Below are 137,086 nucleotides of genomic sequence, written 5' to 3'. Positions count from 1 at the left end.
ACTCAAAACCTGTAAGCCTCCAATGCTGATTATAATGCAGGTTTGATCTTCAGAGTGGGGCCTACAGGATGAAATTGAAATGGACATAAACTGTCTTTGATCTGCAGAACACAGAGAGAAGACAAGCTTCCATTTCTTTGTACCTCCTATTTTGTCTTCTTGTTCTTGCCCTTTTCTTACCCACCTGCTGCATGCCCCTTAGATGATTGGTGTTACAGGAAGGTAATTTTTCTGAGCAGTGAGTAAAATCTGGGAGTAGCATGGGCAGAAAAAGATAAGGGGTGTATAGAAAAAAAAACCCAAACATGTACAGAGCATTGGCTTTTAAATTGATGCTTGCAGACCTTCTGTGCCGTTACTACTTCACTTTCCCACTGATAAGGGTACTTTTCCTAATCTTTATTAACTGACATTGTAACCCACAAGTGCTTAATTGCTACGCACAAGTCTTAGTGCAATTCCTTGATTTCTGTCTGTAGTTTTGCTTTATATACTTGGATTTTTTTATGTGAGTAGCCTCTGTACAAGCAAATTTTGCCTCTGCTTAATAGTTCATGCCTTTCCAATACAAAAGACAGCAGATTTCTTTTTATAAGCAGAGCTCATAAATTTATAAGTCTGGGTGAAAATGTGAAAATACACAGGAATTACTGTTACTATACCAGACTCAGAAATTATCTGGTCTTCTTTCTGTATGCGAATAGTACCAGATACTCTTAGAGACAGCATAGACTCCACATATCTGCTTTCTTAGTGGATTTTACTCTGACTTCAAACACACAATTATTTCATTCTAAAGTATGGTGTTTGACACCCATTCTAATTTTTCATGTCAGTAAGCATAATCACTCATATTCTGCTGGTCCAGGAAACACACTGGTACTGCAGAGAGAGAAAACACCTGATTTGTACTAAAACCCTGTTTTATTTTCCTTTCTGTTTTTATTTGCTTTTGTTGTTAATTGGCTTCTGACTTCGACATTTACACAAAGATGTCTCAACTAAGCTGTTCACATTGATGCTTAGAATGCTGATATTCCTTTTGTGAGTCAGTTTAATTGGACAATCTGTGTAAAGTACAGAATTTTCCTCCAAAATACAGTACTCTGCATTTATGAACAGTTTCAGTTATGATTTTGAGCTTCTCTTGCCTACCTTGTTAGGACTAGGTGAGTGGGTAGAAAAATGGAAACTGAAACTGGATGTTCCTGTTTAGCTTGTTCTGAAGTGGATCAGAGCTCAGTTTGATCTTGATAGCTTTTGGTGATCTGAAAGCCAAGGTATTTCACTGCTCAATATTTATTTCTAGCTTATCTCAAATGTTGTATTATTTTATGTTTTATTAGATACATAAGAAATAGAAGACCAGATGTTATTGATGTTAAATTCCTTATCATACCTAGAATAATGTTTGGTTTAAAAAGTTTTCCATTTATCATCCAAAAGTGAGAAAACAGAAAGAAATTCTTAAGGAACATTTTATGGAAAAGGCATTCATGAACAGTATCATGGATCTTTGCAAAGTCAAGCTGTCAAGTTTGATATCTGAATTCAGTAATTAAAAGAAAGGCATTTAAAATATGTTTACAACTAATATCTCTTTCAGAGGTAGAGCTCTAATTCTTTTATTGAGATTGCCTCATAATTCCCTTATAAATAGTGCTTCTCAGCTGATTATATCTTTGTTCATTAATGTATTTGCTGACTTATAGTGATGCAAACTGAAAGTTTGCATAAATTTTCTGTCTCAGCTTATATATCTATTTAATACAACATGTCATGCCAATGTGGTCCAGTTATTTCCCAAAATGAAGCAATGGGAAAATATGGTTTTTTTTCAGTAAATTAAGAGAATATAACAAGCTTTTAAATCATTGTATTTATCACCATGGTTTGCAACAGAATGGAGTTTGGCAGAGACTAACTTATATGAAAGCTTTTGGAAAGTTGTGTCATCATCATTGTTTATGTCATGGTTCCTTCTTATTTCAGGTGATGGAGCTTAAATTCATAAAATTGTTCAAAAAGGGAATCATCTCTCTCTCTTATATTTGGTCATAAGGTATCAGACATTAGGTTTAAACCATAATAACTTCAGCAGACCCATCTTCCTGTTTTCCAGGAGCTATGATCACAAATACATTTCATGATGACATGTTCTTTGAACAACTATAATTTGTTTTTAACATTGGTAATGTAGAAAGAATGCTAATAGAACAAGGATTTTAATATCTGCAGATCTATTTGCTTAGTATCAGTAGTGAGGGTCCAGTTTTACACTCCACAGAACTCTTCTCCCTATTGGCATATTCCTGGAAACTTGTCTCCTATTATTACAGGAAGTTTCAAACTATTTAGTATTAAGTGCATGATCCCCAATAAAGTTCTATCCTTGGTAAACACAGTAGTCTTTAATCATTGTTTTGTATCAGTATAGTTCAGATCTTTTTTGAGAATTAAAGTAAAATTAGAATTTCTCCTCTGTATGCAATACTTTGCATTTAGTAACACTCAGCCTCAATTACCATTTTGCTACACACTCACCAGCTGAAGAAAGGTAGACAAAGAAGGAGCAGACTCATAACTTGAAATGGATTTCTAAAACAGAAGTCTTGTCTCCACCCATTATTTCACAAGTTGGCAATTATTATAGCAGCCCTTCTGATTAACCATGTCAAGACTCTGAACATTCTAGGAGCCTAATGGTCTGTTTTTATACACTAATAACAGGTCACATATGGTATTCATGTAGCATTAATGAGTAAGTTTTTCATTTGTTCCTTCACACTGACAAATTACTGGCTTTTCAGAAATAGATTTGTATGCCTTCTGTAACAGTTCTTGGCCTTAGGCTACCAGCAGTGCTGGAGATTCCATCATGTGTGATGTTCATGTCCCTCACAGCTGCCACAGCTCAGCAGCCTGCACCACACTCTAAAGCAACCATGCAGCATCTGTCTCCTCCCAGCTCAGACTGGCCAACCTCACAGGTCATGTTATCCACCTCTCTGCAACCTTTCTCCATGCAGACTGAGCAACCTGTTGTTGATCGAGCACTGTGCAGGCTCCAAGGCTTTTTCTGCAATGGGTTTTTTGTGCCAAAATGCAGCTTGAAATGGTGACTGAGCATAGTAACAGTTTTTGACTTTCAGAATTAACCTACTGAGCTGAATGCAAGCAGATAAAACTACCTTAGGAATTAAAGGAATGCATTAGGATGAGGCAAGACTGAGTGGAAGAGAAAGAAATGGCTTGACAAGAAATCAATGAAGAAGGGGTAAAAAAACTGGAGTGGCTTAACAAGATGATATTTAGGAAAGGAGTCTGAGGCACGTTGGGTTAGGAAGGCAGAGGAAGGAGGACCTGGAGACCAGTTGGACAAGGAGATTACAGGTTGGACAATGATTCTGGCATTGGGAGAGAATTAAATGATTAGACAAGAAAAGCTGAGTGGATATGGGTTGCAAAACAAGAGGGTGACATTTAGAACTACTGAGCAAAACAGAAAGGAGGGATTTAGAGCTAATTGCCTGGAGAAGAAAAAGGGTGAAAGAAGGCAACTTAATGAGGTGTGAGATGGAGTGGGCTGGAACATTCAAGTGGTACCTGAGCTACCAATTTTTGGTAGAGGAGGTGGGGGAAACATGGTGGAATTATTTGACAGGGAGTTCAAGTTCAGTTCTTAGAATCATAGAATTATTTAGGTTGGAAAAGACCTTTAGGATCAAGTCCAGTTTTATAAGTATAAAAAAGAAATGGTGGAAGTTCCTGTAGGTATATGGATATGTGTGCATGTGTATATCTATATCTGTATCTATATATCTATATCTATATCTATATCTATATCTATATCTATATCTATATCTATATCTATATCTATATCTATATCTATAAAATACAGAGATTCACAGATACACTTATTCCTTTTTCGGTACACAAAAAAAATTAATTTCATAGGAAAATATAAATAGTGAAGTTTTATCTCATTCTAGCAGAAGAAAGAAAAATATTACTCTTCAGCCTTAAGGGATAAAGTTGCATGACTCTAAACAACGTGAGAAAATTCTCTGTTCCTTCCTACAGGGAGCTACACCCTAAGCCACAGCTGAAAGCTCATCCTCTCTGCCTGCCAGCTAAGGCACAGTTTATAAGGTAGAGCAGGATTCTTCAATCCAGCTCGACAGGACTGAACTCAGACAGTCCATCTTAATGCAGAACATATAAATAGAAGATGCACAGGTTAAATATGAAGTAAAATAATCATCCAAATTACATCATTCCAATTCAAAACTCAGCTGCCAATTGCGCTGTTATCTGAAATGAGAGTGACTTTTTACCACAAGTAAAAACACGTTTCCTTGTTATTATCACAGCTTAGTTAATGTACTGAATGTTCACATGCCGGTTTATTTCACACCAACTTGGTGGGAATAGCACAGACAGGCTGCAGAAGTAACCAAATACTCTATGGACCAAACCTCTAGTAGTTGTGTATAACTAAGCAAAAAGAAATATAAACTCCATCCTCCTAATTATTTTGCTAAACTTAGTTGGGCCAAATATTTGACCTTCAGAAACACCTGTGCCCTAATTTTTAATATTATCATATATTTCCTTTTGTAATCTGAAATTGTAAATCATAGGGCTTGACTCACATTACCTGGGTAAATGAGAAGCAGAGCAATTGTGTTGTCTGGACTGTATTGTTGAAATACCTTCCAGCCCAAGAAACCCTGGGCAAAGGAGGGTGAATAAAATTGCTAAAAGTAGGCAAGTACATCAAGGCAAGTACTGAGTAGCTCTTACAGGCACATTTTGCAAAGTTTACTTCAGGTATCACTGCAATTGCTGTTTCACCAACAGGCTCGTCTTCTGTGCCATCTCACAGCTTAAAGAAATTGTTCCAGTTGCCGGGGGACCTTCAGATTTTAAGAAGCTTATGTCTCTGGTTTTTCCAAGGCCTTCTCAGTAAGAAAAATAAAGCATTTTTTCATAATGGAAATAAGGGTTATGTAGCACAACCATAGCTGGTGCTCTCTCTGTTCTGAGAAGAGAATATCTGTGAGGAAAAGATCACATGCCTGAATCATGTAGGATCTTAGGGAAAGCAGAACACTGACTCCTACACTGGGTGAAGGAGGGAAGCAAAGTAGTAATTGAAATCTCAGAAGAGAAAGTTAAAATGCACAACAAGAGTCTGGAGAAGGAGGAAAGAGAAAAAGAGGGAGGTCTACAAATGTAATTTAAAGTCATAATAGTTTTTCCTTGGAAGTTCTAGAGGTGGATATTGGAACCTCCCACACACAGTAGCAAGTCTTGGTCTGCAAGCTTATTTGATTAAATTGTAGTCACATAAGCAGTACCTCACTGGTTCAAAATAATTTAATTCATCTTCCAGTCTTTTTACACAATAATCCAAACTCACCTTAAGGCTCTCCAAAAATTCTAGATTTGTCACCTGCCTTTTGAACACAAAATGCAATTTCACAGGGAACATAGTGGCAATATTTTGAGGATATTTTCACTTGTGCTCTTTGAATTTGCTGCGTTTCAGTAAAATAACAAGTTGCAAGTAAGCTATTAGAAAAGTGAAGCAAATGTGAGAATGAGAGTTAAAGTGCACTAAAGTTTGCTTGAAAGCTACATAATTTTTATTCTTCAGAAATATGATGTTATAGTGTGTCTTGTAGAACTTCATTCCATTTCATTCCAATTTCTTGGAATCAACAATTTTTTCTGCATTATATGAATGATATCTTCTAATTTATTTTGTCAGTAGAGCACTGGTAACATTTGTGTCACATCATTAATGACGACATTGGATTCATCATTAAAAATCATTTTGTACCTGACCACTTTTACCCAGTTCTTCCCTGTACTATAATCCTTATAAAAAATATCAACTTTCCTAACTTAATTAATAAATTTCTGAGTAGCACCATGTGTTTTAATAATGTTCACTTCAGTCATATTGTATGACAACATTGTGTTTGTCTAGAAAATCAAATATAATCTTGCCTACTCTGATTATTCAACACTTTACTATTTGCCCTAAATTATTGCAGACAACAATCCAAAATCAGGGGCTTTTCAGACATGAGTAATTTCTGTCCTTTCCCTCCTTTTTACAGTGAGATACTATATTGCCTGTCCTCAAGTTACAAACCACCCTGACTTTTTTGGAAATACTTCCCACCAAACCAATCCCACAGTTTTATTCTAGTTTGTTTCAGAAATTTGGAATTTATATTTTCAGCCTATCTCAGTAGTTCTTCTTCAAATACCTATCTCCCAAATCTATATTTTATTTGTTTACATTATACTAGCTGTAGATTGAGGAGTATATTTGGATCAATTTTAGAATAGTAGGGAAAACTTCCTTCCCTTCAAACCATTTTCCCAAGAACAAAGTGAAACTTTGCTGGAGTAGCCAATGTGATGCTTGGCCACAGAAAGGGCCAGGGAACTGAAGCTCCAGGTGTTCTGGTGGAACAGTCATGGGCAGGGGACAGCGCTGGAAGAGCAGCTGGAGCCGTGCAAGTGCCAGGTGTGCCACAGGATGGTGCCACAGCGTCAGCTTTGGCTGGGTGCAGCGCTGTGAAAACCCCAGTGCTGAAGGAAATTGTGATACACACTTTATGGACAGCCATGTCTGCATTGGCTGTGCTCTGGACAGATAATTTAAATTCTACAGGTCGGGTATTTTCTTTATCTCTACACACCTGATCTTCATCCCCAAATCTCATGTACATATTCGGGGGGACTGTGCACTAAGCACAGGCTTTTCACTGGTGAAAGAGCAGAGCTCTCTTTGCCTTCCTGACTTCGGTTTTATGGCAGGTCTGTAAAACACATTGTGCAGAAATCATTTTAGTAGCCCAACTATTGAGCTAATAATTTACATATATATTTTCTTTTGGTTTACCAAAGGTGTATTAAATGAGCTTATTCCTTCTGTTGTCATAGTGGTTAAGCCACTCTAAGTCACTGTTGGTCTACTTTGGGTAGCATTTCAGTAGTTATGGGAGCAGTGGAAAAGCATATTTGTACAAGAGACCTGAGAAACAGATATTCCATTCCTTTCCTGTGGTGTGATAAGGTTCTTTAAATGAAGAAAAAATAAGTTCTCAAGAATGCCTATATAACTAAGTGGTTGATGTATCTGGAGAGTGGTGTGTGAGATAAAATCAAAGTGAATTAATATTGTCAGGTGCTTTTTGTTGTTTATCACAAAAATTTATCTTTTGAGCTTAAGAATAAAATTATATCATTAACTTCTCTCTAGTAGGAGCCCTGTATATGATTAAGACACCTCTGTCACTCAGGTGAAAATAGAATTGCTAATAACTCTCTTGCTTATCATCCTGGTTGTGGTATTGCACATTTTTACTTACTTTGTTCATATGATTTTCAAGCCTTAGAGGCCTTCTTGTCTTGCTGACTCTTTTTTCATTTCTGCAGTGGACACATGAATGATGAGCTATCACTGGTTTGTTCTGACTTTTATTGTAGTCTGTTGAAATTTATTCTGTCTAGGCAATATTGTGATAAGGTGCTGTCTTATCAAACTTCCTGGTATTTTATCAAGCTGTCAAAATGTTGTCAGTTAAAACACTGTTTTCAATTCTATTCCGGAATTACTGTTAATATTTCACTTCACTTCGATAAGAATCAGACAACACAAGTGAGGTTTTAAAGCTTATTGCAAAATACTTCATAAAATATGGTAGAAATAGAACAAGTGCATAACAATGGCAAACTGTGTTTTGAGTCCATACACTTAAGTATTTTTATTTTTTTAGTCTAATTGTCTAGCTACTCATTTGGAAAAACAGATAAGCTTGTTGTTTTACTATTGGTTTAGTAGTACTGATTTGAAACTGGAGACTCCTCTTGACATTCTGTGTGAATGGTAACTATGGAAATGAGAAATTATGACCCAGGATACTGGCTGACAACATTTTGTGACAAGAATTATTGTCTCAATAGCTTTGCCAAATGTCAGCTGCCTCGTGGAATGACCCTGCACACCTGATCATGGATTGTTACGGAAATTTCCCTATTTCACCACCAGTGAAAGCAAACCAGCAACATTCCCTTCTCCATGCAGAGCTTTCATTGTAAGGAAGCAATTAAAGATTTCACTCATAGCCACAACTTATTACAATATACAGTTCCTCATCTTTCTCATATCTGTTCTAAATCTTTAGGGAGGAATTATGTTTGATGACACTTCTAGACTCAAACTTCTATAGGCACAGTTACACCCAAGAAACTCATAAATCTTCATATGCAAATGAACCCATGAAACTGCTTATGGCCATGGGGCTGTGTGCTTAACCCACTTTCATCTGAAAGGAATCTCTGTGCCTCACTCCCTAGGTGCTGCATTAACTGACAGGAACGCAGGCAGTGGCCTCCAGGTGAAGACAATTAAGCTATCCTACCAGATCTGGAATGTGTTGGGAGCAATTCAGTGATTGGCTGTAAAGGAAGGAAGAAAGGAATGTGTCCTGCTTTTCCTTGTTAGGGCTTGCTGCCACCCTAGGGATAAGAGAACTGTTTATTTTCCTCCTGAAGGGGTTAAAAAAAAGAGTTACGTTTGCATGCGAAGCAGGTGATCTGAACAGCTTAGCCCACTTACTGTATCGTATATATTCAACAACATTCCTTTTAACAACTTCTTTCTCTTTTTTAAATTGTGTGGATGAAAAACAGGAACAATCTGATCTACCTTATCATGCCTATAAGCTTCTGTGTCCATGTTGGAGGCTACAGGAAATCACTTCTTTACCACTGAAATTACAAGGAAAAAGTAACTTAAAAAGAAATGCATTTATGTTATGCATTCCCAGTGCAGAGATATAGGTCCATAGTGGTCACAGATTCTCCCATATTTGGTAACACTGCTGCTGCACACTGAAAATTGAAAACAGAACTTCACAAAGAGGGAAAAAAAATCAGTGGAATTTTAACTACAGCCCTGTGCACTCTGGCTCCATGGTAAACCACAAAAAACCACACAAGTGTGCTCTAATGCATTTTGAACATGTCTTCCTGTGGTCATTTTGATGTTCAAGATCATATGGTGCTGCTATTTCCTTCTCTTTTCCAATTCATTTCGGTTGTTGCACAGTGGCATTGATGGAAAATCTGTTCCTGCAGCTTGTTCTGATAAAGCCTGTCTTCCCAGAACAGGTTCTGTGGCAGGAGCCAGATTCAGAACCCCGGACTGAATCTCAGTACAGTAGATTTGACTCTCAGATATCAAAACCAGCAAAGAAAATTTTAAAAATGAGTAATTCTTTGCAGTGTCTGTTTGTAAAGCTGGGAACACCCACTTCGACAGAATGTGTTTGCTAAAAATTCAGTTTCTGGAGAGAATTACAGGAGTTCATGGGAGAAGAATTCACTGAGAATTACTAGATACAGAAGTCATGCTTGGTTCAGGAAGTTTCTCAGTTCCAAAGGCTGGAAGCTCAGGAAAATATTCCTTTCCAGTGTTTCATATGTTTCTCAAGCATCCATTCATGGCTATTATGAAAAGCAAGACACTGATTCTGCTGGACTCTTGGTCTTACCCAGCCTGGTCATTCCTATTTTGAAGCCTTACCTACATAAATTCCATGTTCTCAGGTTTTTACTACTGAAAAATCCTTGCATGTGAGATCAAGTACCAGAGATTATTAAAAATCCCTTATAGTAGTGAGATTAATCTATAGCTTAATTTATTTCTTACATTAATGCCTTTACTTTTGAGTATGCTAGGTCCCACACCTTGGAGTCAGTAAGATTAGGACCTGATCTTTAATGTTTGTGTCTTTCACTGTTACATACTTGCTACACATGATAAATAATGTTATAAAAAAATAAATCCTATTCTACAATACCTTTAGATATATGAGTATAGAAGAAAAATGTGGGTATCTGTTATTAGTCTCCTTTTGCAGCACTAGCTGTGTATGCCTATATTCTGAGCATAGCAATACATCCACTTTGAAGACAAGATAGCTGTTTCTTGTACAGTATGTGTACATGTCACCATAAAAAGCAGTACATATTTCTCCCTTTTATTTCCTTTCCAACTTCTACTCATCAGAGAAAATTTTTCTCTATCTGATTTTGACCAATTTTGTTGAACTTCTGCATATCTCCTACCTTTGAAGTCCCTTAATATTATCTCTGAGGATTTTCTTTTAGCTTTCCAGCTTGTGCCCTGCAAGACCATTCTCTGACATTCCTTTTGATGTTTTAGTAGGTCACTGACATACAGCTTTTACCTGCCACCAGACTTCAAAGCCTGTAATATTTGGCAGCCAAGCCTGTCTTGGGCATTTTTCTACTGGTTGGGAGAAGTTACTGAAATTAGATGGCAAATGCTCCAGCAACACTGGAGTCACATTCCTATGCTGAAGATTGCCAGTGTGGCTTTGTTGATTATATGCTGCCTCATGGCTGCATCTGGCACTGGAGGCTCTCTGTCTGAAGAGGAGAGTCTCCAAAGCTGTTCCACACAACAGGGTCAGGGAGACGAGGAAGGAACCAGCCCAGGTTTCTGATCTGCCTTTGCTAAAGTCCTCAGGTTCTAGAAGAATGGAATTTTCATCTATCTCTGTAGGCTCTTACCTACTGGGACTGCTCTTCCAAGAGCAGCTTGTGTCAGTGTCTGCCAAGGCACAAGGACTGCACCTGCGGTCATCCTGCCTTGACACAAGGGCTCAGTCTCCTCACAGAGGCATCCCATCTTCAGTGGGACCCCATCTTTGTGAACCATGGGACAAGCAGGGGAACTCACAGGGCATCCCCACGTGTTCCTACCAAGACAATTTATTCAGGAGAAAGCTGAGGAGGGTCTCCAGTTGGAGTGCATTCTGCCATAGCTCAGGCAGTAGCAGCAGCCTTTCCACTCACTAGATTTGCAAACCTACCAACTTGGATTTCTCATTCTTGCTGTTATCAAACACAGTACCATGCTGCTAACATGCCAATGAACCAGTCATAACTTAAACACAAACAAATAGGGCTATTTATTTGTATTTGATACTGAAGTCTTTTAGTTACATATAGTTTGAATTTCTCATTAAAACTACAGATTTGTAAATGATATTTGCTAAAAAGAAACTCCTTTTGAATAGCTATCAGTAAATGTGAGCATTTATGGCTTTTCTCAGTATAAAATGTTAAAATACTGTGATTTTTAATACAGTGAATTGTATTCTGTATTTTTATGCTATATACATAATCAAAAGTAACAGCTATTCATACATTTTGTTAGCCTATACCTGTAAGTATCACATTGGATTATTTGACCAAGGCAAAATGACAGAAATATATCCATCCTATTACATTAATCCTTCTCTGATTAGTATCATATTTCAAAAGATATGCTGCTCTTTTAGATACAATGTTATTTTCTCAAGTTTATATATATACATATACATTAAATAATAATGGTCCTGATTTTATACATATTATTCAGTAGAGAGTTTCTTGAAGAGCAAAAAGCATTGCTTCCATTGCACAAGAAAATGTTATATAATACTAAATAACATGTTGTATGAAACAAGTCCAGAGTCTGTTCTCACATCTGTTATTCAAATATTATATTGCTATAGCATCTGCTGTCTTGCAGGTAATCAGATTCATCATTACTATTTAAAGCAAAAACAGGAAACATAACAAAACAGACAGAGCACTGTTGGTGTTGGATTAGGAATTTTTGGGACAAGACCAGTGAGAGACTGATGAGCTAAAGCACTTGGTGTCTCAGCCCATGGCCTACAGGTAATTCTGCATTAGGCACTACACTCCCTTTATTATTAAAAGGAATATTTAGGAGCCTCATTTTAGGACAGCTGAGCAACCTGTGCCCTGGGCAAAGAGCAGTTAAGGTCAGTAGGAAATTCCCTTCAGGAATTCAGGTGTTGCACCAAGGCTGAGAGCCACTCAGGAATTGTCCCTCAGGACCAGGCATCTACAATTGTTCCATCAGAAGCTGCATAGAGTTCACTATTTTTACTGAAGCTTTTATACAGGGATCAGCAAACTCAGAGATATGTCAGAGGCATTTAGTACCTTGTCTTTAAAGGGCCCATGCCTGTATCTTTTCTATAGTTCTATTTATTTATACGGATCTGGTCACATGGAAAAGTCTCACAACTGCATGGCAGACGTTTCTTTCCTCTGTAATTACATCACTTGAGTGGATATCCAATATTTTGAAAGAAAGGAAATACTGATGGGTGGAAGAGGTCAGCTAGAGTAGAAAGTCTTCTCCCAGAAACTCTGTCTGAAACTCATATTCATGATCAAGAAGCATTCATAATTGTTATTGATGGAGGCAACCGGATTTTTGTAGCTGAGAAATACCACCCACAATTAAGCAAATTGTTATACAGGACTAGGAGGAGAGCCCTCTCCTGATGCTAGTCTAGAGACATGCCACAGAATTCTCATGACAATATTGCCACAGGAGACTGATCTGCATTCACTGACACAGAAGACACTGGCAATAGCACTGTACTTTCAAAACCTATGAACACATTATAATCACTTTAGCAACTTCATTGAACAATATTATACCCTCTAGCATCTATACGCACACTGGTGTTCAATAAAGTGTAATGTCATTTTAAAGACCTCCCTTAATACAGGTGATTAAAATGACTGTATCACAAAGCAGACTGTAATACTTAATTTGGTAAGAAGATGTTTGAAAGAACTTGACCTAGATATTCAGGTTACAATGTCCAGGATGAAAACTACTGAATGAGCTCCTTGTACAAAAAAAACTTCCTCAGGTAATGTGACCGGCGTAGGAAATTCAGGAAAGCTTGAGATCCAGCCATTATAGCTGGATTATGTTTTTCTAGCCTTGTTAATATTATGGTCAGATGCTGCTTTTGTAGTTAGAAAGAAGAGTAATCACATAGCTCTATTTTAGCACAGAGCTTCATTATGAGCTTTAGTAAAGGGCAAAGTATGTCTTGCTCTGTGGTGACGAGAATAACCTTTATTTCCCAGTCCTTTCTACTCCTGAAGTACCAAATAGTGCCCATTAGTAATGCACAGGAGAATGCAGCTCATCACCTTTCCCTCACTGTATCCAAGCTCTCAGCTCTAGCTGCAGTTGAGATAAACTTGTAACAACACACAGGCACAACAGTTCAATTTCACCATGATTAGCTCAATTGTCCTTACCAGCCAATATTGGTCAGCTTTATGCTTTAACTACACTCATTAAACAGTGTTCACTTGTTCACAGCAAACATACATCATTCACAGCATCATTGTATCTCAAACATATATATTGTCATAAAAACTGAATTTGAAACAGTTTCTTCCTGAACAAGCTGCATAACAGCCAAGGTATCAGCAGTGCTGATCTTTAGCTGAATCTCGCTTTTATTTGTCTAGGCTCCAACATAAAAATATGATCTCTGGCAACAAAACTGCATATGGAAGCCAAGTACAGTCCGTAAGACTAGCACAGAAAAGCCTGAGCCACAATGAGAAAAACCATTCCAGCTTCCCCTTAAGCAGGTTGTGAGGTTACAGCTCCTACCCCATCACAAACTAGTACACTTGGGTTTGCCACCTTCGAGGCAGGCTGTACTCGCTCTCTTGGCAAAATGGTCTGAGTGAACTGCAAGACCTTTAACCATAGGGGTTCTTTTAACCTAGATCATTTTGTCAGGGCTGGATTTAAACAATCATCACACAACATCAGAGGCAGGAGAAGGAAGGAAGAGGCAAAAGTATAGATCTGGAAGTAGAAACCACTTAATCACATGTAGTGCATTTGATTGCTACTTGGGGACTTTATGTGCTCTCCCAACCTGAAATACTGTTCTCCCTGGCAGAGAACTATTGTTAGAGGAAAAATGGAATGTATGTTAAAAATAGTTCTGAAACTACTGAAGATTACGGAGTTTATTGCTACATTTGAATTGACTTAACTGTTGTGTTGATAATTAGTCAAATTTGGAGGAAAGAAAAGTTTCTAGCCACACTTTTTTTTCCCTTGATTTATCGAATTCTTTAAGTACTAAATACTGTCAACAACATAGAAATGAATTTTTGCTTTGAGGATGAGAGCAGCAATAGCCAGCACTTGCAGAAGGACATTGCGTGAGCAGCGAGACAGAAACCCAGCGACAGCAGGAGTCCCTTCAGGCCCCTGCCCGCCTGCTGTCCTGAGGGCTTCCAGAAACTGGATAACACTGTATCCTACAATCGACTTCCAGCCTTAATTCGCGTGGCAAAGCCCATAGAAGCTGCACCACAAGCCCCTGGTCCTGCAAGGCAAATCCAGCAGCGAGAGCGGCGCTTGCCGCCTCTCCCAGCTGGTGCTGCAGCCCCGGAGCGCAGCCGAGCAGGAGCCGCCCAGCTGGCAGCCTTGGGCAGGATACCACCTGCGAGGAGCTCCCAGCCAGCCAAACCTCCTGCTCCCCGCAGAAACAGCCTCTTTCCCTGCTAACCCTTAATTGTTGGGCTTTCTCTGCCTTAAATCCTGCTGGTACTGGTAGGGCAGGTGGGGCTAACAGAGCCGGGGCGGTAGCTCCAGGCCTCCTGGCTCCCACAGCAGCAGGTCGCTGTGCCGTAATTAATGTTGGTTAATAGTGTGTTTGGCAAGCTGCGAACATTCTGGAAGTCGTTCCCTTCCTGCAGTCTTTCCTTTCATTCCTCACCACCCACTGTTGTCCTTGGCAATTGCTAGTTAAGGTGGAAGTTTCTTAAGAAACTGCTTGTTAAAAATTTGGAAATAGGGTGCTGTATATGCCAGTGGCAATCCTTTTCCCTGCAGGATTAGCACATGGAGTTGTTCTGTGTCCAGTTGCATTTCTCTCATTGTGCTTCCGGCTTTGCATAATGTTTGAGGAACAGTTTAGGATGTTATGTAGCTCATCTAGAGCAGGGCAGGATGCCATATAAAAGAGGGAAGACCAGAGAACAAGTTTTAAATTAGGTCAGTTGATGGACCTGAAAAGAAAAAGTCAACAGTTTGGGGCATCAGTCTGATAATAACTGCTCTGCATTAAGCTAAAAAACAACTAGATCATCTGAAAGGCCAGATAATAATTGTGAAATAGAGGAGAGATTAGTGGAGAAGAGGACTATTGGCAAGGGCAGAGGTAATTGAGTGAATATCTCCCATAGAAAGAGACCTTGTTCATCACATTAAAAAGCATGGAGGGATTATCTTGGGGGTGAATTACAACGAGCCATTAAATAAAAATGTCATTATTTAGTACATGCTAAAGCTATGAATTTCATTTCTCTTGCTCAGCTTTGTGGTCTGCCTTGAAGACTAGTACTGAGAAGAGAGGGATGGCTGATCCCTGTGTGAGTGGCACATCTGCAGGAGATGGGGTGCTCCTGTTCTCTATCAGTTGGCTCTGCAGGTTCATACCAGTCCATAGTGGCTGCTGCAGTTTCACCCACACAGCTCCCCTAAGGGCATCTGCTGCACTGACTGAAATGTAGGGTGTTCTAGGAAGTGTGCATGAATCTTTTATCTTGATGGGTTCTCAGGTAGGTGGGTGGTATTTGTTAGCAAAAGGATCTTGTGAGAGAAAAAATAAATTCTTTTATAAACTGTCGGTAGATGCAGTAGGGCTGGGGGAACAATTTTTTAAAATTTTCTAAGACTTTAAACAAATAATTTTCATGTTTGCATTCCAGCTGTTCTTCAATAACAGTTCACTTAAAATATAGCAGTGGGCAGGTTTTATTTTACTAAAAATGTCACATTATTTCCTTAAACAGAAGCAGAGTTTTGAATGGTTTTCCGATATACAGATTGTGTTGGCCTTTTGCTGGAGCCTGTATATAAATTTTTGGCAAGAAATGGTTTATGGAAATACTTCTTGAGAGCAGAATGTTACTTGTTGGAATGCAAGCAGAAGGTAAAAACTTCTACCAAGTTATCTCTCTAAGTAATTAGTTAAAAATTATTTGAAGTGATGCTCAGCATGGGGCCAGAGTTGGGTTTCTTGCTGTTGCTTCACTTGCAGATGTGGCAGGTAACAACAGTAGCAAATATCCAGGTCTGTACTGAATGTTTATTGATTGCAGTTACCTATCTGCTCATAATTTATGTCTTCCAATTAGTCTATAAAATCTGTCACTTCTGCACATAGGTAGAATAGAGGCAGTATTTTGAAACTGATTTCTTAACAGAAGTTACTTTCCCTTCCCAATCCTAGTTATGTGAATGCTGCTATCTAGAAATGTTTCTTCTCTAAACAGTGATTGGAGGCTGCAATGTAGAGCAGCTTTCATCAGGCAGGCATTTCTTTGGATTTCAAAGACACTTCTGTGTGAGTAAAGTAAGGAACAAACCAGGATTTGGAGTTTGGGGTTTTTGTTGGTTTGTCTTTTTTTAATTGTAACAGAGATATGCTATAGCTTTTATTTCACTGTGTGCACATGCTCTATAAGGAAAAAAAACATGTTAAAAGAATCATAGAAATGGCTCTTACAGAGTTGGACATTTCCCTGGCTGCTTTCATGAAAATATAGCATTTTAAATGAAAACAAATTCAATTTTTGTGTCTCTTCTTGGAGACTACATTGTTGAGACACTGGCCTCTTATTACCCCAGTCTTCACTATTTGCCTAATAATTTGCCTAATAGTTCATTCACAGTAAACTAGGATAGTTGGATAAAGTGCAGAAAAAATGACTTTAAGCAACCTTTCACCTGCTCAACTTCTGTTCATGTCCTGAAGGCTGCATTAGTGGTGCTGTAGACTACACTTGGCTAAAGAGGGGCATTGCCCTGTGGACTAGTAAAGGGTGACCAACATACAGCAGCTGTCAGACCCTTAATCCTCTTCCCAGTTTATCTGCTGCAGCAAAAGTTGTGATGTACACCTGGTCTTTTATGCAAGACATATTTTCTTGAAGGTAGATCTATTATTTCCATTTCTCTTTCATGTAGTATTTTCCAAAGCAGTTTAGGAGGCAATCAGCACTCTACAGTCTGAGAGATGGTTGCAGCTGTTTTGTGCTAGATTTGATTCAGGGGAAGGGCAGACAATCTGTATTCAATTTGGCAGCCAAGCTGAAAATGGGGAGGGAAAAAAGCTCTGAACAATGAAGATGCAAAAGGACAATTGTTTGTTGTTTTACTTTGAGGAAAACCCACAACTTCACTTAACATTCCCATAATGCAGCATGTGGGCTCAAACCCTTTTTTCAAAAGATGTTTGAAGCTAGGCCTCCCACAATGTAGAACACTTTTATGTTTCAAATCAAAAGTAACTGAAAAAATATTTCAAAAGCATAAAAGCATAAAAACATAATCCTAGTATTTCTATTTCTTTGTCACTTTCAATTTCACATCTAGAACAGATTTTTTTTTTTTTTTTTTTTTTTTTTTTTTTTTTTTTTTGGTCAAACAATTCACCAATAAATTTGCTGAACTCTTGTATGGACCCAGGTTAGCTTATGTGGGAGCTGGCATGAGAGAGACAAGACTGTGGAGGTGTTGGAGCATATGAAGTGTATGTCTACTTCAGTAGAGTACATATGTACTTGGAACAGCTGAGTTTATTCTTCCTAGCATTTTCTAAAATGTGCCTGGGAATGGTGTAATTATGGCAAGATAAAGTCACTTCTATTTTCAAAAAGAGTGTCTGTAAAGAAGAGAGACTCTGCTGTAGCTATAGGCTTTTCTTTTGAACTAAGGTTTGGCTCACCAAATAGTATCCACTGCTTTGTATTCTATCTATTGATAAGTATAGGTGGAATTTCTTGATTATCTTTTTTATTGTTTTTGAACACTTATCTAATGGTTTCAATGACTTTTCCCACAATAAACCTTTCTTTTTTCTGATTATGTGATTGTTGATTGTACTATTTAACCCACATTCCCTACCATACTTCCTTGTTTTCACATTAAATTAGTTTACAATTGTTTACTCTGGCCTGATTTTGACACTTGCAGTATCGATTACCTGAATGATCAAAATCCTTTTGAAGATTAGAGTATTGTTTTCTTTTTTACTTTTTTTTCCCATGCTTAGAAGACTTGAAGAATTTATAACACTGGATTTCTAAGTTTACATCACATGTTATTTAGAATTTTTCAAGGTGAAGAGAAGTTTTTGAACAGTGCTTAACATTGACACGAGAGATAAGAAATGTCACAACTTGTTTTAGTTTAGTTGTTTAGTTTCAGGTTTTGTGAATTCCAAAAGAAATTTAATAAAATTCTTCCAGTTGAATAAATAATGGCGAATATGAAAAGGATGAAGGAAGGAGAAGATTGGTGCTCTAACACAAAATCCTGCATGGGAGTAGCTGGGGAAGGAGGCTGGAGCAAGGATGGGGAAACTGAAGATGTAAAGCCTGAAATTGCTAGGGTTAATGAACTGGGCTAGGAATTAGATGCTGGGGGCTTTGATACATTTTTGAAAGTAAGTCCTATTCCAGACCTTGGGCATTGGATCTAAGATTGCTGAATTTAAATGGCCTTCTAATAAAGAGAAATAAAGAGTGGGTTTGTATCCTTCTTCTAGAAGATGGAAAAACTGCTGCCATCAAGCGCTGTGAGATGATGTAACAGAAATCTGTACTCAGGTCTAAAGGTCATGGTGTTGCTGGGAACTGAGTTTCTGTATGATGATGCAAATTTCTGCTTTTCCAACTTCTCTTTCCTCTTAACCAGAAAAAGTGCATATATCTGCACATGCAACTAAATTCAGAAGATAAATTACGCCAAAATTTAGGCTTTCTGGGTAGCTGAATCCACAGCTATCCTGGGGATATAGTCTGAGCTTATATAGTAATTTTGTTACTGCTTTAAATTTCAATAAGTAGCCAACAGAGCTCATGCAGGAATAAAAGTGGGCTGAGTTTAGTAGAAAGTGTGTGTATGCACACGTTACTCTCAACAATACTGGAAGCTGTTCAATTAATGATAAACTGCATCCAGGAATACAAAGCGTGGGAGGTTGAGTATGAGAAATTTATTCTGTGCCTTGCCACGGTGTTTGTGTTTCTTGTTGGCCAAATCCCTTAAAAGCAAAGCCTGGTTGCTAAACACCACGTAGCCTGAAGTTGGACTTTTCCTCCCCTTGGAAGCGTGTTGCGCGTACAGCAGTGGCTGCTGCGCGGTTCCTTTCCCCGCGCTCGGCGGGCTCGCGGAGCGGCCGTGGCTCGGGTGGCTCGGGTGGCTCCGGTGCTGCCGCTCCCGCCGCTCGCCCCGCGCCCGCACCTGCCCCGCTCCGGGCACCGCTCCCGCGCACCCGCGGAGCTCGTGGGGGCGTGTCCCGCGCTAGCCCCGCCCCCGCAGCAACCGGCCAATGGCGGAGCGCGGGCGGGGCCGGGGGCGGTGGCGACCCCGGGGGCGGCGGCGGCGGCGAGCGGGGCTCGTTGAGGGGAGGGCGCTCCATGGGCAGCGGGGCGGCCGCGCGAGGGGCCCGCGGCGGCCCGGCTGCTGCCTGCGCTCGGCCGCCGCTCTCCGGTAAGCGCCGGCCGCGGGAACGCTGCGACGGGAGGAGGGCGGGCGTCGCCTGTCGCCGCCGGGCGGAGCAGTGGGCGAGCGTGGGGCAGGGCGCCGGTGAGCCGCCGGGGGGACCGGGGCGGCTGTAGGGGCCCGGTGCGAGTCTGGCCCCGGCGACCCCCAGCGCCCCGCCCGGCGGGTCCCCGGAGCGGTGCCGGGCGCCTCTCCGCGTGCTCACCTCCGCCCTGCCGCCCGGTACCTGCCGCGGCCGCGGGGAGTGCGCGCCCGCCGCGGGGCCGTGCGGGCCGGGGCGGCCGCGGGCGCCGGGAGTGCGCGGCGGGGGCAGGGCGGAGCGCCGACCCCCGCCCGGGGCACCGGCAGCGGCCCTGCCCTCGGCCCGCCAGCGACGTGGCCCCTTCTTTCCTTTCTTGCTTGCTTTTTTTTCCCTTTCTTCCCCTCCCTACCGGGGAGATTGTGCTGGGAGAGCAAATTTTTGAAATATCTGGCGCTTTAGTTTTTCATCTTTTTTCCGTCGGGACGGGTAATGGCTCGCTGTGAGCCAAAGGAGTCTGGAGGCGTTTATAACAAAGCTGGTGGATGCTTTTCGCTTTCAAAGCCCTAGTCTCCTGAAGAAATATGAAACACTTCTCAGTAATGAAAGGCATGTGTTTTGGGAGGGAAACGTTCCCCATCTGCCTTGTAACACAGGAGGAACAGACGTAAGGGCTAATATTTACGAGGAAAAGGTGCCTCTTGTGCTAAGCTGCTCGGTTTTCGTTTTCGCAAGTTTTCCCCGCTTAGAAACACTTTGTCATCACTTTTACAATTTTCAGAGTGGTGGCATTATTGTACTGCTTGTACCAAAAAAAGGCAACGTTTCTAAAGTAACACAGCTTTAAAAGCATGGACTTGCCACTGGAACAGGTCTAACACATCGTGCTACTTAAAAAGTTGACTCTGAAGCTGGCCAGACTTAAAAGAGGCATGTCTTTTAAATAATATGAAAATCTTTCTCGATATAAATAGATATCACACTTGTTAAGAGGAGAGAAGGTTATGTTTTGCCTCTAATTGCAAGGCAGAATTGCAAAGTAGCTTTGTAGCCATGAGAATTATATGTGGGAACAGAAGAAACTTGCTTAAACACTATGTTTAATGTAAACCTCACTTCAATCTACTTGAGGTGTTTGGAATTGCTTAATTATCTGCATTATTTGTATAGTGTGATGAGTGTTCTTATACATACTGACTTTAAGCAGTAAACAGAAATTAGAGCGGTTAATTTGTGTTAAATTCTGAAGTTTTCTTCCCTCTCCCCCTGCACACACTCCCTGGAAGGCTTGCACATTAATTACAAAAACAACTGCTTTGACCACGTTTCCTCTGATATTTTTAAACTGCAAACAGAAATAAAGCAGAAATAATGGAAAAATAATTGAGGTGCATTAGAGTAATGCCTATTGAAGTTCATAGTGGGTGTGTTCAAAGTGGTAAAGGTGCTACTGTTTCAGTTGGTTTAACCAAATATAAACATATGCAGGAGAACCCGTTTCAACCTGTATTTTTTAGTTTATAGCAACTTTTATTTTTAGGTAAAGTAATTGAATTTGAAGATTTGCTGCAAATGTGTCTGCAGCCCACATTAACTTTTTAGCTGTTGTGTTCCAATTTGGTTTTGGGGGTTTTTTCCCCCTGTGGTGTTTAGGCTGTAGCGTAAACACTGGGAATTTCTCCTGGTGTTGAGAGAACAACAGCAGGCGTTGTGGGAGCTGTTGGAAGTGTACCTGACTCTGCCACCTGCAGTTTGCTTTGACATGAATCGCTTAACCTAACATGGCAAAATTTTCAGTAGCTTTCTGGTTTATTTCTTTCCTAAAGGAAAGGAATGCAACTAATTTCTTAGTTTATACTCCTCCAAATTTGTGCATTTTTATGGTAGAACTTTCAGAGCAGAGCAACGTCATTCAAGATAACTGCAGTGAGACTTGCAGATAAACTTTGATACTAAAATAGTTTTTCATTTTCTTCAGTTTTCCATGTCTTTCTTTTGATTGCCTTTCATATTAATAGATAACAAGCTGAAAAGCCCACATAACTTGTTTGAGGATGTTTTCCTTTCTGAGATAAACTGTGATAGGCCATGGTTTCTTGCGTGGCACACTGCACGAAGAAAATTCATCCTATTTGATCAAAGCTGTGTATTATCTTAATAGACAGGATGCTGAATACAGCTTGGTGGTTCATGCTGGGGGGATGTTGATCATAGTCTGTATCACATCAAGTATTTTTGTGATTGTATTCAGTTAAAGTAACATTTAATGGTAATGAATAGGTCTTGGTAAATGTAGAGAATGCAATTTCTAAATATTCATGGAATAAACTTCTCATGAGGTAAGCATGCATCATGATTAGCTTTTGAAATAATTTTATACTCAGTTTAACATTTTAATGTAAAGCAGTATCATCTTGAAAGAAATTCTGGATCTTGTCAGTATAAAAGTATTGCTTCGCATATAATTCTATACTAATCAGCATTTTTCCTTCTCTTCCACCCCCTTTTTCCTCCCCAATTTCTAAGGGTTTCACCTTTGGCTTGCCCAATGGCCACCAAGTGACAGAGAGTGTTGACTGCGGGAGCTCTCCAAGCGCGGCGGCTGCTGGGATGTTGCGGCAGAACGGCGGGAGCAGCAAGCGTGGTTTGGGATTAGCCCGCCTGTCTACCTCCAACTTCTTCACCATCTCCACTGCAGGAAACTGGGCAATGGGGCGCAGCACCAAGAGCAGCTCTCTGAGCAGCATTAGCTCCAACTCTGACTGCTATGATAATCCTGTTGTGGATCCAGAATATATCATGCAACTGGTGAACGATGTCAGAAAATTTGCAGATGTGCTACTATATTTGAAGGAAGCCTTTCTTTCAGAAGGTGTGTCAGTTGTTCTTAATTCTTTGATTTTCTGAAACTCTTACCCAACTCCATTTGTGTGTTTTAACTAGTGTTTGCTGTGGTTGTTTCCCCCTGCCCTTTACCTTCACCATTTATCCTCCCTTCCTCTTCCCTCCCCACCCCCAGCATGGTGATTACAGGAAGCGATGGTTTTTAGTTTGGGTTCTGCATTTCCTCACCAGAACAGTGCAATCTGTTTCATAATCATAACAAGGGAAAATAAGCTCTTAGCAGGCTGTCTAGGCTGATGCTTAAATTTGTGAGACCATTCACTGATTGTTTTTTTAACCCCTTGAATGGTTAAAATGGTTTTTGTAATTCCAAACAATTCTATTACTATTTTGGTTATATTTTAGTTTCCTAGGCTGATTTGGTTTTTGAAAGCCTTCCACAGTAGTAGTTTGAGTTTTAAGGTAGAATATAACTGCAGTGTCTTCCTTTGCAAGAGAAGTATTTACTGTCTTCTGCCAGCAGGTGGAAACTGCCAATTTTCTTCCTTGCAGGAGGTGTGTGTGTGCACATTGTGTTCCTGTACCTTCCAGGGCAATAGCAGTAGTCCAGTTTTGGTCATCAGCAGGAAAGCTTTTATCTGAATTTTGCGAGATTATTATCTGAGCTGACAGCCAGAGCAGTTTTGTGTAAGATGTCCTGAGTGCTGAACATTTGCAGTCACCTCTGTGTTCAAGTGAGTGTGCATACAGCTGAAAAACTGCTGCTAAAATGTGTGTGAACAATTCTTAAAAGAGCAATAATTTGACACTAGTGATAACTTTTATGTCCTCATAGTTTTTGCTGAGCACACAAGATGGTCATAGTTATTTGTGAGGTTGGGTGTCTGGTGCCTACTGAGAATGAAATGGACATTCTGTAGGAAAGGTCTGTCAAAACACTGAAGTGTTCCCATTGCCATGCAGCAGTTGTTAATTGCTTGTTAGTTTAAAATTTTGAGCTCAAAGATCCAAAAAAACTAACATGGAAAACAGGAGTTGTCATCTTATTTTGTAATATGATATAGAATTAATTTGTGAAACTCTGTTGTCCATTTAAAGGATTTATAATTTTTAAAGGGAAGCTGTTTCCCTTCCATAGTTGGGAGTGTTCTTTTGACCTTCATCCCCATAATATAGTGAGCTCTGTAATGCTGGCCATGCTTACTGCTGGCTGGAGACAACCTCCTAGAAGCTGCATAGTTTGGTTTGCATTTTCTAATTTTGAAAACGTTCACAATTGTCTTTCCAGAAACTAACAAAAACTTAACAAGGTGGTTGAACAGACTTCTTGCACATAAAATTGTGGTTTGCAATGCTTTCAGCTTACCACCACCCTGAAATTAGTTACATCAATTATTTGAAGATGGAATCAGTTCAGGGATAGGAAATTAATTTCTTCCTTTTTGGAAGGGGTGCATCAATGAGTGTTTATGTTTGCTTGGTAAGCATGGCTAGAGACTCCTGTAGGTCTTTCAGCTTCTAACCACTACTCCCTCAGCTTCTGCATCAACTATTAGTTGTTGTGTTGCCTCTCTGGCAGATTTGTCTAAACTCCTGATGCACAGTAGCTTCAGGCTTGACCCTGTGGCTCCCAGTTGTCCTCCTTGTGCTGCTGGGTCCTGCAGTGGTTGGCAGCTGATTGCCAGGGGTGTGTGCCTTGAGTGTCATTCGTACTGACTGATGCTGGTGCTCCCTGTTTGTGATACCTGAGCTATCATAGAGCCCAGCAGTTAGTCACCTGTGCTTCACCTAACATTCATCTGATGAATCTTGGCTGACAAATCTAAGAGATTTTTGGGTTATAGCATGTGTTTGTGTCTAAATTAGAGCATAAATGCCTTGGGATTACAGACTTGAACTGTGTTTTGTTATGCTACCAACGCAAGTTGATTTGTTGCATGAAGAATATGTTGAAATTTCTTGAGGGGAGTATTTGGTGAATGAAATGTTCCACAGATTTCAAGGCTACGTCTCTTTGCGTTCCTTATGCTAACATGATTTCATTTCTTACAGTAGTCTCATTTATTCATGCTGAATAAATTTTTGATACCCATCAATAAAGGGAAACCTAAACCAACAACCAACCAACCAAAGCACCCCAAACCAGCAAACAAAACACTCTGAATGTAACTGTAGAGTTTAAAAGTTTGACAGCTGTTTGGACATGAGGGAGCTGCAGTTGTCTCTTGTGTTAAGTACCATATGTTCCATACCCTTCAGTTCTTGCTGTCCTTTAGGCCTTGTACTCACTGGATGTAACATTCTGTTATTAGTGATCCAGTCTGGGGATCACTACAAAATCAGATACTTTACCCTTGTCTTCATTAAAGGAGAGCCTCTGGGCATTTTTTCAACCTAGGTCAATGAATCCAGTGCTGTTTCACAAATTTTGTGTTTAATTCTGCTTGATGTCAGGCTGAAACTGTAGTGGTGGTTAGTGCAACTGATGCAGTTAGTGCATCAGTCTCTTGCTCCAGTCTTCAGCTAAACTTCCGGATGAGCGAGATTGTCCATGTGGCTAGCAATAGTAAGGACAGTTGTTGTCACTGTGTTTTTGTGTTTGAACGGGAAGGTTGTCTTCAGTTGTAGCATTTGGATTTTATGTAGTTAGACTACATTTTATGTAGTTAAACTCAAAATAAGTCTTATTTCTTTGCTGATAAGAAGAAAATGAAAACAATTCCCTAGCAATTCCTGCCTGGAAGGCCAGACCTGAGAGTTAGTATGTTGAGTTAGTATGCAGAAAATTCAGAATATTTCCTATCATTTGTGCTGTTCTTAGTGCTGTTCATTTGACTGTTCAGTTTTATGGGTGGCACTGTTTTCCTGATGTGCCCCAGGTTTACTTCTTTTTGTTCTAGTTTACATCCCAAGTTCAAACTGTTAAGACATAATGGCTTGAAAGCTGGTGAGTTTTCTCTGTGCTTTGAGTTCCAACAGTAACATTTCAGCTATTGGCTGAGAGTGTGAGAACTTGCACCCCTCTTTGCAAGGGTAGGACACACAGGGAAGTACAGTATAGAGGCTGGAGCCAATCAGTGATTTTCAAGATAAAAGTAACTTCCTATGGTAAAAGCAGTTTGAGGAACTGAGAAGTTGTTTGCTTCCCATGGAGACCTGCTGAGGGCTTAAAAACCTGACCACAGTATTGAAAATATTAAAGATTTTGAAGTGTGTGAGGTATATTTAAGGTAAATCCTGTAACTTGAAGAGGTTAGTTCTTGTCCCAAACATGCAGGACCTAACTCTTACAAACTTTTATTAGAGAATCTACCAGGTCAAAAAACCATTGCTTACTGCATTGATATGCAAAGTTGAGAGAGTCTATTTAATAGGTGTTTATGTATGAGGTTGGTGACTGCAGTCCAAGCTTTTACTGCATATAATAAATTTTACTGTTGCTTCAAGTAAATGATGTTACTGTGTGGTCTTTGCTCAGATGAGATTCATTTTCTCATGCAAAAGAATATTTAGGACACAGTAAAATATCCTCTAATTATGAACTGAAATTAAGTATTTAATCTTTAAACAGTACATAGCAGCTTTTGCTTATATTGCATTAGAGAGGGAGAAAGCATTCCTGTTTCCCTGCTCTGAAGGTACTTAGCTACTAGTTTTGTGACATCTGATACTTTTTTTTAGGAATATAATATATACCATAAGGTCTGCCCTTGAGACTGTGGGAAATGCTGTGTTTCATTATGAATAGCTCTAAGGGTAAAATTTGCATGGGGTTTAAAAGTGCAGGAATAATTACATTTTAATATGTAGTCGTCTTGATTGTACTTTAGAATATACTTTGGAATTTTTGCTTCTTTATCACAAACTTTGAAGTAATCATTAAAGTGTGATATTGTGTCCTTCATGTGGGTAATTCTGCATCCTTTTAATGAGCAAAAACTTTTGCTTCAATTTCATCCTATCTTCAACAAATGTAAATTGTAGTTCGTTCTAAAATATTAATATACTCTTTTTTCCCCAGGTATCTTAGAACCAGAGTAGCAAGATAAAGCTATTATCTTTCATTACAGGTTTCTCTGAGGTTCAGAATGTGTCTAATTTTTTAGAGTTTGATAGATATTTTTGTTTGAAGTTTGGTTTTTGTTTGTTTTTGTTGGGGTTTGTTGGGTTTTTTTTTTTGGCTTTGGTTTCTGTTTGGTGGTTTTGTTTTGTTGGTTTTGTTGTTTTTTTTAACTGAAGCAGAGGCGAAAGTGCTGCTGAAGCTGGATGGCCTGGTCAGGAATGTTTGCATTCTCTTTACAGTAGCACCAATACTTTCAAACCCATCAGGAATGCTACCTAACTTGAAACCTATCAGGTTGTTATTTTTGCAGGATAAGATATTCACCCCAGTGGGACAATTCTAAAGGTGTCTCAAGGTAAACAGTTTCCTCAAAATGAGGAACTTGTAATCTTTAGTGACTTCAAAACCTTCTTTTAGCACCACAGAAATTGGTGTTAATCACGTACTGCACTAAAAGCCAGAAGCCATTGACTGAATATAGTGCCTGAGGCTCAAAGGTGAATGATTTCTCTTCAGCCCTTCCTGGCTTGATAATGTATATTGTCCCTATTTTTAGTATGATTAAGGCACTGCGGCATTTTTAGCATTTCATTCATTTCCTTATTTTCTTATAGTCTAAAATGCTACTGTCCTTTTTTCTGAGGCAGTGTTCTTGAAAGTCAGTTTGTCCTGTTTTGCTAGGGAAATCTGAAGCTCATTAGTTACTGCAGTGAAGATTACAGATTGAATTTATGATAATTTTTAATACTAGTTGTAATTTTGCTGTTTGTTCTTTATTCCAATTTTGATGCTTCTCAGTGAAAGGTGCTGTCTTTGATACACCTTAAACTAGATGTATTTACCTGTCTAATGACACCTTCTACTATTAATGCTTGGTAAGTGGGCAAACTGCTCTAAACAAGGATCTGATAAAGTATTTACTTTTCTTTGCAGCAGTTTCTGGAAGCAACATTTGGGAGTGTTTTTAATATTTGTTTTGATTTGGGGGCAGTTGGACTGATCTCTTAGGCCTTTTGGTGGAAGATGGTGCTGGTTTTCTGATGGGTAGTATTTTGTTTGATAAAGAAAAAACTTTTATGAGAGATGGGAAAAGAAAATGCTGTCAGGGCTGCTAACTTTTGGGAACTGTGAAAACATAGTGATTATCAAATGTGTAAACAACCTGCTTGTGAATTATTAAATGACCTCTGAGAATTGGTAGAAAAAAGCAGAGGAATCCATGTAATGTGTAGCACATTGTTTCTTTTATTCCATGTAGCACAAAAAAGAAGGAAAACAAACTGTCTAGTAACTAATAAATAATATTACAGAATTAAAAATAGTTGAGGAAGTTGAGAAATAGTCCAAAGTGGAATTTTAAGTTATATCACTTGCAGAATCTATCAAAATGTGATATGCTTGCAGTATCTGAAAGAATAATTTTGTGATTTATTATTAAAATATATTTCTTTTGTACTTCGTAGCTCTATTCAAACTTGATCCACAAGGAACTAACAGCATGTTTCAAATGCATTTGCCTGTAATAAGATTGTTCATCCTCTTGCTGAACCAAATTAGATGTTACAAGGTGAATTCTGACAACTTGTGTTTGCTGCTTTGGATGTTATGGTTCCCATGGCAGAGTTAGCAGAAGTGTCTGAGCCTCAGTAGCAGGGAGGGCAGGACTAAACCAGGCTGGGGCAGCTGCAGGGAATAACCTGTGATGTTCTCCTGCAGAAATTGCCTTTATTTTCCTCTCTCCATCAGCAGCTTAATCGTTGATAGAGTTCTGTAACTGTTTAAAATACTCAAGATGCATCTAAACCTGCTGTTTTCTTGTTATAAAGCTTGTTATAAAGCTTGTTATGGGGTTTTGTTTTAAACATGCTGATAGTCTATTTCCACAGCAGTTTACAAAGAAACTTCTACATGAGCTGCTGTGATCTCTCTGTTCTCCTTGACACTGGTGGTAGTTCTGAGGTGACTGCATAGCAAGGAAGAAAGGAACTAGTTTTTAGCTGGATCAGTTCCATTAGCTGGCTGTAAGGTTGTACTGAGTGCCAGCAAAAAGGGAGAAGTTGGCTGGCAAAAGAACAAGGGGCCAGGGGTTAAAGTGGAACAAGAGTGTGAGGCTCCAGGCAGAGTTGGTGTGACCCTCCAGTCTGGCATCACAGCATACATTGCTAAAACCTGTATCAATTCTTTGTCTCCTTTATTGAATGCTAAGTTTGACAGGGGTTATTAAAGGTGGGGTGGTGGTGGGGAGAAGAGCAAGCAGAGGATGCCCTTTGTGGATGACAAATTAACCAGTCACCTTAGCAGTGAGCTTTTGGCACACTTGAATTTGACAGTCATCTTCTAAACTTGCCTTTCTGAAACCTGCTTCTTACATGCACAGTCATATCTGCTTCCAGTCTTTCTGACCTAGAAATTCCTTAGTACACCCTTTCACATACCTCCAGGTAGTAGTCACTGCTAAGTAGAAGTTCTATCTATCTGAAACTGAAATTGTCCTTTCACAAATCTGAAATAGTCTTTCAAGCTAAAAGATGTGAAGGATATACAAGGATAAGAGCAAAGTAAATAGTTCCTTAAATTTTCTTTAACAAGTAAAACTATTGCTAAGAACTGAAAGCTAATAGTAGTGACTTTTTAAAAGAGGTTTTCCTGGGTTATTTAATGGCAAAACTCAGAGGAAAAAAAAATTAGACAGGTTGCTTCTTTTAGTGTAGCTGTAGGACCACAGCAAGCCAGAGACCTCCTGGTCATTTTCCCATGCTTCCTTCACTTTCACATTGTCATTTTCTGGTCCTTGGACAGCAAACACTGAGATCCCTGGCCCTGAGTCATGTTCCTGTCCAGTTTCCTTAGAGTTGAGAAGCTAGGCAGAGAAATGTACAGCCTGGATGAAGGCAAACCCATAGCAGAGTAAAAAAAGGTATTTTACAGTCAGTTTATGGGAGGCAGGCATAGTTATGAACCATAGGTTTTCCCCAGGAACGTTAATCTGGGAGAGCAAACTTCCCACCTTCCTCTTCATTTCACTGCAGATCATCCCCCAGTCTGTTTTGCCCAAACCTCCTGTGTTCTGAGTCTACTGGCTGCAGGCTTTAGTCAGGGAGTCTTGGACTTTCAGACTCTGTGAGCAGAGCCAGAGGAGCTGGGTATTTTGTTTGGTTCTGCAAGTTTGCAATGATAGTGCACTGCTTAATTCATCTGCAGTCTTCTGTTTCCACTATTCTGAGCAAGAGGAAAAAACCAACCTCCTCTTGAAGTTGAGTTCAAGCAAATCTGTGTTCTTCTTAGTCAAAGTGTAAGCTGCCTGTTAAATGCTGGTTGCTAATGTTGGATAGGAAATGCTGTTTCTTCAGGTTCAGAGAAGACTGAAGTTAAATAATAACTTAGTGGACCAGGAGATAAGTTTGTGGCTGATAGTACTACCCCTCCCCCAGTTGCATACTCCACATTCCTTCAGAACAAATGTTCACTTGTTGCTATAGTGTCGAAGATCAGCAGTCAGGAGGGGGGGGTGTCTTGAAGGCTCGTGAGTGTTTAAAATGTAAAATCAACCCTTATGTGCAGTCAGATATTTTGGTTGACTTAAATAATTAGCATATCTTTCTTTAGGAAAACTCTCAGCTGTTTATAAGAGAGCACAGGCATTTTTCATTCTTATGTTGCTTTTGAAGTGCAAAAAAATGTAATACAAGGAAAAACTTCATTCTTAGTCCTTTTCACATTTCTAATGTACGAAAGCAGCTCAAAACACCCTTAGCTGGAGTATTAATTAGAATTAGCTTCCCTTTCCATCACAGCAACTAGACTAATGGAACTGAAATGACAAAAACAGCAAGAAGAAAGGTCACTAGTGAGGAAGAGGATGAATAGTAGAATTTTGATTTTTGAAAGTAAAGCTAGGCCTTTCAACAACAAAAATCCTTCTAATACAGTTTACAGCTTAAGGAGCAGGAACACTTGAACCAAAAAACAACTTGTATCTCTCAAAGAGCTCTGTCATAACATCTGAAAGATAAGAATTGACCCATATTCAGTCTAAGTCTTGTGTTCTAAACAGCAATTCCATGCACATGTAGGAGCTCTTGTGTGTTTCAAAACAAAACAAAAAACGCTTGCCATAAATGAGTTTCCCACTCTTGGCAAAATGTATTGTAGCATATCCACAAAAATATTCCGTTTTCTCATTTTGCTCATGCATCAATTTATCAAAATTGCAACATAAAAGAAGAACATCAATACAAACAATTTTTGTGTGCCTGACAGCATAGAGTTAACAGCTGTAATTGTCATCTTAATGATCTTGACTTCATGAAGGTTTCATGGACTAAACCATTCCTTTTCCACCAGTTTTGTTGGAAGTGTTTGTTCTTCCTATTTATGTGGCTAGGTCACAGAACTGAAGCTGACTTGTTGCTTAATTCTGAGCAAATGTTCATCCAATCTGACAGTTCTAGTGATGTGATTGTTCGAGCTAATGTCTTGCTAATGGATTAGAGTTAGAACAGCATGGCAGAGTAGGAGATTTGATACAGAGCTTGGACCTTGATTTTTGTACATAGCTGTTTCCCTTTCCTCAGGAAAATAGGGATTTTATGGGGACTTATTCCTTTGTCTGCCTAAAATGCCCCTTTTTATGGAAGACGGACATGACTCATGTAAGGCTGTAGAAAATACTTAAGTTGAGTTATACTTTCATCTTAATGGCATTTGTTACAGAGCAGTGTAAATGCAAAACCTAGGACTTGAGGAATTTTCTTTTGTTGAGGCTGAGGTTTAGCCGAACAAAGGATTTTTTCCTTTTCCCCATTTTTTTCTCCTTTATTGCTTGAATAATTTCTTGGACTAATTTTTAAAAGTATGTATGAATTCTTACTTGTCAATTACAGTTATTTTTAGTTGATAAACCAGTTTTAATCTTAAGTTTACAAAGCTTACCTCTTCAGTCTTGTTTTCTTTGTCATTACTGAGGTACTTCAGATATTCAAGCTATTTTAGTAATATAACATGTCCCCTTTTTCAAATATGCTGATTCTCTCTGCTGCGTGTAACTTTGGTTCAGGGGCTACAGCGGGGTGTTGCAGTAGTTCATGATGTCGGTACAAGTTCTGTTAGTGCATCTTATCTGTGAGACAGAATGATCCTGGGATTGTGGAGCTTGCTTCATATACCTGCTGAAGGGAAGGGGAGGTTCTTATTTGGGAAGGAATCAGGTGCTCTTCTAAATCTTATAATGTCTCAATCTCTCCCTGGTTTTAGAAGTCTGCAAGATGGGAAGGACCTAGTGAGGAAGTTTCAGCAACAATGTGTGAAAAAAATAATGGAAAATGTGAATTGCAGGGTTGTAGATCAGTAAGTTGAAGGAAGTATATTTGTATGGTGGAATTAAAGCACATTCATGACTTTGCAGAAAGAGGCTTTGATATCTTTAGGACTTGACATACTTAGCAAGCTCATTTCCAAGTTCTTCTCTAAATGTTGTATTTAAATTTTCCCAGTTTATGCAGGTGTGATTGTTTTAGAGCTCTGTGTTGTGAGGGAATGGAACATCTCAGTTCATGTTCTACTTTAGGACTACAGTTATATTCTTAGCTCTACTTCTAAGCTCAGATGTTACTGAAATAATTATGGACATCATATTCCTGAAGCATCAGCTTAAAGACTGCTCAATGTTCACAGATTTATCTTGCTGTTTTAGTGTTTATAGTGGTATGAATGGATTCTTTAGTAGAATGCTTTCTGTGGGGTTTTTTTGTTTCTCCTGTGGACTTTTGATTTCATTCATTTGTTGTGTACAGGGTATGTAAGTTAATTTGTTCTGCCACAACTATGGAGCTAAAAGGTCTGTCCAGAAGTTGTCCAGTGCTGACAATAAGTGGGGGGAAAAAGTGTTTACTGGAATCACTGAAGTGGTGGAGGTGCAGAGCAGTGAAGATTGGCAGTCAGTATGGTCTCAGCTCACAAGTAGGTTATCCACTCCCAAAAGAAGAGCAGTTGAGGAGGCAGCTTTTTTGAGAGGTAGTTCTAAATGCTTTGTTGGGTGTTGAGTAAGCTGCAAATTGTTTATCTGCAAGCTTAGCAGTACACATGAATTGTGATAGTTGAGTGAAGACAGTTTGTGAATGGCTTTTGAGAAAGTGACTGTGATAAACACCTGATGCCAGCGCTGAAGGGGAAGCTGACAGTAGGGTTCAGACTGCAGAGTGCTCAGATTAAATGCTTTCTGCTATTCATGTTTAAACCCTTGTGTTAAGGACAAGCAAACAAATTCAGCAAGCAATGGAGAACTCCTTCTAGCTGTAGTTAGCTTCAGATGATGGCTAGACATGAGATTTTAGAGAACGTGGCTGAGAACTTAATTTGGAAAGAAAGCAATAGGTCTGAAGCATATAAATTCTTGATCTAGCATTGACTGCCTGGAATGACAACTTCAGTGGTACTGGGGAGAACCAGATGGGTAAATCCAGAACCACAAAGCAAATGAATTCTGCTGTGTTTCTCACCTTTCTGTTGCAAGGTATTTTGTAGTAATACTATCCTGTTAAAAATTAATGGTGAGATGTACAGTGATTTACTGTTGCATTTTGGGAAGTGCAAGTGCCAGTGTGACATCAGTTGCTGCCTTAATGATAGTATTACTGTATTTTCTCTTTATCCAAAGATCTTCAAAAATGCTTTGGTGTGAATTAACTGATATCAAAACATTATATTGCAGTGGAGATCGACTGCTCCTGAGTTTAGTAAATGGGAAGATTTAAAAAGTATTTTGTTTGGACCATTCAAATGGCTCTGTCACCTGTGTGAGTTATGCAGTCAGGTTTTACTCTCTTGGGTGGTTGTTTCAGCAGGACATCAGTGAAGGAACTTCAAATAACCCTTAATCCTTTATGTTCACCAGTTTTCTAGACAACTAATGTTATCAGCTGCTGCTTTAGGGACTTGAGTACAACTTTAAATCTAAGTTGATTTTAAAGTGTAACTTTTTTCTTTTAATCAATATACCAGAAATGGACTACTGTCACATCCTATGGCAGTCCATAGTTGTGTTTAAAAAAATCCTTTAAAATAAATGCACAAAATAACACACCCCTTGTTTAACACCATGTTATCTTGTAATCCTGGCTTTGTGAGGTCTTTAGAAGACTAGGTGGGCAGGCAGCAGTAACATAGCTTCTTCACTCGGTCAGTGGCTGAGGCTGAAAGTGGAAGGAGCAGGCAGGTAGAACAAACAGCATTTTAGATTGAAATTAACATGAGTTAAAGGTTAAGTATTGTTTGATCATCTCTTGATGTTGGTTACCAAAGGTTAAATTAATTTTATTTAGAATTAATAAACCATAACTTTCATACTACTCTTTCTGTGTGCCAGTTTGATGTGCTATGATCAACTTGCTTTAATTTTGTGATTTGTTCTTTTTTAAATTTGTGCTGTAAATGTTGAGTGAATATTACTTCATATACTCTCAGAACTTGAACGAGTATGCAAGGAACATAGTTGCTTAGAGCATAAGAGTTCTCATTTTATTTTAACAGTGTCTTCCATTGGCAGCTGTTCAGTCTACTGACTGTTTGACTAAGTTTTACTGAAGTATCTTTGAATAAGAAATAAGTAACTAGTCACTATTAGATGTATGGTTGCCTGTCCCAATGGATATGATTTTTTGTGAACTGTGACTGATCAGATTTATTGCTAATGTATTCATACTAAAGAATATAGCCTTATGTCCACTTGACAATTTACAATTTTAGCTTAAAATGTGTCTTGAAACTTCTGAAGCGTTATCCTCACCTAGATTTATTCTTAACCTCTGGGAAGATTCAGGGAAATGAACAGTGACTAAAATGACCATGTAGTGTTTTCACTCTCATTTTGTCAGAAATGGGTAAGTAAGGAAACACTTGCAATCTTCATTCATTACTGCATTCTGGTCTCTAAATTTTGGTTTAATAAAAGATTAAAGTATTCTAAAGATTAAACTGTGTGGCTGAACACACCTGGGTTAGTTGACTGGAATCTCAAGGCTAGTAGAATAAAAAAGTTAAAGGCATGTAGTGTACAGCATATTGAAATAGAATAAAAACGGCTTTGTGGTAGTTTTTTTTCTGAGAGGCTTCCCCTCTTCAACAAATGGGGAATTCATCTATGAATCTAAATGTGAGACAACTGTGAAGTAACAACTTTTCTGCTGATGTCAGTTGGCAAACCAACAAAAGGAAAATATGTAACTGCTTTCAGTGTAAGCAGAATTATAAGATTTTTATTATTCTGAAGTATTTTGCATATACACCTATTTTATTAATGTTTGAAAAGATTGTTTTAAGACTTATTTTTGTAACTTTAATTTCTGAAAATTAATTTAGCCTGGATTTGCTCTAAATATGTGGTCAAGAAGGACTTCTTACAAAAGTTTTGAATTCACAAGCACAGAATTGGCCCATAACTAAAATGGGGTAGGAATGTTAGTCCAGTTTAATGAAAAACAAAAACCAACACAGTTCAAGGTGACATCAGAGCCTGATCAGCATGGTTAGTGGTTGAATCTAAATGGATAAATTGTTGTATTTTGGCCAGTCCCTAACAGCAAATGACAAATTTGAAAGGGTTATTTTTGCATTTGTGATATATAACAAAAAGTCACCATGCTAGAAAACTTAACTTGGAAGCCTTAACTAATGGGGGATAGTTTTTGTGTTCTATTCAGGGGTATTTTTTCTGCAAAAATTGAAATCTTGCAATACAGGGTGCTTATTTCAAAAAGTAAAGACAAAACTGTTACTGCTCAAATAAAAAAAGAGTACCAGGTGCTTTTTTATTTCACCCTAAATTTGTGCAACCTGACTTTAAGAATAAATTTAGTAGTTTAACAGTAAAGAGACAATTAACTTTCCAAATGTTAAATGCTTTCTTTTATTACAAAAGCATTATTTGTGTGGAATAAATGGAATCAAACAGTGCTACTTTCAGTACTGTATTCAGTGAACTGTTTGGAGGAAGTCTCAATGCATTCTCACTGAACTGGGTCAATATTGCTCTTCTCAAAAAAAAAAACCCTTACAAAACTCTAATGCTTTTATTTCAAATATAGGCATTTGGGTTACTATTTTTATTACTTTGTTTTCCTCATTCCTAATCAAACTTCACGTGTCCCTAGATTTTCCTCATTGAAATAATTTCTTAACTGATTATTTTCCATAAATTGTAATTTTTTGCTGCAGTATGATGTAGTTAGAGCATTGGTGGGAGCACATGCTTCTAAAGACTATGAATTTAGCGTGGTGTGTTTTAATGATGCCATGACAACAGGGGTTGCCATGATACTGGTGAACAAAAAGGCTGGGACCGGCTATCTTGCTAATTTGGAAGCTTCAAGCACTATGTTCCTTGACAGAGGGATGGGTAGGTGGCTTCTTATTCTGCATTGTGCACAGGATAGAAAGGTGATGACTCTCCCAGACCCTTCTGCAGCTTCCAGCCTTGCTAATGATTTTGCAGGAATAAATTCTTCCAGGAATTCTCTGAGTGAGTTTTTCAGTGAATAAAAATGTTTCCTTCCTTATATCTGCAGCATGTAGCCAAATAATGAAGAAATATGATAGCTAAGACTGTTGCTTTCTCATCACTCCTGAGCTATGACCACCAACAAATAAATATCTCTACCACCATTAAAGGAAGAAGTTTTGTTCATTTTATATCCATACAGTCAATGAAAATCATGTCTAACTCATATATTTACTGCCTAAAAAAAGCTGCTTTGATGGTAGACCAGAGTGCAGGGACATAGGTAACTTTGCTATGGTCAAACCACAATCAAAAAACTTGCTCACTGTGTGTTTGATTAATTCTTGTGGTCTTTTGAATGTGGTAGTGAACTCTGTTAAATCAAACAAATAGGCCAGGCTGTTAATTGTGTTAGAATGGGGCTGACAGAGATAACAAGCAAAAAGAAAATGATGGTTTAATCTGGGACTGTTTGCCAAACTGCAGATGTAGGAATTAGGCGATTTCCACACAGTTCATGATTGTGTGATTGTTTTGCCTACTCTGTGATGCTCACTGGGAAGTCTCATAGTCTGGATCAGGTTCAGACCTGAGTGCTGACAGTGTCCTAGTATGCAGTATGGACATAGATGACGATGATAATAATGAGATTTTTAGATAAAATCTGTTTTACTTTGGATCAGCTTCATTCCAATGCTGATTTTTTTTCCCTGCCCTAGGTGGCACAAGTAGTGACCCCATGTAATCCTTCTCTAGAGTGTAATAGAAACAGGATATAATTTACTTAAAGGTCAAAATGAGATTTTTTAATAAACAGAGTGAATGGTCTCTTAGCCAAGATATTGATCTTGAATATTAAAATGTTGATTACTCAAGCCTTCTTCTTCTGAGTCCTTCAAAGACTGAAAGTGATGAGAAGCTGATTGTTTGCATCCTATAAGGTGAAACTTTTTATTGAAGTTCTGGATCCAGATATTGGGGAAATTGTTTCCCCAAGTTTGTGTGCTTGTTCTCACCACCATCCTGCAAGATTATTTGGCTGGCCTGTTTGTCCTGAAAGAGGTTAGGATTCATGGAGAAGATGTGAAATGGTGCCTAAAATTGGAATTCAGATTATTATATTTCAGTTGAAGGGGAGGTGAAGTACATGCACTTGAGCTGATCCCAGGAGAACAGATTTACAAAGGGAGTTCCCAGAATGAGGACTAGACCTAGTGAGGGTGATGGCATTTAGGGCTCTCATCAGTTGCATTTATTCTACTGGATATGTCCAGAGTGAGTTCTCTGTAGATTCTGATCATAGTGAAGGCATAGAGTGTTTATGAAGGTAGATGCAGAAGGTATTTGTGCAAAACTCCAAATTACCTTGTTTATAGTAAGATTTTGACCAGTGAGGTGAGTTTCTGTAGACTTCCCTGAGTCTAAAGAGCCTGCTCTGTGTATATAAACTTGTGGCTGTAGAGGGTATGCGCAGCGTGTTGTTCACACCATGTAATGTTCTTGAAAATACTTGAATGCATGACATAACTAACCACATCTTCTTAATTGTAAAAGGCTCCTAATGGAAAGCTGGGCTTTTACTTGTGAACTAGAATATCTGCTTTGACAGTCTCCCATGCATTCTGACTCAAAGAATTTTGCAGAGATGTGTTACTTCTCAGTTGTTTTATCTAGACTGCTACGCTGTCTTTCTTTAGTGAGACCAACTTCCTTACTAAACAAACTTTTAGCCACAGCAAAACAGTAGTTTATTAGTGGTTTCCCTTCTTTGGGGACTGGTGGAAATTGAGTAGTAGAGAGAAAGACTGCTGCTGTTAAAAGGCCTTAATATTCAACAAGGAGAAGCAGCAATTAGAATTGCATGTACATCTCCTGTATGGGTCTGAAGAGCAGTGTAGTGGGGGAAAGACTGTTACTCTGTACTTAAACTTATCCTGGCAAACATTTGTTGACATAAACAACTTCAGAAATGTTAGGGCCAATAATAAATCAGGTCAGACAAAAGAATGCCAGCCAACTGACACAGCAGTGCCTTTCCCGACTGCGTGTATTGTGACCAGCCCTGACTTGGCAGGGAGGGTGACTGGTGCTGACAAGCTTGATGAGCAAATTTGATTTTGTGTTGCATGAATAGAATCCATAGCTGTAAAGACATTATTGCTTAGTAACTTACTAAACAAAGGCTTCCCTTTGAGAAATATGTAAAATTAGAAAATAGGTAGATTATACTTTTACATTAAAGATGTGTGAGCAGTTAGAAAGTGTGGTGACCAAAACCATTGAGGACTGGGATGCCAGTGACAATAGTGTGCTACTGTGATGGCTTGGCAAAAAGACTTTCCAGCTGCTTTGTACTGTCATTCTTGTATACTAGACTTGTCAGCTTTGAATACATGCTTTTTCACCCTGTTCTTCTCTCTGCACTTCTACACAGTATGCTTTCATTCGGGAAGCATTTGTTTTCAGCTCTTGTAAATGACAGTTCAACCCCTAGCGAAAGAAGATTTTCAGATAGGCTACTAAACTCTATGCAAGCCTTTTTTTTTTTTTCTCCTTTTCAGTTTTAGGAGCTGGTTTTCTCCTTTTGAGAGGTAGGGGGCTGACTCATTCCTCCAGGAGATTGCAGGAAACCAGTCACCTGAGTGAACAGCTGAGTTCAAGTGCCCAGAGAAGGCTTCTAAGTGTTGCAGGATCACTGACATCATCCTGCTTTAGACTTCTATGGATTTTGCATTTCATGCTGTTAAGCTTGAGAGAGGTTTTAAAACAATATGGCATCCATTGGTGGAGAATTTCCTGCTGACTTCATGTGCATCAATGAATGTGTACAGCAATACAAGTGACAGAAGAAAAACTGAAAGTAAATACTTTTTGTGAGTACTTCAGTTAGATTGAATTGCTGCAGGAACTCATTGGAGGCACATTTCCCTGTGCATTTCTTTCACTGTATTTTTTCTACTGTTGTTTTGATCTCAGCCATTTTCAGACTTCTTACCATTAAAACTCTATTTCTGTTCATCTGGCATATTTAGGCTGTTTTGCTGCCTGAGGTTTCTAAATCTGTCCTGAACAGGAAATCTCTGGTTTAGTGTCTGTTTGGTCTCAGTTATTGTGAATGCAGTGTAGTTGTGGTTCCTGATGCCTTCTGCCCCCACCTCTCCCCAAGCACCACTTGTCACAGACCTTTTGTCTTCTGGAGGCACAGAAACAATGTTTCAGATATTTTGTAAACAAATGATACAGTGATGGAATACAAAGAAATCTCAGTTGGGTGTAGCCTTTGCTTTTGAAAGTACAAATAAGTAATCTCCTCCTTGATTGCACTATTATAGTGATAGTGTTCTTCTGGATGGTATGATAAACATTTAGTTCAGCTCAGTGGTTGTTTCCCATTAGCATTTCCCTTTGAAGCTTATTACGGCTCTTCCAGACTGGAAAGGGCTTGTGTCCACTTCAAGACTTTTCTTTCATTTTTCCCCTTCTCACTTATTTTGACTTTCCCACCCAGCTCTATTTTTCTGGCAAGATATGTTATCAAATTTTAATAGTATTGAGTCAGTTCAAAATCATTATACGTAGGTGTAAATGAAGATGAAGCCACAACTGGGTGGTCATTTTTTTTAACAAGTTACTTAGAACTTTCCTAATTTTCTGCTGACTAAGATGGATTTTCCTAGACTTTTGTGTGTCCTGTTACAGATAGAGCTTGCTTGTCCCTTCCAGCAGGAAAAGTGCCTGTGAATGGTAGATAGTGTTTACCTTTGTGTACTTCCTGAGTCAAGGCTTATTCCTTTGACAATGTATAAGCCAGTCTGAGTTGAAAAAAAAAAAATCTGCTGATATGTGGCATGTAGGGAAATAAAGCCTGAAGCATGTGGTCCTTAGGAGAGTTGCTGTTTTACCTGATACAAATATATAAAATTTGTGTGTAGCCTCTGCACATGCACACCTGACAGCAGTGATCCACTATACTGATGTGTCATGTTGTACTATGCGGATTCCTCAGAAAAATTTAGGTGCCTCTAGCCTGAATATATTGTCTTGTCACCAGAAAAAATGGCTCTGAGTTGAAACTATTCTCTGAGCAACACTGGATCAATTTGCACTGTACTGTGATTGTCTCTATTGACCTGTTTGTTATCATGGCCACAGACAACACAGAATTGCCCTGCTCGGTGGGGAAGTGAGTCAGCTTCTATTAGATCCTCTTTTTCTTTTTCATAAGCTAGACTTTCCTGAATTTGAAAGCTTTTTACCACAACTTGCAACGCAGCACTCTGGCACATGAGAAACTTTAATTCCATGCACCAGCACCTCTTCTGTAACAGAACAGATTGTGGTTTAACCTGTGCTGTGCATACAACAATAAGTGTTTTGTAAAAAACTTAGATGAGGTTGGGATTTAGAAGCACATAGCAAGAGGCATGTGCTATAAAAAGCATCACCATCTTGCAGTGTGTTTGTGAATTTTTCTGATTTGGCCTAATTTAGATGTTCAACTTACTTATCAGGACTAACATGCTTAAAGACAGACCTTTGTAGATCTTGGCTTATATACTAAAGATGCTTAAGGTTTTGCTGATACTTTAATTAAAAACTAACCAACATTTGCCAGAAATTTTAATTTACAAACATACCTATATGGTGTTGAATTTGTATCAGGTGAAGAATTACTTAATGAACAATCAGAATCTGCTTTTGTTGATACCTTTTTTCATATAAGTAATTATCAAAATGGTGGTTGATGAAATTACATGAGAAAAAATGATGGTTTAATTTAGAAACCCTACGGTGTTGTTATAGAATTTCCCCTCCTCCTTTTTTTAAAGTATACTTGCTTCACTTTTTGTGAGAAATAAGTTTGTGTGAATGATATACAATATTGCACGTTTACTATTGGTAGCTGCTATTATAACTCTGTGTTTTAACAATTTTTTTCTTTTAAGTAGGCTCAGCTTCAATATGGCCTAGAATTCTATGCAGCTGAATACTCTCAAAGTGTTTTGTAATGTGACTGGGTGTCAATTCACTGTTTTAATGTAGTTTTTCCTTTACTTTTTTCAGAAAATCATGATGGCCTGCATCAAGTAGTACATGAACGCCTGGGGGAGTTACTGCGTGTATTAAAAGCAGTGATAAATAAACATCAGACTCTAAATTCAGTTGATATTCTTAGTGCTGCAGGAACAGTTATTGCAAAAGTAAAAGGTAAGGAATTACTGTCTTTCATATTCGTGGAAAATTGTAATTAGTGACTTGATTGGCATAGAATTATAGATAGAATTCCACATATACAGAAGAAACTGGGGGTTTTTAAAGCATAATGCTGTAATCATTTAAAAAAATGCCTTCCCTAAGTGAGGAGTAATATGAAAGTAGCTTGTTCGCTCATTGATGTGATAAAATTCTGCTTATAGGAAGCTAAGTGCAAACCCACATTGAATTCTAAAAGCATAAGCCTTTGATTTTAAGCTTTCTTTACCTGAGTGTCACAGAATAATATCCCAGAGTAATAAACCTGGCGTGTATCTACTTTGAGATTTGCCAAGAATCTTTACCTAAGTTTGTGAATCTGTAGGGATGGTATTGTATTTATATCAGGTGAAGAAATCTCTGAGCAATCAAAATCTGCATAGTTGAAGAGTTATAAATTCCACAAGTGCATTGCAGCCATGTGTCGATAAAGGTGTCAGTAGCAACGAAAGTGTTGCAGACATGTAAATACTTTCTGTTGTTGATCTTTGCTACTGCAGTTCTCAGCATGCCAGACAAATGCAAATAATGAAGCACTCAATTGCTCCAGCCCCAGAAACCTGTTCCTTCTCTGTGTAACCTTTGACAGCAGCTCTTCCTGCTCTGGAGTCTGGTATATGACTGTGGAACCAGCTTTGAGGAGGGTTAAATCTCTACCTCTTGCCTGTGTTAAATCATGTAGGATATCTTTCTTCAGAGACATGTATAGTTTTTCTTCTTTGTCTCGGCCTTCCCTCTTGTTTTGTATTTATCTTAGAATGTCTGAAATGTATTGTTGATTCAGTAAAGTGGGAATATCAGTTTAAATGATAATGTGTTTAGCTTTCTGATTCCTATATATTGGATTCTTCCAAGCTTCTTATTGATGCTTCCTATTGATACATGGTTTTGCCAGTTTGTTTGATCTTGGCAGGTAGTAGCAGAGTACTTCTCATTTACTTTGTGTTACACATAGGGTTTCCTATAGATCTGTACCTGTATTTCAAATGATCATGGGACAGGACTATAACTTCTGAACTTGCTTTAGAGGTACATTACAACAGAAACACAGAGGATATCCCTTGTGGGGCTGTTTGCTTATTGGTCACGGGAAAGTTGAAGTACACACATACAATGGTAGTCAGTGTTCAGTGAACATGTTAATTGTTTAGTAAACATAATTCTTCCACCTCCCAACAAGCTGTTTCCATGCTTAAGTGCTGTGGTAAGATGACAGTGTCCTCTGCTCTGCCCTAATTTCAGTGGTTGTACGACAATGTTCAATTTATTTAATTTAAGAAATGTTGAGGAAAAGTGACCTAAGGTATGAAGTAAATCATATATTGTTTTAGAACCACTCTCAAGCTTAACAGCATGAAATGCAAAATCCATAGAAGTCTAAAGCAGGATGATGTCAGTGATCCTGCAACACTTAGAAGCCTTCTCTGGGCACTTGAGCTCAGCTGTTCACTCAGGTGACTGGTTTCCTGCAATCTCCTGGAGGAATGAGTCAGCCCCCTACCTCTCAAAAGGAGAAAACCAGCTCTTAAAACTGAAAAGGAGAAAAAAAAAAGGCTTGCATAGAGTTTAGTAGCCTATCTGAAAATCTTCTTTCGCTAGGGGTTGAACTGTCATTTACAAGAGCTGAAAACAAACGGTGCTGCCTCAATATTTGTAGCCATTGATACAAACAAATACTTTGATACAAAGATTTTGGTAATGCCTGTCAGTATTTGCTCACACACATACTGTATTTGTGACACCTCTGGAGATGGAAATGGGGGGATTGAAGACTTCAGGACTCTTTCTGACTGGTACTTCAGTCCTGCTTCTCTGTGAACAGCGAAGCCTTTGCTGTATGAAAACAGACTACCTCCCCCAGCATAATCAGTGGTAAATGTGAAGGCAGTTTGCCTTTAGCACCTGTTTGGTTTTTACAGCTGTTCTTTTTCTGAAGATCATAATGCTCCAAGTTTATAGTCAAACTGAAGTGTAGGACAGCTGGTACTGAGAAAGCAGAAATAAAAATACAGCACATTGTGGTAATAATAAGCATATCAGACCTCAGATTTGCTTACTTTGACCTGTATGTTACACATGCATTCACATGTTTTCAGCTGTGGTTATTTCACCAGAAGTAATGCAGCTTTTGAATAAACAGGAAGCTACAAGAATGTGAGGAGCTGGTAGAACATATCCAGTATCCTTTTTCCTCTGGCTTCCCTGTCTTTGTTAATGTGACATTATGAAAAGTTCATGTGACTCATCTGTTTCTTGTCATTGGAGGACAGAACTATAAAAAGATATGGAAGCAGTAGTTGGATTTATGAATAGGAAGAAAATTAACCTGACATGGAAAAATTCTGATGTTTATTTAGGAGACTGATGTTTATTTAGGAGAGGATGAATAGAAACAAGCTGAGATTTACACATGATTCCACCTCCTGGTTTTTGAGTCTTTGCATAATGTCAGAGTTTCAAATCCAGTTTTTCTTTGGAACTTCATGTAGGGACATACTGCTATTATAACAAACAAATGCCTTTTGCTCTCCATTAAATCAGTTACAATAACTTTGGAACCTTAGTGACTTGTGAAGTCTTAGTGTCTTGTGAAGTGTTCTCATAACTATGACAAGTTGCACTGTGCTTTAATCAAAATGTCCAGTGCAGATGGACTACCCCCCTTTAGATTAGTGCATGTGTCAATATTTCAAAGGCTAACAAAAATTAGAGTGCATGTGACCCTCTTTCAAGCTTCTTGGCCATTTTTTAGGACCTTCAATGGGAATGAAGGTCCTAAAAAATGAAGGTATACAAATGTGCCCCTTGTTCTGCTTTGGATGTTCAATGCTTTTCCTTTTAGATAGATTGAAGGAAAAACTAGCTGTATCATGTTACCTGAATCATGCTACAGAGAATCATGCTTGGCAGTACAGGTTTGTCAGACTTGTGCTGTTTTGGACTGAGGTTGAGGGAAAATGGCAGTGAGAAGAGTGGGACATGACACATTTGATTTCTCTGGTTATATCTTGGACATGACACGCCTCACTGGGCCTCTTTGGACTCTACTACTTTTACATGCCTACTTGAGTGCTTCATGAAAAATGTCTTTTAAATGGCACCTCACTTACCAAGAAGAATTGAGACTTACCAAGAATTGAGACTTATCTTGCTTGGAACCTGTTTAGGCTCCCATTTCTGTAAGTCACTTCTCATTCTGGCACAGCATCATGTTCGTAGTTACTTTTCCACTCAGTGCCTTTAAATAGTTGATGGCCTCAGAGTACATGGTTCTCCTGATCCCATGCTGAATTCAAGTTTGTACTCTTCTTCTGCTCTTAATTACACCCTTTGACTTAATCACTACAGTGAATACTGATTCCTGGTAAAGCTGAAAATTATACTTGTAGAAGTTTTCTATTTAAGCAAAGTCTTTTTTGTAGTAGTTCTGCATCAAAAAGAAATACCTCAAACAAGAAATAAAAAACTGAACTGAACTAATTGAGTTTTTTTTGGTGTATCTGTGATGTTCATTCAGAGCAAAATTTATTATGGAAAGAGTAGGACACAGTTCCTTGAAATTGTCTTGTTGGCATCCAGCTCAAGTTGAGGAGGCTGCCAAACCTGGTAGTAAGTACAGGCTGGTGAAATGATGTGGTACTAAGAACCAAAAGTAGAACACTAGGGCTTGGACAGCCTGTTGATCTTCTCTAGAACAGAAGAATATTCTTCTGCCTATTTCCAATCTCCATACTATTACTCTTTTTACTTATGTTCCTCTCCCCATTTATTTTACATGTTTTTGAAGAAGAGATGTAATAACAAGAGGTATTACAAGTCTTTGTTTTCAGAGAGGGAGTGGTCTTTTGGTCTCTGTCGGGTTTTTTGTTTGCTTGGGTGGTTGTTTTGTTTTTGACATAGTTCTGAAAGGTTTTTGAAAGCATTGTTGAGAGTTTAAAGACAAAACTGGTTGCAAAGGTACTCAGTTCTAAGAAGTCGTCTGGTTGCTTACTTTTTATAAGTCAGCTAAGAAAAGCATGGATTGAGGATGTATTCCTGTCTAAGAAAATACATGGTGATGTTATCATTTATATCCATCATGTATGAGAAAACTGACCTGCAAAGAGCAAATTCTGTGAGCTTGTCCAGGCTCTGCAGACAGCTGGCAAGGCAGCTTTGCTGCTGTCAGTCCATGGGTGTGTGGGCAGCAGGCTTGGGGCAGCGAGTGAACTTGTGCTGCCTCCAGCGTGGCTGTGTCCCATGGGCTGTGAGTTCAGTGGGAGCCACCCATCACCTTCTGAAGGCCCTGCTTGCCCTTGGGTCTCCACAGCTGGCAACCTTTCCTTCATCGTTTTTAAAAGCATTGCTCAAATGTCCTCAGGCAATGCTTCAACTTCTGGCATTCTCGCTTCCAAAACCTTCACGGCTCTTTTGGGTTCCCTAGCCTGATCTGTGCTTGATTCGAAGAAGTTTTGATGGCATGACCCAAGAGCTGAAACTGCAGCATACTGCAGCATTTTAATGAGGTTGCTAAACCTACCTCAGTTTGAAGACAGCTTTAGAAATAGAGATCTACTGCAAGCTAGGCTTGCATTTCTGGTACTGGATTTGGATTTTAAAGCACCACTGTCATACGATTTTTTGAAGTTCATTATGTGTCATCTGAAATCTTGCTTTAAAGAGTTGTCTAGTTGTGTTCTTGCTTTGAAATCTGTAGAACTATAGATAGATAGCTGTCATTTCCAGACATGGCAAGATTACTACAGTTCATTGTTGTCAGTAGCTATTGTGTGCAGTCAGGATGTCCTGGGGAAAGAGAGTGCGTGGTTTAAAGTTGACGTTAAGTACATCAGCATTCCAGTGGTGGTAAGCTAGAAAAAAGCTGGTGGTGTTCTACTGAATTACTAAGAGATTAGATTAACCTGTTTTGGAAGAAGTGAAAAGAAGTAAATCTGTAAAAATTTGGGATTTGTTATTCCTTTTGTGATGGATCCTGAAAAGAAAGGATTTCTCTGGCATATAAAGTGTAAAGCTTAACAAAACTCTTCCTGGAACAGGAAGGCAGAGTGAAACAGACTTTCTTTAGGGAAAGGCTCTCTATATTAATGTCTTGTTAGCTAAGTGAAAGAAGTGCTCTCTCTCCGAAGACACTGCAGCTAATGGATATACAAGTGTTTCCATGGTAAGTGCTTTGAATATATAGACAATTTTTGCTAATTCCTTCTAATTTTGAAGCAGTTTGCATTTTATGCCAGCTCTTAAATGATTTTTCCAGTCATTAGGGACTGGTAATCAATAGGTCTCCTTGTGACTGTTGTTGCTTAATGATTTGGAATGCAAAGTTTAGACTTAACGCACAACATTATTTCTGCAAAGCTGAGGTTTTCAACTAACCTGAATTTAAAAAAAAATAAAAGAAATCCACTGCTATTTACAAAGTTATTTTAAAAAGAAATAAACCCATGGAGCTTTATCAAATCTCATTTTAAACAAAGGTGCCAGAGGCTTTTTTTTTTTGTAATTACAAAGTGTAGCCAAACAAAGAGGTGGGAGCAGCTGTAATTTAGTAGTGAACTGTGTCAACAGAGACTGGTAATGTTGTTATAATATGCGAGAATTGTTTTTTGCTGTAGGCTTATTACAACATTATTTTGTATTTGCAAGTAATTGTAAAAATAGCCCATGAGAAAAATGTGTATTTTCTGTAATGGCTTTGTATAGAAATAGCTGTCATAAAATGTTGATCAAGTCTGTTGACGTACTTTGTAAAAAGGAATGGATTTAACTGTGTTACTTTACTGGTAAAAAACTTTTCCTTTCACAAAGGAAGTCTAATGGGGGGGAGCAGATTACTGTACTTTCTTTGTTTGTTACCCATTAGTATTTAGGCACCTGGCAGGAAGTTTGAATACTTTTTAAGATTAAAGCCTGTTAATTTGCTGAGAAAATTTGTATAGAATGGCCAACATTTTAACATTATTTTATTTTTACTACTTCTACAAGTAGTTGTATTCTATTTGTACTTGAAATGTAAGGAAGACAAACTAACCTTGCTAGATTTTGCAAAAAGTGATGTGGGTTGAGTACCTGTATGTGTGTCATTGCAGTACCTCTGAAATAGGTGTGAGCATGTGTGACTTACACATCTAGAGAATTAAGAATATTGCATTGCTTAAAAAATAAACTTAAAAAACAGTAAACTGAAAAAAAGAAAACTTTAAAAAAATACTAATGTGAAGTTGTCATTTCTCACAATATAACTCTGGGAAAAACTTCCCTCCAGAGGATACAGCTTCAGCTCAAAGCAATGTATGCAGCTTTTCTACAAAAAATCTCCCAGTCACCATTGATTAAGGAGTTAAGTTGAAACCAGACAAAAATGGTCGTGCTTTTTGTCTTGTCCTTTCTCCCTCCCTCTTCTTGTTTAGTAGTTGTTAATAGAAACTCTGGATGAATCATTCTTGTCTCATTATTCCAGCTTGTTATAGAAGTGTGCTAAATGCTGTGTTGAGTAGTTAAGTACTTGATCACCACTTTAAACTGTCTAATTTGTCCAGCAACACTCTTCTTCCTATTTGGGACCACCAATAGTTATGCTGAGTTTCCTCCCCACTTTTAACAGGAAAATCTGAGGGGCTTTTGCCAGACTGTGGAGCTAATAATTGAAGGGTTTTGCAGTGGACACACTTTTGATAGCTTTCTGCTTGCCTGTACTCAAGCCAGAAATGCTGTATTCTGGATTGCATTCAGTTGAGGGGGCACCCCCACAAACTACTGCTCCTGTTTGGAATTCTGAAATTTCTACTCAGAAAAGAAACAGCTGTTCCAATATCTGACTGCATTTGTGAGCTGCTTTGTGGTGCTGCTGCTGCTGTGTGATTTGACTCTGGTTGGTCAATGACTGTTTTTGTTCATGCATTACCAACATTTCCACACAAAGCTGCTCCTTAAGTGGGAAGATACAGGAAGTGCAAAAGTAATCTGATTTCATTGAGGGAAGCATCTGGATTGTGTTAATTTTTTTCCTTTAGTGTTTACTTTCTTACTAATCTTCTTTAAAACCATGTTTTTTCAATTATTCAGAAAAGCATAATGTTGCATGTTCTGTAGGAGACTTTGTGTATAAAATTTGTCTCTAGGCCTGGTAAACTTGCTTAATTGACCCCACCTCTCACTCTTTGGTTTTCTTTATTTTTTTCTTTTTTCTTTTGTAAGCGGTGAACTTCAAAGAAGTTAATGAAGAAAATAAGAGAGAACTCTTCAGTGAAATATTTTCTTCCATTGAAACATTGGCATTCACCTTTGGAAACATGTAAGTTGGAATCCAGAAAGAGTTTTTAAAGAGCTCAATGGAGCCGAATCAAATAAGGACACAACAATAACAAAATCTTTAGGTTTTTTTTTTAACAACTCTTTTCTGATAAAGTAACTTTAATTAGGTCCATCTAGAACAATTTTACTGTTTTGGGTTTTTGTCAGTTTGGTTTTTCCTTAATAAGGAAATCTAGGATGGTATACAAATTGCAGAGAACATAAGATGTCTACTAAAAGTGGTTTGCAGAGCTTTTCAAGGACTGAATTTCTGAATTCAGTGATACAGAATTGCTTGGTGAGGTAAAGTAATGAAGTAACACAATTCTTTGTTTTTCTGGCAGTGTTTCAGACTTCCTTATGGGAGATGTAGACAATGGCTCGTCACTGGGGCTTCCTGTATCTCGGAGAAGTCGGGTAGGCTAAACACGTTCTCGGAGTGTAAATTGATATCTGTTAAAGGAGACTTCAGTTCCACTGAAATTCTCTGCATCATTGGGCTGGGACACTGGGAGTCATCTGTGGTTTAAAACAAGATTTCAACCCAGGAAAAATGTGTATTCAATGTTTCAAATGCTTGAATGTATTCTCAATTCTAAATTATAGTGATGACTTGACAGGTCTACCTGCAGTCATTGTTTTTGAGATTTTTAAATTGGTTAAGTGAAAATAATGGGGAAAAGTAAGATACTTGAATGATTGCTCGCTGAAGTAGTTAGACAATTACCTGTTAAACCTGGAAACCAAAGGGTTAAGGACTTCCTTGTGGCTTTTAAAGACTCATATTTATGACAAAATTACCTTTTCTTCTTTTGGAGCCCACTTCTTGCTGTAACTGTTTCAGCAACAATTCACTAAAAGAACTGTCAGCTTATAGGTAGTCAAAGAAAAGCACCAACATTTTAAACTTTCCTTTAAACACTCTAAAAGTATGATTGAAAAATGCTCAGTACCAAATTCTGTTTTGAATTTTTGTGTATTGAGAAGCAGACTTTCAGGTAAATGAAATAAATTTAAGAGTTGCATGCAAGGAAAATACAATTGATAATTAGTGTGTATTACAAGCTAAGTTGCAGTAAGGTCAAAAATCTTAGATTATGAGTTTTTTTAAAGGCTTTGTTGAAACATACTTAAGACTTAGCATTTCTTCACACAGGCTTGTGTGCAGCAAGCCATGCAGCTACAGCTGTACAGTCTTTTCACACTTTCACTATGTTTGATAATCCATCTTTCTCTCATGTGTTATCACACAAATTCTACTTCTGTAGCTGCTACAAAACTTATCTTCATAAACAATATGGAGGCTACTCAGAAAACTGGTTCCAGCAAACTTCAATTTAGGTCACTGATAAAAAATATGAAATAAAATAGCATAGAACCCAGCATCGCATGTAAATTAAATGAGATTATTTGAAGAAGTACTGGTTTATCTAATTGGTTGACCAGCAGAAGGAAATTGCTGAATATTTCAACATCTTAATCTTGAAATGGTTTTGTATTGCAAAAATATATGCTTGTGGAAAGAGATGGTCTTATATATTGTATTGTGAAGTGAATGATTGATTATTCAAAAGATTGCTCTTCTGAACATGGGGGTGAGGGGAAGGCCAAGGGGAAATGTGAATATAGTGAAATGAAGAAGGAATTCCATTCTAGATGTTTCAGAAATCAGCTTATGTTTAAAACTTTGCTTTTGTAGCATCTCATGCTTTTCCTAATGTGAAGGTGAGCAATTATAAATTTTGGAGCAGGTAGGGTGGCATACTTCAGTTTCTTAGAAATCTGTCTGAAATGCATTTTCATTTAGGCAAATAAATACACATTTAACAGGTGAATCATTTCACTTTGATTTACAATTCAGAGAGGAATTTGGAGGCCAGCTAGGAGTTGAGTGTTAACAGGAGTTAAATGCAAAATATTTAATAGCTGTTCAACTTTTTCTGTAGGTGTGTGTGTTCAGTGATCATAGCAGCTAGCTGTATTTTAAACAGAACATAACATTTTGGTAGAATTTAACATGTAAATACTCTGAGGGTTGATTAAGGAGAAATATTTTAATTGCCTCTTTAGTTAGGGACCTCCCTAATTAAGCTGATGAGGATGGCTCCAAGGAGGGGGGTGGGCAGAGCTGATCTTGCTTCTCTTGACTGCAGGGGAGTCTACATTCTTTACTTTAGGCATTCCACTTGGAAGCTTAAGTTTAATGATATGTATACCCCCTCTTAGCAAATGTAATTGCTCTCATTTTAGCTCTTGTAGTTCAACCAGATGTACAAGGTGGAAGCAAAGATTTTTTAATTAAAAACAAAAGCATTTTAAAATATACTGGAAGAGACCAGACAGACATGTCTGACCTTTCATTACTCAACAAGCTATTTGAATGCTATTTGATGCTGTGCAGATCTGAGAGCATAATAAAGAAGGATAAAATTTTCAAAGTGTGTGAAGAGATTGCCTGTGTTAGGGGGAGAATCAGGTAATGAGGGGGAGAAGAGGCAGAAGAGACAGGTTGAAGTTGGAAATGAAAGTCAGGGTTTTCATTTTGCTAGGACTGCTGGGATTGGGTTGCTTGTGGGGGACAAGCTGCATGGATCATGTTCTGATAAGTTGTAGATAAAAGATTTGACATAGATAAAAGCATTTGTTCATGCTTGCTTCTAAAATGTGCTATTACATATTTGCAGTGGGTGAATGTGAAAGAATGAGTGACCTTTGATTAGCTGCATTAACCAGTGTGCCTGATTTACTGGAGAGGAGTGAACAGTTTTCAGGACTGCAATGATTTGGGTCTTAAAGAAATGGGAAAAAAATTTTAGAACCAGAACTTTAAAAGTGCATCAAGTTAATATAAAGTGTGGAGGTTTTCTAATTGTTTTTACTCACCTAACAACTTTTAAATAATCTTGAAGACAGTAATGCTTTATAGAAAATCTGAACTAAATCTAGGAATGTTCAAGCTTTCTCTGCAACCAAATATTGATCCATTGCTAAATTCAGATTTTAGGGTTTTTTTACTAATTTAGCTGGGAACAGCTTTGGATAGATTTCCCACCTGTTCTGGAAAAACCCTTCCGTTTTGTTGAAACTCTCTTGTATTAGACAGCCACTGTAATAGCAACAAAGGGGGTCTTTAGGCTGTAATTTGATTCTGTTTGATGTCATTGATGATTAATACCTTGCATGTTTTGGTCTTTGGAAAAGCTGCTTCTGCTGTGAAGTAAACAATGATTCTTGAGAGATTTTTGTGTGATTTATGATCAATTTTCATTTGCATTAAAAAACACCAACAAACCGAAACTACTTTTCTCATTGATAACTGTGCTCCGTTTAGCGAATGTCAAATGCCGAATTCTAAATGGAAATAAGCTGTTCCTGCAAAGCTTAAGGACACTTTGCAGCTATTTCTTAGCCTTTGTTTTCTGTCTGCTTTGTGCTTCAAAGTTTTCAAAAGTAGTTTATCCATTTAAAATTATGTAGGGTTTGATGTCTGTCTTTGTTTTGGTTTGGCTTTTAAGGGGGTAGTGGTTACAAAGTAAACTTCTTATTTATTTAAATTTGTTGAGTAGTCAGGTCTACAGCACAGTCTTACAAATAATTCAACTTGCACAATTCAAGGGGTAGCAAAATGCAATGAGGACAAAGGTAGGGATGACGTGATGTGCTAAATTCCTTTTATTATTGGATTACTTTCTGTCAGGTTGTACTGATTCTCAGGGTTTCATTAGCAAGTGTTACTAGTCAGCTGTTGTGCCTGCAGTGCACCACCTGCAAGTAATTTACAAAAAACTTTATTCCCTTGAGGAAGAAATACAGGATTATAATGGCTTGTAGAATGGTGTCTGTTTTATGTATCTGGCATTAAGTCTGTGTGAAAAGGTTTTTAAAAGATAGGTAGGGATTTAAGAAAAGCTGGATCTCACTTAATTGTTTAACAAATCTGGTTGTTATTTAACTCTTTCAGCACAGACTTTCAAGATTGTTCATGTAAAGGTATATGATTCCTTGCTATTTAATCTTTTTCATTTGCCAGCAATGGGGGTTTAAAAAATGTTGTGCCTTAGATGAGAGTGATGGTGCAGTTTGCTTTACCTGCTCTATCTGTGAAAAAATAAAGAGGCAGCTAATGCCATTTATGTTGTTAGCTTTCAGTTCCAATGAGAGATTTGCTTTGCTAACTTAATGTTTTATTTCTTGCACACCAGTCTTTTGAGAATCTTTCTGTGGAGTCTGGGGGTTCACTGCATGAAAGGGATGATATTCAAGGTAGGTAATTCATTTAACATTGTAAACACTGTTTTGTAATCCGTGGGGTTTTTTTCTTCTAAAAAATGTTCTAAGTTGCTTGGTCACTATTTTACACCTATGCTGCCTTTACAACTTCACTGGGGGGGAAAAAAAAGTTATTGCCAAGGTTTCATTCTTTTGTAAATAATCAGCCTAGGCTGGTTTTGGGTTTTTTGGTGGTGGGAGAGCTAAGGCCTGAAGCACCTTCTGTGTGTTGTCATACGATGGGTGTTTGTTGGGTCACTTTTTGAAGAAAGTTGTGCTGACCATATGACTACTCCAGATAAAATACTATGACCCTTTAATTTGTTCTAAAACCTCTGTCAGTCCTGTTTAGAGTCAACTAGCATTAAAGACCAACTCTAGATCAGAGCTGCTTAAGCATTCACAGTTGGCTAATACTGGCTTTGCTCTCAGTGTGTGGTCATGTCTAAAAATCACTTCTTTGTGTTGGATGCTTTATTTGAAGGACATCTTCGAGCAGAGGAGGTTGATAGCATGCTCCTAAGAAATGACAGTGGAATTGAGTCGGCTCTGTCCTATGCTAAAGCATGGTCCAAATATACCAAGGATGTAGTCGCATGGGTAGAAAAAAAGCTTAGCTTGGGTGAGTGGCTCTTTCTGGCATTTAATCAGCTTTATCATGATGAAATTAAATCTGTTGTCAGGCCTCTGTGCTGCAGACTGTCAATAATGTAATTTCTAAATTAGTAGCTGTTCTGCTGAAGTGGACAGAGCTATCATGCATTTCCTACAATTAAAGGCCTGTAACAAAGTCAAGGTGGACCCCTCTGTAGTCTGCTTGTTAAAGGAAGACTGTAAAAAGCATTTAGCATGTGTTATAACTGTTGTTGTGTTATAATGTAAACAGTAACTGTGACATTTTTTTAACAGAGGTGGAGTGTGCTAAAAATTTAGCAAAAATGGCTGAAACTGCTAAAGCTGTTGTTGGACACCAGGTGAGTGTATACCTTGGGAGCTTTATCTTAGTCTTAAATCTTTATTGGATGGCTTGCCCAGGAGTAAAACTCTGATGTTGAGGAATGGATTTTTAAGCTGATACAGAATTTATTTCTATGATAAGGCAGTGGTTAAAAAGATCTTCATTTAGCAAATGGAAAGGTGTAATGAAAATTTGTGTATATATAATATTTTTGTTGAATATGCAGATCCCCAATATTCTTTTTTCTCACTAATATTTTGTATGCTTTGTAATTCAGACTTGTAGACTTTTTTCCTAGTAAAATGAATCACAGATGAGAAATTGGTAATTTTCTACATTTCGACCTGACATTCTTACTATTTTAGTAAATAATTTACTAAATTTAATCGAAAATCTAGTTCAGTTATACAGACATTTACAATGTTATTACACCTCTGTCTTACCTAGAACATGTTTTGTGTAATTTTAGGATTATATGCCATTCCAGTCAATATTCATTAATGCTTTTCAAAATGATGTTGACAACAGTCAACTTTGGCAACAAACAGCTGCTGCTCTCCAGTCTAACAAATTTGTGCAGGTATGCTTAAAAAAAAAAAGCAAAAGTATATATAATTTTATAGCATATTCAAAAAAGCCTATATGCCTTTAATGTACTCCATTAATATTTCCTATTTAGCCTCTTCTTGGAAGGAAAAATGAGTTGGATAGACAAAGGAAAGATATCAAGGACCTTTGGCAGCGAGAACAGAAAAAAATGGTTGGTAATTCTTTCATATCTTAACTGTTCAGTCTAGAATTCTTCAAAAGGATGAAACTTTCAAACTAGCCTGTTCTGCACTTACATTCACGTATAGTCTCTCGAGCATGGTGAAAGTAGATGTAACTGTCAATTTCATGGCAGTCTGGCATTTGTAAGAGGTTGTCTTTCAATGTCAATGTACTTGGTACTGCAGCATACAGACCTGTGCATAAGCCTCTTTAAACATCACATTAAATAACTGAAAAATTAATGTTGTTTATTCTTCTCCTTTTTCTTTGGCTGCATTCTGCAGCAAGAGTTGGAAGCTGCTCTCAGAAAAGCCAAGTTGCTGTATACCCAGCGTCAGGATGAGTATGAAAAGGCAAAATCCTGTACTGCTCGTGCTGAGGAGGAACAGCTCAGCTCAAGTGGAAGCTTTGTGAAAGATTTCAGCAAGCAACTTGAGAAAAAACGAAGGCTAGAAGAGGAAGCTCTTCAAAAGGTAAAGAGGTTTGTCCTTGCTTTTAAAGTTAAGTCTGTACTGGTTTTATTCATGCTTTCCCAAGGAGGGTATTTGAGTAAGTTGAGTTCACATTTTTAATTTTAATCATGCTATGTTCCTTTGGGTTTTTATCTTAAAAGAGAATCTCAAATACAAGCATATTGAGGGGAGATTTTTCTTGCTTCTAGTATCAAGGCCTGTCGTCCATCAACTCTTTATACTTGTGTTTTCTTTAGGCTGAAGAAGCCAATGAACACTATAAAGCAAGCATGGCAGAGGTTGAAGAAAAAAGAAATTATTTGGAAAGCTTTAAAAGTGATGTTTTAACACAGCTTCGGGAGCTTATTTACCAGTGTGATCTTACTCTTAAAGCTGTAAGCATGGTCTTTAAAATACATTTTGTACAGATATTTATATATTGTTAGAACTAAGAGAAGGCCCCATAAGCCTCATTTTAAATAGCAAGTTTTCAAAGGACAGATGTCATGCCAACAGAAAAAGAAGGAAAACTTTTAATCTGTGTTCACTTTCTAGTAGGAGTTAAAAAAAAAAAACCAAACGTGGGGGTTGGGTCTTGAACATTTCTGGGTGTTTCAGAAGCTGTTGCCTTGCAAGCACCCTGACTACACAATCCTTATAAAATATCTCTTCAAAATTTTGATGGCAGTAGTGTTCCTCTGTTGCTTAAGAGTGCAGCATTCTTTGCTCTGATTAGTGCATTAGTAAAGATGTTTGGATCAAGCCTAGCATGGATTTAACACACTTCAGCCTTGCTGGCAGTCTCAGTTACTGCAGGATCTTTTGTGACTAGTAGATTGTACTAGTTTATTGGTGTAATAGGGAAGTGATGGTAAAAACTGCATAGGACATGCACAGTTCTAAAAAAAAAGCTTGAAGAATGTAAGAACACATTATGCCAAGAGATGTTTGGGGATTTTTGTTTGTTTTTTTCTGTTTGTTTGTTTAGAGGAGACAATGAAAATTTAATGCTGGCACGGGGAGGGAAAAAAAAATATCAAACTTAACCCTGCTCCACAAGCAACCCCAAAACCAACACATAAGAGCAGTAGAAAGTATAGACAGACTTGTCAGTTCAAGTATATTTAAATTGCAGACTACTTTGCAACCTGAAAGCTGATGAAGCAGTTAGGCAGTGTCCCCCTTTTCTGGTCCCCGGCATATGATAAAATCTTTTAGAAGTGTCAGGTAATTTAATGGAGAAAGTGTTCACCTAATCTCTGTGCTGGGACAAGACAATAATGAGCTCACCTGGGTTTGGAATTCCAGCTACTTCATTATTGTAGTGATGACTAATATTCACTCCAGAACATGAAAAAAGCCTTTCTGATAGCAAAAGCCCTGGTTGTTTATCTTGATCAACCCAAAGTGAGAAAAAATGGGAATTGCCTTTGCTAGTGGGAGGATTCAATAACCCAGAGAGGAGGGAAATACTTATGTCTCCATTACAGATGAAGCTTGTGCAAATCTCCTGAAAGTTGACTGTAAAAAGGAATATGTTACTATTTTCTAGAAGTTTTCTAGTCTTATTGTTCAAATAATCTTCTGCTAGGGTATTAATTTGAGTTGAACAAAGTGTAAGTAAAATATTTAGTAAATGATCTACAAATAATGAAAATCTTTCTCCCAACAGGCAACAGTTAACCTGTTCCAGCTGCAGCATGCTCAGGTTGTATCTCTGCCAGTTAACTGCCAGTCCCTCTGTGAGAGTGCCAAACTCTATGACCCTGGTCAGCAGTATTCAGAGTTTGTGAAAAGTTTGCCAAAGGATGGTGTTCCTGTTGAATCAGGTTGTTTTGAAACCCAGAATTCCCAGATTGATGGGTAAGTGCGAAAGTACAGGTGGCAGCTGCTTGGTTTAAAGTGCAACACTTAGGCGTATGTGTTTAACAATAAAACAATATTTTTGGAGGAACTAAAGGAATCCTGGTGTTTTACCATGTTTTACTATTCTCTTAGTCTCATCTTTTAGATGGTAGATTATATATAATTTTGACATCAAAATCTGCCTCTGATTTCTAAGGCAGAATGTTATTTCATGCAAAAATACTTGCTAAAGCATTGACAATTGTTGTGCAAGACTGACTTTTTACTGTTTTAATATAGATACTGGTTAATAGGAAAAGAGTAAGTTTTGGATTTGGTAGGGTTGTGTGGCAGTAGTACTTGAAAATCAGAAATTTAGAAAGTCTGAAGAGGTAGTTTTCCTCTTCCACAAGCCTTGCTGCTACATACAGTAGCTTCTTTCATACTGTTTACATTTGGCAACTTTTTGGCAGGAAATGTGTCTCGATTTCTCATGCTATGTGCCTAAAAAAAGCTCAGAATCCATTTGTAGGGACGTGTTATAACTTAATTATTTTTTCCAACCTGTATGAAATAGAAGTTTTTATTATTAAACTATGAAAGATCCAGCTAATGTGGAAGTAAAGACTTCAAGATAAAGACAGCTCTTTGTGTCAGCATGCCAAATGTTTTACCATCTTTAATTTGTTGTAAAATGGTCATCTTGGCACTAAAGCAGCAGAATATCCATTTCAATCTGTGTGTTTCACAGTTCTACAGGAAAGCATCGTCATCGTTTTTCAAAAGGAAACTAAATACAAAAACCCAAATGCTTGAGTCAGACTTCTACCAACAAAAGGCAGGAAATTCAAAGTTAAAGCTGAGATTCTTAATTCTTGTCTGTAAATTTCCTGCCTTTTAAGACTGATTTAGGCTATACTCATAAACTTTGACTTTGGGGGAATTAACTATGTAGCTCCCTGAGAAACTGATGAGCGTGAAATTTCCAACACTTTGTGTGCTCTCCCAGCTATTTACTGCTTGACATTTATAGGAGCATATTTTTTCTCCTCTTCTGCCCACCTTTTTTCTTTGTCACAGCCTTGTGATTTATCATGTACTTGATCATTTTTATTGTTTGATTCTGCATTAATTTAAGGGACTGTTCCTTGAACAAATGCAAATTTGAACGTTTTTCAGTCTCTGTTTCCCTTAAGCTTGATAGGGTAGAACTGATTAAGGAACGGCTTCCTGACTGCTAAACTTGGCCAGCAGGCTATTTTGTCCCCAGGGTGCTTCCGCATTTTATGTTAATTACTGTTAACATTATTCTGTTCTTACAGTAAGAGTGCATTTTCAAAATGGACTGACACTCTGGCAGCTTCAACACATTTTCTGTTCATTTAAAAAGCACTATATGTGACTACCTGTGTTTATAGGTGGATGGTCCTGATGGCTGATCAGAGAATCTTTTGGAGGGGAAAGCATAATCATAGAAGACAATGGCTTCTGATTATTCTTACCTTCAGATGAACAGATTGAAAAAACAGCCTAAGTCTGCAAGATAATGTTTATAATACATGAAAATGTGGAAAAGCTGATTCTCTCTGGGTGGAGAGAAAACACTGGGAAATCTCACATACTTAATTTAAAATAAATGGCCACTCTTCTTTTAATTTTTTTATTTTTTAATTTTGGAATTAAATTTAATTATGAGAATGACATGTCAAAAATGTATGTTCATGAATATTAATTAAATGTAGCATTTTTTGTGCCCAGCGATTAAAAAAAATGCATTACTTTTCATGAATTTCTGTCTTATTCATTCTTCAAATTACTTTTTTTCTTTCTGAAGGGTTTTTAATAAGCAATCAACAAACAGTGTCCATACATCCCATGGTAACTTATCTCAGTGTTCAGGAGATTTTCCTGCTCAGACGTTAGATGATGTGGGAAGCCCAGTTTATCATCGTTCACAAAAGGTTAGAGAGAAGAGATCTTCCAGCAACACAGATATTCCAGGTAGCTCTGTATTTCTTTTCGGGCTCAGTCTCTAAATACATAATTTTTTTTAAATGTAACACTGAATGATTAAAAATGTATTATGAAGTTCAAAGCCTGTAAAACATAATGTACTTGAGCATAATAAGAAGAAATGGAAAACACTCTGACCCTAGATCCTTTGACAAGAAAGGTGAGATACAATTCAAACAGCAAGTACTGGCAAACTCAGTGGACTAAACTCTTCCAATTGAAACTAGCAATTAGAAATCCATTGGTTTTGTAAATTCCATGTTGATGGCAGGTCCTCTGCAAAAGCACAATTGTCTAGTTTCTGAAATTAATTTTCTTAGCTCCTGAAGCTTTTACATGAATATATGCCCTGGGGTTATTTCACTATATTGCATGTTCATGTAACTTGTGCAAATTTTCCTATTTTGAATATACTCATAATTAGTTTTCAGTTTAAAAAAAGTAAATTTTGTCTTTGATATTTGGAATTTGTGAACTTTCTTTTCGAAAGCAGTGCGAGGGCCACCGCCGTTCAGATCGTGGTCAGTTGGCAACCAGAGTGGAGGAATGTGCAGTGACTCTGAAAGTGCAGGGGGGAGCAGCGAGTCCCGATCCATGGATTCTCCATCTGCCAGCCCAGGTACAGCTGCCCTCACTGCTGTGCTAACCTGAAGTCTCTTCCCTGCACTGTTTCACATTAGTGAAAACATTGTTAAATAAACAAGTACTGAGCTTGAGCATGTAATGAAAACTGAACACTTGGGTGGGACTGATACTTACAACTTCCTGAAAATTTTTTCATCTGCTAGGGGATTTTAAAAGACGACTTCCCCGAACACCTTCCACTGGGACTATGTCATCTGCAGATGATCTTGATGAAAGAGAGCCACCATCTCCTTCAGACTGTGGTAATGTTGTTTTTGAAGTCCTCAGAAGATGCTTTTTATTACATTTGTGTGGCTTTCCTTTCTATTATTCTTAAGGAAAGTACTTTGACAAGGTGTGATTGCCAACAGCATTGTTTTTCAAGACAATATGCATCCACTTCAGGATGAGAGATGAAAAATAATATTCAAGTAATTTTAATGAAGTGGTGTAGAATTGCCTTTATATGTTTAGGTTACTGTATGGACAACCATAGAACATTTCTAGTGTTGTCACCCTTTTGAGGTAAAGCAAATGATCCACTAACCATTCCCTCCAGACATTTGCATTTAAATTCAGCTCCATACTGATTTATGTAAGATCACTTCTGAACTTGGACATGAAATGCACAAATACATAGAGGTGATAAGTTGCAAATTGGAAAGAAAGTGGTACCAAATGTTTAGGGTAGTAACTGAGATTTTCACCCTTTTATCTAAGATAAATGAGTTCAGTAATGTCTGTCCCAGATTTGACCAGGCCATTTCTAATTTGAAAATGAATTTTGACTGTATAACGACAATGTTGCCGCAGGCATTGAAACCTGAATAACTGGATTATCAGAAATAGTTCTATCGTATGTCTACAGTACTAACAAACTAATTTTTAAATATTTGTGGCACTTGCTCAGTAAAGCCCTTAGGAAACTGTTTGCTTAGCCCTTATTTCCTAAATGTATACTTTGCCTTCTAGGAAAAAACCTGTGGTAAACAGCTTTAATTCAGATCTAGACTTAAAGCTTGGCAATGTGTTACTGAATGCAAGCTTTCACTTAGAATAGTATTGTTTAATCAATGCTTGAGCATTTAAGAAGCTTTCTGGGCAATTATCTGAATGTGATAATTTTAAGTTATCTGTAAAACAAAGGGGTTTGGTTCACAGAGTTATTGATAACATTTTAAGTAAATTGCTTGAAAAAATTTGGACACAAAAAGGACCAGTTGCTATTCTTTTTAGTTTTAGAATCCTCTAGAAAATATTTGATGTTGTTACAGGAAACTCAGAATCAATAATTTTTTTACATTAATTTTTATGAGGCTGATGCCATGAGTATGTGTTAATTCTCCTTGCTGCAAAATATTCCTTTTTTTAAGCATTTCAGAAACACTAAAGGGCAAAACAAGCTGTCTTTCATCCTCTAGTACAGGATTTCGAAATGTATAAAATTAAACTTTCATGAATCGTTGCCTGAAATGCTGGGCAGTTGGAATTAAATGTCCTAATATTTTCACATTGCCACAATACAGGAGAAAACTAAATACTTAATAAGGCAAAAAAAATTGTTTGATTCTGCTCTTATACAGGATTGTTTGATAGTTAATGTCTCTGTTATGTGAACTGCAAATAGTGTTGTCTCCCTGTGATTAAAATGTTTTTGATTACTTTCATAGTTGCCATTACTTACAGACTTCTGTTCTGCAGCATAGTTCTAAAAAATCAGAGTAACTACCACCCCAGTAGTAGATATTAAAATGACTATAACAGGGAAATTCTCTTCAGGTTTAAATGATCTCACATCTGAAACTGCAAATTCTCCAGGACCTTTTAGAAATGCTAATATGTCCAAAGCAGCACAAACACACAAACTACGGAAGCTGAGAGCTCCATCTAAATGCAGAGAATGTGACGGCCTAGTAGTATTTCATGGAGCTGAATGTGAGGAGGTAAGTTGGAAATCAGTTTTAATTGCTGCTTGGGATTTATGTAACGTTGGGAGTTCTATTTTTGTATAAAAACTGGAGTTTGTGTCTCGTATAACCACCATGAACTTAAAGCAGAGGCACACCATACTAACAAATTTTTTGTTTTGCTCACATACGGGGTGAGAAACAGCAGAAATATGTCTATGGTGTCAGATTATATCAAGCCATGTGCTTTTTTTTTGTTTCTTCTCCTGTAGTGTTCACTTGCATGCCATAAAAAATGTTTAGAGACTTTAGCTATTCAATGTGGGCACAAAAAACTTCATGGAAGGCTTCACTTATTTGGAGTGGAATTTGCCCAAGCTGCTAAAAGTTTTCCTGATGGCATTCCTTTCATCATCAAAAAGTGTACGTCAGAAATTGAAAGCAGAGCACTGAATGTCAAGGTATGTTCGAGTTTTGTTCATGCTTAAGTTTGACACGATCTTAAAAAAAATTCTCTTAAGATTTTAATGCTGTCAGTATCATCTGTGTTTTACAAGTTCCTTTCAAATTGAAATAGAGTTGTGCTCGTCTTTAATTTTAGGGCATCTATCGTGTGAATGGAGCCAAATCAAGAGTTGAAAAGCTTTGTCAAGCTTTTGAAAATGGAAAGGATTTGGTTGAGCTTTCAGAACTCTATGCACATGACATCAGCAATGTTCTCAAGCTGTATCTCCGCCAGGTATGGAATTGAGAGGTCAGATGGAAAACCAAAGTGCTGTAGTATATTTCTTCAGTACAGTACAAAACAACCACTCCTTTTCAGCACTCCTACAGCAGCAATTAAACAAGTGCCTTGTATAACTGCCATGGCTTCTTTATTTACATGGAGTCTGTGACAAGGGCTGGGAAAAGTGCTGGGATTACAATATGTGTTCTGCAGGAAAATTGTGCAAAACGAGCTTGTTTGTCTACTCATAGTAGAGTTTATTTCTAAAGCCTTTCTGATTAGTGAATTTGCTTGTCTTACGTGGAGTTTAAAAGATTCCCATGTTCTTGCCTCTTCATGCAGACAGATGCTGATATATTGCTGTTAATACCTGCTAACAAAAATGTCATGAAACACTCATAGTGGTCATGATGTGTTCATTATGGAGGGATTGTCCATCTTTTTCTTCTAAAATAGAGCTTTAAAGCTTCATGATTGAATTTTCTAAAATAGTTTCAATATGTATGTGAAAAAATGAAGCTGCAATGTAGTCCAGTGAAATTATTGAGTCACTCTGAAAACATGTTGACCCTGGAAGGAATAATCTTTAGCTGGATGGTCCTGTCCTCGTCCTCACGCTGGCTGTCAGAGATGAGCATTTCAATCCTATGATCATCACCAGTAAATGATTTTGAAATCAACTTTTTTTCTTGAAATTTTATTTCAAAAAATTGTGATAAATGCTCAGTCCTGGAGCTACTGTAGGAAAGGGTTAGCAAACGATTTCTGGAAAAAGGCGTAGATTGGAAAAGGGAAAATTGGGGATTGAGCTAATGAACAAGGATTAAACAATGTCATCATCTAAGAAAAGATGCTAGACCAGAAAAAGTTGAAGAAAAACAAGAAGCAAATAGTTAAAATTCAGGTTTAAGTATGTTTCTGAAATGTTCCTATTTCTTCAGCTTCCAGAACCCTTGATTTTGTTTCGGCTTTACAATGAGTTCATTGGACTTGCAAAAGAAAGTCAGAACGCTAATGAGGAATTGGATGCTAAACAAGCTAGCCCCAAAGCAAAGACAAGACAGTCACTCTGTATTGAACTGAATAGGATCATCATTAAAATTAAAGATCTTCTGAAACAACTGCCTGTACCAAACTATAACACTCTTCAGTACCTTATTGGACACCTTCACAGGTAAGAAAATACTTCAAATGCAAACTAATGTTGAAAACTTAACTGCTACATGCTAGGAATCTTGTTCCTTTTTGATGACTGTTGAGGAAGAAGTCACATATGCCTTTGAAGACACTGTTCTGTTGCTGGAGTTTTTTCCATGTAATGAATTCCCAAGTGAGAGAAGAATATGAAAGGGAAGGAAAGCATTGGCCTCCATTTTTGATTCTGTGCTAGCATTGGGGTCAGTAGTAATTAGTGTCATGTTCAGGGATCTAAATATGATTTAAATTGCAATGTAACAAAGATAGGGCAGTGATTTGATGGCTGTTAACAGAAAATTGAAACTTGTATCATGTCTCTTAATAACCATTCTTCAGTCACGTTTCACTTCCTTGTCCTCCAAGTGGTGGTTTGTATGATGATGTACTAAACCAGTGATTGCCTATAAAAATGGGTAATACTGGGTTATAGCTGTGTTATTACTTCGAATGAGAGACATTTTTTTCCCCAACCCCAGAAATGCCAAATAGCCACAAATAACTTTAACAAATAGAACATAAAAACACCCTGTGTGGGAAGTTCAAGCCACTGTTAAATGTGGTCTGCACTAAAGGTTCTGCCTGCTTACCAAACCCACTCTGTTTTTTATTGTCTCTTACCCTCTTTAGACATAAGATTTTAATATCAAAAGTATTTCTGAAGTAATAAAACCCTCTAACACTTGGGGATTTCTTTTGGTTTGGTTTTTTCCCCCCTCTTTGTGCAGAGTTACAGAACAGTGCGATGAAAATAAAATGTCAGCCAGCAACCTTGGCATAATATTTGGCCCAACTCTGATCAGACCACGTCAAACCGATGCTACGGTTTCTTTGTCATCACTTGTGGACTACCCTTATCAGGCCCGGGTAGTGGAGCTGCTCATAACATACTATGAAAAGATATTTGATGTCTCATTGAAACCACTTCTGAGTGCTTCTCATGCTGAAGAAACAGCTGGTACAGTCAGAGTTGCTTTATCAGCAGACGAGAGGGAGCCGCAGCAGCAGAGGAAGTCGTTTGTTGCTGTAAAGGAAGTGAGTGACTCTTTTGCTGCCACAGTGTTACCTGTGCCACATTAACTTCTGTGTTAAATTCTAGAGCATTCCAGGGCATATTTCTAATATGTCTTTTTGGGGTTTTTTTGATAAGGAGTGCCTTTTTGTTGACTTCTTATTTACTTCTGCTCTGACTTTTGTTAGCAGGGTATTCAAATAGTTCCATGTGAAAGAGCTTCAGAAACAGCTGCACTCTTTGTGGAATTGAAGAACAGCAAGAATACAAAAGAAGAAGCAGATAGATCTGTAACTGGTTAGTATGCTGTTAAATCTGGGTGTGGGTAAATAAGGAGCCGTGGATGCTTTAGATTATAGTGCATGTAGCTCTGTAATAGAGACAGAAGCAAGTGATAAAACCTATTCATCACTGTTTGATACACTGTTTATTTTTGTAATAAGAACAGAAAATTAAATCTTTCTAAATGTTTTTAAGAAATCTGTGTTTATGGAATCAGAGCTTAAAGTATTTGGTAAGAGTGTAACAGTGGTTAGGTTTCTCCCTTGTTTTAAAGAAAGCAAACAAAAAAAAGTCCTAATTATGCTGTGACTGATTTCTGAAATCCACTACAAGGCTGTAAGCTAATACCCAGCAATTTATGTATTTTGACCACTGTTCCCCCAAAATATGTATCATTTCCACTCACTGGAACTACATCAGAAGGCTTTGGAAAGAGTAATTATCTGACAGAATCATCAGAGCATTTTGGATATCTGTATTTTTGCTTACAAAATCCCAGGTCTGCTAACCTTATTCTAATTCTGAATTTTTTTCTCTGTTTATCTGCCTATGCTACTGCAGGGGTTTGGTTTAATGTAGGTATGATTTAATGTACTTCATTTAGGAGTAACTATACATATTCCCTTTTAATTGATTCCCTTTTAACTGATTTTTCATCTGATGTTACCACTTCGTTCATGTCCCTTACATCAACAGTGCGACATCCTGAAACATACTAAAACTGAAAATATTCAGGGATGGCAAAGCACCAGCCAGAAAGTGAAGTGTCTCTGTGTTTTCTCTTTGGTTACAGCTGTACAGTATGTGTTTTACTACTAGTGAAATGCTTACATTTGGTTAGAGTAGGCTGTTGCTAGTATGTATACAAGCTATCCCTAAAAACTGTTATCCCATTAAAATACTAACTAGCAACAGGTCAGTGAACTCTTGCTGATTTCTCTTGGTGAAAAGATCCAGTCACATCTATTTGTGTTTCTAGGTGATGTTGCGAGTCCAGCTTCAGAGAAAGACAATGATCCATTCATTTCTCCAGGTGAAGACCCCTGTCAAATGAACTTAGTTGCTGTAAAACCCAACCGTCAGATGGGCAAAGTTCCGTTGCGGGCTCCAAGGACAAAGGCAGCGTCTCGCCCTGTCAGCCTGCCTGTGGACCGAATACTGCCTCCCTGTGTTTTGAATGAAAGGAATTCACGAAATGCAGGGGCAATAAGTTCAGAGAAGCTGGGCAGAAGCCCCACTATTGAAGAAGTGTCAGAGGTGAAGGCAGTCCCTGCTGTTGATACCTGCTGCAGACTGCCTTGTTATGACACCCAGATGCTGCGAAAAACTTGGGACAAGCAGTACAAACAGTATGATATCACAGCAAGGACAGCAATGATCGTGACTAATGTGCCCCAGGAGATCCGAGCACTCGAGAGTGGAACTGCAGGTGCTTTATCATCATCAAGCAGCCTTGGTAACAATTCAGCTAAAGCCATTCTTCCTAACAAGCCATATTCTGTTGTCGGGTCAGGAAGGACAGCAGCAGAAGAGAATGGTCCTGATGTTAATCCTCTTGCTGCTTTTAGGCCACCAAGAACATTGCAACCACCCCCAGGGACATTTTATAAACCGCCCTCTAACAAATCAAAAGAAAATGGAGATGGTTCTTCTGCTAAAGCTTGTGCACCCACCAGTGCTAGCTCTGTGCTCCCCCAGGATAATACTGTGAAACTGGCTAGGAGCTCTGCACTTCTGTCAGGTGATGAACAAAACACAAACGAACAGAAATCTAGCTCAGAGGATAGTCACTCCACAGATCTGAAGCCTGCTTACCATAGACTGAGACCAAAAAGGATCCAAGAACTGGAACACAGGGAAGCTCATTTTGTATAGGGTGCAAATTCCTCTTGTACTATATACAATTTCTTGATGTTGCCCAGTGGAGGCTTCCCTTTGCCCCTTTATCCTTTGCCTTCCCTTGAGAATCCCACTTTTGTGCCATATTGGAGTTATTTTTATATATGCAGCATTTTAAAAATGGGGGGAGGCCTGGGGAACTGTGAATTAAAGAAGTCAAACCTTTTGTTGTTCAGTAGCTTTCAATAAAGATGTAATACATTCCCAGTCTAGACACATGGGTTCATTGAATAAGACATTGAGCTTCATTTCATTGTGTGGAATGGAGTGCTTATTCATAGAGAAACAGCTATTTGTCTTAATAGATGTTATAATAAAAATGGAAAACTTAATGTTCACTGTCTAAGCATAAACCAAAGCTTGTGCTTTGCTCTGTAAAAGCATTTGTTCATTTTTCTAATCTGTGCAATTAAAGCTTTGCTTTTGAACAGGCTTACCTACTGGCCAGCATGGCAATAGTTATGTATCATATGTGTATATTTTAGGCAGACATGGTTATCTGTTGCCAGTTTTCTATGTTGTCACTTTAATCATCTTCTTTTTTTTTTTTTTGTACAGCAAGGATGCATTTACTGAGCTTTACTATTCAGAAGCAGCAGTCAATTCACATCTGGTCTCTTGTATAGCTTAGTGAGTGGGGCAAATGTGCACAGCCTGTTTCACTTGGGTGCCATTCTGGACACATTCAGTTGCCCTGGTGTTGTCTCTCCCAGGTGAATGACAAGGCAGTGATTTGCTTGCTATAGATCAGTTTTACCACTTAACCTGGTGTAACTGAAATGAAGAGCTTCATTTCCAAGTTTCCATGAAACAGATAAAAATAACCAAAAATCAGCATTAGTAGGTGCATCTAATGGTTTTCACTTTGTATTAAACGGTTTTTATGTGTACACTGTGTTATATTTGCTTTAAAATATATTAACGTGTTAACATTTCAGTGACTCTATGGCTTCTATATCTGGATTTCTTCTAACTTATTAAAATACAGATGTTTGGCCTTTGCAATAGTGTAGTACTCTCCTGCATCTGTCTTCTGGGACTAAGGGGTGGCACGCTTTTCTTTAGGGGATTACAATTAGCATGACCCTTTCTTGCATACTATAGAGTACAGTTGTTTTAGCATGGTACTTTCTACTGCTGTAAGCACCAGGGTGACTCTCAAAGGATGGCAGAGATGAAGAATCACTTTTCTGTTTTTGCAACAGGGAATACACTGGACTTTAATACTTTTGCCAGTTTTCCCAAAACACCACAGATAAAATCCCACACTGTTTGGTGGACATAATCTGATTTTTGTTTCTAGAACTCACAATGCTGGACTTTGATTCCTTGTTGCATTTCCACAGAAGCAGGACTTGCATTCTTGGCAAAGACCACCCTATCACTGGATGGTTCTGGCCATACTTGAGGTCATTTCTTTGGGGGGGCTGCCTCTTATTATAGAAGAGCTGAAAGCCCCAGATGCTGCTGTCTGCCCAGACTGGTGTTGGGAGTTGCAGAACAAAGTATGTGGAAAGGCTTCTTCACATAGATGGGAAGTTGTTGTACCTTGACAATGGAGGAGTGGACATACGTACCCCACACAAGAGGTTAATGAATCATTAAAGGCAGTGTAGTGTAACTTCATAGCACAGTTGTGAAAGGATCAATGTTAATTAGGACCACCAAATAGCAAAATAATCTGTGAATTATCATTAAATTTTTTGTCTGGCTATATTTGTTTCAGCATGTCTGACACTGGATATGGTAATGGCTTATGAAATTAATTAAACTTCTCAATTTTAATAATTTCTTCATTTAATAAAGCTGTTCAGCTACTGTGATGGAGGTCTCTAGTACTCCCCAGAGCAGGCTCCTGAGATTTACAACAGTGAACACTGACCCGTGAGAAACAGACAAACGTTCCTTCATCAAGTCATAATACCAGTTATTACTGGCTCTTGCCATACTCCTTTTGACATAATATCGCCTTCCATCTTTTGCTAGTCCTGAAGGTTTCTGCTCTTTTTAAGGCGTTTTCCCCAGCGCCGCAGGTGCCAGCGGGGTGGGCCGGAAGCGCGGTGAGCAGGGCCCGGTGCCTGTGGTTGGGGATCTGTAGCTATTTTACAAACCCATGTTATTTCAGGGAAAATGTCCATTGCAGAAGATGATTTATGTGTCCCAGCTTTATAATGCCTTCAAGTGTTTTTATGTAATACAAGCGAAGTAGCAAGGGCACGACTTTGGAAATGGAAACCTCTGGAGCCTGTGTAAGTGTTAACGACCCTGCTGCCCGGCGTGGCGGCAGCGCAGGAGCGGCTGCGGGATGGGGCCGGGGGCTCTTTCCGAACCTGCCCTCCCGGCCGGGGACACCGAGGCCGGCGGGGGACGCTGGGAGGCGGCGGCTTCGGGGCCACTCTGTGACTTCTTGTCAATTTTCGTAAACATTTGCACGGTGGCGTCACGGCCGTGTTGTGTTCGGGCCCGTACGCTGAGGGCTTGCCCGCCCTGAGAGGGAGCGGGGTCCCGCGGCCGCCTGAGGGGAGAGGAGGCGGCCGCGGCAGCGGAGCCTTACGCCTGGTGGAAAAGACTCGGTTTCCTTTGGAACTGGAAATGTTTTGGTTGGCCCCTGTTGTTTCTTTTGGTTCAGATGCCGATTTTTCTCTGTTTTGCTTTGAAATGGCTTCAGTCCAATGGAGGTGCAGCAATCCTACCCACCCACTCCAGGTGCCAGGCTGTGGATCACACAAAATGCCAGGACCCGGCAGCTTGAAATCTGGGGAGGAAACCTCTTGCAGTCAGATTTGTTTGGTAATTGCATTTTCTGAAGTCGTAATGCACTGCCTCATCCCTCTTAAAGCTTTGGCAGAGTACCGACTTCTGTAAGTCCCTGACCTAATTAGTCATGACAGCTGTTTGTTAGTAGGGCCTCTGAGGCTACCAGAGCTACCCTTCTGAAACCATCTTCTCAAACAGGGGCTTTGTTCAGATCTGAAGAAATACAGAAATATCAACATCCTGGTACAGGCTTGATTGTGCTTGAGTAGGTCATATTGGATATTTGGGAGGATTTTTATTCATGAGTCCTTAAACTCGCAGATGGAGCTGTTCTGTATCAAGCAGGGGATTAAAACAATCTCCTTACAACTGAGCAGTGTTATTCTGCGACTGCTAACTGCACCTAAGATATGTGTTTCTTTGCTGCTAAGCTGAACATTCCTTCAGAAACCTTTCTCTTTCAGCAGTTCTCACAGATGAGGTAAGTTTTTGTGGTAAGTTTTCAAGGTTTTTGTTTCTTCTGTGTAAGAAGTCTGTGTTTTGATTGCAAATCCATGAAGTCTTTAGCTTCCGTGTAGCAGAGGCCTAATGGAGCTAATCTGAGAGCTGACACGAAAGGCTCTGCGAAGGCAGCGCACGTATGGTAACGTTGGTAACCTAGCTCAGAGCGTTTTTGTACTTTCTGAGTGACTTTGCTACATACACTGCGGCTCACCATACAGAGTGGGCTCAGAGCACACAAAGTTAGTTCTGTTTGGGTGAACCTGAACTGGAACGTGTGCTTCAGCACCGTACCTGATGTGCTACAGCTGCTAATGCACCTTCAGTCTGTGCCTGGAGCTCATCTGACCCTTAGGCAAATAGTGCACGGGTCCTCAGCACCCGCTGTTTCACTGTAGAGCTGCTCTTGTTGGGCCATCCCACTTGTCCACATACACATAATATGTTGGGAAAATAGAGCAAATTCAATGTTTGCTTCCCTTTAGTAAGGGGGGGGGGCAAGGGAGGGACAGGCAATGTCTGATATTTACAAACGGTGTTATTTAGAATATTCACGGAAGTAAGTCTTACAGGAGGACTCTTTGGAGACAAGCCTTTCTGAATAAAATGTTCTTATCTGCATGCTTGTTTATATTCATAGAGAGAAGGGAATTCTTTTTCTAATTTAGAGATCCAAAGGGCCCTTGGAAAGTGTTTCACTCACCGGTAGAAGAAAAAGCTATCCTAAATCTTTCAAAATGTTAAATGTTTGAGGAAGGTGAATGCTAGGAAAATCCTTGTTCCTCAGGCCTTATGCAGTTGGATGACAGAACAGTGTTGATATGAAGTGAGCTGAATTACACCAGAAGTAGAGAGTATGCCATGTGTTTCTACTGTTTTCTGTTTTGTGCTTGTTTATCCAGAGATTGGGGTGATTAGCTCACTGCTGGGTTTGCATAAGAATGGAATCTGTTTAAGATTCCACATTTCTCTGTGTTTGACAGAAGAGTCTCTTTGTGATTGTCTTTGATTCATAGAAATACACCTTTCAAACAGAAGTTCCATGGGGCCTTTTCTTCGTCTCTCTGATGTTTTATCATTTCATCCTGGTTTGACAGAACTTCCCATTCTTGTCTTTCAGATTGCTCCTTATTTCAGAGGAAGGCCTCTGAAATACATAGGAAACAGCTAAAAAGCTTCAGCTTGGGTTTCCCCCAGTAGTTTGAGACAGTTGGGTGCAAAAATTAACTCAGAAAGCCTCAACCTGTGTTTGTGTGGTTTTCTTTCCATACACATAGATAGATCCTTTTATAGGATACATTTATACTCACCCACTCCTACCGTCAGTCTAGGCAAAATTGTGTGGCATTAATTGTGTTAACTTTCTAGTGAGCCTGTGTCGAGGGACATCTTCTACATGCATAAAAATGTCTCAGGTCAGGAGATGCAGGAAAGTGTTGTTGAACATTAGAAGTGCTGGCCCATGAGCACACCCAATATACCAAAGTGTGGATATTTGCAAAGCTATCTTTTCAGGTAATTTTAAAATTCTCCTTATTTTACAGAAATATTTGTTTGTGGTACTGGAGAGATTACTGGGGATATTTTTATAATTTGCTGAACAAATAGCATTTAATCAGACTTTAATTTTTTAGTCAAAAGTCAGGAATAAGCCTGGAAATAAGAAAACAAAATTCTGGTATTTAAAACAGCTGTTAAAGCTATGGCATATGTGTGTGAGGTAAGAGGATATCACAACACACATGCCATGTGACCCCATGTATTGCATATAGGTGCTCATGAAGCATGTCACTGGGATTATTCTATCTACTGTAGGCACAATGCAAGAACTGTCACCAAACATCTATTTCTACTTTCTTTATGGTCTGATATGTAAGTGGAATGTCTCATGATTTGTTGTTGCTGGTAGCAAACGACAGATCTTTAGGAAATAGCTAAGTCATAGTGATGACTGTGGGTAGAGCAACAGTGAAATTGTGCAGTGTGCTCCATAAGCTGAACTCTGTTTTACCCTCCCATGTAAAGTGATAGGCCCTACATAAGCTTTCTCTGTTCACTTCTGAAGATCCCTTTGTAAAGCTAAAAAGTAGAAATGGGTCACAGGAGCAGTAGATGTAGTTGACCATAGAAAGCAAAATATCCTCTACCATCATCCAATTGTGATGTAAAAATCTAATTAGGAGAGATTAATTTAATCTGTTAGAGCTGTCTCTGAAAACATGTGGATAGCAAAAAGAGATCCATTTTCTTAAAATAACTTGCCTTAGGATTTCAGAGATGAAATGCTTGTTTGCTGGATAAAACAATTAAATTACCTGTTTGTCTCACACATTGTGGTAGGGCTCAAACCTGGTCTGCAGCTGAGAAGCAGCAGCAGTGCTGGTTTCTCTACTTTGCACTGCCATTAGTCAGAGTTAGCTTCTATCTGTGGCTTTATGAAGCTTTGTTTCTCTGTCTAGATTGAAGCAGGCTGTGTCTTACCTGTGATATGAATATATGCTCAACAGAAATTAGATCAAAGCCACTTTTTACAAGAGGAGGTTGCCATAGAACCATAGAATAGAATCATTGAAGTTAGAAAGGACCTCCAAGATCAAGCCCAACTTTTGACCAAAACCACCACATCAACTAAACCATAGCACTAAGTGCCGTGTTCAGTCATTTCTTGAACACTTCCAGGGACAGTGATTCCACCACCTCCCTGAGCAACCCTTTCAGAGAAAAAAATCCCTCCTGATGTCCAGCCTGAACCTTCTCTGGCACAACTTGAGGCCATGCCCTCTTGTCCTATCACTGCTTGCCTGGGAGAAGATGCCAACCCCCATCTTGCTAAACCCTCCTTGTGGGCAGTTGTAGAGAATGGTAAATTCTGCCCTGAGCCGCCTCCTCTCCAGACCAAACCCCAGCTCCCTCAGCCACTCCTCACAGGACTCACTCTCTAGCTCCTTCCCCAGCTCTGCTGCCTCTCTCCAGGCTGGCTCCAGCCCCTCAGTGCCTCCCCTGAGGTGAGGGGCCCACAGCTGGGCACGGCTCTCCAGCTGTGCCCTCACCAGTGCCCAGTACAGGGGCACAATCACTGCCCTGCTTCTGCTGGCCACACTGCTCCTGATACAGGCCAGGATGCCCCTGGCCTTCTTGGCCACCTGGGCACACCTGGCTCATGTTCAGCAGCTGTCAACCAGCACCCCCAGGCTTTTTCCCACTGGGCAGTTTTCCAGACACTCTTCCCCCTGTCCATAGTACTGCCTGGGTTTGTTGTGACCATTTGGCAAATGGTTGTCACACCAGCCAATCTCCAGTCATCTGGGACTCCCTGGTTTACCAGGATGAATGATAAATGATGGAGGGAGCCCTGGTGAGCTCTTTTGCCAGTTCCTTCAGCACCCCTGAGTGGATCCCATCCTACTTCATAGACTTGTGAGTGTCTAAGTGCACAGCAGGTCACTAACTATGGCCTAATAGATTGCAGGGGAAATTTTCTGCTCCCCATCCCAGCTCAGGGGAGTGGTTGCTCTGAGGATAACCAATCTTTGTGTTGAAGACTGAGGCAAAGAAGGCATTAAATACCAAGGGCTTTTCCTCATCCTTGGTTACAGTGTTTCTCTCTGCGTGCAGTAAATAATGGAGATTTCCTTTGGCCGTCATTTTGTTGTTTATGCATTTATAAAAACACTTTTTATTATTTTTCACAGCGGTTGTCAGTTTGAGTTCTAGCTGAGCTTTTGCCATTCTAATTTTCTCTCTATGTGACCTAACAACGTCCTTGCACTCTTCCTGAGTTGGCTGCCCCTTCTTCCAAAGGTTGTAAACTCTGTATTTTTCCCTGACTTCCAGTGAAAGTGCCCTGTTCAGCCAAGGCTGGTCTTCTTCCCTGCTGGCTCACCTTTCGGCACATAGGGATGGCCTGATCCTGTGCTTTGTTATAATTTGTGCCAGACGCCAGGTTGAAGTGGGTGGCTTAGGTGGCCCCTGTGTGACACTCAAAGGCCAAGTGATGGTGCTGGGGAAGGTGCAGAGTGCAGTGCTCTGCTTTCAGAGCTGTAGTGGGCTGGGGGAAATCTACAGAGTGTTAAATTCTGTATAGCAGTTTTGTGGAGGATTTTCAAAGGTGTCCCTAAAGCCCTCTGAAGGGGATAGAAAAGGGTAAGCACTGCCACATGCTTTTAAATTCTTTTTTTAATAATGAAAACTGGGTTGTTGTTCAGCTTCTACCTGGAAGAACAATCACAGGGAAACTGTGATAGTGCTTATATAGAGTCATTGCCCAGCATGAGCACTGGTAGGAGGTTTTGCTGCATTGCTGTTTCAAATGCCCTTTACAGATGAAAATCTATAGGGAATTCAGTGTTCACTCAGTCCTTAAGTGTAGTGGTCTTTTTCTGATTTTAGAGGAGTGTTGTTATATATGTAAATGAACTTCTTTTTTGGAAATTGAATTTCTTTCAGTGCCTACTCTCTTTCTGATCACAGCCATCCCAATCCAACACTGATTTTATGAGCAGGGTGCTGCCTGTAAAGAGTGAAGATAGATCTCCACCATGACTTATCACTCGAGAAGTTCATGTACCTCCTCAGACCAAGTTGAGTTCTCCAAACATTATAACTAGGTACTATTCTTTATCATGGTTCTACTGTGCTGTTTTATTATAGTGTTTTGCTCTACTTAAAGTAGTAAAAAAGATTTGTTGTGATAAATGATGCAACAATTAACTGCCTTCATTACATGCAAGTCCAAGTTAATAGCCAGATTCAATGTTCATGACTTTTTTTATTCTTAAGAGATGTTCTTCCTCTCTACTGCTTTTCAGTGCTGATAAATGTGTCACAGGAAGTAGCCTCCAAACAAAGGAAACTCACGATTTTTCATGCATGATAGTGTATGAAAAGTGCAAAATTAAATGGTGCAGACAATGAAAGGAACTGATCTCTGTGATAACATAATCTTAAAATAAGAAGAGAAAGCTGTTATTTTGCTCTAAGGTCTGTTTCTGATGTCAGCTGAGAAATGGCAATGCATCCTTTGCCACAGGTTATCCAGAAGTATTGATGCAGAAGAATGAACTTCTTCAGGCAAGTCAGACTTCTACTCTGGAAGAACTGGATCCTTCGGAAAAGACAAAAGGCAAAGTATTAGTCTTTGGATTTCAGGTTTGAACCATGCACTCCACTGGTACATTTATCAGCATGTAAAACTCTCAAGTCCCTCAAAGAATCCCATGTGATCTTTGTAGGGGCCTGTTGTCTGGCATCTTGTCTGGTGCAGTTTACAAAGCTGCTCTTACAGACCAAACATAGAATAGCCATGTTGGGATTTTCTTTGACAAATAAAATTATGTACCAGAAGAGCTGTGGTTGGTAATATTTATATGTTTTCACATAAAAAGATCTGTTGTTAGAAAACATAATGAGCATCATTCAGCTCAGAAGGGTTTGAGTCCTAATTTTAGATTTGCTCTTCACACTTAGCTGTTCTTAGATGTGATTCTAGTTAGGACCTTACAGTTCACACAGATTGTGTCTTTTTTAGTATGGCTGAATGACATATGTAAGGCAAAAGCCAGAAGTATTTTAAGTACTTTCAAATCCTCTTAGATCTTATGATACTTTGTCTTACAGCAAGACTTCATTGCAGAGTCTACAGTTGATCCATAGCCAATTTAAGCTTCTCACATTTATGTGGTCTTATAACTGTGCTTGCTCCATTACAGCTCTGTCTGGATATTACATTTCTCTGTGCATCTTGCTGGGATTTCTGGCTATTTATCATGTGGTTCTGCAGGATTATGGGCTGCTTTCTGATACTTCTAGTGAATTCTGAGACACCTTTTTGTCCTCTGGATAAGGTCCACAGGAAAAAGTCAGAGGTCTGACAGCACTGGTCCGTCCTTACCACACAACACATTGTGTACCAAGTTGAAAACAAGCTTCCCTTGAGCTTCAGACTTTGATCTTTTCCAAACTAGTTAACTCAGACAGAAAGGAGATACCAAATTCAAGTCTGAGGATTTTGTATTTCCTGGGGGTGAAGAAAGAATCAACATCTGAGCATTAACACATATTTACTCTGCAGCAAAGGTGGACCAAGGAGTCTCACCAGTTCTTGCCCCTCTGCATTTGAGTGTTTAGTGCTTGTCCCAAATGGATGGCAATGGATATTGATCAGACCTTGTGGACCCTGCTGGGAAGGGTATTCAGAGCTGTGCACAACAGCTGTCAGGTTTCCCTCTCTAATAAATGTGTCATTTGCCCTTTGCTGCTGGTAAGATTTTGTCTGCTTTTAAAAAGATCAGGCATGCATAACTTCCTAGGTGGTGCTGGGTGGGTTTTTTATTATTGTTCTGTTTTAGAAAGGAAACCCTTAAGAAGAAAACTGTGAAATAGAAAATTGTTGCCTGGTGTAAAGCTTTCTACCCTTTTGCTGTGAGAATATATTGTGCTTAACTAAAGCTGTTAGACAAAATTAGAGTGGATAAACAGGGCAGCTCCAAAAAACCTGTTCTTAATGATGCTGTGGAGTGCCTTTTGCCCAAAACAACATTCACATGTGACCCATCTTGTCATTGGCTCTGCTGCTATGTGCATTATTATCACGTATTTGGTACCTGGTTGGGGAGGAGGGAGCAAATGCAAAGAAACAAGGAGGGTTTTTCTGTACTACAACCCTGATTCTGAAGATATTTTGTCCTGGCTGTTACAGGGAGGAGCAAAAAAGTGCCATGTGTCTGGACACAAAAATCCCATTGCTGTTCCTCAGAGCCCAAGGCCTGTGTTACAGGATCAAAGGATTGTAGTTTCAGACCTCTGCCAAAACACACAGAGGCAGTAAAACAAACTGAAACACAGGAGTGGAGGAAACAGACTCAAAACCAGGCAGGATGTTGCTCTGTGGTAAAGCAGTGCCCTTGATTTTCTGGCATGACACAGGAGCTGGTGACTGTTCTAAGTTTATTGAAAGGTCTGGACAATAAAGGGGCTTTTGATGGGGTCTTCTGTGTTATTGAATAAGGTGTTTGATCTTAATACATACATTTCTACAGGTATTAGGAAATTAATAGCATTGAAATTAATAATGACAAAAAGAAGCTAAAGTAAAGGTCAAAGTATGTAAAGCTTATGCTGCAGTCTTTTACTTTTGGGTAAGCAGAGTGTACTGACAGCCTGCTAATGAGCCCAGCAGTGTCAAAGTGTGGATTAAAAGAATCCATCTGTCATTTATATCTAATCCTTGTTGTAGAGTCATGCACTACCTCCTGCCTCTTTTCACCTCAGTCAGGATGTTTAGGTATTTCTTTAGAAGAGGCAGAGAAGCCACTGAGCACTGAATTCATAGTGATGCTTCATGGCATTCTGATGAAATCCTCTTTTGGGTTTCCTTCTCAAATGCTGTGGGCACGTGCTGCACTGGGCATTTCTGCTGTGAGAGGAGGTCTCATGCCTTTAGCCATCTAGTGACTCTATGGTGGTCTATTTGTAAAATTTATTTTTAATTTACTTTTTCCTTTTTTTCCAGCTTCGTTTTCTAGTGGAGCTTTTATGGCCTCTGTCATTGTTTCTTGCACTTGTCTGGCTGAGGAAAGCTAATCCACTGTATCGCCAACATGAATGTAAGAATGTTTCAGAGGTTATCATGATCTGACTTGTCATAAGTAATGGCCAGGTGTTCTCAGACAGAGGTATTGGGACCTGTTTGTGGAGTGTTACCATCCAATGGTGAAAGAACAGACTTCAGTTCAAATAGCTTAGTTATTTGTAGCCATGTAGTGAGTGTAAGACCTAGCAGTGAAGACATAGAAAAAATGTCAAAATGTCAAAAATGTTTTCCTCTGAGATGCTTTCTGGTCAGACTTACGTGGGGTTTCAAGGTGCTATCTAGTTTTGGATTTCCATAATTCTGTTACTGAGAAAGTACTACCTCACTACCTCTTTAAAAAGGCATTCACATTACTCAGAATTAGTTTCTGTTGAAAATAGCCATATTGCTCTATTGGTGGCTTCTTTTTTCTCAGTTAAGGAAAAACCTATGTGATTCCTGTCACATTCCTTCAGAGCCAACTCATCGTGCTATTTATATTCCCAAAGGCTGCATTGGAAAAGACGCCTAACAATTTCTATTTTGTATTTTGGTACTCTAGGTCACTTCCCAAACAAGGCAATGCCATCAGCAGGAACACTGCCATGGCTACATGGCATCTTCTGCAACATGAACAATCCCTGTTTCCGCAGTCCAACCCATGGAGAGGCTCCAGGTGTAGTGTCCAACTACAAAAATTCCATGTAAGCAGAGCTCTGTGTGTGAGGCTGGGTTGCAGCAGTACAGGCCTGCTAGGGAACTGCTAATGGCTTGCTCTGGGCACCTGTTGGGCAGTCATGGGCATGAATGATGTGGGGAGAAAGGCTGGAGTATCCTCACCTTGCTTAGAAAGGTGTCTCACCACGCCAAGAAATATTTTAAAGAATTGTTCTGTGGGGTGAATGAATAGGGAAGATGATAATATACGAGTGTGCAAACAGTGGAAGACAAAAATTTTCAGTTCTAGCACTTTGGTTTCATGCCGCAAATGGTCAGCAAAGTTGAAACAGCTCATAATGGTAGGTTTAGGCCTTTTAGAGAGAGACTTGAGTGCATGTCTCTAGGGAACACGTGTTCACTTAATAAAATCCATAAGAATTTACTTACTCAATGTCTTTTGATAAAAGAGCATAGAATACCTAGGCATTCTTTTCTCATCACTAGAGTTGTCCCTTCTGAATGAGAGCTCTGATGAAGTAGCAGCAAATAAGAACCTGCACTGCCACTTCTTATGTGGCACCTGTTTTGGCTATGTACTTGTGAGACTTTAATCAGCACATAACCTTCAGATACTAAGCTTGTTTGCAAAATAGGAGGATGGGAGATTTCCAGACTATTACTGAAAAAGGGCTGTGGGAGTTTTATTGCATTGTTCATTACAGCTGAGTCATGAAAGAAAGTATAGCAGACAAGGACCCTTGGAGTGAAAAAAACCCTGTCAGCCTAAATATAAAAATGCTTCAAATCTCCCTGTTGCAGAGTCCACTTTAGAGCATCCAGTGATTAAAATTCATGAGCTAATAATCTGAAGGCCACTGAAGCCCCTGTCATGTGAAAGTCTGTAATGTGGACTTAACTTACCATTTGACCTTTTGTTCCTGGTGAACAGGATTTAAAATAGTCAGCTGAACATTTTTGGTGGGGTACAGTCAAACACACAGTGAAGCTAGAGGGTTCTGGTTTCTGTACATTCTAGCTTTTATAGGTTGCTTATTACAGAGCAAACTGTGGCTTTGTCAGTCCCAATGAATCCAGTGCACTACAGCAGAAGTAAATTCATTGTGTTCTCTGAAATAATTTGGTCCTTCCTGTTTGTTGTTTCCTGTAAGCTAAAATGAGTCATGGGGACTGAGATACTCTATTGCATGCATGGAAAAACATAATACTGTTAAAGGAGTGTAATGGCCTTGCCTGATAGTTAGAATTTCTTATGCTTGTTCATAAACAGAGGGTCTGGTTGCATCCTTGCTTGATCTGCATGTTCTAACCCAGAACCAGTAGCTGAACAGCTGCCTGTGACTATTTGTTACTTGTGTTTTCCTGCTCCTCCTAGAAGAAATATTCTGAAGGGGCCAAACAAATTGGAGGAGACTGATGTGTGAGGTGAAGGATGTTTCTGTTTGTGAATGACTCTGTGTCATTTGCTAGGCTGAGCATGTGCCCAGAGTGCTCCATTCAGCTGCTGGAGGTGGGCCTGGGCTAGAGCCAGGGCAGATTTGCACTATAATTGTGAGACACAAGTTGTCCGGGGAAGGTTCTGTGTCTCCAGAAGGACCAGCATGGCTAACGAAAAAATATATTAATGGCCAATCTTCTGCAACACCAGTAGCCCTCTTAAAACTTCTGTGGAATTTCAAATCTAACTGAACCCCAAACTATCTGAAACTGAGGACAAAACAACTTTTTTTTTTCCTCATCCCTAATACAGACAGTCAACATTTCTTCTTCTCTTCTCTTCTCTTCTCTTCTCTTCTCTTCTCTTCTCTTCTCTTCTCTTCTCTTCTCTTCTCTTCTCTTCTCTTCTCTTCTCTTCCATTTGTTTGGTTTTGGGTTTTTTTTGACTTGAAAGGTTCTCAAGAGTCATCACTCTTAAATTACTGTTTCTTCATTATTTCTCCTTTTAGCCTTGCAAGGGTATATAAGGATGCTCAGGAGCTTTTACTGGAAACCCCTGAAATCCATGACCTCGGAAGAATCTGGGAAGAGCTGATCATTATGACTCAGTTTATGGAAACAATGAGAACTAATCCTGAAAGAATTGCAGGTAATTGTTGTACCTATATCCTTTAGACTATTTAATTTTTCCTTCTGAGAGTTGGATAGTAGTTACTTTGAAGGCTGGCAGCATTATAATATATTTCACATGTAGCTGTTGCTCTGCTTACTGTTAGGGTAAGTTAAAATCTGTTCCGTGACAAACACCTGTCATTTAAGGGAAAGGAGAGAGGCAGTCATCTCCTACTACAACCATCTTAAATGATAGTAGACAAAACTCGAAAAGCATGGATATCTCACCACACAAAGTAAAACATGGCTTAAGAAATGTCATTAATTATCATTAAAGTAAAAGCAAAAGCAGTGAGAAAGTTCACTGGAAGATGCAGAGGAATGGAAAATTAGGAACATGTCTGAATATATGCCAGGAGCATAACCCAGAGAAGTGCTTAGAGGTACTTGGTTACAGTCTTAGCTAAAACAGGTTTGAAACAGTGAAGAAGGAAACTCTTCATGATATGTTAAGAAAGCATTGAACACTTATAAACAGAATTGCAAAATCATTGCATTAATTTTTATTCAAAGCAACTTGCCAAACTCAAAACACAGTCCTGGGGAAAATAGGGAATGGTATAATTGTAAAATTTTTGGACTTGAAGTATAGAATTTGAAAAGGGTACTCCTAAAACTAAAGGTTTAAAAATGGTCTGGCTTTGTGAATTGATCTGTCCCATGCTCAAATCCTTTGTCACCGGAATAGCATTCTTATTAAAATTAGTCACTCCCCATATATTTTTAACAGGATGTGTATAAACCATCTGATATACATGGTCCACTATCCTATCAGAGGTTTATAACTAGAAATAAAAAAGGGATTATCTCCTTGTGAATAACAGTGAGACAACCAAATGCCCCAGAATGTAAACAAGAACTCGAGTATAATCTGAGCTGTTGTTTGTACCCAGCCATAGAAATCAAACATGACTATTTAGAGGGGAGGAAAAGCATGTCATGCCATGGGTTTGCTGTGTATTGCTAAGGGGCCACACCCCGTGGTTTAGGAAGTTGCCTTTGCATTCCATATCAACTTTACTCATGAAATACAGAGTACATTCCCACGAATCCTGTGATATGAAATGTTAACACTCCTTCAGAATCTGTGAAGGTTTTAGATGTGTTTTACTTTTAAAAAAATAGAAATTTGGAATTTCCTATTATATAAAACAGTAAAAAAGTCAGTTCTGAAGCTTAACTAAATAAAATAGGAATTACCATCTTTCTTCATACAGCAAAAGTTACTGAAAGATTGGCTATTTAAGCTGTCTGTGTTTACAGCTTACTACTATCACTTTTAAGTAACAATCTTAATTGAATAGCTGCAATGTTGAGCAAGGAAAAATTTGCAAATGCCAGAGTTGTGATTGCGCCTTCTTCTGACTCCTGAAATCAGACCTGCCTCTTGAGTCCTCCTTCCTTGTCCTGGTCTCCCTTTGCTCTGACACTTTCGATGAGATGTTTTCTTGTGGTGTGCTTTTTCCTCCACACTGCCTGGATGCCAGGAAAGGCATCAGTAAGAATATGAGGGACAGACCCTTGCTATTGTTTTCAGTGTTTACTGCTTGAATAAATATGTGGAGAAACAATTGAAGAAGTTCTCAGACCCTGTAGCCTCAGGCCAGAATATGCTTAGTGCAGATGGAATTGTGGAAGTTAGTTGGCAAACTCTGATAAGACTCAGCTCACAGAATGGAGCGCATGTTTATTAGAAATGTTGAAAATTCCATTCCCTATGTCAGTAGGATACACACTGCTCCTGTCAGTTTCCATTGCCTGTTCTAAAGACTAGAAGAATTAGAGCTATTCAAGCATTCTTCACCAAAGTCTGTGGATGCTGTGTGTATTACCTTTAATAAAGGTATAATTTAGTAAAGTTGTAATAAATATTTGATGAACATGAGCAACATTAGGTTTCCAAGCTTTTCTCTTGCACCATGCTGAGGCAGAGTTCTCACTGATAAGATTTGTAACAGAGACAATTTTTAAAAGATTGGAACTGTTTGACTTTAGGAACAGCAGTACTTTGAGTATTGTTACAGGCAGTAGCAGGGAAATTGGTGGCCTCTTACATGTGACTAATTTAACATCTTACATGTGACTAATTTAACAGTGGGTGGTCTCACTGGTTTGCCTGAAGAGTAGTTGTTAATCTTGTTTAATATAGTTGTTAATCTAGTTTATTATGAAGCATAAGCTACAACTTTATGCTTCTCCAAAGAAGTTGAGTTATTTCTCATGCAAGATTTTCAAGGGTCACATTTGCAATGCTGGAGAATAAGGTTAACTAACTAAAATTGATTGACAACAGTGATAAATTAGTGTAAATGTAAAGGGTTGACTGAAGTTATTTACACAAGGCTCAGAAGAAAGGACACTAAGAACTGTAGCATACTTGAATCTGAACCTTTAAAATAAAGCATTACGTCAGAAAAAATCAGACAGTTTCAGATGCAGTCAGGGCTGCTTTCAATGTGTCCATTGCTGTAGCCCTAGTCTGAAACATCTTTGAGAGATCAGATATGCAGAGCCAGAACACTCAGCATTTTTTGATTATCATTTCCCAACAAAGGATTAAATTGATTTTGAGTTGCAAAAATAATTTTAGCCCCAGTTAGTCATGACTAGGTATAAGAGCCAAAGCACATTCTTTTTGCAGGTTTAAGCCAGGATATGAGCTGTTCTTTAACTTCCTTTGTTTGGTATCTCACTGATCTGTGCATTCTTTTTTCATCCAGGAAGAGGAATACGAATTCTTGACATTTTGAAAGATGGGGAGACCCTCACTTCCTTCTTGCTAGAAAATATTGGCCTCACAGATTTTGTTGTTTACCAGCTCATTAATGCTCAAGTGCGCCCTGAACAGGTGGGTAGAGTTTAACAGCTACCAGGTTACCTGTGAGGAACCAATCTCCTGGCTCTACGTGCAAAGTAGCCTCAGCGAAGGCTTCGGGCCCAGAATAACTGATGCCTTATGGGTTGTTTGTACAATTTCTCCATTTGTTTTTTGTGAATCTAGAGGAAGAGATGTTTGGTTTGTCTTTAAAAAACATTTTGAGAATACATTAAATATTAACAAATCATTTTAAATAAACAGCAAAATCCTGTTGTTGCACCCAAATAATGAGCATCAAGAAACAGTACTGGCAAGTACTGCATCCATCCCCATTACTGAAGACTTGACTCAAAAACATAAGGAAGCTGTGCATCCTTTTGAGATAATAGTCCTTATGAGAGAAAAACTATTGGAGGTTCTTAATTTTTGATTTCTCTGCCCTAATGTCAGCATGGTAGCTTTTTGGTATTGTCTTACATGAATAGGTGAAAGTAGAGAAACAGACCCACTTTCTTAGATTCTGATTGAAAAATAAATCTGCTTAAAAATTCAGTATGAAAAATGCAGGTCAAATCCCTCCTGAAGCAGCTAAGCAAGGAACTATGTTTGACCAAGTCCAGGCTGTCTCTGCTTCTGCATGTACATGCTGTATATGCTTCTGCATGATAGCTGGGAGCTCTCTGAGGAATGCTATATTAATGAATGAATGTTGCTGAATCGGAATTCTGGAACAATTTCTACACTGCATTAGTGTGGGTGGAAGCAAGTGAATAATTGAGGCTGAAAGACACAATTCCTCTGTTTCTCTGCCACATAAAATGCAAATTCTAAAACTGTGTGTGGGGAGAAGGAAAGAGGGCATTCATGACTTTTCATGCAGTTCCTTTTGTGCATCACAGGTTTCAGTTGGTGTGACCAGTAGCCAAATTACTTATTTGCTGAATTCTTGATTGGTACCTAGTGAAGCGCTCCCCTGTCCTCACTTTATCATGAAGCAATACCACCAGATCATACCAAAGCCAGTGTAAATTGATACATCCTATGCATTTTCACACTTCCATGTCGGCTGAGATGTTGAAAATTTGCTTTCTTGCTGCTTGTGACAAAGAGAATATATACAGATATCTTGCTGGGTTTCTCTTTTCCTATCTTGTCCCATACCTCTTCTGCACCAGAGGTCTGCTGTGTCAGGAGAACTTAGTGCTGCTGTGTTAGACTCTATTAGCTCCCCAGTGGCATTCATTCATCTCCTGCTAAAAATTCTGCTTGCCAGTGTATGCAGGACTGACATTTTCAACATCATCACCAAAAAATAATTATTGAAACCTGCTGGAATGTGGTGTCTTTCTGCTGTGTTTTCTGTGCTTATGTAGAAAGAGATGTAGTTCTCTTTATGCTGGAAATTAAAGAAATTGAGTATTGGTTAGAGGAAGCTAAAGGACATCTGGTGTTAAATACCACTTTTGCTGCCCTCCATGCAGTTTCCTTGTTAGCAGTAATTGCAGGGATACAAGATCATCTCACCAGAGCTGATTTACAGCTATGAGAAAAGAAAGTGCTGTGAATACTTCTTTCAGGTGAAAATGATGCAGGTGAAAAACCAATCTCATCATTTTAAAGAGACAGCAAGAGAATTATTTTCAGTGGGAATTGAACACTGCATTTTCTGTGGGAGATGATTTGCTTCATTCCAATAGTCCTTCTTGATAAGCAAGTTGCTTATGCTGGGCTTATGCATGGTTGAGGTGGAAGTTTCAGAGCCATGCCTAGACTCTAGATCTATGGTTATCTTAATTCTCAACTGTGATAGTTCATCTCCAGTTCTTCATGCTGTCTGCCCTCTGTTAGCCTGCTTATTTCTGTACACCCCTTCCCCCTGCTGCTGATGGCACAGAGCTGATCAACCTGAAAGCAGCTTGTTTACAAAAGCCTTGACTGTTGCCAACAGCTGGCTGGAGATCTAGGTCTGAGCCGCCTGGGAGTCAGGAAATGACACACAGAGCTGAAAGCTAAACCTGATCAAACAGCCAACTAGCTGAAAAAATAATTTGGACTTCATCTTGCCAGCTTTGGCTAAACAGTGACACATTGATTAAAAAAAAAAGTATTGAAGTTTCCCTCTGAGAGCCTGTTTTTTGAGTCATTCTAAGATAAAGATAAGAAACTGATGTTAAAGCACAACAATAAGAAGTTCAGGAAAGATTGGCAGCAGCACAGCCTGCTGGAAAAATTGGAAGGGTGGAGGTTTGGTGTTTTTCTAATCCCATCTGTTCATGAACATTATTGAAATGGAGTTACAGTTTGTAAATAAAAACTCCTTTTTTTTTTTTTTCCGGTGTTTATCCTTCTTAGTGATGTTAATATCACCATTTCCTTATTTCACAAGTCAAATCAAGCTTCCCAGGCTGCCTCCCTGTGCAGCCCAGTTTCATTGCAGTTGACCCTGCCTGATGAGGACCACACTAAATGAGGCGTGTATGCTTAAAAAATGCTGTACTTACCACACACATCCCCAGGACATAAGTGACCCAGCAAATATGCTAATTATTTCACTGGCATAAAATAACTTAATTCCAATTCGAATGTTCCAATTTGAGGGGGGGCAGGGATGTGTGGTTTTGCAGGTTTTTTAAAAGACAGGCTGGATCTGTCAGTTGAATTCCTTCTTTTGCATTGTGCCTTTCTCCGCACTGTCAAACTTGTGTTAATAACGCCTTTATAGCAGTACAGCTGTAGTGATGATAGTGCCTCTCAGATACTTCTAGAAATTCACATCCCTTTTTTGCATCATCATTCCAAAATACAATCTGTGTGTAATTCAGAGGCCTTTCTTTTTTTGTCAACTGCTGCTCCATAAGCTGGAGCTCAGGGCAGTCATGGCAGATAAAATACAATGGTTTTCACATACAAAATTTTGATACTAATGTATTTCCCAATTTGCTTAGATAAGAAGTAAATACATCTATGTCTGACCTGGTATAGGTGTGGTGTGTTTTTTCAATCCATATGTCTTAAAGACTGGAATGCTCAGCAGATGATTTTTCTAGAGAAAATTATTTTCCTGGGTAGATTTTGACAATTTCTAATAAGAAATTTAATAATTTCTTATTAAATTCATTTAGTCTAATGATATTGTGTCAGTGCATAGTTTTTGCTTGTCTGAAAGTCTGTGTTCATCTCAAACACAGCATTCATTTACAGTTATCACAGTGTTCTGAGTAGTGTTTTCCTTAAATTTGCACTGTGAAAGGAGATGGACAGAGGATGGGAACATTAGCTTATAAGCAATTTCCAGGGCTACTTTTTATTATATTTCCATGTACTCTGTATATTATAAAGTAAGTAGAATTTGTTCATAGACTACAGAGATTCCGTAACAGCAATGTAAATCCCATGTAAATCTACTCATTTCTATAGAGTTATTCTGCATTTACATTGGTTTAACTATAAACTAATGCGTTCTCATTAGTTGAACACTAAAGAGAAAGAATTTGGGCTTTTTCTTTTCTATGTTTATGTTAGAAGTGGTAATCAGTAAATGGGTGTGATTTAATGTAGAATGGCTTTGTAAATCCTGTCTATGTGCCTGTGCAGAGTGACAGTGAATAATGCCTGTGGGAAGTGTTGTAGTGAAACAGTCATAACTGAAATAGAATGCTGAGGGAAATCAAGCTTGAGAATGAGAGGTATTGTTTTTGGTTTTTTTTCTTTGAGCAAGTAACAGCAAAAATATAACTAACCTGAATATAAAAGGTAGAGTGACGTAGTACCATCATTTGGTCCTGGGAAAATAATTTCAAGCAAGCTGCAGCTATTCCTCCTTAGCCACAAGGATGGGTGGCATGGTTTCAGGTGTGCTTAGATGACAGTGAGGAAGGGAAGATGACTCACAGGGACTTTTGCAATGGAAGGAAAATCACTAATGAGAAGACAAAAAATATGTCTGAAGGCAAGGTGATCTAGCATAGCATCAAGTGAAGGTGATTCAAGGGTTGATGCTTCAGCCGAACACATCTCTCTGCCATTCATTAAAATATTAGCAGAGGCTGATATCAAACTGTCCACTTTTGATAAATTTTTCATTGTTCCTGAGCAGTATGCAAGTTTCATAACAATAAGTAAAACACTGGTTTTGTTTGCAGTTCGCCTATGGTGTCCCTAGCTTGACTCTGAAGGACATTGCTTGCAGCGAGGCGCTCCTGGACCGCTTTATTATCTTCAGCAGCCGAAGAGGTCTCCCTTCTGTACACAAGGCCATGTGTGCCCTGTCCCAGGACAGTCTACAAAGAGTAGAAGATGCCTTGTATGCAAATGTTGATTTCTTTAAGCTATTCCGGCTGGTAAGTATTAACACAATTAACGCTGCCTTATGTTGTCTTTTTTTTCCCTTAAATTTCATTGCCCTTCAAGATTTTTTTTTTTTTTTGGTAATATATCATCAATTTTCCAAGTGGTCTTAGTTTATTTACCCCTGCAAATGTAAGGTTATGGAGGTGGGATTGTTAACCTACCACCAGCAGGACACCAGATAGTTCTGAGTATGTTTTGGAATGAAACAGATAAAATTCACAATACAGCAGAACTAAGAGATTCAAATGCAGTTTTTAATTCAAAGTTTGTGTTGAAATATTATCTGGTCTTTCCAGTCTGTGTAGCTAAACAATGTGTGGCAAAAAAATGTAGGGAATCATGAGGATTCTTGAAATACTGAATGCAGCCCATTCTGTCTTTGCTCTGTCCAGCATGACAGAATTTTATATGGCAGTCAAAGTCACGGTGCAGCTTGAGCTGGTGTAGCCATGTGAGCCATTTTTAAAAACCCAAACCAACCAAACTAGGAAGTTGTGCTGGCTTTCATCACTCTTTCTATAGAAACTTTTCCTTACTCCTGTTCATTTTCTTTGCCCTTCTTTGTGTTCCTGTTTCTACTGTGACCTTGCTATGAATTCACCACTTCTGCAGCCTTGGTTTAGTATGGCGATATTATGCCACTCTATATATAGGTATGGGCATGGATTAATATTATTTCTTTAAAGTATATAATAAAATACAAATTATATCAAATAAATAATTATAAAATGGCATTGTTTTCTAGTATTTAATTTCTATTCTGCACACTGAGGTGATGCTTTCAGAGAACTATTAATAAAGGCTCCAAGGTCTCTTTCCTCATGATAGCAAACTTAAATGTCCATCACTGTGTATATATCTTTCATGTTTGTTTTCCCTATGATCATGCTTTGCATTTTTCAGCACTGAATTTAATTTGCTGTTTTTCACCTTTAATGTGATGTCATGAAACCATCACATTGTCACTTTGCTTTATAGGAGCAGGCAGGATATATGAAAAACTCCTGATGTTGCATAGGAAGTATTGGTCAGACTCTTCTGCCACAGCAGTGTAGCACTGTGATTAATTTAACATGGATTTTGTTCAGCTCTGATTTTCCCAGAAATAGGACTAGAATATACCAGGAGCTGCAATTGACACACCAGCAAAACACTGTTTGATTGTTGTAGCATTGATAGTCAGTCATTGTGCCCATATGATTTTACCAACCCTGATAAGAATTTGTCATCAGCTTCTGAGAGGCACTGTTTTCCATTCCTAAAAATATATTTTCTTATGTTTTCATATATCTTATGCTTGCTGGAAGTAGCAGAGAATTAATACTACAGTATTTCTAAAATAGATTTTCAGTATTTGAGGTCTTCAAGTGAATATTCACAATGTACTGCCCAGCATTTTTTACAGGTTTACAATTCCTGTTCCTCAGAGTTTCAAAAAGACCTTATGGCAGGTGCTCCAAGAACCCTGTATAATCCTTGCACAGACTGGTTCCCCTTAGGGGAAAAGGAAAAGTGTATTTTGAAGCCCTGCATGTATTCTTCCTGCCTGACTGTCAAGTGACAGATCAGAACACGCTAACATGAGCTTTCCATAAAAGCTCTTGCCTTTGTGACTCCCTGCCAGGTACCTACACAGTGCAGCTGTCTTCTGCTTTCTTAACCACCTACTGACTGAAGGGAATGGCAGGCAATCAGCAGGGTGTGTAGGCGTTTTTGGGGAAGGCTTTTTAGGGGCTTGTCTCATAAGTGTCACAGTCTAGCTATCTACAAGTCCAGCTTTGTATTTTGTTGTAATAGCAGAAGAAATGCCTGAGAAAGCCACAAGAGTGCCAGCTCCAAGTGCATATGTGATTCTTTAGACAGCTGACAAAGAAGGATGCAGTGTTGCAAACAAAGTGGTATGTGACAGCATACCATGGTGTCACCTGTTTCTTTTAAGTCATTGATAAATAAAATGTTAACTTCTACTGAAAAGGCAGTTTGGTCAGTCTGCAGAAGCCTGGGAAAGTAATGGTTTCTCTCAGGTTTGACAAACACTGAGGACCAGACTGTCCAAAATCAGGAAGTTTCCAAAGTATAAAGTTCTACAAATTATTTACCTCCATGGCAAATGCTTCTGTATCAAACCTTAGCTAAATTTGGAAGTCACCAAGAGTCTGTATATCTCACTGGAAGAATAGCCTCTGTGAGAAGCAGGTTCTCAAATGTCCCAGTTACTGCATACCTCCTCCATTTTTGCACCTTTTGTCATGGTGGGCTTAGATGAACAGAACAAATCCCAAGATATATTTTAAGTGGCCTGTGTTTGTTTCAGCCTTGTATTAGGAAGAACATTCACACAGACCTCTGTGTGTCTTGCACATGGGTACTGGATTTGTGGCCCCATAAGACAGGCTTATAAGATATTGTTCCGAATAACTCAAAGAATTTGAGCTACAGAGAGGCCATTTGGATTTTCTTCTCATTGTTTTAACTGTTGTCCCTATTTTTTATGTATTCACAGCTTCCCACTGTGTTGGACAGAAACTCACCAGGTGCTGACCTGAAGGCTTGGGGGAGGGTGCTGTCTAATGTCTCCCAAGCAGTGCAAAAGGTAAGTGGTCTAATAATAGATTACATCACTTTTCTGCATATCTCTTAGTCCTTTTTCTCTTTTGTTGTTTTTACGTTCCAGTTACCTGCTTTACCAGAAAGAAAATAGACTTGTTGGGGAAGAGCTGATTCCTTAAAAAAATCATTCTTCTGTCATTACAAAATAAATATACATGTAAGCATTGGGAATTCTGAAGTGTATTCTTTTCTTCAGAAAAGATATGAAAGAACAAGAACTGAAAATGGTGCCTGTGACCAGGGCAGAGGAGAGAAAAGGATGAGGTTCTGGTTGCATTCACACTTCACCATTTGGGCACAACTGGGACCTCACCAGATACTTACTTGCTTTGAGAACTGCCGTTAACCAAGTCTTGTCTTACTGCAGCTGGCCAGGAAGCCAAGTGTTCAGGACCTTTTGAGGGTTCTGCAACCATTTCTACAAGGTGGAAGGCCAGAATCCTTGGGCCACTTGGTGAGTTCCCTGTCAGATCTTTTCTGTGGCTACCCAGAAGGAGGTGGATCCAGAGTGCTTTCCTTCAACTGGTATGAAGATAACAACTACAAAGCTTTCCTGGGGATTGACTCAACAAGGAAGAAATCTGGTTATCTTTATGATAATACAACTAGTAAGTTTTCCCACCAATCCATTAAGAAACTCTCGACAGGTGCACCTTATGTTCAAGTACTAGCATAGAATGTTGCTTTTACAAATAACATTTTAAAGCAGTTGATTTAGGAAATTAGAGCCAGGTAAAATTATTTTACTCCATACTTACTTCATAGCTGGAAGCAGAGAAGCCCAGGACTTGACAACTGACAGAAATACCCATTTGTTTTTAATATGGAGGCATAATCATAGGCATGATAATAATTAAGACTGTTCCTCTGTTTTATCTTCTATTATATGCTACTGATATCAGGAAGAATGAGATATTCCTGAAGAAGGTTCAGGAAAAGACAGTATGGCATTCTGGAATTACTTTTCTCCAAAGTATTTTTCTAAACTTTATTTTTTCTCCTAATTTGTTTGATGGCCTTGGGCACAGGAATTTAACAATCTCTCCTTTCCAATAATAGTCAATTTGATACATGGTGGCTGTTATTTTCCTGCATAAAAGTACATCTATTTTGTAGCAGTAATGTTCTACAGCATGATTACATTTTATATAGAAAATATTTCAATTTACCAATTTTTGTTGCTTTTATTTCCTCATTATTTATTTCCTCCTATTGTAATAGGATATAATGCAAAGAAGAACCAATTTTTTACTGTTTGTTATTTTGTCTTTTTATTATGTCCCCTTCTGTTTGCTAGTTAGTTTTTCTCTGCACTGAGCTCACCAGCAGTTTTTTCTGTACTACCACTCATGTTATAGCTGGTAGTTCTGTGTCCCTTCTGCTATGATAGATATCATTGCATGGTCACAAAGTACAGCTGGGGACTTTGCTTACAGAGGCTCCTACCTTTCACTGTTTGTGTTAATACTTGGCTCTACTTATGCCTGAGACTTCCAAAGAGGCCCAGTACTCCCTCTCTTCAACAAGGAAACAAATTAATTGAATACTGTCCAAGTAAACTAATTACTTCATAGTGTAGAGGTAAGATAAAAACAGTTACATTAAAATGTTTAATTTTAAATTATTGTAGGATCCAGTTCTGAACTGTTCCGGAGTTCAACATCTAAGCCCACAGGAACAGTTTTGTATTAGTATCAGCTAGAATACAAAGAGGCCAAGTCATTAGGAGTAAAGCAAATAAAGTTCAAACTGCTCAGTCAGTTCTGAGCTGTCTTGTTTCCTTCCATTTGAAATACCATGTAAATAACATCAAATTTCAAATGGTTATTTATGTTTGCTTTTCCAATTTCCATAGCATATTTTACAACTCCAGTATCTACTTAATAGTCTTTCTGTCCATTCAGTCATTGTACTTCTGCATTGCAGAATGTGCTTTAACTCATTCAGATTCACACTGTATGTACTGCCACTAAAAAGCCCTGCAGGATGTTATGTGTGATAGGATTTTAGTAGGGTTACATAAAGACTGTCTTTCTTTATGTCTTTAGCACCCTTTTGTAATGCATTGATCCAGAACTTGGAATCAAACCCTTTAACCAAAATAGCCTGGCATGCTGTGAAGCCCCTGCTGATGGGAAAAATTCTCTTTGCTCCTGATTCACCTTCTGTACGGGAAATTGTAAAAAATGTAAGTTTTGAAATACAAAAGTGTATATTTCTAAAAAACTGTATCCCAAGAAACATCTTTTGAAAAACAGTCACCAGTGACAGTCAGCCTAATCAGATTTTCTTCTCGAAACTCCATTTGTTCTGATGGTCATCAGAGGAAGGACAGGTACTCTGTTTAAAAAATAGGAGACAGGTCTTCACTGATTCATCCCATCTTGGTCCATGCTTCATGGTTTGTCCAGCTCACCCAAGCAGCTTTTTGTTGGCATGATTCCACATTTACACCAGTAAGCATAGTAATATTTATTTTACAGAGGTAGGAACATGAGCAGCTCTGTGCCAGTAAATACTTAAATGGAGCAACTGTGAGACTTAGATAAGCTTATTGAGAACTACCACTGAGATATTGCAAACCAATAGCAACATCATGGTTTATTATTTTCTCTTTTGAATGCATAAAGAATTTTCACTTCATTAAAATAGGATGGAACCTGGACTCTTCAGCAAAATGCTTGAAGTTGGGTGAAATTAATCTGAGCAGTTAATCAAGGTTGCATATGACCCAGGTTTTGGCCACCTCATAACCAACAATTCACTACTCCAGAGATCTGTACAAGGCACAGAACTGCTGCTCAGATTTCACGCAGAAAAACATCAGATTTACAGCAGCTCAGCATTTCAGGTCTTAATAGCATGGCTATGGGAGTATTTGTCTTTTCCAGCTGCCTTCCATTCATTCATCTACTCACATCATCATCTTCCTTTTTAGTTCTTAATGGGGAGAGATAGTCAATGGGAAAATTCTAAATAATTCTACCGAAAATCTGAGTATTTAAAGAAATTGAAATTAACTAGGCTTAATGTGCAATTGTTTTTTCCATTACATATACCACGGAATTTTATCCTAAGTGAATTTGATTCTGTCTGGATTTTACAGATTCTTTTTCTGATGGTTATTAAAATTTCTGCTATTTGAACAAGTTGGATAAGTTTTGAAGGTAAAAACTACAGCTGTCTAAGTTAGAGGTTCCCCTGTCACCAAATCCTGGATAGATCATAAATTGTGTCTATCTCCTTAGATTTCTAACATTCTTTTCTGCTGTTTTTTTTTTTTTTAATCAGGCAAACTTCACTTTTGAGGAGCTTGAACGCCTCCAATTGTTGACCAAAGCTTGGGAGGAAGTAGGACCTCAGCTGTGGTACTTCTTTCAAAACAGCCTGCAAATGAACATGATCCGTGTATGTTACAAATTATCAAAGATCCTCAGTAAGAGCAGCCTTTCACCATCTTTTAATTTTATTCATGGAGAAGACAATTAATTGGAAAGGTTTGGCCACAAGCATAGCCTTTGCAGCAAGGATGCTGTGGCCTTTAAGGCTGTTGGCTGCTGGGCTTGGTTTGAAGGCAAGTCATAGATGCATTACAGCATCCCTGTAGCAAAACCTCAGATCTGGGCAGTCAAGAATCTGACTAATGATTTCTTAATAAAGACAGAAATTGCTGCTTCCCTGCCTCCCCAAAATGTCTTCGAAGAACAGACAACTTGATTTTCTTGAATTCTATATAGGCAAAGAAGGCAGTAAGACTATACTTTTTCCAGGCCAAACAGAAATTTATTTTGGGAAATTGCTACTTCTGCATCATTTAGATTTGACTTTGATCAGCTGCAATTACTACCTGAAGTTAAAGTTTATAAAGCAGTTCATACTAGAAAAAAACATTTGGTTTCCTCATTTTTCTACATTGTATTAGACATTTATAACATTTATCCTCTTGCTTATAAGGAAATAATGCAATAAATAGTCAAGGAAAAATTTCTTTTCATCCATTCTTCAGCTCACACATCCAGTTATGCAATAACCCATTTGTAAAATTGATTCTTTAGCATACCCTTTTGTCCTTGTTGATGTGTTGAAAGAGTTATGGAAATGGAAACCTTTCTAGCCAAACAGGGCATGGAAAGGCAGTCATGGTGACAAAGCTGTCATATTTTTGTTCAGGACTCTCTGAAGCACCCTACAGTGAGGGACTTCCTGAACAGCCAGATGGGTGCAGAAGGCTTCACCGCAGAGCAAATCATCAACTTCCTGCACAATGGATCTTCAAGGAGCCGGGAGAAGGGAATGCTGGACTTTGACTGGCGGAACATCTTCAGTGCTGTAGACCAAGTTCTGCGTTTGCTCAGTCAGTATTTGGAGGTAAATTTAGCCCTGCCCCTTCAGGGAATAGTTGTAGAGGAGATCTTAAAACCAGTTAGGTTGTACTGGGTCTGTGGTAACAGACAAGAAAGTTAAAATCATAAAATATTTGTTTGTTTCAAGTTGAATCTCATTATCAAATCCATGTATTTAGAATAATACAGTGGCACAAGTACATGAATGCTAATTATTAAAAAAAGTTCAATTTGATGGTTTTCAAATGCTTTACTCAAAATGCTGGTTGAATGAACACATTTCAATGCTGGGAGGCAGAAAGTGAATGCAAAACTTCAAAGAATTGGGTTTTTGTAAGTATTAATAACCAACAGGCCACTAATTTCAGCAAGGTCAGGAGCAGAGGAACAAAGATTTCTTTGGATGTCCCCTTGCAGGTTTTTAAGCACCTGATCAAAATTCCATTGATTGAAACCAATGAAGGAGTTTCCACTTGTTCTGTGGTCACTTCTGACAAGATGTCTGTCTCTTTCCTGCAATCTGTACCTCTCTTCTCTAGCAAGTTGTTTTCAGTGGTGCCTTCTGAGGATTTTTGAGGCAACAGGACTAAGCCTAACTCCTAATTTCAATCTAGTTCAGTCTAAAAGACCATTTGTCCCTATCAAGATGGCAGGAACTGAAAGTTTATCTGCCTTCCTACAGCTAGTACAAGAAGGAACAATAAAGGCTTTGCACAAAGGTCTGCCGATTCATTTAATGATCTTTTTGTATCATGTTAGCAGAATTATTTCTTGTCAAACTGAGCTAAATATATTGTGTGCAGCAGGTCAGTGCTGGAACATCAGTAATACCAGAACAGTTACTGTACCTGGTAATAGATCTTTGTGTTCTAATGTTCTTTGTAATGAGCTTATTCTTTAAAGTGTGCTGTTTACACAGAGTTGTAAGCACTTGAGAATGTTTTCCCACTGTGCCAGACACAATGGCAACAAATAGCTCCCTTTGGGGAATAGCTTGCTCCTTACCTCCATAGTATGCAATAAGGACAGTGTGTTGCCAGCACCTGTCTTTGGCAACTCCAGGTCTCTGCTGCAAACTGTGATACAACTGAGAATCCCACAAATTATGCAGTGGCTGCTCCTTCTCACCACCCCAAGAATTTCCTGTTCTTCCCTGTGATTACCTTAGGTCACAGAACAGCTAAACTATCAGTGAGAGCTATACAGTCGCTTCTTTATGTTTATTATTCTCTGGTTTTATTTTCCAAACCTGTTCTTATTATTTTTATTTTGATTTTGGTTTTCCCATTTTCATTAGACCATTTTAAATTGTTAAATAATTACTGGGAGCAGATTTGAAATAAATTTCCCCAAGTAGTTGAAAAATTAACTTTGAAATAGTGATGTTTATGAAGACACAAACTGAGTTCAAATTCACTGGGGGACAAGAAAAGCCTAGGTAGAGCATACAGCCTTTGTTTTGAATGCAATTCATGTTAAGAGAAATAAATTCTAGCTTTGGCTCATAGATTACTATATAAAATGTCTTCTCACTTTCAAACTGTGTGAATTATTACAACACTGCCCTATGTTCTTATACAAGCTTTGGTTTCACTCTACTCATGGAGAAGATCTATAAGCATTTGTGTTTTGTGTTTTGAACACTTGCTGCTTCCTTTACTGGACTCCTGGATAAGAGCCTATGCTGCTCCTCAGCCCACTCCAGGCACTCTCTGTTCTGCAGTGAAAATCTAGACGAGTTAAGTTGCTGTCACTATCATTTGCCTGTATCATTCTCACAGATTCCCCTGGAGAACTGTCTGAGTTCTTCTGCAGCTGAAATAAGTACCTTGAAAATAATTCCTCCTGCTAAAGAAACAACAAGTAATCCTCCAGACCCTGCAAAGTTCCACAGTTCCACAGGAAGGGTTTGCTTTGCACTCACTGCCACTTTTGCAAGAACTAAACTGAATTCCTAAACTCAGTTAACACCATGTGGGATAAATGTATCCCAAAAAATTAATGCAATATGATCCATCGGTCTGATTTTCTTTCTCTTCTGACACGCAGTTTTCTGCCTTATTTTGCTTTCTGATATGAAATTCGACATATTTTAGTTTTCTGAAGCAAAAGGGAAAATGAACACCTACAAACACTAGGAAGAATAAAGCCACAAAATAGTGTTATCAATTTAAGCGCTGTTGTGATTTAAAAAATATATTTTCATATAGATCCATTAATCTGTGATAAGTTTTAAGGGAAACATAGCATGATTTCTCACAGGGAAGGGTTAAGTAAAGGAGTCTTTAAGATTAAATAACAAGTACCAGTATGAGCTCTTTGATGTAGACTAATTTTTAATTATTGGCTTGCAAGAAATGATCAAGGAGATAAGATCAAACAAGTTAGCCTGTTGGAATTTTATGAAGCAAAGGAATTCAAAAAGTATCTTTCCAGTCAATCAGGGTTTAAATACTTCTACTCTCTGTTAATATTTTGCCAATTCTGAGGGGCAGAAGCTAAAATACAAACATAAGTCTGTAATTTTACAGACAACTAATGCTAGAGTTTATAGCATTCACAGTGGGTTTTTTACAATGTCTGCTAAGTAGGACCTAAATGGAGGAACATAAAGACTTGGGTTTTGATGAATTTTTGTCTTTTATGTGCATTGATAAGAATACAGTTTGTAGTAATGACAGAGACCAAGAAAGAATACTTTTTATTGAGATAGCCAATAAAAATGACGCATTAACTTAAGTCAGCAGGTAAATCATGTCAGAATTCAGCAGGGACATAATATGACCAGTTAGATAAATCAATTACTTGTCTGGTGTTACATAGGAAGAAATGTTGAAATACCTAAGAGACATTTAAATTTAAATGTATGCTGTGACTTTTCCTAGTGCTTCACTTGACAAAATGCTTTTCATCTGAAGTCCACAGCCAATGTTCTTTTCTTACAGATCAGTCATCCTTTAGCTGTCTAGTATTCACTCAGGCGCTTCCTGGGCTGAAGAAGGGAGGAGAGAGTCAACAATAGTTTCATCATAAAGCTGAAAATAACAGTTTCAGTTGAATGTACTTTCCTTTTCTATTTTCAGCCACTGGTGTTTGCTTTAATGTACATCTCTTAGTATTTTAATCCCATGCAAGTTTTCTCTTTGTAATTATTTGTAGTGTTTGACCTTGGATAAATTTGAAGGTTATCTTGATGAAACTCAGCTGACTCGTCAAGCCCTTTATCTGCTGGAGGAAAACAAATTATGGGCTGCTGTGGTTTTTTCAGACTTAGAACCTACAGCCAGCAGTCTCCCACCACATGTGACATACAAGATCCGAATGGACATAGACGCGGTGGAGAAAACAAACAAAATCAAAGACAGGTATTTACCTGATAGTGGTTTCTCAGTTCTTGCCTGCCATAACATAAACATGAGAGACATAAGGGTGTTGGAATCTGTGTTGGATACGTATGTAAAATCCAGCTGTATTTGTTAATAGTTACTGTGTAGTTCAGTGCAGAATCCATCTCCAGTTACCAGATGCTAACATAAATGGTATCACTCTTGTGACAAGCCAAGCAGTGGGTAGGTGCAGGAATACAGGGCCAAGGGATGATTCTGCTCAGAATCTGTTCAGTAACCTGCTTCAGTTTATAGATGGCCCCACCATTGGGAAAGACAGACTAGGAAGTCCTGTATGGATTGTGACTCAGCTCTCCTCCACCTGGACAGCAGAGCTTCTCTGCTGTTCCTCCTCAAGTCCCCACCAAATAGACTCACTTAAAGGGATATAATTTCTCAGGACTGTCTACAGAAGAATATAATGGTATCTGGTAGTTGCAATTCTAAATACAGTTATTTCTATTCTAGAACAGTTATTCTGCTATGGGACTAATTTATGTACATTTTAGGCCAAAATTGCTATTCCAAGTCGGTTCAGAGAAAATGAAAGGGAAAAAAAGAGCCTTCCACTTTCTTAAGCAATATGGTCTGATAGACCAAAGTCTAGAAAAGACAACTCCAGGCAGTGTCCCTACAATTTCAGTTGCTGTGATTAATTAATTTGCCCCACAACCCTTCCCTAAAGTCAGTGCTTACCCAAATAATTTCCATGTGAATTTTCTTTTGAGGTACTGGGATCCTGGTCCAAGAGCTGATCCTGTTGATGATTTACGTTATATATGGGGGGGCTTTGCATATCTCCAGGACATGATTGAGCATGGGATTATAAAGACCCAGACCAGCACTGAAGTGCCATTCGGAATTTATCTGCAGCAAATGCCATATCCATGTTTTGTGGATGATGTGTGAGTAAAAGCAGTTTGTCTTAATTCTGCTGAATACTTGGATTGCTGGATGGTTTAAGATTCTCAAGCACCTGAATTAGGCTTAAGTTATGAACGTCCTAAGGTATAAATGCAAGAGTAATAACTGAGACACAACTGAATTAATTTGGTTTTTTCCTTATCCTGACATAACTCACTCAGACTCCACAAGCCACCTTTGCCAAGATTAAACCCCTAATCCTAATCCTGGCCTTTGTTTCATCCAGTGTCCAGGCCTAAAATGAACTCAATATACTAACCTCTTAAAAGCAGCAGTTTTTTTCCAATTTTCTTCCCTGTTCACCATGTGCTTGCTCCAGTGCTGCAGTCTGTGATACTGCAGCTGTCCTCTTATACTTTTCACTCAAAAAAAAAAAAGGCATTAGAGAAATCTTTTCATAGTTTTGTCCGTGTGCAATGTGCAGGCAAGTGCTACTACTTCTGATAAAAGCAAATTGCAGACACATAGATTGACCTGTCATTCCCATCACTCATTATGTGTTGGTCTGACAGAACATCACCCTGGCAAGCCTGCTGTCTAGTTCTTCTCCACTGAGAACATTGCAGAAGCAGAAACCCCTTCTGTGCAAAAGTTCTCTGAAGCCCGCAGTGGCCACATGCAGTTCAGGATTGGTGTCCAAGCTCAGTGATGGCCTCTGCAGAGATCCTGCTCAAGTGAGGCAAGTGCACCCTCATGGTAACCTGTAGGCTGTGTTGTGCCCAGCCTAGTGCTGGTTACATGTATCCATCCACAGGCAAAACTCAGTGTGCCCCAGGCCGTATCACAAAAGCATGGGTTTGTTTCTCCAGACTAGATTGCTTTTCAGGAATTTTTTGGTGAAAAAGTGAAGATTTTCCCTTTGTTTCGAAACTGACATAGCTTTGATATGGCAAAAACGTAGTTCTATAGGGCTCAGACTTAGGAAGCTGAAGACTTTTTGCTCCTTACCTTTAGCAGCTATGAGCTTTTGGCCTTTAAACAATCAACACTGGATTCCCCAAACCCCATAATACATAGCAGTGTTAATTAGTAGTATTAAACAGCTCACATAAGGATGAACAAGTACCCTGGGAGCCTGAATAATAAAACCATCCACATCAATCATAACTAGGGAGAGGGAGATGTATTCCCTCATCTTCTTTACCAGATAACTCCCCCGGCGCAGCAAGGCCATCAGTGCCAGGGAGACATTGTTTATGGTAACATGTTCCCAGACTCAGCAAAGTGAAGAGATAAACAGTGCAGCTAACAAGCTGTGTCCTGTACAGGACCCTGTTAAAAACTCCTGTAACTATTGAGTGCTTAATAGAAAACTGCCTCTGGCTCAGCCTGCATTGCGTGCCAAGGGCTGTGGTGAGTTGGCTGTGAGTGGATGCCAGGTGCCCACCAAGCCTCTCTATCACCCTCTTCCTCAGCAAGAAGGGAGAAGAAATTAAGATGGAAAACAACTCATAGGTCAAGATGAGGCCCTTTACTAAAGTTAAAACAAAAAATAACCCAAAGATTCATTCACTATTTCCCATCCAGCAATGTCCAGCTGCTTCCTGGAAAACAGGGATTCAGCATGCATAGAAGTTGCTTTGGAAGACAAATGTTGTAAATATCAAATACCCCCCCACTTTCTCCTCCTTTTCCTTAGATTTTATATCTGAGCAGACACAATATGGAATATCCCTTTGATCAGTTTGGATCAGCTATACTGGTTGTGTCCCATCCCAAGATTCTGCTCACCCCCTGCCTAGTGGTGAAGTGAGTGGGAATGCTGGAGAGAAAGCTCAGATGCTGTGCCAGCACTGCTCAGCAGCAGGCAAAACACTGGTGCATTCTCAACGCCTTTCTAGCTATCCATGCGAAGCCCAGCACTGTGAGGGCTGCTATGGGGAAAGTTAACTCTATGTCAGCTAGATCTGATACCCTGACTCATGGTTTGTATGAATTTCAGCAGCCTTGCTGGCAGCATACGATGCTTTTAATGACTAATTTGTTTATTTCTCTTGTCAGTGAATCTTTGGAGCAGAAAGACAGTGACACTCCCATATTGTTAACCTTAACATACGTCTTAAAATATTCTTTGTAGATCATAGTAAAAGCATTATGGAAATTCACTGTGAAGAGAGATGTATTTTCATGAGGTACCAAATATTTTGTAGCCTTCAGTAACCCTTAGAACCTCTTTGTAAAATTGAAATAACATTCATTCAACTCATGGGAATGCAGAAACCATTACTTTATTAATATTTAGGATGCTTGTGAGGTTTACTAGTGACATGCTGTTGATGTTTGGACTAAGACTTTACAGTTCTGTATTTAATTAATGCACTCTTCCCCACTCCTTTTCCTTTTTGCTTTTCATGTAATATTTCTCTGTTTTACCTAAATTTAATTTATTCCTTCTTGCTTTGGTAGCTTCATGATCACCTTAAACCGCGCCTTCCCCATCTTCATGGTGCTGGCTTGGATATATTCAGTCTCCATGACTGTGAAGAGCATAGTGCTGGAGAAAGAAATGCGTCTGAAAGAGGCCATGAAGAACAGGGGCATAACCAACGGCGTGATTTGGTGCACTTGGTTCCTAGACAGCTTTTCCATGATGGCTGTGAGCACATTGCTCCTCACAGCTCTGATTATGGTAAGGATTGCTACTCTCAAACTCACTCTTGTGTTTGCACTCCTGATACCAGTTTGGTGTTGAGAAGGAATTGTAGCCATTGACAGGGAGATGTGAATGGTGGAGGCCTGTCCTGATCACAGCATGTAGCAGGCACATTCTTCTAAGCAGACCTCATAACAGCATCAGCAATTGGCAGAGACAGAACAATAAATGCACTAGTAAAGATTTATTGTGGGATCATACAAAATACATCAGGCTGGTTACTCTGTATATTGTATTTTCTGTAGGCAGATGCAGATCTCCCAATAAATAATAAGTGTTGTTTTAAATCAAAGAGATAATAATTTGCAGAATTTTTATCTTGTAATTCACTACATGTCATTAATTTTTAATATCCATTGCTTGTCTGCTTAGAAACTGAGCAACTATTTCAATGGAAAAAGAGACTGCAAGGACAGAACTTTCAGGAAAACCTAAAAAAAAAATCCACCTTTTGCTCCTGTGATTCAGAATTACTGTATTTTTATAACTTTTCAGGACAGTTCAGATGTGGTCTCTGAGGACTACCTTTTGTCTCCACTACCTGAGAACCAAACTTTATATTAAGAGCTTGCTGCTATGTTTTATCATATAAATGTATAGCCTTTTGATAAGGAAGAATGCCCTTGCATCTTTTCTGATGTGGGGAGCTGGTATTGGTGTAAATACATAGTTAGGATTCAAGCTGCTCTGTCTTACCAGCATGTCCTGATGAGTTGTTGTAGTTCCTGGTGTTTCCATTGCAGCTTGGGTGGATAGAGAAAGCTCACTTTATTTGCTACACTGGTTTAATTAAAAATCAGGGGGTAATTAATATCCGAGGAATGTGCTTGTACCTGTAATTCACTTTCTTTCCCATATTTCACTATGCTAGTGTGAGGCACCTTTGTAAATATATTCTTATGAGACGTTGCATTCCTGTTGATAAAGAAATCAGTCTCTAAGGCCCAGTGGGATGTTGCAACCATGCTGAGACCTATTTATAGCCTGAAAGACCTATTTGAGCATTATATAAATTGACCTAATAAATAGGTCTCAACATTGGTTTTAAAGACTACATAGATAAATGGCAGAAGTCCCTGTTCTTCTTGAGAGAGAAAGCATTTAATCCACAAAAGCTCTAATGAAGAAAGGTCAATAAAAGTTCACCCAGTGGATCAGTTAATACACAAGGATGTCTGAGAAACTGCACTTGGATTTCTCAGATGTGATATGCTTCTGTTTGAATAACATCCAGGCGCAGAAGCTTTATAATTTGCCTGTGGTTTATTGTGGGTTTTTTTAAAGATGCATTTTGTAACATTTCCTTACATTGTCTTTTCTGTACATCAAGCAAGTGGATTGGGTGGTGTGAAGAGATAAATGAAAATTTATTGTAATAGTTCAGATAGTTTTATTTAAAATGCATGAGTTTCCAAGGGGGCAGATCTTGCTTGGAATCATTTACTTGTTAAGACAGGGACAGAATGTCTGTTTTCAGTCAGTTATAAATTTGTTCATTCTGTTGTACTAACCTGAAGTCACAATCCAAGAACAGGGCTAAAGTTAGATGAAAGATTTGTTATTGTAATGACCTCAGTTGTTGAAACTAATACCTGGAAGAGTTAGAAGTCATACTAGGTAAGAAAGACTGGCTTATTACACTTTACCTGTTACATGTCAATAGCAATTCTGACCTTTCCTGCTAGCAGAAAGGAGCAATACTTGTGAATTTTTCTGTTTTCCTTTTGCTTGCAGCATGGACAAGTGCTACATTATAGCAATCCAATTCTGTTCTTTCTATTCCTACTGACATTCACCACAGCCACCATAATGCAGTGTTTCTTGTTCAGCACCTTCTTCTCCAAAGCAAATCTGGCAGCTGCCTGCAGTGGAGTCATCTACTTCACCTTGTACCTGCCCCACATCGTCTGCTTTGTCTGGCAAGACCGTCTGACTGCTAATCTGAAGATCCTAGCAGTAAGCCTTTCACTGCTTCCATGGCGTCTCTGCTCCCCTTCTCACAGTCCATATGTGAATCACAAAGTATTGCACACCTCTTCCTCTTGACTTTTTTGACTCAGGGAGGGAGACCCCTAAATCTCTCTTAAATAATTAAGGATTGCAGGTGTGGAAGCCTTTAGCAGGCCTAGTTCAAGAGATATCTTCATAGCTTCTAGAAAAGCCAATAAAATTTATTTTATGTTTTGAATTCCAGGAAATTAGCATACTAAAATATTTTAAATGTTTTGAATATTTCCTTGTAAGTTAAATCTAACTTCTGGTATGTTTAATAAATATGAAGGCGGTTCACAAAATAGGAACATTTATCTTTCTCATGTGCTATAACCTACTTAACACCCTATGTCTAAGCATAAGAAGACCTCAGGTTCACATTCCTTCTTTACCTGAACCATAAAGTTAGGAATTGAACCCCAGTGCCGAAGTTCTGAGAAATACCTTTCATCTAATGTGTTGTAGACATTCTTCATGTTGGTTCTCTTCCATTTTAGGTAAGATAGTTAAAGTCAGGGGAGCTGGAAACTTCTTGCTGTTTTTTGAGATGGAACCATGATCTTACAAAATTACTCAGATTGATTTTCTGTTCCCAGTGAGTCAGGAAGGAGAGCAGGTGTTTTGAGTCCAGTCTCCCCATTTTTATCAAGCATTCTAACAGCATAGGTAAAGGAGCTGTCTTCTCTTCTTGCACTAGGAAATATAAGGAAAAAGGGAAAAGAAAACAAAACACTTCCAAAGCTGTAACTAAGTGTATAAAGTTATAAATGAAGTATAAACTACTGGTTTATTAGTTTGTTGTGTTAGAATCAGCTAGCAGACATGACAGGGGAAGCAGTTGTAGTTTTCCATATCCTGATCATCTGGTGTACTTGCTGTCATGTTACTCATAGTGGCCCTGCCTCGTACACTCAGGAAATACTTTGTTTCACCTAGATAATCAAAGGTGTACACTGTAAACTTCTAGATGCACCTACAGTATTTTCCAAACAGACATTAATGAAGGAAAAAACCAATCTGTGAGAGTTTCCTAGTAGTTAAATAAAGAACAGCCAAGGCTGAATTCAGTCTATTGTAGCTAAACACTGCTTAGAATTGCAGAAAATTAAACATTGCAGGCCAATGTAAAAGTGAAACAACTTTTCTCATGTCATTTGTTACACAAGTTTTAAAGTCCAATCCCTAAAAGTCAGAGTTTTTTTTTGTTTGTTTCAGGTTTTGTGTTTTCTTCTTGTGGTGGGTTTTTCTTTGCTTATTTGGTTTTGGGTTTTTTGCAAAGTGTCCCCCTGTCAGGGCTGAATATCTTTTTTCCTTTATTCCAGAGTTTGCTTTCTCAAGTAGCTTTTGGGTTCGGTACAGAATACTTGTCACGCTATGAAGAACAAGGTCTTGGCCTCCAGTGGGGTAACATCAGAACCAGTCCCTTGGAAGGAGATGAATATAGTTTTCTTTTTTCCATTACCATGATGATTTTTGATGCTTTTCTCTATGGAATACTTTCTTGGTATCTCGATAACGTTTTTCCAGGTACACCAGTTTCTTATTCATACAAAGTAGTGGTAGTTGCTGCAAACTGTTTGTCTAATCAGTCTCTGTGTATTTCAGTGGCAGAAACAGGGTGTTTGACCTTGTAGACTATGAATCTTATCCAGTTTAGCACTACTGGTTTATTAAGGACTTCCACTTTTCTCTCTTTCTTTTTTCTCTCTCCTGTTTTATTCCTGAAAAGAATGAAGAAGGAAGAGTAAAAAGGAGGATGTGGTTTCTAGTCCTGTTTTATAATTTAAACAGAAAATAAATCTACAAAAACATCAACTGTTAAAATTCAATTTGTGTATACTTTTCTTTTGAAGAGTTTCAACCATTTCTCGTGAGAATGCTTTAAATTTTTAAAAATATAGATTTGACAGTAGATTAGATTTTCTAATTCACATATATACTTTGGCCATATTATGCAAACTGTTTCTTGAAGGATGGTACTGTTTCCTAAGACACATGCTGTGTCATTGGCAGTTGTGAAAGTTCCTGTGTGGATTTATTTTGTTTCTAAATGGAAGTCATAATTCTAGTACAAACTCCCAGAAGGACTTTGTTATCAATTACAAAATTCTGGAAGATTCTGTGTGAAAAAATGATTTGTCCTTCTAGCTTAAATGGTTGTCTTGCTTCATATTTAATATTGTTGCAATATAATAACTGCCAACTCTTAATGCTGTACAAGCAAGTGAGCTTTCCTTTCATCAGTTTGTTATTCCTGCATGTGAACTGCAGTTCCAGAAGGTGTTCTTGGCAGATGGCTTTTTTCTTTTTCTTTTTCTTTTTCTTTTTCTTTTTCTTTTTCTTTTTCTTTCTTTTTTCCTTTCCTTTTCTGCAACTCTGTTTGTTTAAAGAAGAGAGGACAATTGACTATTTGCATGAACACAGCAGGAACTAAACAATAGAAATTTCTTCATTCATAGATAAAATCAATTTTTTTTCTGTCAGCACTTTACACAAAAGTAGCATCTTTCAGGGCTTCTAGTTAGTAGCTCCCAAGATTTACTCTGTCTTGCCTTTCTGCTGCTCTCTTTCAGTAGAATTTCTGTCACACATATGCAGCTCTGCCAAATGAATGCTGTACTATTTGAGGGTATGACCGAAATTCCCTGGATAATTCCTTGAGCCCTCTGGTTCTAGTCCTGCTCAAGTCTGCTCTGAAACCAGACACCCATTGGCACAATGGCCCTTTGGCTATTCAAGCATTCTGCTCCATAACAAATTTCACTTGGGTTTGCAGTCATCCTGAATGAGAAGCTGGGTTTTTTTTGCCACCAGTTTCAGAGGGGAATAATCCAGTCCATAGGAAGGCAAACTGTTTGTGAATGCAGACAGAGCATTTCTGTGCATGAATAGGAGTACAAGTGGTTGGCTGAAACACAGGTAGTTTCTCTTAATTCAGAAGTAAGCAGACACTTTCATAAGCAGTGGTTTACAATTAATAAAACTGACCATCTTTTGATGAGCATCACAGATCCCCATGCCTGTTTTGAATAAGTAACACAAGGCCAATAACATCTCGGGTTACAAAGATGCCAGTTTTAAACATAGAAGCTCAAATTCCTGCATTCTATAAATTAATATGATCCAGGAAAGCAGTGTTGACTTCAGTAAGTCTGGTCTGACCTGCCAAGAACTGGTAATGTTACTGTGCTGTCTCTTATCCAGACTGAATTAACCTGTAACTAAAAAAGCCCATGTTTATTTCAGAAGAGGATTACACTGTTGTCACTTTTCCTGAAAGTCTGTGTGCTGAAATAACAGCCAGAGTGTCTTTTCTCATTACCAGTTGTAAATTCAGCCCCAGCGTAATAAGTGTAAATTTAAAAAGCTTTTCAGTCATGACAAGCCTCAAATGTTAAATGGGCATTAAAAGAAAGTCCCTGAGTGAGGCTAGGATCCCACCTTAAGCAGTGAGTTGCTGCCTGGTTGGTAAGGATTCAGGGAATAGCTTTATTCTGCAATTAAACTACTTTCTACTTAAGACAAGGTAAGGCAAGTCACATTTTCGGAATACTTTACTGCTGTCCAAAAGAAAAAAAAAACCTGTTAACGAAATCTGTTCTATCAGCTGTACTTGGTATGTGGTTTGACCTTCTGATATGCAACACTAGGACTGCAAGTGTTTATATAATTAGACTTTGCTTAGATGAGTTTGTACCTACTGCAGAATGGGGTTATGAAGTGCACTTTACCTGCTTATTTTTATTTTAGGGGACTATGGGCTACCACAGCCTTGGTATTTCCCTCTGCTCGAATCCTATTGGCTTGGCTCCAAAAGCCCAGAAGCTGAGAAAACAGCAACTACTGATGGTGAGTTCTTTTAAAACTTTGTTTTTTAGAAATAACTTCACTGATCTGCTTAAAGGTGACTGCATAATATTTCCATTATCTGGCCTGCTGCAAAGGTGAGAGACTGCCATACACTGGGAGTCTTGGCAAGTGCCTTTGAACTTGGAGTGGTGTGCTATCATTAGATCATTAGAGGTGAGTCACCGTTCCATCTGAGAGCACTTAAGGCCTGGCTTAACAAGCAGCATCAAATCCTCACTCTGTAACCAACGCCTTTTGAGACATTCAAGGAGTTCTTACTGCTCAGCACAACATCCATGAAACGTTAATCTTACACTGAGGTTCCCTACTTTTCTAAACCTGACTCTTTTCTATATAGTTTGACACTCATTTAAGCCTGTTTACTTTCTGTTTCTAAGCAAGATCATAATCTATGCCACCCTTGTACCAACGTGAATAAATCAGTAAAGAGCCAGCAAGTTGATTAGGAGCGGGAGTATGTCACGTACAAGATGCTGAGAGAGCTGGGTCTGCTCAGCCTGAAGAGAGAAGGCTCCAAAGAGCTAGATTTGTCAGATGTGTCTAGTGGAAGGATGAGAGGCAATGGATATAAGCTGGAAAACAGGAATTCAGATTTAATATAAGAAAAAAAGTCATTACTATGAAGGTAGCTAGAGCACTACAACAGGTTGTTTAGAAAGGTTGTGAAATCTCTATCTTTGGAGATAGTTGCCTATGATCTGAATTGGCCATATTTTTTGAGGATTGAACAGGAGGTCTTTGGAAGTAATTTCTGATCTAAATTATTCTATTATTATCTCAAGTAGCCTGATTGTGCTGATTGTTATTTCATCCTCTCTTCTACAAAGCCCTTTAAAAGCTCAAGGCTTAGGGCTATTTCTTTTTCCTCAAAATACCTCTAGGGATATTAAATTTTTGTTAATTAAATCTTGATTACTTTTGGTTTATATAGAAAAAAGTCCAGAGTCAGAAGGTTGTGTGGATCAGAAGACCACGGAAAGGGAAAAAAATGAAAGCAACTCAAATAAATCTGAAGAACCTGAGAAAACAGAAGAAAAGAGTGACGGCCAGGGGAAGAAGGATGGTAAAAACAAACAATGTAAACACAAACGAGAAAAAGAACCCGGCGAGCAGGGGAAGCCTAAGACAGATGTCCAGGACAAAGATGAAATTAATAGTAAGGAGAGAGAGCAACCTGAGTACTTCTGAGATACTATACTCACTGTACTTCATACCAAACTAGACATAGCAGTGATTGGAGCCAAGCCACAAGAGCTAGTAGGGACCCAGTAGGTGATTGCATATAACTCCCAGAGCTAAGCATGAGAGAGACATTGACTCTTATTTTTTCCTCTAGATTCACCATCCCTTAGAATCTTTTAGCCACTACACTTAAGACAGCTGGCTTCCAGAAGAGCTCCTTAACTTTTTTTTTTTAATCATACAAATGCAGGATGCTTCTTTGGCAAGTTAGTTTTCTTGCTGAGGGAAGCCTCAGAGCCACATACATTGACTCTTTAAAATTAAACAGAGCCATGACTTCAATAAAAATACGCTGAGGGGAATGTTCTTCCCTCTTAGTCCTTCCCCTCTTTTTTTTTTTTTTTCCTATCTTTTGTGTGTTTTGCATCAGTAGGAAAAGGCTGGTTTCAAAGGGATTTATCTGAAGTGCTCTGTGTGTCTGTCTGCAGCCTTTTCTGATGCTGACATTAGCCATCACCTAAGAATTCCTGAATGACCTGTCTTGTTTTCAAGCCCCAATGTCTTCTTTTGTGGTGAGCCAGAGGAGTTTTCTGTATGAGATGCTCAGAGGAATGCATGTGGATTCTGTAGCACAAGTAACTGCTACAGGCAGCTCTGAGCCCTTTCTGACTCTCTTGAAAAGCCAGAGATAAAAGTGGGGTCATCAGAGCTCCTCAGTCGGCACTGAAAACATGCATTCAGGGTGAATGGAAACAGGACAGGACTTCAAAGGAAAAAGACAGGCAGAGGTTAAAGGTTATTTCAGCCAATCTTCTCCTAGTACTGCCTTATCTTTTTGGTGCTTTACTCCTTAGTTCCCAGGTTCCAGCTGCTCCACAGCCACTAAGGAAGGGCTTTCTGCCTGTCACTGCACAAAAAAACAAACCTGTCTTCCCTTTCAGCCACCCAGGAACTGGGAGGCATGAGGAGAAGCTAAAAACAGGCCTAGTACAGTTCAATGACAATGAGGATATAGGATCAAAATGGAGAAATATGAATCACAAAAAAAGGGAGCTCAACCTTCCACCAGTGTCCTTCAGGTGATGCAAAGCAGATACTGGGGGAGATCATCAGAGAATTTTCCTCATAACTTGTCAGTGAGTCTTGCAGACAAGATTGTGACACATATAAAACCAAGGAAGGTGCCTCAATTGCCAGTATATGGGTAACTATCTAGCCAGACTCCATGTGAACTTTTGTGAATATAGAGATGTTTGTATTTGTCCCAGCAAGGTGAATGGAAACCTAGATTCTTTTCACAAGTCAAAAGAAAAGTTACTCATAAAAATAATTTTATCTAAAATAGTGCTACCCATTCTATATTGATTATTACAGCTGTTCTCTCATGTACAACAAATTTGGAACTTTTTCCTGAGTCCTGCTGGTGATAATGACAGCCACACAAGCTGCTGATGGATGTGGGGCTGGTTTTGCCCAGCTCGTATTGGCTGCTCTCCACACAGGCCTGCTGGGTACTGAACAATTCAAGTAAACTGCAATTGCAAAATAAGCCTTTTACAAAGCCTAAAGCATTCTGTGTAAATAAAAGTGGACAGGGTCTTTAGTTTCAATTTCTCAACTCCCATAATTCACATTGCCCAAGGGCTTAATTTACTTCAAAGGAAGTTTGTTTTGTCTAGAAGCTGGTGCAATAAAATGTCTTGATGGTGCTATTTGCAATAATGCATTTTTAATCCTGAGAGAAAGCCATCTCATGTAGTGTTCATGTTAGGTACTATCTAAATCCTGACCTGTTCTCAGCAATGGGGTAAATTTCACCTACCAGGATTAAAGGCAAATTTTTTTGTTGTTGTGTTTTGTTTGTGTTTGGGGGAGGTTTTTTAAGCATCATGGTCAAAGAATGCACAGCTGGGCAGATTATTTCAATGGCAGATTTCAGCCCAGCTAGAAAAGCAACCTGCTGCTTGTTTAATGTAATCTCTCTGCCTATCTAAGTATTTCCAGAAAACAATTCCCAATAATCTTCCTGCTAGACAATGAGAACAGAAAGCATGTTCAGTTTCCCCTGGTCCAATGAGTTACCTCTCCACAGACCACCACAATTCTGGGCTCTGCTTCTCCTCTCATAGATATGAGGGTAAATCTATATAAATTGCACTGCAATTAGGAATCTGGCCTTAGTTTTGTACTGGTGTGACTTGGAGAATCTGGCCTTGGAACAGGGTTATTATGCTGGGTATGTGCTATTGCTTCTGCATTTACTGATGTGTTGTCATCATCAGAACTAGGATTAAAACAGGTGCTTTTATTATCTTTTCATTTTTGATTTCTTGCCTTTCAAGTAAATGCCTTCTTTGAGCCCGAGCCAGCAGGATTGATTCCAGGAGTGTGCATTCAGAACCTGGTGAAGATTTTTGCAAACAGGCCCAAACCAGCAGTAGATGGGATAAATATTACTTTTTATGAGGGCCAGATCACAGCCTTCCTTGGTCACAATGGAGCAGGAAAGACAACTACTATGTAAGTCTCTTATTTTAGAAGAAGCAAATCTGGGGCAGGGCTCTATTGCTGGGGCAGTCTTTTCTTTTCACTCTTCCCTTGTCTCTCTACCACCCCTGCAGCTGGCTTGACACACAACATTAGGCCTTTTCCAGACAGGGAAATGCTGCCCCTAGGCATAAAGAAGGTATTCTGGATTAGTTAAAGCCCCGGGAGGGAAGTCATGCATGACACAAACAAGTGAAAGTCCAGAGAAAAGGAAGCAATTCTCTCCCCCAGAATTCATTGCCCATGGGTAAACTACCATAGATGAAGAAAGAGAAGGATCTTCTGGTTGAAAGAAAAAGTTTGCAAGCCACTACATTCCACATGTTCTTGGTTTCTCTGACTGGCTCTAGGTCAGTCACATCTGTTGGTCTGTGTTCAAAGAAATATAAAATACAGGCCTTCTTTAAATAAAATGGCTACACGCATGCAAGATCCATGTCCAGATTAAAATGTTCCTCTAGTCCTAGAAACCAAGCATTCCAGGAAGCTGAACTTCACAGATGTTTAATTTTCTTTATACAGAACCTTATTTGGCAAAATAGGATTCATTGGTGAGCAAAACCTTTTATAAATATGTGACAAGTTCACCAAATGTTGAAAGAATTAAATGTGTTTCATTATGATTTTTGTCAGCAGAATACTTTAGGATTTTTCAATTAAAACACTTTTATTTCAAAGGCACTTTAAATTGCCTCATGATTTTTTAAATTGTTTCACAAGGAATATGTTCAACCCAAAGTAAAAGCATCCTAATCTGCTGAAATGTTTTGCAATTTGAGGGGGTTTATTCTATTAAAAAACAATTTTTTTATTGCTTTGAACTTTTTTAAACTGAAAAATCCACTAATCACCCAAATCTATTAAGAGATGCCACCCATTTACAACATAACATTTGGTCTTGTAGTTTACAGAAAATAAAGATTTAGGACATGAGTCAGCATGGCCAGAGACCTCAAGCCATTATTCTTTTTTCATCCTATTGAGCTTACTGATTTTAGACCCATTTATATGTAGGGGTGATATAACATGCTGAACTAAAACAGTTTCTTGATGGAAGCCAGAACCATATAGACAGTTGTATCAAAAATTACATTAGCAGATCCATCAGATTCTCTGTAGCACATCAAGAGTACTTACGTGCTTTCCACTGGGGTGGTTTCATCAAGGCCTATGGTAAGAAGTCATCATGCTCCATCTAGTGGAATCATGTAATGTAGCTTCCTTATCTAGCACAGAGAGACAGGAGAGAGGGCATTTCCTCATTTTGTTTTCCCAGGTCGATACTGACAGGCCTCTTCCCTCCCACGTCTGGAACTGTGCTGGTTGGCGGCCTGGACATCCAGACTCACATGGACTCCATTCGGCACAGATTAGGGATGTGCCCTCAGCACAACATCCTGTTCAACCAGTAAGTGTCACTTCATACTGCCTTCAAGGAGAAGCATCCCACTCTGCATGTGTGAGAATCCCCAACGCCAAAGCAGGAGAAATCTCCTGCATCATTTCACTGGGAACAAAGTTTCTTAGGAAAATAACACTGCTCCTGGTGTTTTCTTTTGCAGTGTAGGCTAGCAGGAGTTATCCTGGAGGCTCATGCACTATAATTTAGGACTACTAAAGCAAAAAAATCCAAATTGACAGTGTAGTAGCAGGATATTTTTATGCTCATTTCTTACTACCACTCAATCACTTACTGCCTTCTCTGGTGATTTCCAGTTTCACTTCCATTCACTTCCAGTTTGTGTTCATCTCAACAGCAGACTCTCTTACATTTTATTCTCATAAATGGATGGTTTGATACCTGCTATACCTGTTCCTTTAGTAGCAGGTTCTGCTTTGAAAAGGCAAAGAAAGAGACTATGACCTCCAAGTGAAGTGTGTTGATCCCAAAGAAGATCTTTTAGGGTAATGCAACCTCTCTTCCTTTAGCAAGATAAAGCTAGAGTGAATTTATTGCTGCTCATGAATAAAAACAGTTTATTCATTTAATGTGCCTTCCTGCCTTTCTGTCTGCTGTCACAGCCTTACTGTAGCAGAGCACATCTTGTTTTATTCTCAACTGAAAGGAAGATCCAGGGAAGAAGCTGAGCAAGAGCTAGAAACAATGCTGGAAGACATGGGCCTCACCCATAAAAGAAATGAAGAAGCTCAGAATTTGTCAGGTGCCCACAAGAATTTTCTAAGTTGTTTAGTCCTGCTGCCTTTTCTTTGTCTCACATAGAATCATGGAATGGTTTGGGTTGGAAGGGATGTTAAAGATCATCTAGTTCCAACCCCTTCTCATGGCCAGGAACACCTTCTGGTAGACTAGGTTGTTACAGGCCCATCCTGGCCTTTTGGCAATTATTGGTCAAGTTACATATTTGAGGCCATATTCTGACATATCAATGTGGACTGGGGGGATGCTTTCTTTTCAAGGAGTAAATGGATCTGTACAAATAGTAAAGCTGGCACAACCTGTCCCTAAGGCTTCTATGTCTAATAAATATACAACAAATGCAAATATACTTGAAGCTATTAGTTTTAAATAAATATTTGTATAAAAAATTGATTAATATAACAAGCAAAACAAAATAAAACCTCCTATTATTTTAAGGCAAATGAAATACTATACTGTCATTCTGCCCCACTGTATGGATCTGTGCTCCATAGTACTGTATTATTTGGTAGGAGTAGTTTCTTCCATTCTGAAGGTACAAATGCACATAGTGTATTTGAATAACTCTCACTTTCAGATTCGAAGGCTGATTTGAACAAACAGCCATCTGTTGTTATGCTACATTGTCCTGATTGCAACTCTAAAAAAAAAAAAGTTGGTTAGTTTCATGAAAGAACATGAAAACCTCATATCTTCCTGCTTTTGTTTCTGGCAAGAAGCAGAAAATGCAATGTGTAGATGGAAAATATATATTATTTATATATGTATAAATAACCTGGTCTGAATTTCAGAAGAAAAATTACTATTAATTTGTCTTTGCAGAAATGTGTCTTAGGATGGGTTTTATTTTATTTGTAGCAGTTTGTCTGCACACCAAAAAGCAATTTTAATGACATCCCTATGACTTATAGAACTTACCTTATGCTCCTGGCTGTGTTTGTCCTCTGGTAGGTGGAATGCAAAGGAAACTGTCTGTTGCCATTGCTTTTGTGGGTGAAGCAAAAGTGGTAGTCTTGGATGAGCCCACTTCTGGAGTTGATCCATATTCCAGGCGATCTATCTGGGATCTTCTGCTGAAATATCGCCCAGGTAAGATTTGAGAGTAGAAACAGTTTGATTTTTTTGGTGGGATTTTTTAAATTTGCAATAGATGCAGTATGTGCCTCCTGTGTAAACTGTCATGAGTAGTGGGATATGACTACAAGCAAACAAGATTCTTTGAACAGAATGGTTGTGGCAAACTTGAGACTGACCTTGGTGCAGAGAAATAATTGCCAAAAAGCTAAACACAGTTTTGAGTTCCAGAGAGAGTTCATGCCTTGAATATTCCTCCATGTTCCTTCTAGGCAGAACTATTATCCTGTCAACCCATCATATGGATGAGGCAGACATCCTTGGAGACAGAGTAGCCATCATATCCCAAGGGAAACTCTTCTGCTCAGGCTCTCCTGTATTCCTAAAGAACTCTTTTGGCTCTGGCTTTTATCTCACCCTTGTTCGCAAAATGAGAACCACAAAAATGGGAAGGGCTACGGTAAGTATGAGTGTAGTATGTTTAATCTGAGTAACACTTGCACTGCACCAAGGTAAAAAGCACTTAAGTGCCTCTTGACACTGTGTACAAAACTGCAGGTAATCATATGATTATATAATTATGACTATCATATTAGCATGGTTGGGTTGGAAGGGACCTTAAGGATCATCTAGTTCCAACCCCCATGCTGTGGGCAGAGACACTTTCCACTACACCAGGTTGCTCAAACCCCATCCAGCCTAGCCTTGAACACTTCCCGGGTGGGGCATCCACAGCATCTCTGGGCAACCTGTTCCAGTGCCCTCACAGTATAGAATTTCCTCCTAATACCTAATCTAAATCTACCCCTTTTCAGTTTAAAGCTATTCCCCCTTGTCCTATTGCTACATGCTTGTAAGTCCCTATCCAGTTCATTTGTAGCCCTCTTTAGTTCTCTCTGGAGCCTTCTCTTCTCCAGGCTGAACAACTCCAGCTCTCAGGTTGCTTTTGTCCATATACAGGTCTTTCTGAATCTTACCTTTGCAGTACACTGATTTTAAATATCAGGTAGTCTGGTAAGTAGCTCAGACACCAGAAAAGTCTACATTTGTCCATAGCTAAACCAGCCTCTCACAGCTTGAAAAGTAGGGTTCTGGGTGCTTTCTGTTGACATAGTGCTTCCAGTCCTAGTAGCAACACAATCTGAACACTCATAAGCCCTGCTGATGGCATTCCCCAGGTATCTTGTATGCAGTTTAGAGTTGATTTTGTGCCGATGGATTTATGTTTTCTGCATTGCTCGATCCAGTATTCAGATGATTTTCAGTGTAGTGCATTCAAGATGCTCTGGATATGACATATTTTTCTTTGGCTCAAGCTGTTCAAATATTGACAGCCTTTACATCCTGTTTTGAGGGTATCTGAAGCACTTTAATGTTTTGCTCTCTTGCTTGTCCATGCTAGTCATTTTGTAGCTGTGGATCTCAGTGCTCCTGCTCCTGTTCCAGCTGTGTGCACAGGGATGAAGAAGGAGCTCCAGAGTTGGAACTGGATGGTAAGAAGCAGGATGGTTCAGCATTCCAGCACATAGCTATGTCTCCTGTTATGCTGCAATCTGGTCTTAAAGATCAATGCTGCAAGGGCCCACTTCTTTGGTCCTTGTGTCTAACATTTGTATTCTATTGTAACATGAATTTAATAAGGGTTCTTTGTGGTTTTGCTTACCATTGACCCTTTTTTGTGTATATGTGGTCTCAAGTACAGATGATGAAATGGAAGTTTGTTTGCTTTACAAGCATGGTGTTGAGTTTTGTGTAATTTTTAAATAAAAACTGAAGCATATCAACAGCCACGAAATAGACTTTCTCAGAAGAAAAAGTAATTTTGGCTTTTCTGCATAAGATAAGAATTTAAGTAGATATTCCTGAAGATTTGGTTGTGCTTTATTAACAAACCTGATATAGTTTCCTGCTATGAAGTTCCAAAGCATAATTAGCAACATAGCCCAGTCTAGTGCAGAATTAACTGAGGTATCTGTGAGTTATGTAATAGAGCAGTACTCTTTAGTACAAACAACAGCTTTCGAAATCATGCTCAATATGGTTAAATATTCATTCTATGAACACTGTTTTGACTTCACAGGAGATCTAAATGAGCTAGCAGAAGTAATCCACCATCATATCCCAGAAGCAAAATTAATTGAAAGCATTGGTCAGGAGCTCATTTACCTTTTGCCCAATAAAAATTTTAAACAACGATCTTATGCCAGTCTCTTCAGAGAACTGGAAGAAACATTGGATGACCTGGGACTCAGCAGTTTTGGAGTTTCAGACACACCACTTGAAGAGGTAACAGACAGATTAAAATACCTGCTGACCTCACCATAAGTACCCAAAGTGTTTACTGAGACTATTCCTGTTCTTAAACAGATAATTCCTAATTCCTAAAATTTCCTTCAAAATCAAGTCCTATAAGCTGTGGCACATTCAGAAAATCTTTGAGAAGGGCCTAGAGAAAGAATCCAACCCTTAATTCATTGTAGCCTCATGGAGCCTGACTCATTAGCTGAAATGCATCCTTTTTTTTTTTTTTTTGTATTTTTGTTCATTTATTTTCAGAGGTATTTCTTAAGAGAGCTGATTATTGATAATAATATGAAGTACTAAAAATGTATCCAAATTTTCTTCTTTTATATTGAAGTATGATGTATTGTGTTCTGAAGGTCAGGTTATTGTAGCTATTTTTTTCCTAACCAGAAAATGTATTTCTCTGTGGCAGGTTTTCCTAAAGGTCACAGCAGAAGCTGACCCTGAAATGCAAAAAACAGGTAGAAATCCAGAAATCCATATTTGATTAACTGTTCTTGGGACTGCTTTTTATACTGAACACTTTATAAAGAGGAGTTTCAGAACTTTCAGTCTTTTATGTGTTCTTGACAAAATAAATTTTGTCAGCAAATATCTGGTTTTAGGGCCTGGCATGATAGTTGAAAAATAAAGATTAAGTCAGCAGAAAGACTTCTATTTAGATTGGATGAAATTCTTAACTATGCAAATAAAAGTAGAGTGTCAAGCACCCAGATGTCAATGGTTTTAGTGGTTGTATAAAAAGTAATTTGCTGACTATTAGTCCATAAACTACATAGGTGATTAAACTGTTCATCTTGCTGAGTAAGAGGAGAATTAACCTGTATGATGTCACTAAATACAACCACGGTGCAACAGTTGTAATCAAAGCAATCTGGAGATAGGATACATATGATTGGTAAAATCTGGACCTCATTAAAATGACTGTGCTACTTCATGTATGGAAGATAAAGTGTCTTCTCTGGTGCTTCTCATCTTTACCTAGGAGATGCTCAAGAAAATGGTTCTGCTCTTGCCAAAACTCCTACCGAAAACAAAGCAGCTGAACAAAGGGCCCTGAAAACCAGTGACACTTCTCGAATGCCAGTAGGCAAACCAGGAGATCAAAATGAAGGCAAGGGGTCCCGACAGTATAAAGGCTTTCAGCTTGTACAGCAGCAGATCAAAGCACTGCTCATCAAACGCTTCCACCACGCTTCCCGCAGCCTCAAGGACTTCCTAGCACAGGTATTGACTGGCTTGTGCTGTTCTAGGCTCTTTCCCACAGCATTCTCAACACTGTCTTTCCAGCAATGACGGCCCTATGGAAAACAATAGAGGTGCTGCAAATGGGTAACAGTGCAGTTATGATTCCAAATCTTTTGCCTCTTTTATTTCTTTCTGCTTGGAGTCTACCAACTGCACCAAGTTCATGATTCTATCACTATTAGCCCAGTGTTTTATTTTTAATGTAATGCAGTTCTATGACAACAAGAATTTTGAGCAAAAGGGCTGGAAATTAATATTAATATGTTGATATTCAGGAGTTAAACCAGAATGGATCTGAGTGCTCCCGCTTTCCTTCCTTGGTTTACCTGTATTATGGGGTGTGTACAGTGTCACTCTACAATTTTTATACAATAACCTAATGTGAAGTTTTTCTGTTCCCTGCAGGTTGTTCTCCCTGCTAGTTTTGTGTTGCTGTCTCTAGTACTTACAGTCATTATTCCTCCATTTGGAGAATACCCTGCCTTAACATTACACCCTTGGATCTATGGACAACAGTTTACTTTCTTCAGGTAAGAGGAATCACTTAAAGTACATCTGTCACACATACAGCTATGTCTCCCTAGAGTTTAACATCCTGGGGCCCTGTCTCACTGCTTTTTTCTCATTCTGTGTGATGTAAGAAAAGATTCACTTCACTGGAATCAACAGATTTAAAATAGCTTGAAATTGGTGCAGCTGGAGAATACAACTGCTAGTACATCTAACAAATAGTCTTTCAAATATCTTCTTAACTTCGGTATTCTCCTCTTCCTACCTGATTTCAGGACCTCAACACTTATAAAGTTACATATCCTATCTAACAGGAGATCCAGGCAAATGAAAATGCAAAATATGTTTTTCATCTTCTGCTTACTGACTGTGACAGCACTGAGAGAATAGCAGTGAGGATTCAAGCCTTTTTTGAAGAATGCTGCAATTGGACTTTGTCAGAAGTCAGCTTTAGTATTAGGAGAAAAGAACCAAAACCTTTCAACCATCTCAGAACATTCCGTGTTTTTACATAAATAAATAAAACAATTGAATGATCAGCATTTGAAGGGGGGCAGTTGGTACTGCCATATGGTGGTCCTCCTCTAGTTGCTATGTGTATTACAGTATAATGGTTTGAAAAAATATTTTATAAAGTCCTATCTTATTCCCTTAGCAATGAACGTCCTGGCAATGAGCAGATGGTCTCCCTTACTCATGCTTTCTTGAATAAACCAGGATTTGGAATTCGCTGTATGAAGAATCAGCCTCTTTTGTAAGTTGCTAGCTATTTTCTCTTGAATGAGATCCTAGCAGGATACTTCTAGTGGAACTTGAGTAGTGAAACAAGAATGTACTTGCTTGACTCTTCACAAGAGCCGGTGCTTCAGATGTGTTGTTGGCTATATCTAATATTGGGCCAAAAGTAACAAACAAGCAGAAAGATAATACTGCCACTGGATTAAGAATTATTCACAGTGCTCAATGGGACTGACTAGAAACCAGCTCATGCAGCTTTATGTCTGTATGTCAGGAACCTCAGGCCCAGATCTTTACAGCTTCCCTGGCCCTTTCCATGTATGAGTCCCTTCAGGTTCTTCCAGTTCCCATTGGTGTGTTTGGAAGCAACAACTTTAGCAATCACTCAGATTGTGAAGTGGCAATAGGACAATGTCTATGATTTGAAACTGTTCTCATTCTGAAGTGAGGGCAACATTAGCAGGGCTGCAGCTTTTGTTGTCCTACCTGCTTACTCTGTGAGTCCTGCTTTGGAGCCATTTGTCACTGGCTTGCTATGCTTTGATATTTGTTCCCGTTCTCCTGACACTTTCCCAGCCATGATATCCAGCAATTTGATCCTCCTGGTTGTCCTCTCTTCTCCTGTTCCTCTCTTCTACCTGGTATAGCAGAAACAAAGAGGAAACTCTAAAAAAGGAAAAGATACTGCATGAGAAAGGAAAATGATAGTTTCTTCACAAAGATATGTTCACTGCAGATTTCCAGTACTAAGGGATCAAACACAATCCCCTTGTTTCTTCACTGTCCTATCTGCAAACTGAAGGCAGTAAACTTGGCAGAGATGTGGGGGGAGATTATATTTATTCATGTGGACCAAATACTTTAAAATATTGTTCTTATTCAAAACTCACAGGATGAGGGCTGAGGGGGGAATATCTGCTATGGGCATTGTGGTTTTGTAGATTTGTGAGTTCTTGCGGACTGTTATCTCTGCACAGCTTGAAACTCTGTACCTCTCCACAGGAACTACCCATGCAATAACATGCCAACTGCCTGGAGCACACCTGCTGTCCATCCTAACCTAAGCAGCCTCCTGCTGAGCCAAGAGTGGAGCCCCGAAAATCCGTCACCTTCCTGCAAGTGCAGCACTCACAAGAAACTCACTATGCTGCCAGAATGCCCTGCAGGTGCAGGAGGCCTCCCACCACCACAGGTTGTGTGCTTGTGCCATAAATCTTTGTAGAAAAGTTTCATGGCAAGTGCTGGAAAAGGGATCAGTGTCTAAGTACCTTGCCATACTAATATACATGGAAGGAGTCGAGTATATTCTTTTTCAAGAGAGCAAGAATTGCTGGAATTCGGAATTCAGTTTCAGAGGTATAGGAAAAGCTTGCCCATTTAAATTAATGTTGATTACTGTTTTTCATTCAAACTGCAAACTTTTCATGTAAAAGAGAGTCACAAAAATTTGAATGATTCTTCCCATAATTTTAAAAAATATTTTCTTTTGCCCCAGAGAACAATTCTACTTAGAAGGTTGCCTTTCTTCAAAGGAGGGAAGGGCAGGAGGGAGAAAGAGGAAAGAAAAGAATGAAAAAAATGTCACAATATTTAAAAAGTGGACTGTGGTCCTCTCAATGAAATGGGAAAATTAATATTCAGTGAACTCCAAATTATTCTTTTTTCAAGTCTTTCAGTTCCATTTCTTTCAGAAATGTTTTAAGCTAGCAAAATGAATATTTGTATCCATGCACACGAAGAGGAGTAATTTAATAACCATTGATGCTGTATGGAGGAAAAGAAAACTACATTCCCTCCTCTCCTATCCATGAATGATCTTAGTAGTGCCCTTTATAAAATGTGCTTGCTCTTTTGAAGAGCAAAGGAAAATTACAACTTTTCAATGTTTGCATTTAATAAATGTTTTTCTAAGAAGTTAAACAGAATTGCAGCCACTCTCAGAGTCGTAGCTTGCTAATTCTAGTCCTCTAAAAAATGTATTTATTATAATATTATCCTGATAATTTTGCAGGATATGATAGTTTTGTAAAACTTGTCAGAAAGAAACAGTTCACTTGAGTCTCCAGGAAAAGCAAGGTGTGGAAATAATTGTCAACAGAATTATGTTTAAGCATAGATAACTCAATTAATGAAGGCACTGTGGAGATGTTACCAGTCCTCCCATCTAGAACCAGCTGGATGTCTAATGTGTCTTCTGTGTCATACTCTCTCTGGACAAATGCAGGAACTTCTGGAAAGTTCCTTAGACTTACTTTCTAGGTCATTATCAGATGATTTCAGGTTGCAACCTTTGTCATCTGAAGCTGCCCAGGAACCCCTTAAAATATATTCTACCTTGGAATAAGCTCAGAGGTATGAGGTCTTGCATTTCACAGCAATCCTTGTAAAATACTCAACAAAGCTGTCATGTGGCATCATTTTCATATTAAAAAAAAAAAAACAAAAAAAAACTTCAAGCTATCTAAAGTGCTAGTGAAGGTGAATTTTTGCTATTAACTTTTACCTAAAGTTGCTAAATCATAGCAAACAACCTTCTGTTGGTTGGTTGGTGGGTTGGTTGGTTTTTTTTGACTGAGTTGATTTGAAGTTTCCTACTTTCAGATTGAAGAAAAAGCCCTGAGCAGCCCTGACCTTCATTGCAAAGACCTGTTTCAGAGTGACATGCAACTGTTTTGTGTTGCACGCATCACAAACTTTTTGATTCCTTCTAAGGTCTTAGTAAAGTAAGGATGTTCAGGCTACAAATGACCCTCAAGTGACTGACCTACTCTCTGTCAGTGATACCATGAACCTGAGCATTTTCTCTGAACCAAAATGACTTTTTCTCTTTTCCTGACAAACACTTAAGAGCTTAAGGCACTCTGAACTTCATTGTGATTGATTAGGTTTTTGTTTCTTGCCAGAGAGTGCAACGCAGCACAGAAATTCTTCAAGATATGACCCACAGAAATATTTCAGATTTTCTGGTGAAAACATATCCCACTTTGATAAAAGGAAGGTAGGAATAAATCTCTATTTCTTTTTCATATTTCGTTTTTTGTACCTGGTGATGAAATTCTTATTTAATAATGACATAGCACCTGATTTGTCACAGTATTGTGTAGATTTGAGCACCATTTCTGATAGAGGACTAGAAGAGGCTGATTTTAGGGGACTTAAATATTTTCAATTATAACTATTTGTATAATCAGGTACTCCTTTATAGGCAGAGCTAAGTGTTGGTGCTGATGGAATGCCGTGTTAATGGTGACAAAAATGGTGCCTCTGCAGAGCTCTGGTGAGCTGCCTTGCAGAGATATTACCTTGTCTCCCTGAAGAACTGTAGCCACACTAATGTGACTATCTGCCTGAGTTAATTATCACTTGCTTCCCAGAAGTGCTAAAGAGCAGCCAAAGGACAGTGTTACAGGGATACATCCATCCTACTGATAGCTCCTCAGCTGGCATGTGTGGTAGTTAGCTGTGCAGTGCCCATGGCCTGTTATCTCTGATTCGGGCCTTGCTACTTTTTCAGTTCCCAGCAGAGTTCCTGAAATTCCCTTTATATTAGCTATGTGCTGACTGCCTTTGACTGCTTCCCCTTAGCATGTGTCATAATTGCTTTGGATGCATCTTTTAAAATCAATTAATTATGGATTAGAATAGCCCAGTATGTGTCACTTTAGGAATCTTTCTTATCTCTGTATGAGTTGAAGATGAATCATGTCAGAAAACAAATAGCCAAAAACACACTGCAAGGAATACCAAAAGTCCTGCCAACACCACAACTCAAAGTAATAACCAGCAGACTGGAGGTCTGCAAAGTATAGGAATTCAATTTTAATTTTTAATTAAGCCTAATATATCATTGACTTTGGTTCTGTGCATTGAGAGGGGATTCTCTTTGTCTATTTCAGCTTGAAGAGTAAATACTGGGTCAATGAGCAGAGGTAAGAAAACAATTCACAGATTAAGGTAGTAAATAAAGGAACAATATATTTCTGTTTAACCAGGGAGCCTCACAATGTTTCTGTAAACGGACAAGGGGAATTGTGGCAGAAATTGTAAAATAGACATGGCTTCAGTGGGAAATAGGCTGGGGATCAGGAAGGGTCTTATAAAGACTAGAGATTATATTAGTTTGAACTCCCTGCAGGAGATGAAGGCAAGAGGCTCACAATGGAGCTATCAGAGCTTTATTACCTACAGGAGTCAAACCAATGGGCACCATGCGGTGAAAAGGTTCGACACAATAATACAGTATACTCTGCTGCTGCTGTGACACAGCTCTTTTAGTGCCATAGAAAAAATATAAACCCTCCAAAGAAAGGACCTGATTGGGATGAAACCTAGACACCAGCCTATCAAATACAGGAGTAACAACCACAACTGCCTGCTCTGTACATGAGCAGAAGTTAGAAACCAGATTCCACTCGTTCTCTTCTTTAGGTAGAGACAGCAGATAACCCCGGTGTGTGATATCTACTCTGCAGTTACTAAGCTTTGAAAGAAACTGGTTAGCCTGAAGCACATACTTATTTCATTTTTCACCAGTGGTAGGATTTCTCTTCAAAGATAGCAGGTGGATGACTGCCCTTCTTCACTGAATGTCTTCTTCATGTGCAAGCATTGCTTTCTATGGGATTAGACTTCAGTTCCTCTTGTGCAGTAGTATTTATCATTATGTACTGGCTGGTACTGGCATTGGTGAATATCTGCTCCTCTCAGAACATCTGAAATTTCAGCTGAGGTCTTAGTCCTCAGCTGTCCTTAGTCCTCCATGCTGTCTAAACCATTATATAGCAATTACCTTGATGTAAAGATTTTGTTTTGTAGAAATCACTGTTTTGTTTTCTCCAAATTTTCTCTCTAAATAATTTTCTTAGGATCCTGGCATCAGCCTCTCAGAAACTTACAGAGCTTCTATTATTTGTAAGCCCTAAAAAGACCTAATACAAATTGTTAAAAAAAGAGTAGAAATTGTTATACATTAAATATTTTATGTAAAGAAATTAAACTTTCATTATGTGGGGATCTTTTTAAAGTGGGTTTTTTTTCCATTAACATACAGTTATGGGTATGTAGTATGAATTATTGATTATATGTTTCTCTATACTAGATATGGAGGAATCTCTATAGGAGGAAGGCTTCCAGTCCTTCATGTTTCTGGAGATCAAATTGTCAATTTTTTAAGCGATCTTGGCCGAATGATGAATGTGACAGGAGTAAGCAAGACTTTTAATTTTGTTTGGTTGGTTTTTGTCCCCTTATTAAAGCATGGTTACTGCAGCATTTAGCTTTTTCATTTTGTTTTAGGGACAAGCTTCACTGGCTGCTGCTAAAGAAATCCCTAATTTCCTTAAATACATGGAAACAGAAGATAACATTAAGGTATTTGCTGGAATTAGTCTGCTATCTCAGTCTTTCTTGACATAGACTTCAAATTATGAGAATATTGCTGGTGGCATTCCCAGATGCAAGAAGAGTTGAAATGCTATACTTTAGAAATGGTATTAATGCTATATCCCATGCTGTAGGTAATTCTTATTCATAATATTTCATATGTGAGATTCTTTAAAATCATGTTCGTAGTACTGCTTGCTGTCCGAAATACTTTGAGTAGTACACTAAATCTTAAAATGTGCTTCTGTAAAATCCCCTGACAGTAGTTGTCCAATGCTTTTAAAAGCATAGTATGTGAGCTCCTCCTGCAGGACTGTGCCTAGGAACTATGTATTCCTGATGCTGGATTCACCCTTGCTAACAATGCCCACCAAAGCAGACAAAAGGCAGCCAAATTTTCTCCTGTAGCTCAGTGAAGACAGTAACTGACAAATTAATCTGTGATTTCTGGCTCTTTTAGGTGTGGTTTAACAATAAAGGCTGGCATGCTATGGTTAGTTTCCTCAATGTAGCCAATAATGCAATCCTCAGAGCTAACCTGAGGACTGGCCAAGACCCTGAGGAACATGGGATCACTGCTATAAACCATCCTCTGAACCTCACCAAGGAGCAGCTCTCTGAAGTCACTGTGTAAGTCTGCTTGTGCTCTGCTTCTGGCTTTTACCCCCCCTCTCCTGGCAACTTGCAACTTCCAGCATGCTCACACTCTGAGGAGAAAGTTCAATTGACAGAATGGGGGGCCCTTCCCTGAATTTTTATTCTAAGCAAGAATCTATTAATGTCTTGTTACATTCACATGAGATTTCATTCCCATCCCACACAGGAGCTATGACCATTGGATATACATCATTGCATGTTTTGATTGATTCCTAAGCATGAAGATTCTGAAATTTTTGTTCATGCTCCAAATCCAATACATTTACTTCTGAAATAAAACATGTAATAAAAAATGGAATGAGAACTTGTCCATAATTGACTATAGGTCAAGTAGTTAACAGCCCACTCTCTTGGTGCCCAGGACAGCATGCAGGTAGATTTTTCAATGGCATGTAGTAGGGTTGGTGTATTCCCAAATCTGAAAGTCATAATTTCTTGAAAAAGACATCCCTAAAAAGACAAGATTTTCCACTCTCCTATTAAGTTCATAATTCAATGAAACCGAAAACTTTGCATTATAGTACAAAGGCAAAATCTGTGCTTCATCTCACTGTCTCCAACTTGCCTTTTTAAGTTTCTCTTTTCTCTGCTTCCAGAGCACTTTGGCTATTGTGCCTAAATGTCTAGTTTGAGATGTCCCACACAGGAAAGGCTATCAAACTGAGATATATAAAGCAAGTGAAAGATCAGGGAGTGGTGCCATATTTGTTAGCTACAGTCCTCAAAACATCTTGGAAAAATACACTAGCACTTTTTGAAACTGCAGATGTCTTCTACTTAAAAAACAGCCTTGCTACTTCTAGATCTTAAAGCACCCTCCAGAGTCCCCAAATGCTAATATAGTGTTGCATTGCATCCATTCCCTTGCTCACACTCCCTTCTTGTGCTCTGTTGTAGACTGACCACTTCAGTGGATGCTGTTGTTGCCATCTGTGTGATTTTTGCCATGTCCTTTATACCAGCTAGTTTTGTTCTATACCTGATCCAAGAACGTGTAACAAAAGCCAAACATCTCCAGTTTGTCAGTGGTGTGAGCCCTGTTACCTACTGGCTAACTAACTTCATGTGGGACATAGTAAGTAACTGCTGGTCTGACTGACAGCCTCTGATTACCCTGGGTGTACATGAGCTGAGGGCAAATCAGTGAATCAAGTGAAGGTGATTCTAAGCATTGCAAACACTTCATTTCTTTGAAGTGTTTTTCAGAGACCATGCTAAGGATCTGGCCTCTGAACTAATTACAGATGTAGAAATTAATTCAGGTGCACAACTCAGTCACCTAATGAAGCTGTATTTTTTATAGTCCTAAGATTTCTAGCCCTTACAATTGAATATATATAATGAAGTACAACTTATTACAGCAGGAAAAGCCTCATTGCCTGGTCACTCCTGTCCTCTAGAAGACCCAAAACATATTTTAAGATGTTCAAGAAACCTAAGTGGGAAAGATTAACAGCCTGCTGGAACAGTATCTAGAGGCCTAACTAAATAATCTAGTGTGTCTAAAATGACATATTCATTTAGGTCACTGTATCATAGTCAGTGTGATTCCAAAAATGTTTATACCATAGGTGCAGACTTAGACAGGGCTCAGCTTCCCTCCAGCCACTTTTTCGTAAAAGAGAAAATTCTTTGGCACAACAAGGGCTGGTTCTCTGGCCATGCCTTCACAAGCAAGAAAGTGGCCAAGGAATTATGCAGTAAGAAAGGCATGAACATGGAATTGAAAAAATTTAAAAGAAAATCAATAATTGAAAAGCCCAGAACTCTTCAGGATTTGGAAGGTGTTCTCCCAGGAGAAGATAAAACAAAGCATTAGTTTAGTAAATGAGGGAAAGAAGCAGGTCCAAGTTCTTGTTCCGTGCTGTTCACAGCAGCTCCCTTGACAGGAATTCTGCTTGGCCATTGCCCTTGACAGCATAATGCAAAGGCATGAAGTGGTGTTAGCAGTTCAGGGAAGTGCTGCCTTCCATTCTGCATGGGGAATTCCATGCATTGCAGTAAAGTAGTGCTGCTAGTACTGAACAGAGGAAGGGAGCAGTGGGCAAGCATACTCACTTTGGCCTCTTCTCAGGAATGTGGCTCAAGTGACTAGCTCTGCCATCCTTACACAGCCTTTGTTTGCATCACTAGAAACTGTACTTCCCTTGCATGGCCACTTTTTTGGGGAAGCCTGGCAGCCAGACTATGAAATAATGGATTCACAAATCATAATCTAAGAAACAACAATATATGTTATAGTTTTGATGATCAGTCTGATAAAGGATGTCTTAGGAATATGTTTAGTACTAAGGCCCTGCATTTCCAGGGACCTGTTGATCCAAAAAATTCAGTGTGACTAGTCTAACTCAAATTCTGATGTTCCTCAATATAAATTCCTTTTGGAATGATGTGTAGGATCTGGATATGTTTGCAGCCCTTCTCAGGACTCACACATTGGTCTTCCCCCTGTGCTGTGGCAGGTGAATTATTCACTGAGTGCTGGGATGGTTGTGGCTATATTTGCTGGATTCAAGAAGAAAGCATACACCTCCCCAACCAATCTCCCTGTGCTCGTTGCCTTGCTGCTCCTCTATGGGTGAGTGCTCAACGTTATTGCTGCAGGTGGACCCTGTATTTTCACATGGAAATGATTTCATGTTGCTGAGCTCAGGACTTAGTGGAACCCAGCTTTGAAGAATAGAACTGGGTGGATCCAAGACAGGTTAAAACTAGATTCTTCTATGGGATATTTACATACTCTGTCTGGCTACATGCTGCAAAAGAGATTCTTTTGTCACTGCCTGCCTTGCATTTTTAAGCATCAGATGTGACCTGTACAGGAAAATATATTTGTTCAGTTTGCTGATTTCTTCCTTGTACTTTGTGTAGGAATTTAGTGGTTGTTCATTTGCTGCATTCACAGTCTTTCAGCATTCAACATTTCTTTGTTTCTTCTTGGTGCACAATTCACTTAAATGTGCAAAGACACCTGGGGTGATAGCAACCTTGCTAGCATTAAGTTTTCTCGATTTCAGCAGTGTCTTACACCCTGCATTTTAATAGCAAAAAATGACTAAGCAGAAAAAAATCTTATGTGGTAACCAGGGAGAAAATACTGTGGTGGGTTGGGAGTTGGTTACACCATTTTGTTATACTTGGGATGGGAAGAAAGCCTAACTTTGTGTTTTCTTTAGGCCAACTCACATGAGAATACTGAGGATTTATCATAGTTTTTTTTCTGTTTCTGGTATGCAGATGGGCAGTAATTCCCATGATGTACCCTGCTTCTTCTTTCTTCAGTATCCCCAGCACTGCTTATGTTGCATTGTCTTGTATTAATCTCTTTGTGGGAATCAACAGCAGTGCCATTACATTTATCCTGGAATTATTTGAAAATAATCCGGTAAGTAATGTTTTGTAATTTTGCTGGATGCCAGGCAACTCCAAAGCCTGTCTCACTCCTCTCCACAGCTGGACAGGGGAGAGAAATGTAATGAATGCTTCATGAGTTAAGGACTGGGAGAAATCAACCAAATACCATAACAGGCAAATATTAGAGATATTAGTTGAATTTATTATTTTAAACAGTCTGTTTTCTCTCTTTTAAGAAAACAGAACATCCAGTTTCTCTGACATGACAAAGAACTTTTCAATTATATTGCTATATGTTCTTAAACAGGTCTGGTTTAAACAGCTTATATTGTTTCTGTTTCTTACAGTCTTTGCTGAAGTTTAATAAAACATTGAAAAATGTACTGCTTGTCCTCCCACATTTTTGTTTGGGCCGTGGACTCATCGACTTGGCCATGAACCAAGCTGTGACTGAAGTATATGCAAGGTTTGGTAAGTAAAGCCAATAAGAAAAAGTTATGGCAGTGTCACATGTCCTGACCTTGGATGAGATGTTTGGAAGGATTAACTCAGAAAAGTAGTAGATTTTTCACCTTTTCCTTCATCAGATGGATGAGAAGTATGAAAGTTCACCTTCTCTGAAGGAATCACAGCTTCTGATAGTGCTGCCAGAACTCTGTGGCCCAACCAGTAGTCTGCATTGGAAATGAATCCATTTGTTCAGTGTCAGACTCTGGTGTCTTTTTATCCTTTGATGGGAAGACCCTAAATCACTGCAGGAGGATTTATTTTTTCATTTCATTTGAATACCTCAGCTAATGTTTAAAGTGACTGTTGTTCTTCAAATGCATTCTCTTGGGATATGTTTTTCTTTGATATCAGACAACTTATTAAAAGAATAGTCCTACAACAGAACTCATCTGTTTTAATTCAGCAAATGTGTGTCTTTTCACATAATTTATGCAAGTTTTGTGTAATGATATTCAAATTAGTGTGTATTCAGAGAGATTATTTTTACTCCCTTGCAGCAGCTGAACTTTTGTTAAGACTTTTTATAAGACTGGAAAATTAAAACTATTGCCTGATCATGAGCAAATAAAGTACAGTAATTCACTATAATTATGCTTTTCGTCTGAGGAGTAGTGGGGTTTTTCAGCAGTATTTCACATTCCTTTCTGGTGCTCTTCCTCCAAAGGTGAGGAGCATATTTCTGATCCCTTTCAGTGGGACTTTGTTGGAAAGAACCTGGTTGCCATGGCTCTTCAAGGAGTTGTGTTCTTCTTTCTGAATCTCTTTATGCAGCACCGTTTGTTCTCCACAAGATGGTATGTCTAAAAGTTCTATTAATATTCCTTATTAAAAAGATTACTATCTTTGTTTTTCTCTATGTTCCTCTTTTCTTCTTTTTGTTCTTAATTTTTCTCTAAATTTGTGGATTTTTTTGTTCTCTATTTACTTACCCAATCTTATCTTAATTTATTACTATGCTGATCCAAGAAAGCATTTACAAATCTGCATTATCTCAAGAGGATTTAAGAATATTTTATTAAAGAAATTAGTTTTCTCGAATTAAGATTTTAATGTAATTTTTTTATTGAAGACAGCACTGTAGTAGTGAGATTATAAAATTACCTGGAAAGTTTGTAGTGTTCTCAGTCAGGCTAGGTATTAGCTAGTACTATGAGCTACTAGCCTGGCATCCCAAGACAGTGATTCTAGTCTGTGTCACAGGACAGCTGTATCCTGGACACTGTGTGAACTTCCCCTCTCTGCTTTACAAATGTGCCTCTCCCTTGATGAAAAGAGCTACCTACCAACTGTGAGTGGGTCATTCACTTCTGTTCAGGATTGCCAACAAGAGTACTAATTGGTGCAGTTATAAAAATACTGCCTTGTTGAGAGATCTACTCAAAACTTCTACTTCTAAGGACCATCACTAGCTATTAAGAGTAGCCAAATAGTGAAAGCTGTGGTTAAGGGGCAGGTTATTCTCATATCAGTGACTGACAAGGCATGTTCTTTTGAGCAAGCCATTTCCTCCTTTTTAGTATCTAGAGATTAACTTTAAAGGTCAGGGCTTATCCCAACAGCAGGAGTACTCCAGCCAATTGCGAAGTTTAAACCCCACTGCTTCCACCAGTCACATTTTTGGCAGCAGATTAGCCATTGTTTTACACTTTTATTCTAACTGAACCCAGGACAACCCAGTATCTTGGGTTTTTCTAGGTTTGCTGAGACTGCCATGTCACCTGTTATTAATGAAGATGAGGATGTTGCAGAAGAAAGAAAAAGAATTATGAATAGAGGAAACAAAACAGATATCTTACAATTACAAGAACTGACCAAGGTAATATTTTGAGAAGAGTGAAAAAAAAATTTACTCATGTCTCAGTTCTAAAGTTGCCTCATCCCAATAGCATTAAACTAAACTAAAAATTCTGATGATTTTAATTTCTGTAGATGTTTTGAAATAGGAACTTTCCTTTTTTTTTCCTCCCCCTATCAATATAGATTTATGCAGGTCGACGCAAGCCTGCAGTGGACAGACTCTGTGTTGGCATCCGTCCCGGAGAGGTAGGTTGTTCAATAACACTGGATTACATTCCATGGATCAGTTCAGATTTTATGCCCCCACTGATTTACAAGTTGGAAATATTAAAGAATATGATAAATTTTGCAATTTAGTGCTTTGGCCTTTTGGGAGTGAATGGTGCTGGCAAAACAACAACATTCAAAATGCTGACTGGAGATACTGATGTAACATCTGGAGATGCTATAGTGGCTGGCAGTAGGTAAGTACCTTAAAAAAAACCCTGTGACACTCCATTTACCAGCATAGAACTGTCCAGATCACACTCTCAGTGATCCAGCAGCTCTATGGCACTGAGATCACAAGTAACATATGATTGCATTTGATACTTTTAACACTTGTAAAATCTGTGGGTAAGTTATAGTAATGCTAACAGTGGGACAAGGCAATCATATCTAGTGGCAAGAGCTCCCAAACATAAGATAATCCATCCAACAGGGTACTTTGATCTGAGTTTTGGGATTTTTCTCTGGCTGTTTCCAACATCTTTGTTTACACAGTGCTGGCATAATGTCATGAGTTATTACAGTGTGATCTGGTATGCACTTAAGTTGGTTTACTTCCAGGTTGTGTGCCTTGGCTTGTTAGGTGTAGTTGGGATTTGATTCTTTGTCCATTGATGTGATTTGAACAATAACTCTTTTGTTGCCAGGACATGGTCCTGCTCAGCCTGTTTTAGGTGACTCTGCCCAGGCAGGGTCAGTGGACAAGATAACCTCCAGAGCCCCCTTCCAACCACACCCATTCTGTGATCTTGTACTTTTCCTACTACCATTGACATGTTAGCCTTGTGTCCTGCCTGTCTGTTGCTAGTGACCATTTTTTGAGCTGAAATAACTGCTTCTTTTTTTTCTAGATATAAACACTGTTTTTAAAATAAATAAATAAACCTAAGAGGCTGTTTAAAAACTTCTCGTTAAGTTAGTCTATACTTTAACAAAAAATTGGGTAAGGGAAAACAAGCTTACACTCTTAACCAGGACTGAGCTGACTTGAGACAACAATATACTCCTTGCTCTTATGAACAGACAGATATTTTTGTAGCATGTTTTATCAGGAAGAATTAATTCTCCTCTTACAAGAGTTGTTGCCCCAGAAAATAAGGATTTTATTCAAAGTTTTCTTCGCTGTCTTAGAGCTGGTATTACAGAACTACAATTCTTTTCTTTGTTTCTCCAGTATATTGACCCACATTTCTGATGTCCATCAAAACATGGGATACTGCCCTCAGTTTGATGCCATTGATGACCTGCTCACAGGACGAGAACACCTGTATTTATATGCACGCTTGCGGGGGGTTCCAGCAGAAGAAGTCGAGAGGGTAAAGTACTCTTTCTTTTCATAATTACAGTGATATTTGTGATGATTAATGGTGCTCTTAACATGCTAAGAGCCAGAATTTCCAAAGTGTGCTCATTATTCTGTGTACTGAAGTCCTGGGTGTGGTTCCTGTCATTTGGACAGTTGAGTAACAAGACCACACTATCAAATGCAGGTTCCCAGGTATTAGTGGTAGTTGCAAATCTGTGGCACCAACAGTGGAAGGCTAAAGATACAATTGCTGTGGCTCAGAATGGCACTGGTGGCTGTTTTGCTCTTGTCTTTAAAGTTATGTATGTATAGGGAAGAAAACATGAAGAAGATACCAGAAGAAAATAATTTAAATTCTTGCACAGATAGAAGTCTACAGCTGAGGCTGCTTTATGGCTTTCCCTCACTTAGTTAGATGCCTCTCATCATCATCATAAATACTTTGTACTTCCCTGGCCCAGTTCCAAAATGAATGTGCTAAAACCCAGGGGACTGTCATGTTTCTACCAGAAATGTATCAGCAATCCTGTCTGTTCTGCATTTACTGCTGTGTGAAACAGATGGTTTCTCTCACAGGTTGCTGAATGGGGCATCCAGAAGCTGGGACTCCCTATGTACGCAGACCACCTGGCAGGGACCTACAGTGGGGGCAACAAGCGCAAGCTCTCCACTGCCATTGCCCTGATAGGCTGCCCACCACTCGTCTTGCTAGTAAGTGTCATGGAAACACAGCCCTGGCCAGTTCAATATACATCTCATAACACTACATGCTAAAGAGCTACAAAGTCATTGAAAGCTCCTTTCTGCCCTCAACTTACAGCTATTTCAGTGAAATTTTGAATTAATTTCAGATGTAGTCTGGGATGTGTAACTATATTTCTAATGGACCCCAAGGGATTACAAAAGAAAGATCTTCAAAAAAGAATGTGTTGAGATAAAATCTATAATCCAGAAAAATCTGAATTTAAACTCTTGTTTAGTTTCAGTCTGCCTTTTCTTGTCAAAGTGTAGCCAGTGATGTAAAAAATGATCTTCCAACATATCCACCTGGCTGCTTTATCCAGCAGAACAAAGGAAGATGCCTACCCTTTTTCAGCCTTATACAAATTTATACTAAACTATACAAATGCTGAAATGTAGTTCTTGCCAAATAAAACAAGTGATTAGATCATTGCATATCTAAAGGAAAATTCAGCATGAAATTACTACAGAAATTCTTTATTTAGATTATATTCTACCACCTTAATTTGTATGTCTGTGACTTTTAGACACAGTCACTTTTACTTTGTAAAGTCTGTGAAGAAGTGTTTTAATACATATTCGGAGCCTGGTTCCTTGTACCATTTAATATCCTTTACATGTATTCTGCCTGTAGTAAACAGTCAGATAAAATGTTTTCTCATAATTTCTTAAGACAAGATGTTCAATGAAAAAATTTCTATCCTAATTTTGTTTACATTTTTTGTTACTTACTGGGTTAGCTGACTTATGTAGGATCAAATCCTTAGGTAGTGTAAATCAGAATGACTTCACTGATTTCTTGGATTGAACATTGTCCTATATGTTTACGCAGTCAGACGATCTGGTGAGAGCTCACTGTTGCCCAGAAAAGGCACTCCCTTCCCTGTAGCTGTGCCCCACACAGACAGCACTGTGTTCTTACCTGCAGTCCATGGTCTTGTTTCCTTTCTGCTTTGTGCCAAGGAGTCCATTGGTACCCACTCACTCCTATGCTTCTCAAGGACTATGTGCTTTCTCAAGGCATAGATTACTGTAGAGAAACAATCACACACTATGGTCCAAAAAATGACCTGATTCTAAATAGATTTTCCCTGTTTTATCTGACTCTGATTGCCTTAACATTTCCATTACAGGATGAACCAACTACCGGGATGGACCCTCAGTCCCGGCGCCTCCTGTGGGACTCTATTGTTGGTGTGCTCAGAGATGGGCGAGCGGTGGTGCTAACCTCACACAGGTAAAAACAGTTCAAACTCAGACTCTGAAAGCAGCTGAAGTACATCTGTTGGCTTTTATCTAAAATATGTCTTCTCTGTTTTGAAAGTATGGAAGAATGTGAAGCCCTCTGTACTCGTTTAGCCATCATGGTACAAGGTACCTTCAAATGCCTAGGCACAATTCAGGAGCTAAAATACAAGTAAGTAGAACATTTTTATAGTGGTTTTTAAAGGGAAAATTTAGTGTATGTGACATGTACTACTCTTAATATAAGCAATTCCATGGTTAACCACACCTATTTCTGGGTGCAGCTCTGTTGTATATTAGACAATCTGACCAGATCTCATTTCAAGTCTATTATGCTACATACCACTTCTGCAAGGCAAATACAGGGCTTCCTAAAAAGCTGGATCTTACGCAATATCTTTCAGATACTGCTATTTTCTTCCTAGCTGAAGAAAACTTAATTTCCTTCCTGAATGATGAAACAACCTCTTCACCCATTTCCTAAATCCACTTGTCCTTCCCAGGTTTGGAGATGGCTACATTGTCACTCTGAAAATCAAAGCTCCAAAGTCTGGGCTGCCTCCAGATCCTGCTCCTGCTGAGAAATTCATACGCATCAACTTCCCAGGGAGTTTCCAGAGAGAGAAACACTACAACATGCTGCAGTATCAGATTTGCTCTTCCTCTCTGGCTAAGATTTTTCGATTAATAATCTCCAATAAGGAAAATTTGCATATTGAAGAATATTCTGTGTCTCAAACAACATTAGATCAGGTGAGTAAAAAGTAAAACATTAAGTAAAAGTAAAAACAGACAAAGCTTGTCTGGTGAGAATTAGGCAACATAATGGGGATGTATCCAAATAACTGAAGGACCAAATTGTTTAGAGAATTATCTCACACCTCTTTCTCAGGCAAGATTCCCAGGCCTCTCATCAAGGAGGGTGTATCAGTATGAATCAGTAACTTATTCCCTGTGTAAATAAGTGCCATGTGAAAGCTGGTAAGACAGCATTTCCCATATGACAGAATTCACACAACCCATTCCTTCAGGAGGAGCAGTCTGAGCAAGGTCAGCAATTTGGAATGAGACTGAGCTGAGAATAGCATTTTATTCTAAATAAGAGGTTTGGACCATGTTTTGTCAAAGATACTGTGAAAAGCAATTAGACACACAAAACCTAGGAAGTCTATTGGGAGTTTTGAAAACACCCACTTGCCAGAGGGTATTGGCCCCATCTGTCTGCTCTCCTAAGTAACAAAGGGTCCACATATGTAAGCTGGTTTTGGTGGGATTGCTAGAGAGGCATTCCTGGCTGCCTTTCAGCTTCTTCTAAAATACTCTGTCTCTCTTTCTTATCACAACCAAACTCATGCTGTGCAAACCATGCAAACCTAGCTGAAGACATTTCCTCCTTAAGAAAAAGTAGGATTTTACTTGCAAGCAAGTGCGTCCAAAGGAAGGAAGTTGCAAGGAAGTTTATGAAAATAAAGGAGGAACTCATGATCTCAGCTGATAACACAGCATCTCAGTTCAGTTGATGTCTGTAGATTGCCCTTTCTGTCTGTTTCCTGCAGAGCAGTCATTCCACTAACTCATCCCAGTTGAAGACATGGTGACATTTTCTGCTTTCCTCACACAGGTTTTTGTGAACTTTGCTAAACAGCAGATGGAGGATGAGGAAATTCCTTTGCATCCACGTGCAGCTGGAGCCAGCCGAGAAGCCAGGGTCTCCCCAGCTCTGCATCAGCAAGCAGTTGCATAGACTGCTCCTGCGGCCTCCAGGCTTAGTGTGTGCACAGTGCAAGCATGTGCCAGAGCAGAGCAAGGGGAAAACAAAGGTTTGCACTCTCAGTATTACACTGATTTTTTGCACCTTTCTGAGCACTGTGCTCTCAACAACAACAGCCCTAGCAACAGCCAACTTCTACTGCTCTACCAGTAACACTACATGCTGAGAGTGTCAAAGGAAAGGCAGGTCCTTGCTATAGAATAAAATCTTCCTCTAACATAAAGTCCATTATAAGATACAAGAAGAGAAGTCTCATTCCTCCTTGTTGACATATAAATAACATCAAAGATGGATTCTCTAGCTGGTACTTTTAGGCTGGCGGGTTTTTCTTCTTTAACCCTTATGTCAACTGCTGTGAGTCAGCAGACAGATCCCAAGGCTGAGAGCATTGCCCAGCTTAGAAGCAGATCCCTGCTGTGCTGAGTGCATGGGACTATCAAGGTCAGAACAGTGCTGGCTGATGGGGCTAGTCCTGGGAGATTGCTTCACTGTCTCACCAGGCTGCCAGTGAAAACAGACGGTTGTCTCAGCAAGAATGGAAAGAATTAATTCAGAGCTCAGACCCAGACAAGAAACTTGCTCTTAAAAAAATATTAATTAAAATGATCTCATACTCATCTTCAAGTTGCCTCAAAGAGAGGCCAAATGTCAAAATGGAGATTAAAAAGAAAGAGAGTATGACCAAATCTGCCAAAAGTTTTGTTTTCTTTCAGAGACATGGAAAGGTCTCTTTGTTACTAAACAGGATCAATTTTTTCTTCTTTCCTGCGACTGGACTTTAAGTGGGTGTAAGGCGTGAATAGGGTATGTGCTTTCTACCTCCTCAGAAGGAAAACTTAAACCTGCTTGTACTCCACACTGTGCTCAGTGGGAAATCATTTGACATTTAGTTCTTTTTCTCTGGTTCACAGTTTAACTAGTGGAAAAACAACACTGAAAACAAATTCATAATGATGTATTGCTTCAGTTATCTATCATCATATCTAATAATTTCTAAGAAATCTTCTCTATGTTATACAGAATTAAAATCTGGGTCATGTTTTTTTGCTTTGAAAGATATTTTTCTTTAATTGATGTAGATTTTTTTATAAGGACACTCTTGCTTTTTACTGTACAAAATATTATGAAACTTCAGCAACCAGCTGTAGCCTTCTCTTTTTGCCATAATTATTTCAACTGGTTTTAAAATAGATTTTATTGCATATTTCACCCTTACAAATAGTTGCAAAATCTTTCTATACATCTATTATAGATAAATAAATTAATTATGAAACAAAACAGTATCTATGCATTCTCTTCAAATTCTAAAATAGCTTCTTTAAAATGTCATTCT

General features: G+C 38.8%; 2 protein-coding genes across 6 annotated transcripts; both read left to right on the top strand.

Annotated features, from left to right (window-relative positions):
• Positions 1-22,106: 22,106 nt before the first annotated feature.
• Positions 22,107-67,406, top strand: ARHGAP29 (Rho GTPase activating protein 29). 5 transcript variants are annotated; one of them, XM_066555923.1, is made up of 22 exons: positions 22,107-22,377; positions 40,970-41,113; positions 48,353-48,449; positions 48,793-48,865; positions 52,651-52,711; positions 53,202-53,339; positions 53,627-53,691; positions 54,145-54,255; positions 54,355-54,435; positions 54,731-54,919; positions 55,156-55,293; positions 56,571-56,761; positions 58,578-58,744; positions 59,250-59,375; positions 59,545-59,643; positions 61,160-61,323; positions 61,560-61,748; positions 61,889-62,026; positions 62,956-63,188; positions 63,937-64,243; positions 64,412-64,517; positions 65,482-67,406. In XM_066555923.1, the coding sequence occupies exons 1-22, from the start codon at positions 22,116-22,118 to the stop codon at positions 66,375-66,377; spliced, it is 3,975 nt and encodes a 1,324-aa protein (XP_066412020.1). In that variant the 5' UTR covers positions 22,107-22,115; the 3' UTR covers positions 66,378-67,406. The 5 variants fall into 5 exon arrangements, with proteins under 5 accessions (XP_066412020.1, XP_066412018.1, XP_066412021.1 ...); XM_066555921.1 differs by having other exon boundaries at positions 64,409-64,517; XM_066555924.1 differs by having other exon boundaries at positions 59,247-59,375; positions 61,199-61,323; positions 64,409-64,517.
• A 7,309-nt stretch (positions 67,407-74,715) lies between these two features.
• On the top strand, positions 74,716-135,726 carry ABCA4 (ATP binding cassette subfamily A member 4). Its single transcript, XM_066555406.1, has 49 exons — positions 74,716-74,781; positions 77,170-77,263; positions 77,792-77,933; positions 79,854-79,993; positions 82,737-82,864; positions 86,977-87,174; positions 89,688-89,777; positions 90,162-90,402; positions 91,843-91,982; positions 93,086-93,202; positions 93,965-94,162; positions 97,297-97,502; positions 98,252-98,428; positions 100,854-101,076; positions 102,835-103,056; positions 104,415-104,619; positions 106,843-106,941; positions 107,894-108,118; positions 110,487-110,664; positions 111,968-112,099; positions 112,714-112,853; positions 113,801-113,938; positions 114,196-114,383; positions 115,326-115,416; positions 116,004-116,209; positions 116,640-116,688; positions 117,213-117,454; positions 117,881-118,005; positions 118,641-118,739; positions 119,726-119,915; positions 121,627-121,721; positions 122,620-122,652; positions 123,822-123,927; positions 124,019-124,093; positions 124,566-124,735; positions 125,660-125,837; positions 127,225-127,340; positions 128,000-128,147; positions 128,464-128,587; positions 129,291-129,420; positions 130,322-130,442; positions 130,607-130,669; positions 130,781-130,887; positions 131,865-132,006; positions 132,573-132,707; positions 133,871-133,974; positions 134,062-134,154; positions 134,486-134,735; positions 135,604-135,726. The coding sequence occupies exons 1-49, from the start codon at positions 74,716-74,718 to the stop codon at positions 135,724-135,726; spliced, it is 7,002 nt and encodes a 2,333-aa protein (XP_066411503.1).
• Positions 135,727-137,086: the final 1,360 nt, after the last annotated feature.

This window comes from Molothrus aeneus, chromosome 9 (genome assembly GCF_037042795.1).
Source record: "Molothrus aeneus isolate 106 chromosome 9, BPBGC_Maene_1.0, whole genome shotgun sequence".
NCBI classification, from domain to species: domain Eukaryota; kingdom Metazoa; phylum Chordata; class Aves; order Passeriformes; family Icteridae; genus Molothrus; species Molothrus aeneus.
This window is presented reverse-complemented; position numbering and strand designations above follow the sequence as displayed.

What these genes read in the sequence shown, in the direction of transcription:
- ARHGAP29 (XM_066555919.1), top strand. Translation starts at nt 22,116, where the DNA reads ATGTTGCGGCAGAACGGCGGGAGCAGCAAGCGTGGTTTGGGATTAGCC. An exon ending in GCAGAGCACTGAATGTCAAG is followed by an intron (nt 61,749 to 61,888) that starts GTATGTTCGAGT and finishes CTTTAATTTTAG; the next exon opens with GGCATCTATCGTGTGAATGG. An exon ending in CGTTTGTTGCTGTAAAGGAA is followed by an intron (nt 64,244 to 64,408) that starts GTGAGTGACTCT and finishes GACTTTTGTTAG; the next exon opens with CAGGGTATTCAAATAGTTCC.
- ABCA4 (XM_066555406.1), top strand. Translation starts at nt 74,716, where the DNA reads ATGAACTTCTTCAGGCAAGTCAGACTTCTACTCTGGAAGAACTGGATC. An exon ending in CCATGTTTTGTGGATGATGT is followed by an intron (nt 98,429 to 100,853) that starts GTGAGTAAAAGC and finishes TTGCTTTGGTAG; the next exon opens with CTTCATGATCACCTTAAACC. An exon ending in CAGCTCTCTGAAGTCACTGT is followed by an intron (nt 124,736 to 125,659) that starts GTAAGTCTGCTT and finishes GCTCTGTTGTAG; the next exon opens with ACTGACCACTTCAGTGGATG.